This window comes from Dasypus novemcinctus, chromosome 2 (genome assembly GCF_030445035.2).
Source record: "Dasypus novemcinctus isolate mDasNov1 chromosome 2, mDasNov1.1.hap2, whole genome shotgun sequence".
Classification (NCBI taxonomy): domain Eukaryota; kingdom Metazoa; phylum Chordata; class Mammalia; order Cingulata; family Dasypodidae; genus Dasypus; species Dasypus novemcinctus.
In genome coordinates, this window is record NC_080674.1 from 169,962,252 (window position 1) to 170,092,579 (window position 130,328).

A 130,328-nucleotide genomic window follows, 5' to 3' on the forward strand; every position below is an offset into this window, starting at 1 on the left:
ACAACTACAGATAAGTTTGTTGGATACTCTATGGACAGTATCATTCCTTAAAATGTAAATAAGTATTTAAAGTGAGACAGTCCACATAAATATTGAGTTTTCCCATTTCTCTTGGAGAAAAAACATCTGGCCACACAGCACTAGCGTTCCTACATGTCCATTGCTGGCTGGACTTGAGTTGTCAGCATCAGTCCCCTTTACAAGGACCATACAATCTCTGATTTGCCTCTCTTACACCTGGCCAGTTTCACTGTTCTATATACTCTCGTGGCCCCTGCAGGCATCCTATTTTGTGTTCCCTGGCTTAAGGCTCTGTAGGAGGAAAGAGGGAGTGTCCAAGGAAAGGTTTCCCTAATGTGTTAGGTAGGATGTTTTAGGATGCGTGTAACTGAAGACCTGACTAATAGTCACTTAAACAGTGAGGACTTTTACCACGTTATTAACAAGTCTTCAGGTTGGCAGTCACAGGTATAGGTCGGTGACTCAACAATGTCAAGGCTTTGTGTCAGTTTCTCTGCCAAGCTCTCTGCCTCACAGCAGCAGAACGGTTGCTACAGCTCCAAGGACCACATTCTCATTTGACAACATACAGAAACAGAAAGAGTCCAGGGTTCCTCTTCCTGTCTCTCTCTTATCAGGAAGCAAAATCTTTCCAAAAGACTTTGTCTCAGGTGTCTTTGGCCAGAACTAGACTATCTGTCCACCCCCAACCAGTATCAGCAGTGGGAATGGAATCACAATGTTTGAATGACATCCATCATGGTTCATCCCCTGGATCTGGCAGAGGGGTTCACGTTAGCATGCTTCTGCCCATACCTGCCCTTAGATTCCTGCTAAAAAGCAAGATGGGGAGAACAGTAGGGGTTTGTAATGCCTACCATTGCGGAAGGGCACCTGGGGCATCTGATGACTCTACCATGATGGCCACACTTCAGTTGAGATGCTGAGGAAGTGACTGAGCTGAGAATCAGCCACAGTGGTCTCTGTAGGGGTTGTAAGATATGGCTTGAAAACAAAGTAAAGGAGTGTATTTGTCCCTTTTTCTGGACTCTATATATGCCAAGCTAACAGTAAGACCATTTGGGTATAACCTCTACCATCCCTTCCTTCCACAGTTAGGGGCCTGGTGCCTGAGTTTCGTGTGTTTGCCTGGCTAGTAGGACCACCGATTCCCATCTCCACCCATCCCAGAATTTGCTCTCCATGTTTTCTTCCCCTAAGTGGTGCAGAAAGAGTAGTTGTCCTTGGGAGTAGGCCTGGACTCAGTCCTGCAGTCAGAAAGGCAGCTTATCTGGTCAAAGCTCTTTCCTAAAGGGACTTATAATGTGGTTTCTGGAATGGGAAACTCAGGTCATAAATCTGGGCTTTTGCTTGGTCCATTGTCACCACCTCCTTGGCTGACTCAGACCCAGGCAGCCGTGGAGTCACGACTCCAGGAAACAGCAAATAAAGCTTTAAGTGCCTGTTTGCCTGGTGGCATATACTCCCCCGAAGGGAGGCAGTATAAACCACCCTGCTAAGCTGGCAAGACTGAGCTGAGCTGATGGCCTTGGAAGACCCTGGAGTGATAGGAGGCCTTTGTCTGAATCCCGTCCCTCCCCCTCCACCAGACTGAAACTCCCCACCCGGGGCCAGGTGAGGGTCCTTTGCACTCTCTGGCTGCCATACTTCCAATTGTGTCCAACAGCACATCAGTTGACAAACTCAGAAATCCTCTATGAAAACCTAGGAACAAAAGGATTATTTTAATACTCTGTTGACATCATGCTCTCCAGATTTCCTCAAGCACATTCAGACCCCTGACCTCATAGGATTCTCCTGACGACCCTGAGCAGTCACAAGGGCAGGGACCTCATGATGAAATTGCAGTCATCAGAGCCACCATTTTTTACCTTTATTGTGGTAACATATATCTATAACACAAATTTTCCATTTTAACCATTTTTAAGTGCATACTTCAGTTGTATTAGTTACATTCACAATGTTGTGTTACCATTACCACCATCCATCACCAAAACTTTTCTATCACCCCAAACAGAAACTCTGTACACATTAAATAGTAATTCTCTGTCCACCTCCTCCCACCACCATCAAAACCCCTGGTGACATCTAATCTACTTTCTCCACATACAGATTTTCATGTAAGTGGAATTAAACAATATCTGTCTTTTTTTGCTCAACAGGATGTCTTTAAGGTTCATCCATGTTGTCACATGTATCAGAACTTTGTTCTTTTTATAGGTGAAAAATAGCCCATTGTATGTATAGACAACATTTTGTTTATCCATTTATCTGTTCATGGACTTTTGGGTTGCTTCCATCTTTGGGCACCTGTGAATAATGCTGCTGTAAACATCAGTGTGCAAATATGCGTTCAAGTCCTTGCTTTCAATACATTTGGTTATATATCTTGTAGTAGGATTGCCAGATTATATGGTAATCCTATGTTTAACTTTCTGAGGAACTCCTGAACTCTTTTCCACAGAGGCTGCACCATTTACATTTCATATATAAGGGTTCTAATTATTTTACATCTTCACCAAGGCTTCATATTTTCCTTTTTTTAAAAATTATTAATAGCCATCCTGGTGGGTTTCAGTGAAGTGGTATCTCATTGTGGTTTTGATTTGCATTTCCCTAACGACTAATGATGTTGATTGTCTTTTCAGGTGCTTATTGACCCTTTGTATACCCTTGGAGAAATGTCCTTATTGACTGCCTTCTGTGGCCAGGCACTGTGCTAAGCACTTTACACCAATTATCTCACATAATGCTCTCAACAGCCCCATTTCACAAGTGAGGAAACCAAAGCTTAGAAAGATTGCACAGCTAGCAAGTGACAGAGCCCGATTTCAAGCTCAGGTCAGTCTGGTTCAAAAATCTGGGCTTTTAACCACTGCACTGTGGCTAAAGTGTACACAACATTTTTTCCTCAGAGTGAGAAGTAGTGATTTACTGGTGGCTGAAGTGATAAAGGAGGAGAAAGGATTTGTGCGAGACCAATAGGTGACTGGTATCTACTTCCTGATTCTCTCTTCTCTTCCAAGTCTCGCTTCCTTCTCCCTCCTGCCCACTCAGCTCCCTGGGAATAACTTCAAGGATCATGTGGTGGATTTGGTGCTCTGTGCCTTGGAAGGTAAGGTTCAGTCCCTTCTGCTTGGTACCATTAGGACTCCAGGGCTGAACTAGATCTGAAATGGAAACCAGCAGGCAGGACCAAACATCAAGCCAGCCGTTGGCATCACTGACATGTCAGTGAGGTCAGGACCAGCAGGTCCAGAGTGACCTGCTTAAATCAATAGAGTTCAGAGAGAAGCAGCTGTGGTTTAAGCCATGTTCAGGGCCAGGAGCCAAGGGAAGGGTCGAGGGCCAAGAGGAGGAGTGTGTGAGGGACAGAACACAGGACAACTGGGGTCCAGGTCAAGTGGTCTCCTGCCCCAGCTAGGCACACACCTGAGTCAACTGAGAGTAGAGGAAGCCGAGAGAAGATCCCTCAATCAGAGCAGGTCTCCAGGCCACAGAGGAGGACAGGAAAATAAGGGGTTGATGGACCAAACAGTCCCAGGCAGTCCTGAGATTTGTTTTCTGCTGGATGCAATCTGATCAAATGGTTCAAATTTAGTTTGCCAGTGTAATTGGCTGATAATAATTTAATATATCTTTCCTTGGGTAACACATATTATAGTCAGGTAACATTCTTCCACCATCTCTAAATCTTACCACAACCTCCATAACGTAATCAGTATCAGCATGTCCCTATTTTGCAGATGTGGAAACTGAGGCTTGGAGAGATTGGGTGGCTTTCCAGGTCCTATAGAGGCAGAGTCAGAATTAGAACTCAGGTCTGCCTGGCTCCCTAGCAAACGTTCTTTTCTCTCTCATATGCATCTTACCCAGGAATTGGAACTGCAAGTCTTCCTAGACAGGGAGATTACTGAGATTGTGCATTTATCTATTTGTTCACTTCCCATCTCCTGGGTGCTGCCTCTATGTCAGACGTGTGCCCAGTGCTAGGCATACAACAGCAGATGAGCCCAAGGAGCTCACTGCCCACCCACAACAGGCTTCTCTTGTGTCCTTCAAAGCCCAGCAAAGAGGCAGCTGTTTCCTCCCACCCCCACCCCAGCCCTCGGTACTAAAGCAGATCCCGTCTGGTGTTCCGTTTTCCCTATGCCACTTGGTCGGCTCATTACAGAGCCATGCTGTTGACAGAGGCAGGGCCTTTGGGTTGGCGAATTAGCCTGTATCATTTCGAATCTAAACTGTATCCACCGTGATCAGTTGCCTCTGCCCGCCCGGAGAGGTTTCTGTTTGTTTGAGGCGGGGAGGATTTGCTCGGATTAGCACAGAGATTGCCTGTGCACTGGAGAAGGGGGCCCAGAGGCTGCGGATGGACCAGCTGGAATGCAGGCAGCTCCACTCCTCCCAGCCCGGAGTGACACAGCGCTTCTCCCGGCTCAGCTCCCGGCAGCAACAGGCGTCTGCCTCTAAGAGAGCACGAGGGTGGCAATGACATCTTTTGGTTATCTTATCACTCTACATCACTGAAGCTCCTTAGGAATGACTTCAGCCCCCTCTTCAGCAGCCAGGGCTATAAATAAAGAGTCCCCAGGGAGGCTGAATCCTGCCCTTCATCCCGGTCGCCTCTGTGACTCATCCCACGAGCGGATTCCTCGTCCATCTTCTCGATTTCAGGGAGGGGGTGGGGGTGAAAGTCTGCGGGTGTGCACGGCGGAGCTGGTCTGCATGCCACGTGTGTTATTAAGGTGGAGTCTGGGTGTGTGCAAACATGGATATGTGGGTCTGTGTGGAATTCTGTGTGTGTGTGCGCGCCTAGGGTTTCATTTTATAAGGTAGAGATGTGATGCATTTCTCATTCAGGTTTTGGCACGGAGACAGTTAGCTGGCTCCGTTTTAAATCACATCTACTAGTCTTTATTAAGGCCCTTTGTTGTGCACAGCCCTACGCTAAGCAGGGTGAGCCAGACACAAGCTATAACTTCATGGACTAAAGCCACTTAAAGCTAATAAGATCCTAGAAATGGCAGCAGCTGTTAAGAAAACAGCATTTCAGGAAGCGGATGGAGCTCAACTGGTTGAGTGCCTGCTTCCCATATGAAAAGTTCCAGGTTCCATCCCTGATACATCCTAAAAACAAAACATCAAACAATCAAACAAAAAGAAAATAAAAACTCTCATTGGGGAGTGGATGTAGCTTAAGTGATTGAGCACCTGCTTCCCATGTTCGAGGTCCTGGGTTCAATCCCTGGTACCTCCTGGACAAGAAAAAAGGAAAGCAGCATTTTATGAAAAGAAAAGTCTCACCTATAGCAGGCAAGACTAAAGAAAACATTCATTTACTGAGTTCTTTCTCTGTGCCAGGCACCTACTAAGTGCCACAGAGTTTACTCCTCACAACAACACAGCAAGAGATATTCTTGTCCTGCTTTTCACACAGACTCGGAGAAGTTAAATAACTTACCCAAAATCATATGGACCATGAGGGTCCAAGTTGAAATTTGAACTCAGGGCTCTGAGGCTGAATCTTGGAGGTCATCTTATCTAAACCTTCATGTAGTACCTGCCTCAACCATCAAGACAGCCTGTTTCATCTCTAGGCAACACCAAACTACTGGAAACTTCTCCCTTATATTGATGTCCCTTCTCATTTCCACTCATAAACTCTTCTGGCCTCTGTGTCTAGCAAATCAGGTTTAATTCCTCTTCCTTATCACTGCTCTTCAAATGATTGGTGACAACCACCATGCTGTTTCCTCACCGAGCCAGAGCCTTCAAGCATCCCACACTTGAAATACTTTAGAATCCCTTGATATTTGTTCATCACTGTAGGCTTCTTCCTTCCCATGACACTGGCCCATTTAGGCTAAGTAAATATTAGTTGAATAAATAGAATAAAGAGATGAACATCCTTTCGGGGTAGATGGTGCCATGACTTGTTTCATTGAGTCCTTTGTCTTCATTAAGAATTGCCTGGTTGCCAGGAACAGAAGCTTAGTTTGGCCAGTCCAAGTAAAAATTCAGGTTTGATGGAAGGATCCAAGAATCCAGGGTATTCAAGCAAAAGCTAAATGTATGAAGATTACAGAGCCTTGGGGGAATGAGAATAATATCAGAAGATCCCCACTCCACCTGTGTTCTCTGCTGAATACCTTTCCTTTGTGTGTCTGTCTCCTTCTCCTCTTGGCATGCTGGTTTTCTCCATTGCACATGGCCCACATGGTGGCTCTCCCAAAGTCATATCTCCAAACAGCTCCATCTCTACCAGCATCTAAATGGCAGGGGCTCTGTATCCCAGTAGAGAGAAACTGATTGGTCAAACTTGGGTCTGTGACCTCTCAGTGATGGCCAGCAAGTTGCAGGGGTGGAAAATGTCACCCCAGGACAAACTTGCTTTCTTAGACACTTTATCAATTATTAAAAGGTTATGTTGGAGGGGAAGAAAGAGGTTAGGGGTATGGGTAAATAGAAATGCTGTCATCTCTGGTACATCTTTACATTCCAGTATTAAAAATTTGATCTGAGAGGCTCAGTATGTTCTCAGAGAAGAATTTTATCCTAAGAGTGTCCAGGCATGGGCTCAGAACTTCTTGTACTTCTGTGATTCAGCTGTGGGACCATAGGACTCTGGAAAACCTGACCAGTGGTCCTAAGAGTCCTAGAGAGAGTCCAGCTTCCCTCCTGCAGGAGGCTGTTCTACTGAAGTTATTAGTGACTCCTTAGCATCTTTCTAGTAACCCCAACCATCTTCAGAAACACAGGAGATCCAAGGAAATCAGCAAGCCCTAAACACAAAAACAGCCCATCTTCTAAGATGTGCTTCTACGTAAAGCAATGAGGGTTGTGGTTATGGGTGGGATGAAGAGAATGTGATTGTTTCATCAAATAAATTAATTAAATTGCAGACTGGAAAGGCCCTTGGAGATCAAGAAGCCCTATGATCATCAAAGTGTGTTTTTCCAAGCTCTAATGTTCCCAGAAGAAGTACCTCAGGGATCAAAACAGGAGGTAGCACCAACATCATCACTCAGTCCACCATCATCCTTTCAGCAACCAGAGCAATTCTGCTGTGTCTCATGTTATATAGTAGGCCTCTGTGTATTGTTTCACTTGAAAGGGAGCTCACTTTTTTACGGGTTAGGCAACTCACAGCAGAAAAATTGGGTGACATGCCCATGGCCATACAACTGACTTGGGCCCAAGCTGTGCTGGTTCCCAGGACCTTTTTTTTGCTGGCGCAGGTCATATTGCGACATGAAGATGAGCAGTGATTTTGACAAGGATCAGTATGGCAGCTAACCATCTGTGTCTTCCACCTGCAGCGAAGCATCAGGCATCAATACTGACATGTTCCCTAGGCCCAATGGTTCACGCATACAGCTGCGCTTGGCAGCGTTCTTGCTTCAGGACAGTGATGAAGTGGTGGCATCAGGGCTTCAGGCCCCAAACTGCTAAACTCGATCTTGGGATATCTGTTTATAATGCAATTAGCTCCTTAGTAAAAGGATCCATAATGGTTAGGGTAATTTAATTACGATTGACAGAACCTAACACTAACCAGCTTGAGAGAGAAAGAGAGAATGACTACTGAAGAGCTCTCAGAGCTGACAAAGTCAAGGCAGCACGGCTGGAATGAATAAAGCCCGATCAATCTTCCTAAGATGAAAATTCTGGGGGAGAGAAGCAGATTAAATGAGCTCAGTTCACACGACCATCTCCTCAGTGGCCACTGTCGTTCTCTTGAACATTTGCTATACTGAGGCTCCCCAGGCCGCCATATTTACCACGCCCCTTGCACCAGCTTGGATGGCATGACTTGAGCAGTCACAGGCTCTCTAGCTGGTGAGTAGTCCTCACTCCTTTTTCTCTCTCCCAGTCCAACTTGGTTCTTGTCATGCATTCACTCCAAGAATCCTAAGATGGAACTCTTATCAGACTCCCATGCAGAGTTCCCTTCCCAGTATCTTGCAGAACCCCTGGTGTTATGATTCTTTTATCTGACTCAAGCATACAGTTTCTTACCATTCCTTCTCCTCTAAGAACTTGGGAGAAGTTTCCTTGAGATTGGGATAGAGGGAAAGATGTAAAAAGTATTACAGCAAAAATTACCCCCTTCTCTGAGAAGCCATCTACAAACTAGACCATAACTTAAGTAAGTTCAAGAATTAAAAGGTAACTATTGTCCCCCAAATTGATTTAAGAATTTCAACTGGAAGCAAGCTTTCAGCTCCAGCATATCCCCTCACTGGTTCCCCTAGAAGGCTTATGGGTACTTCATACAAACAGAACTTCGGCATCAGAGTCCTCACGGTCGGACATGAATTAGGCACCCCTCATGACTTTGCTGCTAAAAAACGTTTAGACATATAACCGCCAAAGTCACATCTAGCTCAAAGAGCCCATAATTCTCTGATGAAACAAATGGGAATTTACTTCTAAAAAGAGGGTAACGTATGACTTACTCAAGGAACCATAATTCACTCTGCCAGGTTCTGGCGACTTCCTGGCTAATCCTTAATTTCTGCCTCTTGCCTGAGAGTTTATGACATCAGAGAGCAAGGTATGGTCTGACCCTTGGACGGGTAATGTTCTCTAAATTCTGAGGCAATAGGCCCATGTTGCCCTCATCACCAAACACACCACTTTCTAGCTGACTCAGACCAATTGGCCAGTGGACGAGGGGTTGCTGAGAGTTGATTGAACTGAATGGTCCAAAAGAGAAGAGAAGCAGACCATGCTGTCTGCTCAACAAACAGCCTTCACCATGGCCAAAAGCCAAGAAAAATTTTTAAGAAAAAAAATCAATTCAATTATGCACGTGGAACTAATGCTTCAGGGTGGATTAGCAAAATAAACTTGGTTGTCCCATGTAGCTGAGGAATATTTTCCCAGCCCTCAAATGGCATGCCATTATGTTTTGTGATATTTCTCCAAAAATGGGAATGATTTTTTCCCCAAGCCCTCCATACTCGAAGAACACAGATCCTTCTTAAAATAAAAAATAAATTAAAAATGTATAAACCACATGTCTGTGACCACAACAGAAGGTGCTAGTTCATTGACCTAGATATGTTCAAATCTACCGCCCTTCGAGCCAGAACACTATTTGAGGGGTTCTCCATCTTGGTAGAGGAAGGATGCCCAGGCATGTGACTGAAGGAGAAAAGGGCAGATGCTTTGGCACATAATCAACTGTATCATCAGCTTAGTTTTGTACCGTTGGCACTGTCTCGTGAGTGACAGACGCAGAGATCTTGAAATTAATTTTCCTTGGCTGGTTCTTAGTAGCTCTGCACTCCTGGAGTGTTTGGCTATTATACTTGAGGTATTTCTGTGAGAGGGAAGAAAGTTGGAAGCGGAAATGTACATTTCAGTGACCCACACTGAGAATGTTGAGTAGGATGACAGAGTCATGGACTCTCAGAACAGGAAAGAAACTGTGAGAGCACATAGTCAAAAGCAGAAACTAATAATAATAATATTGACAGCAATAACAAAATAATAAGTCAAGATTTATTGATTTTAGATAGTTCTGTCAGATGCATACCCAGCATCCAGATCTCCCTTCTTCTTTCCTAATGGAAGAATCCCAGTTTTGCTCAGGCATCCAACCTCCTCCCAACATGTAGGCTAAAGTGAGGCTGACGGCACCCCCAACTCCAGGGTAAGTTCTACTGGTCAAATGCTTCTCTATCTTTTTTCTTTAAATTTTCTATTTTGAAATAATTTCAGACTTACAGGACACTTGCAAAAATATTACAAAACCAATACAGAGAACTCCAACATATAACTTACCCGCCTCCCAGATTCCCAGAGTCACCAATTTTAACATTTTGCCACATTTACTGTATCATCTATGCACCCACCCATCAATCAATCCATCCATCTAATCTATCAAACCATTTGTCTATCTATTTTCTAAATATTTGAGAATAGGTTATATACACCATGCTCTTTGAACACGTACATATTAGTCAGCCAACGAGGTGCTGATACAAAGTACCAGAAATCTGCTGGCCTTATTTTTTCAAGATTTATTTTATTTATTTCTCTCCCCCCTCCCCCATTGTCTGCTCTCTATGTTCATTCACTGTGTGTTCTTCTGTGTCTGTTTGTATTATCAGGCGGCACCGGGAAACTGCGTCTCTTTTTCATTGTGTCATCTTGCTGGGTCAGCTCTGTGTGTGTGTGTAGCGCAACTCCTGGGTAGGCTGTGCCTTTTTCATGCAGGGCGGCTCTCCTTGCAGGGCGCACTCCTTGCACATGGGGCACCCCTACGCATGGGTGCCACTGCGTGGCATGGCACTCCTTGAGCGTGGCAGCACTGTGCCGTGGGCCAGCTTACCACACATGTCAGGAGGCCCTGGGTATCGAACCCTGGACCTTCCATATGGTAGGCGGATGCTCTATCAGTTGAGCCACATCCGCTTCCCTACTGGCCTTTATAAAGAGTATTTATTTGGGGTAAAAGCTTACAGTTACAAGGCCCTAAAGAGTCCACTTCAAGGTACCGAAAGAAGTACTTTCTCACCCAAGGTCTGTCACCATGTGTTGAAACAAGATGGCAGGCGATGTCTGCCTGGTTTCTCTGGGCTTAGCTGCTCAGCTGTTCTGTTCTCTTTGGCTGCAAACTATCAGGCAAATGGCTCATCTATCCCCAGGGCTCCAGCATCAAACCTAAGTTCTCTCCTCTGCCGTGTCTTTTTCTGTGTTCTCCTGTGTATCTCCTTCTGTGTGTCTCCTTGATTGATTGTCCATTTGTATAGTCCACAAAGGGGGCAGCTACTCAAACTGAGTCACCCTAATGACTTCGTTGAATCAAAGCCTAATCTTTTTTTTTTTTAATTTTTTTTATTTTTTTTATTTTTTAATATTTATTTATTATTATTTTTTAATTACATTTAAAAAAATATATGAGGTCCCATTCAACCCCACCGCCCCCGCCCCCCACTCCCCCCACAGCAACACTCTCCCATCATCGTGATACATCCATTGCACCTGGTAAGTTCATCTCTGAACATCACTGCACCCCATAGTTTAATCAAAGACATCTCAGCTGCATCTAATACAATCAAAGGGAATCACACCCAGAGGAACAGACCAGTTCACAAACATAATCTCTCTTTTTGAAATTCATAAATCATCGCAAACTGCCACAACATAATATTTCCTTGTATAGTTTCTAAGAACAAGGATATTCGCTTACATAACCACCTTTAGTACAGTTATCAAGTTCAAGAAATTAATATTAATATAAGGCTTAGAGTCTATATTCCAATTAGTTCATGTGTACCAATAATGTCATTGTGAGCCTTTTTTCCTCCATTGTTAGATCCTGTCCAGAATCACGTCTCGCATTTAATTACCATTGTCTCCTTAGTCGCTCTTTACGTAATTGCAGAAATAAATATACAACATGAACTTTCCCATCTTAACCACTCCCAAATGTACCATTCAGTGGGATTAATCACATCATAATGTTGCACTACCCTCACCACCATCTATTACCAGAACTTCCCATCATCCTAAACAGAAACCCTATACCCATTAAGCATTTACTTCCCTTTCCTCTGCCGCTTGCCCCTGGTAACCTATACTCTACTTTTGTCTCTATGAGTTTACATAGTCTAGCTATTTCATTTAAGTGGACTCATACAATATCAGTCTTTTTGTCTGATTTATTTCATTTCAACATGATGTCTTCCAAGTTCATCCATGTAATGGCATATATTAGAACTCTTCATTCCTTTTTAAAACTTAGTAATATTATATTGTGTATATATATATATATAACAAATTTTATTTATCCACTCATCTCTTGATGAACAGTTGGGTTGCTCCTACCTTAAGGCTATCGTGTATAATGCTGCTATAAACATGGGTATATAAATATCGGTCTGAGTCCCTGCTTTCAGTTCTTTTGGGTATGTAACTAGAAGTGGGGTTGCCAAGTAGTAGAGCAGTTCTATGTTTAACTTTCTGAGGACCCACCAAACTATTTTCCACACTGGCTGCACCATTTTACATTCCCACCAACAAGATATGAGGGTTCCTCTTTCTCTGCATCTTTACCAGCCCTTGTTATTTTCCATTTTTAAATCAATAGCAATTCCTAGTGGGTCTTGTCACAAATTACCTATTGATACATTATGAGTCTACAACCATTGATTTATCATTACTTTTTATGCATTTGCATTTTTTATCCTGTAGGAAGCAAAAACTGGAGTTACAAACAACAGAAAGCAATGGTCCTGGCATTATCGCCATTACCCTCATTGGAAATTTTTATTTCTTCATATGGCTTCTTCAGCACCTCATAGTCCTAGGTGCTATGTCGTGGCCCTGCAGCTGGCACACCTTTGTACCAATCAGCTACGATTTGACTGTTCTCCTACAGCGTCCTGTAGGAGAGCTCTGTAAGATACCTCTAGGCACAGGACAAGTTCTGAGACATCAAGCTTGTGACATGAGATATCATTCCTTCAGGCTGCCCCTACAAGTGCCCTAGTATGTGCGCAGGGTTGCTCTGCTCCCTCCAGAACCAGAATCAGGGTCTCTGCAGTAAGCAGTAAGGAAATAGGGAAGGGACCAGCAAGGGCGCCGGGAGATCCTACCATTTTAAGCTGCCTTCCACCTTCAGCATTCAATCTGTTACTGCTTATCCTTCAGCTGTTTTCTGGAGCTTTGAGAAAGATGTTTCTGTCATCTGTTTTCTGTTCAAAACTTCTATGGGTAGAGGGAGCCCTGGGGTGTCTCACTCTGCCATCTTGATTGACAGATAAATGCTTCTTATCAGTGACTGGCATGTGACACAATCCCGACCAATGAGACAGAAGCTTGCTGGTGAGATTCTACAAAAAGTTTCCTTGCTTCAGGAGCCACAGGAGCAATACCCTTCTTCTGCTGGACTCTGACACATCTAGATGTGTTACCTGGGAGGGTGGCAGCAATCCTGCCTAAGGTGGGCGCCAATACCCAGGATCACAAAACAGAAATCTGGAAAGGACCAGGTCCTCGAGAACACCATTGAGGTGCTTACATTAGCTGAATCATCTAATCAATCTTGAAGACATCCTTTCCCTGGACTTCTAGTTAAATGAGCTATTATACTTCATTTTTTGAGCCACTTTGAGTTAGGTGTTCAATTACTTGCAACTGAAGATACCCCGAGTGAGTGGGCACCCACTCTGTGCCAGCGACTATGCTCAGTGCCCTGTGAACATTATTTCATTCAATCCTTGTGGCAATGCTGCAAGATGAAGACAATCATTATCCCCATCCTACAGTTGAGAAAACTAAGAATTAAAGAGATTAAATAATTTTTCCAGAGTCAATTGGTAGGTGGTGGAGACTAGATTCCAATTTCAAGCCATCCGACCACGGGGCCAGCACTCTTAGCCTCCCATGCAATGCAACCCAGAAAAGAGATAGAGGGAAGAAGATGTGTCTCAAGCAATGGGCTCCCATATACAGGAGGTCCAGGGTTCAATGCTCAGGGCTTCCTGGTGAAGGCAAACCTGCCCGTGTGGCAAGCTGGCCCACATGGAGTACTGGCCTGCGCAGAATACTGCCCCATGCAGGAGTGCTGCCTCACCCAGGAGTACTGGCCCACATGGAGAGCTGGCACAGCAAGATGAGGCAACAAAAAGAGACACAGAGGAGAGACAATAAGAGACACAACAGATCAGGGAGCTGAGGTGGCGCAAGAGAATGATTGCCTCTCTCCCACTCCAGAAGGTCCCAGGATCAGTTCCTGGAGCTGCCTCATGAGAATACAACAGACACAGAAGAACACACAGCGAATGGACACAGAGAGCAGATAACGGGGGAGGGGGGAATAAATAAAATAAATGAATCTTTAAGAAGAAAGAAAGAAAGAAAAGGGATAGAATTTCTCCAAAAAGCACCATGAAGGTTTAAAACCCAGGGTTTGTGCTCTTTCAGTGAATATGTGGATTGTAATGGTTTCAAAGATCAGGAGTGAATGTGGTTATTCCCACTACCCTTAGCCAAAGCATCTCTTCTCTCAGGACCCAGAGTCTGGTGTAAATGACTGGCCCTTCTCTTTAATCATGGACACATTCTCTAGCTCTCAATGCTCATCTCCCTTCCCACTCCTTTTTCATTACAGCTTTTTTAGTTCATTAATTGACTCCTTGCAGCCACTGAAGAGAGACATGTTATTCCCCTGGAAAATCCCCATGGCAGGGGCAAAATCATTGCAAGTTCTCACCAGCAAGGAAATGAGGCTGTCTGCTGGGGGTGTGGAGGATGAGTTGGCAGGTTTCCTACGCTAATTGGTTTTGATCTTGATTCAGTGGGTCTCCCAAGCCAGGCGCCAGCCCAGCAGTGCTGAGCAATCCTTGGCATGGGAAGTAGGCAAACACTTGAAGCTGCCTCAAGCTGAGGATGAATTACAGGGAGTTCTACCATGGGGAACTCACCGTCCTCAGATTGTCCATAGGTGAGGGGAAAGACTAACAATGGCGGCAGCATCAAAACAACACAAACAGGAGTGGGGCACCCACTCTTGTATTGTAGAGTACTGAAATGGGAAAGCAGAATGCTATACTCAAGAGCATGGACTTGTATTTGAGAAGATGTGGGTTAGACTCCAAGTTGAGTTACTTGCTAGCTGATTAATGCCCTAAAAGGGAATAAATTATCTTCCCTGAACCTCAGTTTCTTCCTCTGTAAAAAAATAAAGGTAGGCAGGTCGTGGGGATTGGGTGTGCTGAGCACAATACCCAGCACATAGTAAATGCTCAGTGCCTTTGAAGGTAACCTTGGCTGCAAAGATGATGATGATAATAGTGATGAAGAACTGAGGGGATGGAAAATATGCTTTATTTCTCATGGTCAAAGTTTTACCTTCTTAATAACAACTCAAAATAGGTCCCATTCAAATAGATCTCATTCAAATAGGCTGCCTTGCTTACCCATAGTTATGGTTAGGCTAATGTGTCAACTCGGCCAAGTAATTGTGCCCAGTTGTTTAGTCAAGCAAGCACTGGGCTAATTGTAATATAAGAGCATTTATGGACTTTGGTCACCATTGACTTTACTACAGTGGTTAATCATAAATAGCTGATTACAATTACATCAATCAGGGAGATTGCCATTGGCAATGAGTGACGCTTTATCCAATCAGTTGAACGCCTTAAAAGGGGAAGTGATTCCAGCATTGAGTGAGAATTGCCCAGCTTGTCTTTGGACAGCCATCATCTCCCAGAACTCATCGAGGACCTTCACTGGAATTTCATTGGCACTCCTGGTTGCAGCCTGCCTGCAGTATCTGGACTTGTGCATCCCCATGATCCCGTGAGAGACTCTGATAAAATCTCTTACTATCGACAGATATCCCCTGTTGATTCTGTTTCCCTAGAGAACCCTGACTAATACACCCATGCTTCCATATTTCCCACGAATTGTGAAAGCACAATTTAGTACACTTGAGCTTTACCCAAACAAACAACTGGCTCTTGTGTATCTGGCTACAAAGATGATATCCCGTTGTATCAAGCTGTGTTAATGGTGAACATCCACCTTGGCACAGTAGAGCCAATCAGTCAGGCCACATACAGAGTTGGAAAAGGTGAAACAACACCGATATGGTTAATTTCAAGAGGAGAAATCAATTACAAGGCAACAAAGTTTTGTTATTCAAAGCTATTATAATGGCTGTATTAGATTCCTGATGAAAAGACTTGGACTATATGTATTCAAATGTCTCCCAAGATTCTATTTACATCTTCCATTGAGTGTGGTGTGATTATCCAGTTGGCTAAATAATCCTGTCTTATTTAATATCATTTCATGGAAAATTTGCACCCAGACTTCTAACTCTGGTGGTGAAGTGAAGTCATGTCTATTATTTGAGTAATTTATGGGCATCATATTTGATTAGCTTTTGCTCGTCTACTTGTTGTGCCTATTTGCAGAGCTGGGATATAGGGAAGAGGTCATCTAGTACAGAGTTATAATTATGCTCCATGGAGCCGTAGAGGTTTGGTGGTAGTGCCACCAAAAGTTTGAAGATGGGGGAGCAGCAGAGTTCATAGAACTCCTCCCTTCAACCACAGTAGGTCCATATCTGTTTTCCATATTGGGTTTTTATGTAATACAACAATTGAATGAAGGGACCACAATTTTTTTAAAGTTTCTAAATCACCCAACTGACTGAACACACACACTTTTTCAAGAGAGGAAAGCACAGCCCAGGAAAGTTAACTGACTTGCTCAAGTTTGCACAGCTACTACTCATGGAATTGGGACTAGAATTCCAGGCTCACAGATCAGCACACATTCCTAAGAAAAGCTATTGGAAACATTTTATTCCAAACATACACCTCTAGTCTTTATGAGTATCACTGTAAACATCAACAAGCCCTCTTTTCATAGGTACTATCAGTGTAGGGCACTGCATCTGGTCCCTTGGAGCTTATGGGGTACAGAGTGTGAAGATAATATAAGGGAAGGCTTCCTGGAAGAGCTAACACATGAACAAAGTTTTAAAGAATGCATATGAGTTTACCAGGTAGAAAGAGAAAGAAATGGAACATTCCAAGCATTAAAACTCTTTGAAAGTCGGAACCACATTATAAATGTAGGGTAGGTATACAGACACATATATCAGTCAGAGTCCAGTCAGGAAACAAGAACACACTGGGTATTTGAAACAAAAGGGATTTCATCCAGGAAACTAGTTACGAAAGTGCTAGAAATTCTAGAAGAACAAAAGGAAAGATAAAAATAATCCAGACACTAGTAACTACAGAAAGCAGCTCGCCCCTAGGGATGGAACAAAGATGAGAATGTGCTACTATCCAAACCTGGGCATGCACTTATGATGATACCTACCAGAGAGGGGCCACTGGGCCAGTACGAGGACCAACAAGGTTTCACCAGAACCAGGCTGGTTCTGAGCTGTAGTGGCTGAAGTTGGAATTATCAGACATACAGTCACCGCCAGAGATCATACGAAAATTAAGGAGAGAAAGAGAGAACACCACACTTTCTCTCCTCCTCCCAATTTCCATGCTCTTGTCAGGGCTTCCCATGACTGGCCTACCAAAAGTCAGTTGGCAGGAGTCCATCCTCCTGTGACACAGAGTAGAGCACGGACGGGCAGGAAAGTCACCGAGAGTCAACAGGCAAATAAGGAAGCCACACTTTCAAAATGTGTTCCGCCCATCAAGTTCCCCACAGTTCTCAAATTCAAGGTCTGCCATCCCTCTACCCCATAAAGACATATCCACAAATGGATGTACCCACAATAACAGCAAGTTGAGAACAACCAGTAGTGGACATTTTTTCATTTTTGTCAGCCCAACCTCTGAAGCATCTTCCTATTTGGGGTGAATTCCCCATTGCACAAAGATGAAACTCAAGATCCTTGCTTTCCCAGTTTGTAGGTAGGAGGTAGCACATGACTTAGGCTCCCCCAATCAGGTACAGCCTGCTCCTATACATAGATCAGGAGCTAGTGACCCAAAGAAGTAGAGACAGAAAGGGCCCATCCTAGTAGAGAGTCTCCACACCCAGGTATCCAGGGCCGTAATAGTGGCCATGCCAGGGGCTGCATCTGGTGTTCAGGGCATGTAGGTTTTGATAACTGTGGCAAAAGTGCCCTACTGAACTGGTTATGTCATGTGGTTTGTCCCTTATACTCTAGCCTTTCCAGATTTTGAGAGCTGCCCAAATCTTTTCAATAATTTCTTTACCTGCTTAAATCATCCAGTAATTATTGCTTGCAGCCAAGAACCTTGACTGGCATAAACCCGTCCCTTGTTTTGTGACCAGGGATCTTACATCTTAAGTATAGCACTTGTGATTTTCCAAGTGTTTTAGGGAGCTTCATCTCCTTCAACACCTAAGAGAAACAGGCAATGGCAGGTAAGTGGGCTCTGTCATAGAAGCTACCAGAAGTCCCAAGGCTCTGAGATGTGCTGCCTGCCTCCAGCATCCAGAGAGGTGAAGGCATGCTTTTTCTTGTCATGACCATGAGAAACTTCCTGCCTCTCCCACAGGGCTTCACCCCATTCAGAAAGCTCTTGGCTCTGTTTCCTCTCCTGTCCTCTCCAAGGCCATACTTGCCCACAGGAGGCAGTGTTAGAAATGACTGACCTCCATACCCTTGCAAATTCAGAACCTCCCATTCTAAATCATCTATTGCTCACATCAAAACTTTTTTTATTTATTTATTTCTCTCCACTCCCTCCCCCCCAACCCCGGTTGTCTGTTCTCTGTGTCTATTTTGCTGTGTCTTGTTTCTTTGTCCACTTCTGTTGTTGTCAGTGGTACAGGAATCTGTGTCTCTTTTTGTTGCATCATCTTGTTGTGTCAGCTCTCCGTGTGGGTGGCGCCATTCCTGGGCAGGCTCACTTTCTTTCACGCTGGGTGGCTCTCCTAATGGGGCACACTCCTTGCACATGGGGCTCCCCTACACGGGGGACACCCCTGCGTGCCAGGGCACTCCTTGCGCGCATCAGCACTGCACATGGGCCAGCTCCACACGGGTCAAGGAGGCCCGGGGTTTGAACTGCAGACCTCCCATGTGGTAGACGGATGCCCTAACCACTGGGCCAAGTCCGTTTCCCCACATCAAAACTTAATGACTTAAAAACAAAATAAAATTATTAAAACAAACTTAATGACTTGAAACAACAATATTAACTCTTTGGTTTCTGTCGGTCAGGAATTCAGAGTCAGCACAACAGGGATAGCTCATCTCTGCTCTATAACATCTAGAGCGTCAGCCAGAAGACTCAAAAGCTGGAAGCTAGAATCATATGAAGACTCATCACTATATGTCTGGCATTTGATGCTGGCTGGTAGCTTGAAACCTAGCTAGGGCTATCAACTGAAATACACATACAAGGCCTCTCCATGTGCCTGGGCTTCATTACAATATGGTAGCTGGGTTCCAAGAGTCAAGTGGAAGATGTAGCTAACCTTGGAAGTCACGTGACATCACTTCCTCCACATTTTCATCACTATGAAGGGCCCCTTCAAATTTCAGAAATTTAACTCAAGCTTTTGACAAGTGCAATTTACTCCTCTTCTACAGTCATGGTAGGAACCTTAAGTGATCATCCCCCGCCAAGATTGGGACCTCTGTGCTGGTTGAGTAGGCTGGAGTTTGTATTCAACTCCTACTTTCCTGACACCACTTTGCCCTTGTCTCACACCAGTCAGGCCTGGCCCCCCTGAAGGGCTGTGGAAGCAGGGCTGCAGGGGGATATTATGAAAATTTTCAGCAATGAATCACTGATGCTTTGCCTGAGGGCTAAAAACAGTCAATTTATTTGGTGCCTTTCTGCCTCCAAATTATCTGGCTTCTGCAGGATTCTTAGCTTGGGAACATTAACTCAAGTTTGCTGGAGCCTCGCCTTCCAGGTTGTGTAAGCCACCTCCTTACCTGATTTCCTTTTTCAACTCAACAAGGTTGTTGATGTGGAACCATATTTCCTGCTGAGGTGTCAGCCCCTGAGGGGCTCGGTATTAATGAATGTAATTCAAGGAGGCAGAAGTTGAGCTGGGGAAGTGTAGTGTGAGCAATTTTGAGCCGTGTTTGTACTTAACACAGTGCAGTTTTATTTATTTACTTTTTTCATCAGAAAAGTCATCTCGGAGTTTATTGATTAAATGAGCCTGTGTAAGCAAAAGCATCTTGCAAACTATAAAGCAGTGTATAGCTCCAAGGGGTTATCGAAATTAGTATCCTTGGATTAACTTTTTGTAACAGGGAGCCTGTTAGAGATGACATTTGCATTTGCTTGATTGTATATTTGTTTTTCTTCAGAAGAAAGAGCTAGATAACCTTTGGGACTCAATTGGAGAGGGTTCTGGACTCACCGAGGGTGGGACTACTCAGAAGGACAGGTGCAGAGAGAGTTGCTACATGGCATAAAGAGAAGGGGTCCAAGAGAGGCCTTTTTAATCTGGGAATTATGGACGGTAGCTGTGGCTGAGAGTGTTTTCCAAAGATGACCCCACCAGTAGACACCCTATTCCACTGGCTTTTCTTACAATGTAACAGTCACACTCCTCCACTGAGAGGTGGGGGTCCTTGTTTCTTCCCCTTGAAGTGGGGATGGACCTATGTAACTGTCTTGAGTAATAGGTGAGCTGAAGCTAATCAAATATGATGCCCATGAATTGCTCAAATGATAGTCTGCAAATGACTTCACTTTTTCCACTAGAGTTAGAAGTCTGGGTGCAAATTTTCCCTGAAATGATGTCTTGAGTCATCCCTCCAACTTTCTGGGTAGTGGTATTGTAGCAGTTTAATATTATTGATGAACTTCAAAAAGAAATATAGGTTATGTTTGTAAACTGGTCAGTTCCTCTGGCCTGATAACACCTTGATTGTATTAGATTCAGCTGAACCACCTGATTAAATTTTGTTAAAATTAGGGTTCTGGCAGTGGACTTGACCCAGTAGTTAGGGCGTCCATCTACCACATGGGAGGTCCGCGGTTCAAACCCCAGGCCTCCTTGACTCATGTGGAGCTGGCCCATGTGCAGTGCTGATGCACGCAAGGAGTGCCCTGCCACACAAAGGTGTCCCCGGCGTAGGGGAGCCCCACGCGCAAGGAGTGTGCCCCGTAAGGAGAGCTGCCCATTGTGAAAGAAAGTGCAGCCTGCCCAGGAATGGTGCTGCACACACGAAGACCTGACACAACAAGATGACGCAATGAAAACAAACACAGATTCCTGTGCCACTGACAACAACAGAAGCAGACAAAGAAGATGCAGCAAATAGACACAAAGAACAAACAACCGGGGTGGGGTGGGAAGGGGAGAGAAATAAATAAATCTTTAAAAAAAAAAAATTAGGGCTCTGATCCAAACATGTCATTATAGTGCCACTCACTTGGGGATAAAACAGATGCTCACACAGAAGTAAATACACAGAGAAGAAAACACGGGAAGAGAGAAAGCTCATTAGACATGGCAGAGACTCTGGGAAGAGAAACAAGCCTGATAGTATACAGCTGACCTTGTGAAGAGAACTGAGCAGCTGAGCCTGGGAAGAAATAAGCCCCAGGGAGAGAGATGAGCCTTATACCAGCCTACAGCTGAGATTGGAAGAAGCTGGAACCACAGAACCTTAAGAGGAAGAAGGAAGGCTGAACTTGCACAGACATCCGGCCATCTTGCTCTAAGAAGTGGCCAGTGACTTTGAGTGAGAAAGTACCTCTTGTGGTACCTTGAGTTGGACTCTTGAGGGCCTTGTGACTGTAAGATTCTACCCCAAATAAATATACTTTATAAAAGTCAACAGATTTCTGGTACTTTGCATCAGCACCCCTTTGGCTGACTAATACAGGTGTTTACTCTTTCATTTTATAGATGGGAATAGAGGAAATGGAGAACTGGTGCCTTGAAGAACATTCTTCTAGACCAGCATCATCCCCTAAACCTCTAAGATTCACAGCTTTACCATGTTTACCTTCTCCTCTACAAGTCCTTGAGAGTCTCCTTGGAATCAAAATAGTTGTGTTTTTTTCCCTTAGATAAATTTATTTTTAAAGAAAGCATTGTTGAACAATCATAAGTGGAAAGACCGTGTCTTTGGAATAACATTAAAATATACAGCTCTTAATATTGTTCAGTGTTTGCCTCCTTACCATCTAAAAGTCACTGATGCAGACTACACTTGAGATATGCTGACTTAGGCCAACAAATGGAGGGCAGACCTGAGCCCATGCTCTTCCTCTCACAAAGCACTGCTCTTCCAGACAAAATTGGCAGCAAAAACCAACTGGGCCTGTTTCACCAACTCATCGCACTTAGGCCCAATGGAATCTTCATCTTCCAAGGAAATTGTCCTCCTCAGAATTGACTCTGGAGATAGAATAGCAGCCACCAGTATACTAAGTGCTTTGTAAACAATACCTCATTGAATCTTCACAACCCTGCGGTAGATGCCACTGCTACCCTCACGTACAAAGGAGGAAACTAAGATTAAAGGAGGGAAGGTCACAGATCTTCAAGAGACAGAGTTAGAATTCAAACTCACGCCTCTCTACCTCCAAAGCTTGCACTCAACAGTTACAGCCCCAGCCTTCCTTAATATGTTTCCCATACTCCCTTGGACACCCCAGAGCTCCTGCTCTAAAAACTGTGCTATGCAAGAATTGGCAGATGTTGATGTGTTGCCTTACCCACCAAGCTGGGAGCTCCTAGAAGCCCGGGCCAATGGTTTAATGCCCCTAGCAGACTGTAAGATCTATAAAAGCAGGAATCAGTTCTGTCTTGTTCAACTCTGTGTCTCCATCACATAGAGCAACGCCTGATGCCACAGTAGGTGCTCAATAAATATTTGTCGAAAAATTGGATGGACAAAAGGATGGATAGATATCCTTCATGGTATCCACTCAGAAATCCACCCAGGTACTTGGCATTCCCAATACCTAGCACAGTGCTTGGCATATAGAAGGATGTCAGCAAATACTTATTGAAGCTACTTCAAGATTAAATAAAACAAAGCTTTTATAATTCTATTTTCTAGGATTCAAAAGAATACGAATTTCAAATAAGACTTTCTTCTGTTAAAAAATAAATAAACAAGCTACCAATAGGCAATAGAAGAAAAGAGAACACTTTCCAATTCATTTACTCAAGACAAATTTAGACAAACTTAAAATGTTAAAAGTCTTGGATTTGAAACCAAATTTGTTTCGGCAACGTGCTTCCACAAGTACACGTGCTGTGATTCCCAGTTCTTGTGTCACTTCACCAGAGATTGATGGCACCGACTAATTTTAAGTGATTAAATATGTTCCTGGAATTCTCAAGCGTTCCTCTTAATTGAGATGGAAGGTGTGCACACAGGCGAGGGAGGAAACACTTGAGGGTCTATTGTTCAGTATATGTGAGTGTGGAAAGAGAGGTAAGGGTCCAGTAGCACCTGATTTCTCACTGTTTGGAAATTGAATATGATAGGAAACCAATTGTATGTTAAAGAGCACATTAGGTCCTCTGTCAAATTTATTCTTGTTTTATGATATGATCATCTCAGGGTAGCATACGCATCAGCCGCACTCCACTGGAATCTCAAATATAACAACCCCCTTGACAAAATTCCCAAGGACAGACAGTACCGCCCAGCACGGGAGGGAAAGAAAACATTTTTCCAAGTCACTAAGACAGAAAGATGCAGGATCATTATAGAGAGCCAACAAGATGACATGTGAAAGCCTGAACCAGTGCCTGGCTCGCCAGAACACATGAATCCCTTTCCATGATAACAAAAGATCTCCAAGGAACTAAATTCTGCCCAGGTCCTGAGTCATTATTTCTACAATACGGGGCAATTTAAAAATTGCCTGCACATCTTTTCTCTCCCTCTTTCTTCCCAGAAAACTGCTCGAGGTCAACAGACGAAGGCATTATTATTTCCATATAATGGAAGAGGAAGCAAGGGTCAGACAACCAAATAACGGAGGTCACGCAATTCCCTGGACTCTTCTGCCTCTCCTGTTGGCTTATCCGGCTGTGTCTAGAACTGGCACCACCCATGGATGAAGGTAGCCATCTAGGAGGAATGATTTTATAGTTTCCCAGGCCCGCGCAAAAAAAAATGTCTTCTTCAATGGCCTTCCAAGGTTACCGAAATCCCCACCCACCTCTCTTCAAGGTCAAGTGCCAACTACTAACCTCCACAGAATTGTCTTTTTTAAGAAGGCCAGAGGTAAGACTCCAGGAGATACCATCTGGGCCTTCAAAGGAGTCCTTGCTGTTAACATTTGGGTCCAGATTTTGCTTATGGACTTCCGGAGCCTTCATCTCTATCACTCTAATCTAAGCAGATATCGAACCACTTTGGCCAGCTCTTCCTTGCCCACTTACTAAGGACCTAACAGCAGGGTAAGGACAAGGGGCACTGATGCCTGAGAAGAAATGTTCCTGCCAGACGCTGGTATGCCTGAGAGCTCCCGGGCTGGGGCGACTCCCAATTCTAATGCCAGGAAGCTAGTTACACTGACCGCCCCTCGGCACTCCTTCTTTGCCTCTTCCCCCTGCCTGGCCAGGCAGACCACAAAGAGAACCCTGGACAAGGCTCTTCTGTGGTGTCTCTGCTGGCCGGGCAGATGATTCCATGTAAAGAATCCAGTTATGCTGGTAGCTGAGATCCTGCCAAATGTGTCTGGCTGCTTTGGAAATGACAGTGAGAACCACTGAAGGACTGTTCTTCCCAACCCTGCCACAGGCACTGCCCCATGAGTTCTGTGGTCTTCCATGTGCTCAGAGATGGGGGGAGAGGGGAAGGAAAGAGAGAAGAGGGACCGAGTCATAAGATAGCCAGAAGGTCTGAGAACAGAGAGAGCTATGCTCTCTAGATTGTTTTTGTTTTGAGGTACCAGGGGCTGGGGATTGAACCCAGGACCTCATATATGGGAAGCTGGTACCCAACCACTAAGACACATGGCTCCCTTGAGGGTTTTTTTGTTGTTGGTTTTTTTCATTTGTTTTGCTTGTTGTTTTTGTTTTTTGGTTTTTTTTTTTTGGAGACACCGGGAACCAAACCCAGGACCTCCTGGAAGCCGACACTCAACCACTTGGTAACCACAGCTACCAAGACAGCCTGCCACTCCTCTTCCTTGGGGACCAGGTCATGCACACGGCTCTGACATCACCAGTCAACCATGAGACCCCAGGCTAAGCTCTGGAATCTACTGGGTCTCCGGTTTCACCTATCAAGCCTAAAATTTGGGCCTACCCCTTGGAAGCCTGGCAAGCGCAGCTCCATGCTGGGGAGGAAGACAGGCTGGCCCCCTAAGGGAGGGGGTGGTCTCAGTTGCCCAGAACTGATGGGGGTGGTTCCTGGGATGCAAGACATTTTTAACAGTTTTTTATTATTTTAAATACTAATATTGAGCATTGTACAACTGTCTAAAGACTTTACTTGTATCATCTTCTTGAACCCTTAAAATATCCTATGAAATTACCATGATAGTATTGACTGTTTTGTTTGGGAGTTTTATCATCATGTGATGTTAGTATCAGGAAATAGAAGCTACAGTACAGGTTTAGAAGGAGGATCATTCTGAGGACAGCTTTGAGATCCTCAGTTCAGATAGGAAAGCAAATAAACTTTAACGCAAGTGACAACTGCAATTGAAAACTAGTGGGAACCTAGAGTGTTGGGTTGAGAAACATTCTGAGTACAGTGGGAAAGAATAACATGATCGGCAATGCCTGTGATGGGTACTGGAGGAAGAAGTGTCACCACATGTGAACAAGTATTTGCCAACCCTGCTGAAGAATGAATTCCAGCTCCATCCTCCTGTGCAAGACTCCTACGTATGCCCAACAGGTTGTGCCCTGCACAGCTCCAAAGGATAGCGTGCATATAGATGATGATGTAAATAGACCCCCTGGAACTGTACTGGGCAGCCCTGTTCCTATGATCGCTCACAGAAATGGAAACTGAAGTAGGAGATGGCAAAGAGCTACCAGTGGGAAGTAAAGGACGCTTGGCTGTGCTATCGATTTGTTTTGTGTCCTGGGGCAAGCTCTTTCCCCCTTCTGGTGGTCAGTTGCATAGCCTATGAAATGAGCTGTTTGGACCACATGTTCCTGAAATTCCTGCCAAATGTGTATGTGGTGAATTTTGTTGGTTTAGCCACCCATCTCCCCCCTCCCTTGTACCATCAAATTCCAATCTTGTTTTGGGGAGTTGCCCTCCCCAATTGCAATTTCTAAGCTTCACTCCAGAGATGCACATAACCCATCAGTGCATCTCATCCACACTTTCCCATCCACTCCTGGCCACAGATACTACAACCTAATCAGGGCCAATGGGACTCAAGTCCAGGGATTTTTTTTAAGCCATCATAGAAGTGGGTTACCTCTTTCCCACTGGTCATGAACCTGGAAGGATGCCATTCCAAGAGGTGCTGGCAGAAATATTGGGGGAGAGGGGGCATGAATGGAAACTCTGTTTGAAAATAGAACCCTATCAAAGAAGCAAAGCCAAAAAATAGACAAACTTCCCTACTCATTCTGTTCAAGGCTGAAGCCATGTATTCTCTGACATGAACCCAGAAATTTCTTTTGCTTAAGCAGTTTCTCCTAAAAGAATCCTCACTAAAAATGTGTAACTCCGTGAATCAAAAGAGTGAATTTCACACCCTGTAACTCTGGCCAAAACTGGACTTGGTATCACTGACAACAGCACAGCAGAAATGGAGAGTCTGCATGATGCTATGAGAAAATGTTCACTATGTATCCCAGATTCCATGTAAGTACTTCTCCTGCACACATAATGAGCTGGGAAAATGAAGTAAGTTGTTACCGTGCTTACCAGGACTTCCTTTACCAAATGAGTGCTGTCGTCAAAGTAATCACCTGGAAAGAGAGGCTGTGCAGCTTTACCCCTTCATTTCAAAAAACACTTCTAGTACTCCTTTTTGAAGGCCTGTAAATCCACTTTGTAAACCTCCCCCCCCCCCCCCCAGTGAGAACAATCTAGATAAAATTACTATAAACCTTTATTCACCACCCATTAGGTGTAAGAGGCTATAATAGGCATTAGAAGATGAGAAGGGGGAAAAAGGCCAGGACCTCAAAGTATTTACAATTTAGAAGGAAAAATAAGGCAGGGGCTTGATCCTTCCAAACGTTGCCTTCCTGCTGGCTCGTAAAAATAGTCTCCAAATGTTAAGTGGCTTTCTAGGCAAACCCTCAGGCTCTTTTCTCCTCCATCCCACTTTGGATCCTTATGTGCTCTGCGGTGAATACCTAGGAATTTGTCTGGCCAGCACCTCTTTTCTAATAACTTGCCCTCCCCTTGTCCATTTGGTCATCACAGAAGCCATCCCAGAAGTTTGTGACCCCTTCCCTGGCCAAAGATGGTCGGTCCAGGACTCGTCACCTTCCCAAGCCCAGCCAACTGCAGTACCCATTGCCCAGAGACAGTCGACTAGTCCAGAGGGAAGCACCGGGCCCACACAGACCTATCTGAACCCTTCCATGGGAATGGCAGGCAGGCTTTTGTGGTTGCTTGTGTTCTAAGTTGAGACTTTTGAGATCTTGTTTCTTGTTATGGAATCAGAGAAGGAAAGGATTTCACTCTGTGTTAAGAAAAGAAAGAAGCAAAGATGAGAGATGGCATGTGGGTAGAAATCCAGACAGTCCTGGTTCCTCTTGTTACTGAAGCCCAGATACATACCAGGCTTTTGCATTTCTGCTTATACACAACTTACTATGTATGATAAATCCCAATTTTTACTCATGATATTTAGATCTGGGTTTCTGTTGCCTCTACCCAGTGTCCTTACAGATGCTTAGTCCAGATAGGTCTCACGTCCTTGGTTCCAGTTTGAATCCTGATCCTTGGTGCCCACTCATCGAGATTTGGCTGTGCCCTTACTCTTGCACTTGGACTTGCATGGTTGTTGTGGTTGTTAGCTTTATGCCCTACTCCAGTCTGACACCTCTGACCACTCAGATGAGCTGCCTCCACCCTGACCTCAGCCCATCAAACTCCACCTTGATTCCCCTGTGAACTGAGGGGAATAGGACAAGAAGTTCACAAGAAGCCTTGGTACAAGCTGCGGTGGCAGACCTGTGCCCAAATGCTGTGGGGTGCCAAGAAGGGAGCCATAGCTTCCTGCTTCAAGGACGAGGTGTTCACAGGGTCTTAGCTAAGTCTTGAAGGCTGGTAGGAGTTTTTTATTAGAGAAGTTGTAGGTTTACAGGAAAACCATGCAGAAAATACAGAGTTCCCATCTATCGTTCTATTACCATCACCTTGCATTAGTGTGGTACATTTATTACAACTGATGAAAGAGCATTTTTATAATTGTACTATTAACCTCATATGGTCCTTGGTTTACATTAGGGTTTACTGTGTATGTTATACGAACCTACGGTTTATTTTATTTTTTTCATCTTTATTCTGGTAACATATATACAATTTAAACTTTCCCCCTTTTAACCAAATTCAAATATGTAGTTCAGTTGTATTAATTACACTCACAATGTTGTGGTCCCATCACCACCATCCATTACCAAAACTTTTCCATTAACCCAAATAGAAGCTCTGTAGACTTTAAGCATTAGCTTCCCTCCCTAACCCCACCCTATCCCCCAGTAACCTATATTCTAGTTTCTGACTTTATGAATTTGCTTATTCTAATTATTTCACATTATTGAGAACATGCAATATTTGTCCTTTGGGGCCTGGCTTATTTCATTGAACATGATGTCTTCCAGGTTCATTCATGTTGTAACATGTATCAGGATTTCATTCCTTTTTACAGCTAAATAATATTCCATTGTGTGTAACACCACTTTTTTTTCCTTCTTTATTTTCTTTTAAATGTTACGTTCGTTTTTCTCTCCCGGCAGGCGGCAGTGGAGGTGGCACGGCAAGTGTAGCGATGGCCAAGGTCTAGGCTCCCGACCTTCGCGGAAAGAAGGAGGAGCTGCCAAAACAGCTGGACGACCTGAAGGTGGAACTGTCCCCGCTACGTGTCGCCAAAGTGACGATGGCGCGGCGTCCAAGCTCTCCAAAATCCGAGTTGTCCGGAAATCCATTGCCCGTGTTCTTACTGTCATTACCCAGAGTCAGAAAAAGAACCTCAGGAAGTTCTACAAGGGCAAGAAATACAAGCGCCTGGATCTGCGGCCCAAGAAAACACGTGCCATGCGCCGTAGGGCTCAGTAAGCGTGAGGAGAACCTGAAGACCAAAAAACAGCAGCAGGAGGAGCTGCTGTACCCCCTGCGGAAGTTTGCAGTCAAGGCCCGAGCATCGTGGTATTAATAAAACACAAACTGGCTGAAAATAAATAAATGTTACATTAAAAAAATATGAGGTCTCCATATATCCCCCACTCCACCCACACCACCCCTCCCACATCAACAAACTCTTCCATCATTGTGGCACATCCACTGCACCCCGCAAATACTTTCTGGAGAACCCCTGCAGCACATGGACAGTGGTCCACATTGTAGTCCACACTCTCCCCCAGTCCACCCAGTGGGCCACGACAGGACACACAACGTTCAGCATCCGTCCCTGCAGCACCACCCAGGACAACTCCAAATACTGAAAATGCCCCCACACCATATCTCTTCTTCCGTCTCCCTGCCATCAGCAGCCACCGTGCCCACCCTCTCCTTATCACTACTACAGTTTCTTCCCTTAATAATCACAGTAGCTCCCCAGCAGAACACCAATAAGTCCACTCTAAACCATACTCTATTCCTCCATCTTGTGGACCTGGGATGACTATGCCCAGTCCCCCTCTACATCAAGAGGGGGTTTAGATTCCACATGGATGATGGATGCAATTCTCCTGCTTGCAGCTGTAGGCACTCTTGGCTCCCTGGTGTGGTGGTTGACCTTCTTCACCTCCCTGTCAGCTGACCAGGGTAAGTCCAAGAAACCAGAGGGAAGGAGCTGCAAGTCTGCTGAGGCCCAGGGCCTGGCTATCCTGTGGACAGTTCAGAGATTCATACATTTTGTTTATCTCTTCATCTGTTGATGGATGCCTGGGTTGCTTCCATCTTTTGGCAATTGTAAATAACGATGCTATGAGCATGGGTGTACAAATATCTACTGTAGTCACTGCTTTCAATTCTTTTGGGTACATACCTAGAAGTGGGATTGCCAGGTCATATGGTGATTCTATAATTAGTTTTCGTAGGAACCAGCAAGCTGTTCTCCACAGTGGCTACACCAGTTCACATTCCCACCAGCAATGAACGAGTGTTCTATTTCCCCACATCTTCTCCCACGCTTGTAATTTTCTGTTGTTGTTTTTCATTAGTAGCCATTCTAGTGGATGTAAAATGGTATCTCATTTTGGTTTTGATTTGCATTTCCCTAAAGGCTAATGATGTTGAGCATCTTTTCATATGCTTTTTGGTCATTTGTATATCTTCTTTGGAGAAATAGCTATTCGTGTCTTTTGCCCATTTTTAAATTGGGCTGTTTGTCCTTTTGTTGTTGAATTGTAGGACTTCTGTATATATTCTGTATGTTAAAACCTTGTCAGATATGTGATTTCCAAATATTTTCTCCCATTCTGTAGTTGTCTTCTTACTTGCATGATAAAGTCCTTTGAAGCAGAAAAGTTTTAAATTTTGATGAGGTCCCTTTTATCTATTTTTTTTTCTTTTGTTGCTTGTATTTTTGGTGTCTAAGAAACTATTTTGGTGTCTAATGGTCTAAGAAACCGTTGCCTAACACAAGGTCCTGAAGATGCTTCCTCATGTTTTCTTCTAGTTGTTTGATAGTCCTGTTTCTTCTTTTTAGGTCTTTGTCCATTTTGAGTTGATTTTATATATGGTGTGAGATAGGACTTTACCTTCATTCTTTTGTGTATGGACATCCAGTTTTCCCAGTACATTTGTTGAACAAAGTTAAGTGGAGAGGACTGGGATTGGGAGGAAGGCAGCTTGGCTATGGAGAAAGCAAAAGGAACAAAATAGACCAAAAAAGTTTGTAGAAAAATGGATCTATAAATAAAAATTGCTTCCACTTTGATTCCTACATTATTTAACAGGCTTTACAATTTATTCCATCCTTTCAAAATGAACTTATTTGTGAGAGGAGGACAGTTGCTTACATGTCTATTTAAAAAAAGAAAAGAAAAATATAGAAAAGTATGAAATCCTTTCAACTACCCTCTCATAATCTCAGCCAATATTTTTGCATATATACTTATTACCTTTCTTTTTAACTATCTGAAAATTTATATTTTATAAAGGTAGATTTTAACTATTCATATAGTTTGGTAGCCTGCTTTTTTCACTTTGCAATATTTTAAGGACAAATTTGAATCTAATAAATATACATCTACATCACAATTTTACAACATTGTCATTTACGTGGCAGCCTATTTTTCTTTGTATGGGTGTACTACCACATCTTAACCATCTCCCTGTTAACAGACATTTAGGCTGCTCCCAATTATGTGTTAGTGTGTGTCTATCAATTTTATATCAAAGTTGTAATAAACAGATTTTTGTACAATTGTCTACTTATTTTCTAAGGATAAATCCTAAGAAGTAAAATTGCTATGTTAAAAAGTACTCATATTTGCAAGTCTTTTGGCACACATTGTCAGAAACCCTTTGGAAATGTAATTTACTCTCCAACCAACACTGTATAAAGATAGTTTTTTTCATGCTGTTTAGACTCTTAATTTGGTTCTTTTCTATCTGCCCAGTGGTTACAAATCAGATACATTTGTGGTTACCTACCATTTACTTTTTTACTATGCACCTTTTTATATGACTATTGACTATTCATATGTGTTACTTAAGAATTATCCATTCATGCCCTTTACACATTTTTTTTTGGATATTATTTATCTTTTTGTGACTGATCCATGAGGGTATTTTAATACCTAAAATATTAATTTAAAGTATGCACCCATGCTTTCCCCTAAGCACTTTCATGATTTAGATGTTTATATTTAAATCTCTAAATTTTTCTGAAATTTGTGCTGATATAAGGTGAGAAAAAAGGCTGTAATTCCTGTTTTTCCAAATATTCAAAATTCACACTATCTGTGAAAAATGGAAATGTCACCTTTTATCACATATTAATTCTTACACATAATTGGGCTGGTTTTAGAGGATTTTTTCTTTACCAGTGATCTGTCAGCTAATCCTTGCCAGACACATTCTGTTTGACCTACAGGCACATTATCAAGCATTTTAATATCTGGTAGGGCAATTCCCTCCACACAACCTTTCTTTTGCTCAATTTTCTTGGCTATTCTTATGAATTTATTCTTCCAAAAGCACTTTGGAATCATTTTGTTAAATCCCCTCCAAATTCCATTGATATTTTTTATGGAATTGCGTTAAATTAATAGATTAAATTACAGGGCATTGACATCTTTATAAGACTTCCAGAAGCATGATGTCTTTCCATTTATTCAAGTCCTCATCTATGCCCCACGGTAAAGTTTTGTCATTTTCTTTGTATAGGGAACTACATGTTTCTTGTTAAAGTTATTCCTGGGTATTATATATTTGGTTGCTACTGTGAGTGGGAACTTTTTTCTATTATATTTTATTGCAAGTTCATGCAGGAATATAGCAAGCCATTGATTTTTATATATATGTTTATACTATTGGATCTGTCTGGCAGGAGTGAGAGCCATGAAAGTGATGAGCCTCTACCAGAAACAAACCCCAAAGGAGACTGAGAATGGGAGAAAGGTTCAGGCTTCTCCAAACTCTCTCCTTCCAACGGAGGGTGCTCCCCACTGGCCAAGCCCAACTGGCAGTCTGATGATGGGGGGAGTAAGGAAAGTCATGGAATGGAGCCAGATCAAGGAGCAGAGCAAGGTGTCTTCATAAGGGCTGTTGATTGCTTCTAAAAATCACATCTGCTCTCAGATAATGAGTATGTGACTCCACCATGATGGTCACAAGTGTGCTCACTGGATTGAGGCCAAGATGGAAAGAGGAGCAGATGTGGCTCAAACGGTTGAGCGCCAGCTTCTCACATGGGAGGTCCTGGGTTCAGTTCCTGGTGCCTCCTAAAAAAAAAAATCAACTCAGGCTCAGCGACTGAGCACTGGCTTCCCACATACAAGGTCCCAGGTTCAATCCCCGGCCCCAGTACCTAAAAAAGATGGAGAAATAATAGTTTTGAGGGGATGATTGAAGTAAGCTTATAACCTCCTGAGATAACTATTCTGCAGGGGAATTCCTGCATGTGGATGTATTAGTACTTTTTTAATTATTAGAGCAGTTGTAGGTTAATGGAAAAGATATGCAGAAAGGTATTTTTTTGTAAATAAATGATTTAGAATTATTCATTAGGTAAAATATATGTGTCTCTCCAACAAGCCCCAAGAGGTAGGGACCAAAGGCAGTTCACTCTCTGAAGGAACACTGCAAAATCTTATTTTCCTCCTTTTGCTTGTTTTCCCCTTCCTCAGAGGCTAAAGGGGGAGAGAAGTGAGGGTCTCCTCAGCAGGTGCCTGCCCCTCAAGGCTCCAGTGCCAGCCAGATAGACCAATAGGATCTCAATAAGGTAAGTATTTTTAAAAGAGAGAGACTTGCTAGAAACCAACATGAACTCATGGTCCTGCGCTAAAATGTAATTTCAATTCTGTGTAGTTCATGTTTCTTACAGCCACCCAGACATGTTATCTTGAGGGAAAAACCTTCTTAAAAGCTTCGTGAGGGATTTTTTTGGTCATCTTGGCTCAAAGAATGTTTGAAATGAAGTGCAGTTGAACGTATTTGAACACAAACAATTGAAATGTTAACTTTTGAGGTCCTCCTGCACTTCAACTCTCTGCCCTGGGCAATAGCTCTGTGCTTCCCTGTCTTGTCCGTTCCCCCTTTCCCCCACGAAGTCAATACAACTGTTAATGGCAGAGTCTGTGTTTTACCCACGTTTGGGTCTCCCACATACTCTAACACAGTGACTGGCACAAAGCCATCGTTCTACCAATGTTCACGGGATAAATGAAGGAGGGAATGGAACGGAGGTTCAGTTTCCTCATCTATGGAAGGGGAGACTTGGACATTTGCATTTTTGACCATGCAATGGAGAAATTCCTCTTGGACCCTTTGCCTGTGGGAGGCGAGAACATGGGGGCTTTTTTCCCCCTGCACCACCGGCATGTGTCTGTTCTCCCAGATGAGTCATCTGGCAGCCAGACACCAGCATTCTCGGACAGAACAAGTCAGGTACTTGCTAGGGAGCAGCGGGCCCATAAATCTGTGCTGCGTCCCCCGCGGTTACCTTGGGAACACTGGGGCACAGCCAGGAAGTGGGGGGTGGGAGAAGAGGTGCTGCAGACAGAGATGGCTCTGGCCATGTCCCAGCCCTCTCCTGCGACAGCCCTGCAGCAGCTCTCACTGTCTAGGCTGGAAGCGTCTTGTCGCCCATGAAGGGCAGGGGTGGTCCCCAGACAAGAGGCCCTGCAACACACACAGAGCCCCATGCCAAACGTTCAAAGAGGCAGAGCGCATCAGTTAGCATCGGGGGAGCCGGGATTGGTCTGGCGTTTCAGTCCTTCACCATTCTGCCAGCAAGGAATAAGCAGGGCCCTCTTCACCTTTCTGCCTCGGTTTTCTCATCTGCCTAATGGCAATCAATTGAGATAACCAGTGTAGAATCACAGGCCTGGAATTGTAATGTCATTGTCTGGAGAGAGTGTCAGGCTGCTTCACATTGCTGGTGCCTGGGGTGAATTTAGCATCCTCTCTGGGCTTTTTTCCTCATCTGCAAAAGTAGGATTTCAATCCTACTTCTCTCAAGGGTTACTGAGCTTTACATTCATCATCATAGTTATTGAAAAGGGCTGATGTGAAGATTAGATCAGACAATATAGTAAACTGCTCGGCCTAAATCCTGATATAGAGCAAAAACAGTTAATAAAGGCAGCTGTAAATTTAACCATTATTATCTTCATTATTATTATTATCCTCACTACAATCCACCAAGGATTATCCCATTTTACAGATGAGGAAACTGTGCTCAGACACATTAAGTGACTTGTTCAAGGTGCCTAAGAAGCAGCTTCTCTGATAACGGCCAAATAGTACTGTAAAAGACGGGATTATTCTGGAGACTCTGTGGGAGTGTGTGGTCAAGAAAGCTGATATCACTCTGCTCCGTGCCCCTCCACACCCACAGGCTCCCCATTGTGGTCTTATGATGGCTAGGGCACCTCCAGACTTTGCTTCAAACGTTATCTTCAAATCTCATGGCAAAAAAGGTCCCTGGCCACCCATTGGCTCTGATTAGATCAGGTTCCCCCACCCCCTAGAGCTGGAGTGGGGCCTAGTCTAGGGATGGGGAACTCAGGAGACAAATGGAGGTTGAATGAAAGCTAGGGCCCAAATACGACGCTCTTGTGTGCGTGCGTGCGTGTGTGCGTGTGCGTGTGTGTGTGCGCGAGCATGCGAAAGCTCTAGAAGACATATGCCAAGAGGTCAATAGTGATGACCTCTCTGGACAGTCGAATGAAAGCCGAGTTCCCTTTTCTTTTCTATATTTTTCCATAGTTTTACCATAAGTGCAATTTACTTTGATAATTTCTTAAAGGCTATTTTTATTTGTTTAGTGGGTAAATAATGAAAATAATATACATTTATCTTAGCTTATTTCCCTTTAAGAGTATTGGGCTGGGAATCAGAAGGCCTCAGTTCTCGTTCTGGCTCTCAGTGACCATGGTCATATCACTTGTCTGGCCTCAGTTTCCCCATCTGTGAAATAAGAGAAGGGCTATATAACTTCTAAAGTCCCTTCAGGTTCTGAATCCAGCTCTCCTTCTATGTATCCTCAGCAAGTCAAAAAGTGTGGATACATACACTGGATCTTAAGTGAGCTACTTTAATGCAAGGAGAATAATTGTTTCTGAATAGGAAACGATTCTGTCTGCAATGGGTACATTTATGGAGTCAAAAGTTACTTTGTCAGTTGAATGTTGTTCCCAGAGCCTCAAAGACGGGACCCTTCTTCAGTGAGACCAGCCAACCACTCCGTCTCAGAAAAACTTCTCCATCCTTTAGAGGAAAGAAGAATTCACATTACTGAGTGGGCCCAATATGCGCCAGACTCAATACAAAGTGCATAATACATATGGTCTAATTTAAACTCATAACACTTGTGATTGCCACCACTTGTTTGGCAAGTAAGTAGAAGCTGAAGTCCCTTGAAGTGTTATTTAACTGCCACATCATTACTGAATGTAAGTCCATGACTCACCACCTCATAAAGATTCTTGAGAGGAAGAGATGCTTTTTTTTTTTTAGATTTATTTTTCATTTATTTATTTCCCCTTCCTCCCTCCCCCCAGTTGTCTGCTCTCTGTGTCCATTAGCTGTGTGTTCTTCTGTGACCGCTTCTATCCTTATCAGTCGCACCGGGAATCTCTGTTTCTTTTTTTTGTTGCGTCATCTTGTTGTTGTGTCAGCTCTCCGTGTGTGCGGCGCCATTCTTGGGCAGACTGCACTTTCTTTAGTGCTGGACGGCTCTCCTTACAGGACTACTCCTTGCGCGTGGGGCTCCCCTACGCGGGGGACACCCCTGCGTAGCATGGCACTCCTTGCGCGCATCAGCACTGCACATGTGCCAGCTCCACACGGGTCAAGGAGGCCTGGGGTTTGAACTGCAGACCTCCCATGTGATAGGCAGACGCCCTATCCATTGGGCCAAGCTGGCTTCCTAAGAAATGCTTTTTATTCCTCTCTATATGTCCTTCAGACCCTAACACAGTGCCCAACAAATATTTGATCGTTAGAATAGTCCTCCTATTATCAGTTTCTTGAGTTGATATTAAATGATCCCTAATATCAAGTTTTGATCTCCAGTATCAAGTTTTGGCCAGCTCATTGAAGCATACACCTTTGGTTTAAAAATGATTTTAGTTCATATAAAAAGGGAGGTAGGAGAGGAGCAACATTTTAGGCCATTATCCATTGCTGGCAGGAATCCATCACTTTGAAGAGCCTCATTGGACTTTGAGGAAATGGGACTTTGGACTGGTATACTTTGGTCAGGAATAGGTTAGAAATGGTCAGGTTTTATGGGTTGCTAGAGCAACATAAAAGCATCCGAATTTGGGGGGAGGGTGGTTACAGTAAAAGAAAGGAAAGGTTCCATGGAAGAGAATGTATCTCACTATGAAAATACAAGATGGTAAGTACATAGATTAGATAGTGATGATAGTTTGATCTATCAATCAATAGATGATAGATAGATAGATAGATAGATAGATAGATAGATAGATAGATAATCAAGCAAAGTAAACTTCTTCTGACACAATTTTGCCCTCAGGAAACTCTGGTTTCAAGGCTGGGCTGGGCAGTTGGAATCAAATAGGCTGGGCCAAAAACAAGAACACAAAAACATTTTCTAAGAAAGAAAGGCAGTAGAAAGACAACAGTTTTGCAAATTTTGTTTTACTTTGACTTTTGGTTAAGGCTGAAATCAGCCTGCTTTTTCCATTCATTTACTCATTCACTCTTCTAATAAATATTTTCTAATCTCCTCCTATCTGTTCGACACTGTACTAGGCCGCTGGGAGGACAAAAAGAAGCACATCCCCGCTCTCGTTTAGCCTGAAGTCTAAGGAGGAAGACGGATACTAATCAACTAATTACACGAGTAAGTGTGCAACCACGGACAGAGGTACATGCTATGAAGGAGAGGGTTTTCTGAGGCCTGGGAATCAAGGAGCCTCACCTAAAGTGGAGGGGGAAGGTGGGCCACGATGGCCTTCCCTGAGGAGGCGGCCTTGAGCTGAGACGTTAAGAACTACTTGGCACTAGGCAAAGATGCCACAGCAAGTGGAGGCTAAAGCCATTTTCAACGGGTCCAGCGGACGCAAGACCAGCAGGACGGTCGGCCAGAACACCTGGGTTCAAGGCCCAGCTCCTAACAGGACTCTATGAGATGGCCGGTCGAGCCATTTGCACTCTGGGCCTCCACTGGATCATCTGTAAAATGGGGATATTGGACTAAGATGTTTCTCAAAAGGTGGTCTGCAGCCTCCTGAAACAGAATCCCTGGACCACATATGGGAAACATAAATTCCCAGGCCTCACCTCAGATATCCTGAATCAGAGTATCTGAAGGTATGGCCCAAGAATCTGCATTTTAAGGCTCACTCTGGGTGACTCCCAGTTAAGTTAAGCATCACGGGCTTTGTAGAGGTTTTGTCTGCTCAATGGCTCCAGATTTCTTCCTTTCTAAATTCCTGGGCTCCTGATGGGGGCAGCTGAAATGGGCAGTCCCCCCGATTGCACAAAGGAACATTCTGAAGTTTTCAGGTGACAGTAAAGAGTTGAACTGCCATACCTAGAGCTGGTTCACCTGTTTTAGCGACAAGTTCCCCAGTTTGACTTAAGAGAAAACCGCTCCGGACTGAATTCTTTTTTTTTTTTTCTTTTCACCCCTCAACTCAGCACCTGAAATTTAATTGAAAATAAATATTCATTGGAGTTTGAGGCACGCCTCAGTCACGTTTCCCGCCCTTTCCCTGCTCCCCCTTCTCCTCTGCAGTATCCAGGTGTAGGTAGAGTTTCACTGGACCCCCTGCTTCCCCTGCCCTTCCAGAGCACTGTCTGTGATAGGATGATTTTCAGTCTGTGACTCTCTTTGGTCTGATACTCAAAGAAAATAACTATGGACACTAATTGCACCATGCCCAAGGAGTGAAGGCTGGGAGGCTGCTAGACCCAGCTGGCTTTCTCTTTTCCTCTGCACTGTAAGCCCCACCAACCCCATTTCCCACACCCAACAACGCCTCCCGTGACGTGGTCTCCAACCTCCCTGGGAGTTCTTGGTGTGTTGAAATACACCAAGTAAGCCCTGAGCTCTCTGGGTAAGGTAGAGCTGATTTCAGAAGTTACATCTCGAAGGCCACATTTTTTCCACCTACCTGATAGCATTCCAGGATAAAATGAGGGACTGCATGTGTAACCCATGCCTAGTACACAGGATGTTCTCAATAAATTTTAGCTCTTCTTATTTTTTGTTATTGTTATTGTTATTGTTCTTATTTTTCCAGCCTCTGTTTGTCCAGTGCTAGTTACATCAGAGAACAAAAAATAGGTCAGTCTTATCAATTGCAATAAAGGTTTGGAAGGATCCCTGAGGGAAAAAAAAACAACAACAGGAAAATCTGTACCTGATTACTCCAGATACTGAGAAACCTGTTGTATATATTTAAGATTATACAAAATATCAACAATAGCTAACACTTGTTGAGATCTTCGTAGGTGCCAGACACAGCCCCATTTAATCCTCACAACAGCTCTAGGCGGTAAATTCTATTAAAATTCCCATTTTACAGATAAACAGACAGAAGTTTAACTGAAGTAGCTTGTCCAAGGTCATAAAGCTAGGAAGCGGCAAGCGCTAGAATTTGCTCTGTCTGGATGAAACCAGTCTGGTGTGTAAAAAGCCACTTCCTTACAGCTCACCAGCTTCTCACACTGTCTTTGGAATCTTTAGTTGCTCACACTCTCTCTTGAATGGAGATAGACAGCAGTTGGTTACCATCATGGGATGAAACGCCTTTCCACTCCTTAAAGACAGTTATTGGATTAGGTCTTTCCATCCCTCTCCTTAGAAAAGTTGAAACACAAAGCTGATATGAGCCTGTGAGCTCACTTGAGGTTTCCAGGGAGGGGAGAGATGGATGTAATCCTTGGATCAGGCTCTGGAGAAGAGCCCATGTTTGCGTTGTGCATTAGCACACAGCCCCAGACAACTTCTGCCTCCTTGGATCTGTGTCCCTGGCCTGCTGGAGTTTTCCCAGAAGGTCCTTGGGTTTTAGCAGCAAGTCCAGCTCAATAGCCAAATTTGTGGTATCTGAGTATCTCTAAAGTATCAACTTTAAAGTCCCAGTGTCTCTGCTCTAATCCCGTCTCTGGGTAACCTTGGGCAAATTAATTAATCTCTCTTCTTCTCAGAGTCCTCATCTGTAAATTGGAGTAGCAATGTCTAACAGAAGTGTTCTTTGGAAGATTAAATGAGATGTTGCATGTGAATGAGATTGGCAGGGTGCCTGGTGCATAGCAGCCTTCCTCACAGTTAATAAAAACAGGGCCAAAGGGAGAAGGCAAGACTTGCCACTAAAAGGATCACACATGTAAGGGCAGAGGAGAGATTTGTGGACCCTCCCAGGAACTTGCAATTCACACCATGTTGCGAACTGCCATTTTACCATAAGTTTCCACAATATCCTCCTCCATCTCCCACCCTGAGCACTCACCCCCACAGTCCCACAAGAGGCAGAAAAACCAAGGACCTCCTTCTCCCCACCATCTTTCCGGGTCTCCCAAGGCAATTTCCAAATCTGCCTGATTGACCTTCAATAAACAACTGAGAAACGCTGGGCATTTCCTGTCTCAGCATTCCTCAGTGCTCGATAAAGATGGGCAGAGGAAAACAACTTCTTTTCAGCCTAGTTTGCCAGGCCCAGGGGGCCAAAGAGATACCATGTGCTATTTCCCAAGCAGGCCCACCCCCACCCCAGGGTCCTACACTGGTCCGCCCTGCCAGGGAATGGAGATGAGAAGGCAGAAACCATCCTGTGACTTCACTTCCTGGCTTTGCTCCCCAGGGGCCTCGTCTGCCCTCTTCAAAACTGGGCTCTAGCACTTTGTCCAGTTACAAACTTTAAATGCCTCCGAGGAAAAGTTTCCCGCCACTCCCTTTAGACCTTTCTGAACTTGTGCCAAATCCCCCAAAAGAGTTGGATGGTTTGGTGCAGAGAGCACAAAAGAAGAGGAAGGATGGAGAGGTTGTCATTTATTTATTTGTTTCCTTATGTAGCTCACATCCCTGTTCAATGTCAGACACATTTCTCTATGCACATTCCCGTTATTCGTCTTAGACTGTAGCCTCCAGGAGGACAAGGAAGGCCGGCGTCAATTCTCTTTACTCAGTCCAAGTTCCGCTCCATGACAGATGGTGAAACACTAGATTCGTTCTATTGCCCAAGAATGAAAGAGGTTGCACCTTGTTGGAGAGAGTTAGGGGGAGAGAGGCGCAGCAAACAAAATTAAGGAACTTGGCACTGAGGAGGTCCCTCCAGGGAATTCAGGAAAAGTGGGGGGCAGTTTCTCAATAAGGTCTAGGACCCCCAAAGTTTAAGAACCGCTGGTAAGAGATTGCTCTTTCACTTAAGTTGGGGAGATATGATTAATACATATAAAGTCCCAGAGGTCACCCATATAGTAATGGTAGCTGCCTTTTGTTGAGTGATTTTTTTATGAGCCAAGCCCTGGCCTGAGCATTATGGATTTTACCTTTTTTAATTCTCACAACTACCTAGAATGTGCATTATTTCAAGCAGAAAGCATTATCCTCAGGTCATGGAGGGGGAAATGGAGACTGAAAGAGTTTACATAACTTACCCAAGGTCACACATCTGGTCAGCTGAACCTGGGATACCAATTCAGGCCTGTCTGACCCCAGCGCCTGTGCCAGGCTGCAGAGGCTGACGGCAGCAGCAAGGGGCATGCAGGAGCCATGGCGGTGGAGTCAAACGTCCCAGCTCCTGAGCCACGGAGCATTTGACCTGAGGCAAAGTCCTTCCTCTTTCTGGGCCTCAGTTTCCCCACATCTAAAATAAGAGGGTTGGACTAGATCAGGGTCAGCAAACTTTTTCTGCAAAGGGTCAGATAGTAAATATTTTAGGTTTTGCAGAACAGATGGTCCCCGTTGCAGTTACAACTACTTAACTCTGCCATTGTAGCCCCAAGGCAGCCACAGATCTTGTGTCAACCAAAGGGCATGGCTCCGTGCCAATAAGGCCTTATTTACAAAGACAGGCTATGCATGGCCCGAGGGCTGTACTTTGCTGACTCCTAGACTAGATGATCTCTAGGATCCTTCCAATTCTGGCATTTTGGAAGTCTGTGATCCTGACTTGTGGCAGTGGATCCCAGTCGGGCCAGTGCCTGAAAAAGCCAGCGGTGAAGAGCTTACTTCCTTAAGTTGTTTTGTTTTTTTTTTAACTTTCATAGTTTCAACAAATGTAGGTAAAAAAAAAAAAAAGTAAATCCCTCGCATGGCAGTGCCAAGGGGACTTGGGAAGCCCAAGTGAAATCTCCATCAGCTTCCTGCCCTCGGCCATGGATATGGACAAGTGACACTTCAGTCTTCAGGAAAGCCTGGTGCAAACACACCTGCCCTCCCACCTTCAAACCAGATCACAACCTTAAGAGCCTTTTTAGAAAACTCTGGAGTCACCACAGCTCTTGGGCAAAGCGATGGCTGTCATGAAAGAAAACAGCACGTGCTCCCCCTCGCCCGGACCCCGAAGCACCCCAGGTTGGTTTGGCAACCTTGACCGTATGCCACTGGTGCTGCTCCTGGAGCACGAGGGAGAGAGGACCAGCTCTCTGGCTCCAGAGAAAGCAGGCCTGTGAGATTCCTGTGTTCCCTTGCCTTGCGCTCTCCCACCCCAGCCTATAATTCAGGGTTCCTGGGCTCTCCCAAAATATGGAATGTGACTTCAACCCCTGAATGACTCGGCAAATAATCTTCACCAGCGTGCTGCAAAGGGTCGCTACTGAGCTTTCTCCACTTTTTCAGAGAATACTGTGCGGTGGAATTTCTGGAGTGTGGGAATCCATGCTCACCAGAGGGTGAAACGTAATTACCACAGAGAAAAGCAGTTTTGCCAGGAGAAAGCTGAAATCCCTTCCTCCTGGGAGTCTCTGACCCGCTGTCTTTGGAGACAGAGGAAATGTCTTTGGTGTAGGCAATGCACCCTGCCCAGAGGAAAGGGTGCTTCTCATCTCCACCTGAGGTTCAGAAGAACAAAAGTTCTCCTTCAACTCCCCAAAGACCCCAGCCTATGTCATGAAGCAGAGGCCTCGCACCTCCAGTTCTTTTCTGATTTTCAGCCTCATTTATTGGGTGCTTTGTATTCCAGCTGTGCTACCTGCTAACCATGTGACCTTGGGCAGGTCATTTAAACACCCTGGGCCTCAGATTCCTCCTCCATAAAGTGGAGATGACTACAGCACCCACATCATAGGACTACTTGATAAGGTTTGAATGAGATCATGTATGTAAGGCACTTTGGGCACAAATGCCAAGCACATAGTAAGCATTCAACAGCTCTTATCTAATTTCAATGCTATAACTCTGTGCTAGACATTTTATACACATCATCACATTTAATCTTCACCACAGCCCTCTGAAGTTGGGATTATTATTATCCTCATTTTACAGGTGAGGAAATTTGGGCTCTGAGAGGTTACATTACTTAACCAAGGACACACAGCTAATAAATTAGTAGAACTGAGACATCTGTTTGATGCCAAAATTAAGGCACTTAATCGCTTTATATCCTGCCCAAGGTGACCTTAGTAGCTATTAAGTAATAGAGGTAAGATTAGAGTCCAAGTCAAGTCTCCTCTCAACTTCTGAGCAGATGTAGCGCTGGCCTGGGAAGCAAGGAAGCTTGATCTAAGGAGCTGCTCTGCAGAGCCTTCTCTCCGGAATAGCTCTGCCTTGCTCTCCCTCCCTGATCTCTGCCTCACTCATTCAGGGACCTGATCACATTCTGTCTTCTGATGTAATTTCCTTCAGGGCGAAGACTGAGCCCTCTGCTGTCCGCCCCCCCACCCCCAAGTTCTTTCTTTTTTTAAAGTCCCAGCTTGGTTGGTGCAGCGAGAAGGATGAAAGCATTGGAGCCAGACAACAATGCTTTGAATACCAATGCTCCTTAGTCACTAAATGGCCTTGGGCATGTCATGGCACCTCTCTGAACCTGTTTCTTCATTTGTAAAACAAGGGTAATTCCTACCTTGCATTGTTATGGAGATTTGAGTAATAGCACTTAGAGTACCTACAGAGTTTCCGGCAAATTGTAGGCATCTCTGAAGGCGCCTTTACAGTTATCATCTCCCCGGGCACCTGCCTCAGTGCTCGATTATTGTTTGCTTGATCTAATCCATCTTTGATTCACTTGCAGCACCCAGCATGCTGCTTTACACAGAGTAGATGCTCGACAAACAGCAGGTTGACTGGAAAATCCTAAAGAGCTAGAGAGGGAGAACGGTGCAAAACCACACGAGCACAGGCTAGAGTTCTCCTCCCATGGATCCCCTAAGCAGCTCCCTGCGTGGCCCAGGGCCTCGATTTCCCCCACAGGCCAAACTCTGCGGCAGCTCCTCCTAGAGGGCTCGCAGAACTGGGAGTCTGCAACATCGGTGGTTTCTAATGTAATAAGACGGATAATGAAAAGGTTCTTTTTCCCCAAGCCTCGAGTGAGTCAGAGCTCAGTGCTTGGCTTTGCCCCAGGGAGTACCGAGAAAATGAAATATCTTCCATATCCTCATGACACCTAAACAAATGGTCAATTCCATGGGTCAAATATCAGCCTGAGGGGTGAAGAGGCGTCTCTAGAGAAGGGAGGGGAAGGTCCTTCGTGGGGTCCTGGCACAGGGCTGATGTTCAGGCAAATACCTGTTTGCCCTGTGGTGGGAGGTCTGTTTTGCCTTCGCCAAAGACACCGGTAAATGACTTTGGGAGGATTTTGAACCCCCAGATCTAGCTTCATAACCTCTTTTCACGTTCTGACATCTCTATCAAGACATAATTCTCAAGTAGGTAACAAACTACTCTTTCAAAACAAGTATCCACTGACTCCGAGTCTCAGACTTACTCTCCTACCCACCCCACTGCACCCCCAACTGCCAGCCTTTTCCCACCTTAGAAATATGTGTGATAGGCTGAGTTTTCATGTTGCAGCTGTTTACTGTGATTATGTAGACAGCTCCCGTAAATTCAATGGTGTGCTGCCGGCTGTTCAATAACTGGTGAAATCAATGCCCGGAGAAGTGGCAAGTGGGCCACCACAGTCAAAATGTGGAGTTAGAACTGGCTGCTCAGGCCGCTCCACCCTCCCCTCCCCACAGCCCTGTCTGTGCTAACCTCCAGCTTTGTGCCAAATGACTGGCTTTTTTCTTTCCTCCTCCTACCTCCCATTGGGTGTAAAGCAGTTCAAGAAGAGTGTCATCATCCTAGATTGAAGATATTATGGTGAGAACTGAGTGCACGCCACCCCACCCCCATTGTGGAAGACACTCTCAAGAAGGGGCAGCAGAAGTTGCCTGCAGGGCCACTTTGTCCAGTGAGGAAAGCAGAATCACCTGATCACAAGATCATCTGACCAAGACCCCTATGTCCAGACAAGTTAGACATAAGCTGCCTAGAACCAAGGACAATCTCTCCTCATCATTGAGACCCCTGCCCAAGTTTCCCTGTTCTCACACCCACTATTTAAAAACTCCTGTGGTCATAAGCAGCTTCCCTTGCAGCAGCGGAAGAAGGACTGGTCTGTGGGCCAGGAAAACTGAGTCTGACAGCCAGCTCTACCCCTAACTAGCCAGGGGAGCTTGGCAGTTCCCTTTGCCTCCTGGAACACCTCCAAAATGGGAAGATGGGCAAGTTAGGGCTCTGGGAGCTCTTGAAGATCTAATCACTATATACCTGTGACTCTTATTTTAAAATCTTCAAATACAACTTATGCCAGTTCGATTAAGATGGGGGGGGATCTGTTTTCAGGGCTATCTCTATGACGAGATTTCTTAACCTTGGAGAACTCCTTGAAGTAATGTTTGTGGGAGTCTGCATTTTGGCCAGAGAAGATTCAGACATTCATCAAAATCTCAAGTAGGTGTGTGATCACCTCTATCCCTATAAAAATAAAAAGGGCTTATGAACATAACTCTAAGCAAGTTACATTAACTCAGTGGAAGAGCTCCTGCCTAGCATACACAAGGTCTCTGGTTTGATCCCTGGCTCTTCTCTGAGAAGTGGTACAAGGTTATCAAGCATCCAAGAATGTAGCACTGGGTCGAGGAGCTGAGAGGTTAACCGTCTCCTTCCCCACCCCTCAATGTCAAGTTGGAGTGGTTACCAAGGACAGCCCAGAACAGGGCATGGGAAGACTAAGATGCAGGCTTAGGGATGAGAGTAGTCAAGCTTTACTTTTCAATCTCCAGCTGTCACTGCCACTGATGTGTCCATTTGCCATATGACCTCAGGAATGTAAATAACTTTCTCCAAAACACGGTTTTCTCATCTGTCAGTGGAGAATGGTCATGCCTCTCTCAATGTGTTGGTGTGAGGAGTAAAGGAAAATGAGTAAATGTTTGGCTATCAGAAGTTCAATAAACGTCAGTTTTCTCCCAACACCAGAAGCTGGGGCCCCAGAATTTACTATTTGGAAGACAACTCCATCTGTAACCGTCATCCCATCCCCTACCATGTCCCCAGGGGGAAAGCGTGACATAGCAGCTCTGTGCTCAGCTTTAGAACTGACCCACGTCAGCTGGGTTCAGTTTCAGGTCCTCTGCTTGATGGCTGTGTGGAGCTGAGCAGAGTTCAACTTCGCTCTTGCTTGGTGTCCCCTCCACACCATGGGAAGGGTGATGATAATATGTCTCCTCTCAAAGGGTCATGAGGAAATGCAAAAACAACTTCGTGCACTGTCTAGGACACGGTAAGTGTTGGATAAATGTGAACTAACTTAAAGCTCTCCCTTCACTTTTTTTTTAATCCGTACCTTCCCTCCTAAGCACCATTCACCTGCCTGTGGAAGTCTGTCCCTGAGGCTGAATGTCCAATATGGATTTCATTCAGAAAGGGGGGGAGAAAACAACAAATGACTTAGATCCCCCCAGGCCCCCTCCCCTGATGCTTTGAGGTGCCTTACCAACCCCAATGTCCATCCCAGATAGTCCAGTAGCTAAGTTCCTCATTTCCCTCAGGCCTTGACTCAAATATCGCATTAGTGATTCCCTGAATAGCCCCATTTAAAATACCAAGTCCACATGCACACACAGCACTCCATTTCCCCCTCTTTGCTTTATTTTCTCCACCGTGCCTATCACCCTCGTATTTTGCTTATTTATTTTGACTGTCTCCTCCCACTAGAACGTAAGCTCCTCGAGGGCAGAGTGCTTTGTCTCTTTTGCTCAGTTGCTCTGCCCACAGAGCCTAGAGCAGGCCCTGGCTGTCTGCTAGGTAGTCAGTAACTATTTGTTGAGTGCCTGAGGGAACAGAAGCTGTAGGAGGGGGGGGTGGGAGGGGGGAGGAGGAGTATGGTGTTTTAGGAGGCCCAGAGGTTTCCCATAGATGAAGGATAGGGGTTGGTCTCAGATCTAACTCATGTCCCACTCACCTGCCTAATCCAGGGGCTCACTCCAGGTGCCCCCTCTTGGTGGTCAACTTCCCCACCCCACTTCTGAAACTGAAGAGCGGCTAGGAGGGGAAATCATCCCATTGGGCCACTCTGGGGTGGGAAAAGGGGATCCCCGCACCCTGGTGGCTGCTCCACATCCCCCGCCCCCGGCCTCCCGGCTGACCCGGGTGGCGGCGTCGGGGCTCAGGGCGCCTTCGCTGGACCCGCATTGCCCCCTAGTGCCGCGCGGAGTCAGGGCGCCCGGCTCCCCCGCCTGATGTCACCGCCGTGCAGTCAGCCCAGAGGCGGCTCATTGAAAGCAGACCCTCCTCGGCGCTCGGCGGAGCAGGCGCCGCTGGCCGCAGCCCCGTCGCGGGCCGGGCAGAGCCGGGCGCCCCCTACCCCGCCGCGCCCTCCGCCCTGCGCCGCCCAGCGAGCCCGGCCCGGCGCGCCTGACGTGGACCATTAAACTTGGAGCTGCCGCCTCGTCCCCTCTCCTCCGCCTCCCTCTGACAGGCGAGCGAGCGGCTCGGTGCAGGCAGGAGACGTGCTGCCGGGCTGGGCGGCCCGGGGGCGATGACTGCTCGCCAGGAGGGCGCCTCTGGGAAGAAGACCGCGGTGGCAGCAAAGTTTCAGGGCAGCTGAGGAGCCCTCGCCGCAGCCCTTCCGAGCCCAATCACTCCTCTGGCTATGGAGGGCGGACTCTAAAATGAATCCCGATCTGGACACCGGCCACAACACATCAGCACCTGCCCGCTGGGGAGAGTTGAAAAATGCCAACTTCACTGGCCCCAACCAGACCTCGAGCAACTCCACACTGCCCCAGCTGGACATCACCAGGGCCATCTCCGTGGGCCTGGTGCTGGGCGCCTTCATCCTCTTCGCCATCGTGGGCAACATCCTGGTCATCTTGTCTGTGGCCTGCAACCGGCACCTGCGGACGCCCACCAACTACTTCATCGTCAACCTGGCCATTGCCGACCTGCTGTTGAGCTTCACGGTCCTGCCCTTCTCGGCTGCCCTGGAGGTGCTTGGCTACTGGATGCTGGGGCGGATCTTCTGTGACATCTGGGCCGCCGTGGACGTTCTGTGCTGCACAGCGTCCATTCTGAGCCTGTGCGCCATCTCCATCGATCGCTACATTGGGGTGCGCTACTCCCTGCAGTACCCCACGCTGGTCACCCGGAGGAAGGCCATCTTGGCGCTCCTCAGTGTCTGGGTGCTGTCCACGGTCATCTCCATCGGGCCTCTCCTTGGGTGGAAGGAGCCAGCCCCCAACGATGACAAGGAATGCGGGGTCACCGAAGAGCCCTTCTATGCCCTCTTCTCCTCCTTGGGCTCCTTCTACATCCCTCTGGCGGTCATTCTGGTCATGTACTGCCGGGTCTACGTCGTGGCCAAGAGGACCACCAAGAACCTGGAGGCGGGGGTCATGAAGGAGATGTCCAACTCCAAGGAACTAACCCTGAGGATCCACTCCAAGAACTTTCATGAGGACACCCTCAGCAGTACCAAGGCCAAGGGCCACAACCCCAGAAGCTCCATAGCTGTCAAACTTTTTAAGTTCTCCAGGGAAAAGAAGGCAGCCAAGACCTTGGGCATTGTGGTCGGTATGTTCATCTTGTGTTGGCTACCCTTCTTCATTGCTCTACCACTGGGTAAGTCGGGGACGGCCAGAGGGTAACTGGGCCTCTTTGGTTCTCGGGTTTACTGATGAGCTTACTGTAAAGTTTTGTGTCTGTGCCTGTGTTTTTAATGAAGTCGTGCGTGTTTGGAGAATGGATAATATTGTTGGTTCTGCAAAGGCTTTGCAGATTGGGTAGCTGGCCAAGAACCAACTCAGGTGTTAGTGAAACACGCTGAGGTACTAGCCACATGAAATTGAACCACGGGAGGAAGATCTGGTATATGGAATGACTCATTCAGCAGCCTCGGTTTAATAATTGAAAAGGACACTGGGTTTGAACATCACACCGGAGTTATTTTGGTAGTAATGATGTGTCTGCTAAGGCAGCGCCACTAATGCAGCATACAAAATAGTTTGTAGTTACTGCAGACGCGGCACTGGAGAAGCAGGGAGGCAGCGCGTACACAGAGAGGCAGTTTTCATTCAGCATTTCCAGGGCCCTTGCAGAGCCCCACACTTCTAAGAGCTGTGCAGAGGCGGTGTTCTCTCCCACCTCCCCTCACCCCTTGCCCTCACCTCAATGCACCCTCTTCATTATCAGTTAATGAGAGCATTTTTACAGCCACCCAGCCCCAACCAGCCTTTAAGTTATCTAAAGCTTGTGATGCAAAAGAAAAGGAAGATGACCACAGGGTCACACATTCTGTTTCATCCAAAAAATATTCCTAACTCCAGAGATTTATGGAATGCCCCAGAATTAAATTATAGTCGTCTCTCGCCTTCCACTGTCAGCCACAAAATCCAAATGAGACAGAAGTAGATGGGTCCTTCCCCCCCTATAATAATGTGTCCATCATCTTTTGTTTGGTGGTCCTACTAACTGAACTGATCGAAAGGTTGTCTGATTTCTTGTAAGAAGGACTGGTAAAAGGGAAACCTGGAGGAGGATGTTGTGACATGCTTCCCACACGGCTCGGGAATCCCTTTTCCCCTCTCTGAGGTATTGATCTGCTGTGATTTCTTCTCCTGTCCCTGGGGGACACCACAGAAAATGAATGGAGGGAGGTGGTCATGGCACAGTCTTGTGTCGTGATAGCGGGAGTGATAACAGCTGCTGTGTGCCTCAGCCACATCCACCTTCAATCCCACCAGGGGCTCCATGAGAGCCGAATCTGACCAAAACCCTCGAGTAACTGGAATTCGGAAGACACACAGCTTCAAGAGAAAGAGGCAAATGGATATCAGGCAAATGGAAAGAAAGCAAACGGATATCGGGAGTTTCCCCTTTAAAAAAAGAAAATGAAAAAAAAAAAAAAAGTTGTTTAACCTACTCTCTATGTCATGTTTCTAAGGCAGGCTTGCCAGCAGATGCTTTTCAAAAATATTTTCAATGGTAAGTATTAGTGGAAAGGGTTTGAAGTCCTGACCCCCAGAAGTGATCAAATCCCATTGCAGAGAAGCTTTCTTTTCTTTCCCAAGCTTTCCTGATCCTTTTGCAGGCATTTTGGGGTTACAGCAGATGGTGGTTCATACGGCATTGGGGAGTGTTACAAAGGTACAAGGAAGTGGTCAGGCTGCTGTGCTAGCCATGTGACTTTGGGCAAATGACTGCAACTCTGTGAGCCTCAGTTTCTTCAACTGCAAAATGGGGCTAATAATATTTGCTTCATAGGGTTTGCATGTCAAGCACTTAGCACAGCATCTGGTATAAAGTAAGCTATTAGTATCACAAACCAACCCCACTCATCTCTCTGGTATAACTCTGTGTTTTCTCCTTCCAATACTACATCTATTACTGAAGGCTCAGAAGAGAAACAGGTTATCCCCTTTCTTCCTTCTGCCTGGCCCTCCAGCCTGCAGAAGCTTCCATCCTCAGAGAAGACAAGGCCCCAGAAGGATGCAGGGAGAGATCAAAGGAGGAGGAGGCTTTGGCTTTAGAGGGCAGAGGAAATCGCTCCAAACAGGTGAGGAGGCTGCCAGCCTGTTGAAACGGAAAGGGCAGCCAGTGCTCTGATGAACAGGAGCAATTGCGTTCCCATCTGGACTTTGGCATCAGTTAGCTCTGTGAGCGCAGGCTGGTTGCTTTACCTCTCTGTGCCTCATAGAGCTCACCTCTAGAGAATGAGAGCCTTGTTTTCAACCTTGAATAAGGACCAGAATCACCTGTGGGACTTGACAAAAATGTCACTTCCTGGGCCCAATCCACAGAGAATCTGATTCAGTAAATCAGACGGCTTCCAGAAATGTACATGTTCACTCTGCCCACAGGGTGATTCCGAGGAAGGGATCCACACAGCAGCCTTTGAGAATCTCTGGCCAGAGGCTCTCTCAGCTCCCTTCATGGGAGCATCCCGGATGCCAGGATTCTACATGCCGCAAAGCTCCGCCCTTCCCCAGCCACACGGTGGTTTGGCGTGAGGTGGCTTCCCTCTGGGTCCTGTGCTTCAATTCATCAAGACCTCCTCAGCTTCTTCCCCCCCAGCACTGTCTCCTCTCACACACGCACGCTTCTTCCCTCCTTTCTGCCCATGTGTTTATGAGACCTTGTCCCCTTAGCATCTCAGGTCCCTTTTTCCCATGCCATAGAAAGTGATATGATTGGATGAAAACCTTGTGACCACTCTTATCTGGATCTCTGGAGGTTCCCCAATGTGCTGTCCCTGAGCAACTCCATCCTCATCCTTCCCTGGAAACCTGCGCACGTGAGGAGTATGAGCTCCAGGTAGGACTGCCTTGGATTTGGGATGGACTCCAAAAGATACCCAAGAGCTTCAGAGAGGGTGTCGGTTCATGTTTTCTTAGTTAATTTAGGGAGAGGATCTCAGCAAAATGAAGATGTGGGTTTCTCCTACCTCGGAGTTCAAATAACACCCAAACAGAAGCAGAATGATGTAGAACAATGCCTTTGGAATCTGATGAAGGCTCCAAATTCTAAATTTTCCATGAAAGGTTTTTCACTCGTAAGGGGAAAAAGCCGAGCAGGGGAAGGCAGCTCTTGGCCAACAGGGAAGTATAGGTAGGAGTGACTTCCAATTGGAGGTGGACTTCCAGGTGCATGGATGGCATGAGATTTCCATAGTTGTGTTTGTCTTCTCCGTGGGAGAGAAGGGTTGGGATTCCTCCTGGGAGGGAGAGAAAACAGCCATGGCCCACGCAGGATCCTGCTCAGGGGTCCCATTTGTTTTCCTTCCTCCCTTATTTTTATTTTTGGGAGTAGAGTGGGGCTGCCTGCAGAGCTGGGCATTTCATGTCCTGCTGTGCCCCCCCACCTGGAACCCCTCCCTACTTCCTCCCCACCCTTTCCCTGTGGCCTCAGACAAAGTCAGGCCAGGGACCGGCACTCACTCGGGAGTAGGGATGGACTCGACCAAACAAGGACTTCTTTATTAGGCCCCTGGAATCAGGCCAGGGAGGGCCAGGAAATAATTGGAATATAATATGGCAGCATTTCTACCCACGGGCATGACAAGATGTCCACGAGAGTCCTCCGCTGCCAGGCGTTGTAATGAAGCCTGCTCCCACCTGCGGGGGGAAGGCTGGTAGGGTCTCAAGCGGCGGCCCCACTCCTGAGGGATGTGCCCTGCAGTGGAGGGGGTAGCAGGAAGTATTGGGCAGCCAACTGGTAGCTGGGCTTAGTGAGCTGTTTAGAAAACACTGGAACCTTGCCTCGCTCCAAATCTTTCTTCCGTCTTTCAAAATGCTGAAAGCACCAGGAAGCCATTCTTGAACTAACTGCTTTCCCCTCCAAATAAATGAAGGTCAATTTGAAAGAAACAGTTGTGCTCTCTACAGTACTGGAACCAAAGTGGATTCCCTCTCTGTATCGGTTTGTTTCTCCAGCCCTCTCATGCAAATGGGGACTGATGCATTTTCACCTCCCAGGGGAGCTCAAGGGAGGGTGAGGGTCTCGGGGATGACTCGGCAGAGCCGCTCCCCACGAAGCGCAGGCCAGTCGCCCACCCTGAAGTTCCAGAACACAGCGACTTGAGCTGTCCACGAGGAAAGCAATCGGTCGGAGTCCTGGGTGAGGAGGGCGGGGGTGAGGGGGTTGCCCACAGGAATTTCCTGGAAGAGGGAGATCCTATCAAAGAAGGAAAATAACTTATCAAATAATTAGTGAAGACTTTCTAATGCTCCTAGGCAGTCTACTAGGCACCGGATTCTTGAGCCAAAACCAAACATGGCCCCTGCCTGCAGGACACTTCCAGCCTAGTGAGATCTTATTATTTTTGAATGTTTACTATGGGCCAGACTTTCTGATACATCCTCTACAGACATTATCTCATTAATCCTCCAAGCCTCTCTGCCAGGGGAGAGTAATTGCTTTATGGAGGAAGAGCCTGAAGCTCAGAGAGGCTACACTACCTGCCCAAGGTCACACGGCAAGCAAAGGAGAGGGTCTAGGGTTGAACTGAGGTCTAAGCCATGTCTGGCCTCTTTGCTATCTGCTCCCAACCTTCTCTCATTGCAAATGTTCTCCAGGAACAGCAGAGCCTCCATCACAAGCTGCTTATTGTGCTTCTGTTGCAAAACCCTGCCTTTCTTTTACTCCAAAATCCCCTGAAAAAGGACCACCCATGAATCATGAGGGAATGCCATTTCACGTTGGAGCTCAGGGCTAGAATTTCTCCACGCCTCCTGCACTGTCACATGGGTCCCTCGAGGTTGGCATCTTTGTCGGTCGCCCCTGTCCTTGGGTGGACCTTGCCCTTTATCTAGGAACCTGAGTTTATACCCATTCATTCATTCACTGGATAAAGTATGTATTTATTGAGTGCCTGGTGTGCGCAGGCATTTGCTTCGTACTGGAAATAAAGTGGTGAGCAAAACAGCTATGCTCCATGCTCTCATAGAAGCTAGCTCTAGGGGAGAACATACATATTTTGAAAAACATACACACGCAAATAAACAAGAATGCAAAGCGTGATGAATGGTTGAGGGAGAGAGATGAGCTGCTGCAGCAGGTAACAGGGATCCCTTAGGGAGTGGCATGGAGGCAGAATCCTCAACAGTTTGGAGAATATAATTCAGTGAAAGGGACAGAGAGGAGAGGAGTCCAGACAGAAGGAAGGACATACCTGAAAGCCCTGAGCCAGGCAGTGGTGGGAACAGCACCAGGAGAGTAGAGGGGAGGCAGGCACAAGGTAAGACTGGAGGGGTAGGTGCAGCCAGGCACTGAGCGGACTTTTAGACCAAATTAAAGACTTCAGATTTTATCTTAGGTGCGCTGGTCACTATGCAAGTGTTTGAAGTAGAGGAGAGATGCTTCTCTGAATTATGTCTTTAAAAGACAACTCAGACTGGTGTGTCTAGTACAGACAGGAGATGGGACCCTCAAGCGTCCCCCGGCTCACAGCGAGAGGTGGCGGTATCTTAGATCAGCAGGTGGCAGCGGAGGTGGCGAGAAGCGGACGGATTCAAGGACCTGGGGGTGGACTGGTCATGGTGTGGGAGGGTTCATGAGAGAAAGAAATGTGTCCCAAATGATCCCCAGGTTTCTCAGTGGGGGAGCCACTTGGGTGGACAGAAGTGCCATTTAGTGAGAAGAAGACTGGGGGTAGGAGCAAAACATGGCCAAGAAGATTTCTCCCAGGATCTTCCTCAGACCCATCCTTCCAGACTCACGAGCTGCCGTGCTAGGAGCCATCTGCCAGCCCCCGTATGAGTTGAGCAGACCGAAATGTCACAACCCACGCCAGGAGATGACAGACCTAGCTGCTCGCCAGAAACATTGGACAGGGGGCCTGTTTTTTTAAAACCGATTCCTGGGACCCACTGCAGAACTATTAAGTCAGAATCTCTACTGCAGGACTGGGGACCTCAAGTGGTAGCAAGGCCCCAGGTGAGTCTTGCACAGCTGGCATGGCACCAGTCCTCCCGGCACCTGTGAACCCCCGTAATGGGTACCCAGTGGAGAGCCATCTCCAGCCAGAAGCATTCCCAGTCCTGCCCAGGCCCTTGGGCCCCTCCAGGCGGAGGAAGGCAGCAAGGCTGGCGGAAAGGAGGGTGATTTTTCTGAACTGGAGCCTCCCTGGAGAAAGGGAAGAGAATGAGCACTGTGGAAGCGTCTTCAAGTTCCTGGTGCACCGCTTAATACTTACTGCCCTGTATCACTTATAATCTTCACATCCCCTCTGCAGGGCAACCATCAGCATCCCTGTCTTTTCTTACAGGTGAGGGAATTAGAGTTCAGAGGGGTTCAGTAACTTGCCCAAAGTCACACAGCTAGGAAGTGGTAGAGTCTGTCTCCACATTTGGAACTCAGTAAGCCTTCGTTACATTTTCCCTGCTGCTACTACAGTGCTTCCAGAACATTTGTCTGAGGTCTGGTGCCCATGTGTGACAACATTTTCACTGGCTCTTGGCAAAAAGAGGAAAAACATTAGGAAAACGCTTTTGCTTTTTTTTTTTTTTAACTAAATGTATTCAATATAAATGACTGTCCTTTTATTCTAAAGACAATGTCCCTTCTATCTGGGGCACTGAAATAGCATTGCTCTGATGGAATGATGGTGATAATGTCATGATGATAGTCGTTTTTTAATGTCCTACTTGGTAAAATAAAATAATACGATGGCAACCCTATGTTCTTCCCTTCCAAAAATCTTTTTTGCAATTTTACTGAGTCTCCTGAAGTCTTGGAATCATGGTAGATAGACACAATAAACATTTGCAGAAAAAAGAAGAAAGAAGGGAGGGAGGGAAGCAGAAGAGGAAAGAGGGGAGGGAGGGAAGCAGAAGAGGAAAGAGGGGATGGAGGAAGAAGAGATAAATAAGGGGGTTGGCCTCAGCTTTGCTTCGGGGTTTCTGCCGTGGGGGGCAGAGGGGCAGGGAGTGGGAAGGGTGCTGCGGGAAGTGTTCTGCCTGTTAGGAACCGCAGGACGAGAGGCCAGGTGTAGAGGCACCCAATCCTGCTGGGGCAAAGCAGGCCACACTTAGGCCAGAAGGTGCCTGTGGAGCTGCGATGCCGTCAGAGATGGGCCTATTAAGATCTGCTATACAGGAGATGCCTTTACCTGAGCATGTGTGTGGCTCATAAAAATAACCGACGCCCACCAGGCCACAGTGTGAAGTTGGTTTCTCCCATGTCTGCAAGATGCCCGGTCTCCCGACCACGTCTGAAAATAATCATACTGATAGCTACCATTTGTTAGGTGGGTCTTGCTCTGTGCCAGGCTTCCTGTGCTCCAGCATGCTGGGAGAGCTTTCTGTGCAGTCTCTCAATCCCTCCTCTCCAAAGGCTGTCATTGGCCCCATCCTGCAGATGAAGAAATGCGAGCGCAGAGAGATGGAGTAACTTGCTTCGGGCCACCCAGCTGATGAGGGACAGAACCTGGATTTGTCTGGCAGTGTGTTTCCTAAGGCTACCGTAACAAATGGCCACAAGCTGGGTGGCCTCAAACAATGGACATTTATTCTCTCACAGTTCTGAAGTCCAAAGTCAAAGTGTCAGCAGGGCCAGGCTCCCTCCAAAGACTCCAGGGGAGGATGCTTCCTTGCCTCTCCCAGCTTCTGGTAGACTCATGTGTTCCTTGGCTCAGGGCTGCAAAACTCCAGCCTCTGGCTCCATCTCCTCCGTGCGTGGCTCTGTCTTCACATGGCATTCTCCTCTCCATGTCGGCCTGGGTCTCTTCTCCTCTTTTAAGGACATGGTCATATTGGACTAGAGCCCACTCCAATTCAGCGTGACTCCACCTTCACTTGATGCCATCTGCAAAGACCCGATTTAAAAATTGGGTCCCTTTCACGAGAAGCGGGAGTTAGGACTTCAGCGTATCTTTTGGGGGGAACACAATTCAACCCATTCCACTAGACAATCAGATAATCAGGATTCAAATCCAGGTTATCGGGTAAAGGCTAATGGGCTCATCATTGGAGATACCCAAGGTGCAGGACTCTGAACCCCAATTTAAGAAAGCATAAGAAGAAACTGGGAAGACCAGACTCGATTCTGAGTAAGAGGAAAGGAAGGGTGGGGTGGCCCCCCACCCCCCTCCACCAAGATGCCCCGTGTCCTGGTGAGAATTCAAGAATCGAAGCATAATTTGGTCTTTCCCTTAGCAAGATGAGTCAAAATTTCTCTTTCATTATTGGTAGTTGAGAAGACCTTTCTTGGCTTCTCCACTTGTTATTGGTAGTATTACATACATTTTTAAAATGTTATCGAATTTGGGAAAATGCCGAAGATTCAGAAGACTTTTCTACTGTTTAGCTTCTGGCTAAACCAGCGGTTCTTAACAAGGGGTTGGTGAGCTTGAATTGAAATTCAAAAAAGCATTATTCTTGTGGGGACATGTTGGTGTGGGTGTGATATATTTATGAAATAACACACAGTACAGTGTGGACTTAGTAAGGGGTCCATGGTTTCCACCTGCCTGGCAAAGGGGTTCCTGGAACACAAAAGGTTAAGAACCCCTGGTAAAGGTTTCAGACCTCAAGCCTCCTCCACCACCCACATCCGTGTGGGTGCCAGCACACCAGGACACGCGCCTTTCATGAATCTGCCTGGTGGGCAGGGAAGTACTCCTGAAAGCCGTTTTCACCTGCAGTAACTCTGGCTCTCGGCAACCTAATACACAGGAAGACTGCAGACCGTGCATACATGCAGCAGAACCCAAATGAAGTGTATCTTAACTCAACCTCCTCTTCGCTGGCTCCCAGAAATTTCTATGTCCCGTTTAACACCTTCCACATGGGGGGAGGTCCCACAGAGGGCCCGAGTGGACAGAGTGGTCTCACCCAATTACAGTCCATAGATCTCACTTGGGAAAACTTTACAGAATCACAGAATCGTAGGACCGTGAGGAAACCTTGCTAGGGCCCTCCTAAGGCCTCGGGGGGCCCGTGGAGGAGGGGGGCCTGAGGCTTACAGCCAAATGCCCTGTGTCCACGCCCAAACAACGCTGGGGATGCCTCTCTCCAGAAGCCTCGTGACTGATCCACTGATCTTTGTCCCCTACAAACCGCAAACCCCTTGTAAGCAGGGACCCTAACTCAAGCTTTCATCTCTGCTGAACACAGGGGCTCAGAGAAGTTAAGTGACTGAATGAGCAGCACGGGGAGTTTTGCAGAAGAATTGTGTGTACTCTACTTCGAAAAGTGTTATTTCCCATTTCCCAACTAGGCCTTGCATTTCCTTTCCACTACGCATTTGCTTGCACAGCCCCTCTGCCAGGAGTGCTCTTCCCATGCCCTCTGAATATCCAAATCCTGCCCACCTCTCCATCCCCAGTTCTGCTGGCCCCTCTCTCACAAAGTCTTCCCTGATTCCCACCTTTCCCTGACAGTAATCCCTCACTTTGTACCTTGTTTATGATGCTTTGTCACATTTGTCTGTGGGGATAAAGGTTGATACACACACCTTAGCAGCACTACCTGGCTGCACACTCCTCAGGGACAAGTTTGAATCATTTCCTTGTCTCCCTTGCCCAGTGATGTGTACATAGTAACCTCCTTGTAGAAATTGAAATAACAGCTATAATTCCTCCTGTAGGTACTGGGCACTGTCTACCAGCTGAGCCTCTGTCAGCCCATCAGATAGGTATCAGCATTTTGCCCATTTTATAGGTGAAGAGATGGGCTTAGAGGTATTAAGTGACTTGTCCCATTCCCTGAAACAACAGCACTTTAAGAGACTGTAATGGACTGCCAAGTAAAACCAAAGTGGCCACAGGCACCCGGTTATGACACCAATGATGAAAGACTGGGTAGGTGAAAACCAGAGCAGACTCGAGGCAGGAGCGCCTTCGTTATCAGGCTGCCATTCCACCAGCCCTGGGGAGACCTGCCATTGCTGACCTCCCCCTATTCCCCTGGCCTTACTCGCCCTCATCACCCCTTCCCAGCTCTGCAGGGGATATGGCCGGAGTTGGCCTGCTCAGAAGCAGGCAAGGAGTAAATTCCCGCAGTGGCTTTACAGCAGGGCCACATTAAAAGGCCTTTGTAGGCCCAAGCTACTGAGAAGTGAATGCTGCCCCCACCTCCAAGTGTAATTCTAAATCCACACACACACAAAGGGCTCTGTACTAGTCAGCCAAAGGGGTGCTGATGCAAAATACCAGAAATCTGTTGGCTTTTATAAAGGGTATTTATTTGGGGTAGAAGGTTACAGTTACCAGACCATAAAGCATAAGTTACTTCCCTCGCCAAAGTCTCTTGCCACATGTTGGGGTACGATGGCTGCCGACGTCTGCCAAGAGTTCAGGCTTCCTGGGTTCTTCTCTTCCCAGGACTCGGTTTCCCTCTGGGCTCTATCCACAAGGTCAGCTACAGACTATCAGGTGAAAAGCTCTGTCTTTCTCACTGGGACTTCTGCTGTGTCTAAGGAGCCATCTCTTTTCCTGTGTTCTTCTCCTGTGTGTTCACTTCCAGGACTCCAGCTCAAAACTCCCAGCTCTGTCCTTTGCCTTGTCTTTTATCAACACCCTACTGACAAGACCCAATCAAAGTCCTAATCATAATTTAATCAATTAAAAGTGATACCTCTGACAGACCAGATTGCAAACATAATCCAATCTCTATTTTTGGAATTCATAAGCAATATCAAACTGCAACAGGTTCTAAAAAATGTATAAGGAAAGACAGCAGCATTCTGATTTTTTTTCTAAGAACACTACTTTGATTTTGTGTGTGTGTCAAATTTTTCCTCCAAAAGTGGAGGTGCCCCAGCTTTGCTAGTGCTCTCAGGACACACTGGGTTTGTGGATAGTGGAGCCCTATTCTACAGGGCATCCATCCCAGTGCACTCCAGAACAGTCCTAATTTATGCCTCATGTCAAAGGCTGATGATTATTATAACCTGCCTCTTCTTCTCGAAAGTGTCTCTATTTGTGTGATACAAGCATTTCCCTATTTTAAAATCTGGAGTAAGGGATTCCTCCTGGGGGGCAGGCAGTAGTACCTCCATTTCACATCAGAGCTAGGGGAGGAGAAAAACTGGTCCCCTCAGCCACCATAGTCCAGAGAAAGACTAAACGAGCGAGCTAAGAAAACATCAATTTAAGGAGGAAAGACATAACTTCATATGTGTGTGATTAGTGGGAAGCAGGAGTTACTAATCATATCGGGTTGGTATTTTAAAATAAAGCATTCTCCATTGAGTTAACTTGCCGTGGTTGCACACGTGCGTGGCTGAGCTGGGATTTGAGTCCACAGCTGACTAGTTCTAAACACTTATTGAATGAGTGAGTAAATGAATGAGTCCGTTTCAGCAGAAGACAAAAGGTGTAATCTGAATGACGGTGTAGAGGAGACAGAAAGGTGGGCTGAAGTAAGATTTGGGGCAGAAGGAAAGCAAGGTGCATCTTAAGGACTTAGAAGGCTGGAAAAACTGCCCCATCCATCATCACCTCTCCTGTCGTGACAGGGCATGGATCGGTGCAGATACAGTAGGATCCATCCTCAGCTGGTAAATCTGTGGTCTTAGGACTCAGTTAACAGCACGCTCTTGGCCACACCCACCAGCAGCACGTCTGAGCCCCTCTGCACACTCAAGTGCCATTCTGTGGTGTGAGCACATGAGCTGTGCTGTAAAAGTTGCACCATTAAGCAATCCAGGCCAAACTGTCCAGAAACAGAATGTTCCAGTACATGCAAGTGGACCATTCCTCACAGAACCCCCTCTAACTCTTTACAGGGCTGTCTGCCCACAGCATCTTGCTCCCCCGAAGTTTCTCTCCCTCCAAGATGTATTTGGGGCTCGGTTTTGCATGCTTTTGAAATTCTTCTTTAAGAGAGAATTTCCTGCCAGGAGAACGTGCCCCTCTTACAGGCTGTGCTCAGCACCCTGGCCGTGCCCCAGAAGGAGGTTAAAATGAGACCAAGGGCAAGCCAGGCTTCTGTCATTCGCAGGCATCGCCCCCAGGGCTCACCACCAGCAGGGCCTGGCGGAGATCCAGGGAGGCAGCTGGTGGGGGAGGAGAAGTCTGCACCAAGTGGAACAAGAGAATAAGAATTACATCTCTGATTTATATATTCAGGCCATTAATCACCCCCTGGCAACAAGAGAACGTGGTGGGGTTCTTCTCCCTACTTCCAGGCACACAACATCCATTTGTGACTCCTTTTCCCCAGCTCTTCAGAATTTACCTTAACACAAGGTAAGGTGTTCACTTCCCATACCCCAGACCCCTTTGGCAATCTGCTGAAACCCCTTCTCACAACAGACCCATAAAATAAAAGATACAGGATTTCAAAGAAAACCAATTACGCCGCAATACAGTTATTTTAATGTTGAGAAAGCAAATTTATTATAGAATGATAAATGCCCTTCTTTATTAACATACTAAATAAACAAGATTTAGCAGCAAGTCAAACAAATAACTGCTATAATTTTGAAGTAGTGACAAGTGGAAATAATATTTCAAGATATCTGCAGCAGATGTAATGTGATTTTACAAATCTGAGCTCTATTGGTGACAAATCCTGTTGATTCTGCTATGGCTTGTTGCCTACATTCCTACTGAAGGAAATGCTAACATTCAGCCAAAGGTTATTTTTAAAACTTGAAAGGTAGTTTCTTTTCCCCATCCAAGTTCACAGAACACCTCCCCCTCGCCCCCCACCCCAGGATAAGAACCCAGCCTTAACACTTTATAAAAGTGCAGGATGTGAGGGTTGCTTTAATTTTTTCTTTTCAAAAAGTAGTCTTCAAACCACGTGAAACTTGGACTCTGCCATCATGCTTTGTAACTCTTTTGCTATGATTACATATGGTCATTTTTTAATCAACTAGTTTCTTTGTTTAAGAAATAAGAGACTTTTTACTTAAAACAGAAAAAAAGAAAATAAACAATGAAAAAACTTTTCTGCCCACACCAGACCCCAGGTCCACCTCCATTCCACACACCTTCAGTCTTTCTCCCCAGGAGCAAACACTGTTAGGATTTTTGGGGTATGCGTCTAGAAATAGTCTACTCATTTATAAGCAAACACATGGTGTGCATGTATGTTTATATATTTGATTGTGTATATGTATATGGAATGTGTGTGTGTTTCCTCCTGATTTATTTTTATAAATAAGATCATTTTATAAGCACTGTAATAGAAGTTACATTTTTCATGCAACATATCTAAGACATCTATCTATGTCAGGATGTATAGAGTTACTGCTTTCTTTTTTGTGGCTGCATTTATGCATCGTTTTATGGTGCATCCTATTTTACTTAATCAGTTTCCCATTTGATTGACATTTAGGTTATTTTCAGTCATTTGCTACTACAAACAATATTGCTGTGAAAATCCCTGAATATGTTTCTTTACCTACATATACAGGATAAATTCCTAGAAATGGAATCACTGGGGTAAGGAATATTTGGTATTTTAGGTTTAACATGAATATGTTCAATTTCATTAAATAAGCAATTTAAAAAACAGTAAAATGTAAAGTTAGAAATGCAAATCAGAACCACAATATACCACTACACATCCATTAGGATCACTACTACTTTCTATTTAAAAGGTATAAATAAGTTTTGGAGATGATAAGGAGAAATTGGAACCCTAGTGCATTGCTGGTAGGAATATAACATGGCCAGCCGTGGAAAACAGCAATTCCGTGCCTAGGTGCAAACCAAAAGGATTGAAAACAGGAACTCAAACAGATACTTGTACGTCCAGGTTCACTGCAGCATTATTAACAATTGTCAAAAAGTGGAAACATTTCTAGTGTCCATTAACAGATGAATGGATAAACAAACTGTGATACATACATATAATAGCATATTACTCAGCCATAAAAGGGAATGAAGTTCTGATGCATGTAATAACATGGATCAACCTTGAAGACATGTTGAGTGATATAAGACAGACCCAAACGGAAGCAGACTTGGCCCAGTGGTTAGGGCGTTGGTCTACCACATGGGAGGTCTGCGGTTCAAACCCCGGGCCTCCTTGACCTGTGTGGCGCTGGCCCATGCACAGTGCTGATACACTCAAGGAGTGCCGTGCCACACAGGGGTGTCCCCCATGTAGGGGAGCCCCACGTGCAAGGAGTGCACCCCGTAAGGAGAGCCGCCCAGTGCGAAAGAAAGTGCAGCCTGCCAAAGAATGGCGCCGCTCACATGGAGAGCTGACACAACAAGATGACGCAACAAAAAGCAACACAGGTTCCCATGCCACTGACAACAATAGAAGGGGACAAAGAAGACGACGCAGCAAATAAACACAGAGAACAGACAACTGGGGTGGGGGGGAGGGGAGAGAAGTAAATAAATTAAATAAATAAATCTTAAAAAAAAGAAGATAGACACGAAAGGACAGATATTACACAATTCCACTTATATGAAAAATCTAGAATAAGTAAATTCATGGTGTATTTGTCCAGGTTCTCAAGGGAAAAAGAACCAACTGGAGATATCTGTAACTAGTATGCATTTTATAAAATTGTCTTACACAACTCTGGGGATACACAAGTCCAAATTCTGTAGGGCAGGCTGCAAACCAGGAGCTCCCATGAAGGTCCTCAATGAGTTCGCCAGTAGATGCTGGCTGTCTGAAGTAAAGATGGGAATTCTCTCTGGATTCCTGAAATCACTTCCCCTTTTAAGGCCTTCAACTGATTGAATGGGACTTCACTCACTGCTGATGGTAATCCCTTAGATGATTGTACTTGTAATCAGCCATCTATGCAATCAATTCACGAATTGTTAAAATCCATGAACTGCCCTTGTATTACAGTTAGTCCAGTCCTTGCTTGACCAAACACTGGGCACCATTACCTGGCCAAGTTTACACATTAGCCTAACCATCACACATGAAGAAAGACATGATTTTAGAGGTTACCAAGGGCTGGGGAAAGAGGGAAATGGGAAGTTATTGCTTAGTGGGAACAGAGTTTCTGTTTGAGGTGATGACAAAGTTTTGGAAATAGAAGTGATGGTAGCACAACATTGTGAATATAATTAATGACACTGAAATATACACTTCGAAATGGTTAAAATGGCTACTTTAATGTTATACATATTTCAATTATTATAGATAATTCAATTTAAAAATTTAAATAGGTTAAATGTATGTTTACTGATCTGCCATTTAGTTTAGGAGGAATGTACATGATATCTTAAAAAGGCAAGGCATAGAGTAATATGCACTCCCATTTTTTAAGCTATTAACTTGGTGGTCTCAGGGGATGGGATGGGGTGAGGAGGTATAGCTTGTTAAGTTTTTTACACATCTCTGTTACTCTTCCACATTTTGCAAGGAGCAAATATTTGACTTTGGATTACGAAAATCAAATTAAGAAAATGTGATAGAATACAAATGGATTTTAATAGAATTCTAATAAGGACTCATCTGAAAATACAAATACTTATGATTTTTAGAGAAAAAAGTACTGATGAGCAAAAAGAAAACATCATCCATTTTAGTGATTTTTAATCTGGTTTTACCTATTTAAAAACAAACATAGAGACATATATACACATATACATTCAATGGTCACCATCCCTAGAATACTTGGAAGTGACTTTGGTCCTTTCTGCTTGTCATAGCCCTACCCATCCCTTCAGTTCAAACCTGTGTAGATTGTTGATTTTGACTTTTGTATATTTTCCAAAACGAGAAGAATTTCCCTCTCTTGGTAGCAAAAACTAATTCAGACACAACAGCAAGGTATGAAAAAAGAAAGGAAAAGTCATCCATAATCCTGCCATCCATCAGCCATGTGTAATATTTTCTTATGGAATTTGCAGAAACATATGTGTATATATTAATATAATTATGATATTATCCATATAACTGTGAGTATATATGTATATTTTAAGACAGATTGGCATTCCCAATACTTTTTTCGTTAAGTGTGAACCTCTAGCCATATCAATAAATCTGAGTCTTCCTTGTTTATTTTCACATCTTTTTAATGCTGCATTGTTCTGCATAATAGAAGGCACCATAATATATTTAGCCAACCTACTTATGTAAAACTGTCTGCTTATGTTAATAAGTAAGATATATACAAGTTATCAAAACAAGGTACAAATGTAGAGTGACAAGTATGTTCCTCTCACTTCCAATTTGCCCTCCCAAGAGACAACCATTGCTACCAGTTTCTTGCATGTCCTTTCAGAGATATTCTAGGTATATAAAAATATTTTCTATGTTCTTTTTAGTGGAAATGATAGCATGCTATAAACACTATTCACTACTTCGCTCTTTTCATTGAACAATCTGTCTTGGAGAACTTTCCACTCACACACATAGAGAGCTGCCTCATTCTTTTTAACTGCTGCCTAGTATTCCATTGCATTTTCTTTTCTTTCAACAAGACGCCTGTGGAGAGACAGTTATTTTATTTCCAATATTTTGCTATTACAATCAATACAGCAGTGAATATCCTTGTACATACTTCATCATTTCACATGAGTAAATATACCTTTAAGATAAAATACTGGAAGTAGATAATTCTGAGTAAATTTTTACTTTTTTAAATACTGCCAAATCATCCCCATTAGAGATTATATCAGTTTATATTTCTGTAACTGGCACATGAATGTGCTCATCCACTCACCAGCTGTATTTTATCCAACTTTTGCTCTTTGCCAAATTGATAGGTGACATGTTTGTGAAGGAGGTTTAGCATCATTTCCTGTGTTTAGGATAATCCACCCCCTCTTGGTAGACACTTAAATTGTTTCCAGGTTTTAACTGGGAGGAGCACTCTTACACACTCACTTTTCTTTTAATCGGTATCCTTTGTGCTCTTGCTCTTTGGGATTGCCTTAGAATAAAGTTCACTTTGAATAGCCAGATCAAATGGCAGACTCACGTGAGAGGTCCCAGACTCCCATTGTCAAACTGCCCTCTGGGAAGGGGGTAGGAATTTACACTCGCACTAAGGATGTTGGAGCCTGGCTGATGAAATCACTTCTCATATGAGCAGCTCCTCACTGACTGGGCCTGCCAACTCTCTGCACTTGACCAGGCATCTGCTTGACAGGCTGCTACCCCTCAGAGGTGACAAGACGGCTTGAAAACTTCAAATCCTTCCAATGAATTTGGTGTTAGCATCTCAGCATCCGGGGCTTGCACACTGCCCCCTTGGAATGCAGCACCCCGTCCATCGGGATCCAGAGCAGGCAGAGGCCTCTGAATGTGTGTATTTTACCCAGGGTCCAAGAACAGAAAGCAGCCACCCACGGTGCGTGAACGGATTTGATCTTTCACGCGGCTGCCAGGCCTACCGTGGTCCCCATCGGTGGTTCGAGGCTCCAGGGCTGGTGTCCAGATTTAAAAAGCATAACAAAATAAAAGAAGACTCTGTGGTGCCCCAAGAAAACAATCGAGGTTGAGGCACTCAGAGGATGAGTTCATAAGAAAGGATTCCTCTGGCCATCCGAGCTTACCCCACCCCACAGGGAACGAAGTGGACAGTCTATATTTAGACAAGGGCACGGCAACTGCACCGCATTTTATTTGCAAACTTCAAATTGGCTCTGGGAGGTGCCAGCCTCACGAATTGAAAATTGAATCGAACCCACTCGAGAAGCAAGGAGATGACAGGTTGAGCCGATTCCACGGGGAAGGAGGCTTTTCTAGAGGGAGGCAATGAGCCCAGCCAGTCAGGGGCATAATTTAATCCTGACCTTGACCTCCTGATTTGGAAGGAGAGGGAGGGTTATTTTCAGACTGTACTAAATCTAGACGTGTTGGAATCAATAGCTAGGACAGGGCAGGGAGGGGACAAACTCTGACCCACTATCCACAGGAGCCAGAGATCAAGGGGCTGCAAGGCCAAGACCCTGAGCAGGGAAGCCTTTCCTTCCACCTGCCTCTGCCTCTGCCAGCCCCGTCCCTCTATTCTGGGTCCCCCGTGAAGAGGCATGCAAGACAGGCCCTTGCCCTTCTCTCAGGAGTGAGTGACAGCTTTAAGTACTAGAAAGCACTAGACCAGAGTACTGGAAAGAACAGGGGCATTGAAATCAGAGAAATCCAGGTCTGCAGTCCTCGCTCTGCCGCTCGCCCCTCTAGCCTCATTCAATTCATCTGTAAAAAGGACTCACTGCAACCGTCTACCTACAGAACTGCTGTGAGAACGAAGGAGAAAATGAATGGAAAGGGCTCCACCGGTGCCAACATTAGCAAGTATTTCATAAACGTCAGCTATTAATGTGTGTGAAGCATCGATTACTGTATCTGTTTTGGAGGAGATAGTAAGTACCTACTAATATTATCATGATTATGACTAATTCTCTGAATGGGTTAGGTCTTTAGGGCAAACAAAACCTGACCTGATTCCTCTTCCTCTCCTAAGAAAAGCGAAAAGAATTAAATCTAAGTAAAGAGAGTGCCAAGCATGATGGTCAGACACCAAGAAACATTGGGAGCCATTAACTAACATTTCTGCCCGGTTCTCTCTTTTTAAAATTATTTTAGTCATTCCAAAAAATAATTTAGCATGAACCCTCCATTCAGATGATGTTGGCATGTGGCTGAATTTGCTAAAGATCTTCTTTCTTTTATTTAAAGAAATATATTAGGAGTGCAGCTACAAGCCTTCCCTCTCCATCTCATTCCCTTCCTCCCTGATCTCTGAAGCAACCACTGCGATGCATGTGGTTGAATGGACTTTCTCCTCTATCCGTTCTTAGACGTGTAGACTCTGAACAGGAAGGAGACTAGTGGTCAAGAGTGGGGCTATGGATGACGTCACTTCTGAGTTCGAATCCCATGCCTGCCCCTTGGCTAGCTGTGTGGGCTTTAGCAAATTGCTCAGCCTCACTGTTCCTCCCTGCCCCTCTCTCTAGAATGGAACTGTTCATGTAAAACGGCGGTTCTTAAGCAGGCAGGGTTTTGTCCCCCAGGAGATATTTGGCAATGTCTGGAGTCATTTTCGATTGTCACGACTGAGGGGGTAATAAAGTGCTACGAGCATTGAAGGGGGAGGCCAGGGTGCTGCTGCCTGTCCTGTGAGACACAGGACAGCCCCACAACAAAGAATTATCTGGCCCAAAATTTCCAGTGTGCTGACACGGAGAAACCCTGATAGAAAGCATGCTGTCTCTTTATGAGGACTCAGAAAGTATTTGCCCAATGAACATAATTTTAATTATAATTTTTTATTTGTAAAACATTGTGCTAGGTACTTTCACATACATTATCTCACTGCTGTCCAGTGAGTTGCCTCTTCTTGATAAAAAGAATGATAGAAGCCACCGTTTCGGCTGCATGTCTGAGAATATCGGTTTATCCCATTTGTTAAAGTGATTTATTTAAAATGTAAAATTTCAGGGTAATAAATTTGCTGGATGTTATTACTCAGAGCCCAGCCTTTTCTTGCTCTCAATGAAGAACAAATTTTATCAGCACTTTCAGCCTCAAAATTGCTTCATTCAAACCACAAATATCCCTTCAACCTAAGCAGACCCAGTGACTGGCATAGCCAAAAAAGGCATCAAAACTTGGAGACCAATTTTGGTCCCTGTTGGCAAGAATAGGCTCTCAAAGAACTCCAGAGCACCACAGAAGCAGGGTAGAAAATGGAGAAGGGGAGACCCAGCAGAGCCCTGCTCCTCTGATTCGAACCAGGCTGAATCGGAGATTCTTCTCATGTCCACTCAGAGAGCGGGACCATGGTCTGTGCTTGTCGTAGGGCGCCCACCAGAGCAGCCGGCGGGTCTCCAAGTGCAGCCCCCAGTCCACAGCATCAGCATCGCCCAGGAACATGTTAGAGATGAAAAGTCCTAGCCCCGCCTCAGACCTACTGGACCATTAGCTGCAGGTGCAGCGCAGGTGACCTGGGGTCTACCAAGCCCTCGAGACTATTCTGATTGGAGAAGTACTAACTAAAAAAAAAATGAACCAGGTCCTGCTTCCCTATGTGCCCAGCTCCCCTTGCCCTGTGCAGCAATCCCATACAAGTGCAGAATGGACCAGCCGCGAGTTACTGGCACTTTCCTTACGCTAGATGCTTTACACGTATGCTTTAACTTTCGCAAGAAATATGAGGGAGATGCTGTTAACCCTTTTTCCAGAGGAAAAAGCACAGCCAAGGGCTAGCAGCAGGGTTTGAACTGGGTCTGTCTGAGATCAGAGTCTATCCTCTTAATACTGATATCACACTGTCCTTTGATGATGAAGACAGAAAATATGAACAGATCAGCCCTGCGGGGACCAAATGGTGAGTCCTGCCAAGTTTGCCTTTCCTGTCCCTCTAATCGGCTTTCCTGGAGTTGACCTGCCCTCAGATAATCCTCCCCGTAGTTAACCCCAGTGTCCTGACACTGCCCCCTGGGGGCAGGACTCCTACACTGCAGTGTTCTCTAGCCTTTGCCCAATGTCCTGAGACTTGGAATCTCAGCCCTCCCTCTTACCAGCTGTGTGACTTTAAAGCTTACTCAACCCCTCTGTGCTCTCCTTCCTCATCTATAACTTGGTTTTAATGATACCTTCATATCAGCATTGTTAAAAGAAATAAGTGGGATGATAAATGTGACAATATCTAGTCCAGTACCTGTACACAGTAGAAACTAATTAACTCTTGTTTTTCTCCCATCCCCACCAACATGCCTACAATTATTGAAACCTGCCTTCATTCAGGACTGATTCTATTAGTCGTACTTATTGACCAAATAAGTAATATGATGAGCTAATCCTCACTAAGGTGTTAATTTGTAACAATGATTTCTATATCTGCCGCCATGATGACATGTGCATGTCATCGGGGCTTTGCCAAGTTTTTCAGCCAGAAAGTGATTAATAGTGGAAATGTGAGGGAATGTGGAAGGCCAATGGGGGAGATTTCCCAGCCCTGGCAGCCTTGCCCCAACGCTCACATCATTCCAATGCAGCTCTGATGGATGGGGAAACTCAGAGAAATGGGTAATGAAAAAGGGAGAGGAAAATATGCCTTCGAGGCTGCCCCTGGCTTTGAAGAAGAAAAATGTACTGAGGGCATCTGAATCTCAGGACAGGTGAGCAGTGAAAAAAAAGAAGTAAAATCAAAGACTAATGGGTCGTTTACCAACATTTAATACAATTGTTTGGAATCTGCGTAGTTGAATGCAATAAAGCATCATTAAAAAGTAGTTATAACAACTAATAAGATCCCAATTAAATTAACTTTCGCTGGGCAAGCTGCTTGCAAGGTCTTAATTAGGTTATTTGCTGCCATTGGCCTAGCCTGAAAACAAAAGGAAGCTGTTGTGTCTTCAGTGATGCCTCAAAAGCCGGTCTCTGGCCTTGTGCAGGAAATGCTAAGGAGCTCCAAATTTAGGGGCAGCAAGTCCACAATTTTCTTAGCTCCCCACAAAACACTGTGTGTGGCCTGAATGAAATCTCTTAGCAGGTCTCACTGCTCTTAGGAGCCAGACAATTTTAAAGATAGGAAGGGCATTTAAAGATGAAAACTCTAAGAGCTGAACTGTACCTATGAAGGAAGTGAAGCCAAGTGATTTGTCCAAGATGCCCCAGCATGGATCAGTGTCCCTCCACGTCCCAATATGCTGCCATCCTGGTGTGGAATAAACATGGAGTGAGGGGCTGCTGGTACGGATTTTCATTAGGGAGAGGAGGGGCGCAAAAAGTGCTAGATTCTCAGAGGCTTCTCTCTTTAAAGCCAAATGTGTGTGTGCTCCATGTCAAGGATGATCAGCCCAAGGTAATTTGCTGATCCACTTACATTAAGGGTTGAGCACTCTGCACACTGGCTTTGCATCACTGCCACAGCGATCTTCCTAAAGCGCATCTCTGATGTGCCAGTGCCCGCCGAACTACCCATGGAGTGGCATCCAAGCTCCTGAGCATGACAAGAGAGTCTTTTCACAATCAGGCTGAAACCCACCTCAGCTCTCAAGTCTGGGCTTGGTTTTCAGACCAGATGCCCAGCTCTGCCCCTCACTAGCTGTGCAATCATCGGCAAACTACTTAACCTCTCTCCACTTCAGTTTTCTGCCTATAGGATGGGAGTGATCGTAGTACTTACTTCATTGGGTTAATGTAATCATTAAATGACAACGAGGCACATAACACATACACGGCCCGTGCGATTACCCCTGCCCCTCTGCTCTGCATCATGAATTCCTCCTTTCAACCCAGCTCAAACATCACGTCCCTGTTGCAGCCCAACTCCCCAAGCAGTGGTCACTGCCTCTCCCCTGCTTTCTCTGCCCTTGCCCCACTCCTACAAGAGCCTTATCACGTTGAACTGGAATGAGCTTTTTGATATCCAGCCCCACCACCCAGAGACTGGGTCTCACCTGCCATACAATGTGGACTCAACACATTTATAAAATATTATCAGGGAAGCGGACTTGGCTCAATGGATAGAGCTTCCGCCTACCATATGGGAGGTCCACGGTTCAAACCCAGGGCCTCCTTGACCCATCTGGAGCTGGCCCATACGCAGTGCTGATGCGCACAAGGAGTGCCGTGCCACGCAGGGGTGTCCCCCGCGTAGGGGAGCCCCAGGTGCAAGGAGTGCACCCCATAAAGAGAACTGCCCAGCACGAAAGAAAGGTCAGCATGCCCAGGAGTGGCATTGCACACACGGAGAGCTGACACAGCAAGATGGTGGGACAAAAAGAGACACAGATTCCAGCTGCCACTGACAAGAATAGAAGCGAACACAGAAGAACACTGAGCAAATGGGCACAGAGAATAGACAACTGGGGCAGGGGGCAGAAGGGAAGAGAAATAAATAAAAATAAATCTTTAAAAAATATATGTATTGGCGGCGGACTCAGCCCAGTGGTTAGGGCATCCGGCTACCACATGGGAGGTCCGTGGTTCAAACCCCGAGCCTCCTTGACCCGTGTGGAGCTGGCCCAGCGCAGTGCTGATGCACACAAGGAGTGCCATGCCACACAGGGGTGTCCCCCGCGTAGGGGAGCCCCATGTGCAAGGAGTGCACCCCGTAAGGAGAGCCGCCCAGCATGAAAGGAAGTGCAGCCTGCCCAGGAATGGTGCTGCCCACACGGAGAAGTATCACAACAAGATGAGGCAACAAAAAGAAACACAGATTCCTGTGCTGCTGACAACAACAGAAGCGGACAAAGAAGACGCAGCAAAATAGACACAGAGAACAGACAACCGGGGTGGGGGAGGAAGGGGACAGAAATAAATAAATAAATAAATCTTTTAAAAAAATAAAAATAAAAATAAATATATATGTATTATCAGGGGAACAGATGTGGCTCGAGTGATTGAGCACCTGCTTCCCACATGGAAGGTCCTGGATTTGGTTCCAGGTGTCTCCTAAAAAAAAAACCTACAACGACCAGCAAAACAAATGAATTAACCAACTCAGGGGAGCCGATGAGGCTTAATGGTTTAGCATCAGCTTCCCACATATGAGGTCCCGGATTCAATCCACAGCCCTCAGTATCAAAAGAAAAAAGTCATCACAGGAACTATGAGCAGCCTGTGAGAGGGAGATTGGCTCCAATAAATGTCAATTCTGCTTCTCCTTTTGAAGCTAAAATATAGATGAGTTGTGTATACACACACAGGTATTACTTGTAATTACCTCTGGTAGTTTTTATTTTCTTCTTGTGCTTCTCTGTCGTGAACATGTGTTGCTCTTAAAGTAAGAACCAAAATAGTAAAAAACTATTCTTTACACCAGGAGACTGAAAATATAAAGAAGGTACATAAAATGCCAACTCTCCATACACATCCCTGAGAAAGTTGGGAGTTACTGGAATTATAATGCAGTACTGCTCTGACTTGAGGCATTGCAACCTCTTGCTATCTTCTGTGTAATGTCTGTGACAAGAGCTAGTTTAGAGCTGCAATATGCAAACAAGAAGGCTTCCCCAGTATCCTTACAGCTACCTGTTTAGGTGCTGTGAGTTTATGCAGCCAGGAGCGGACAAATGCTGTGGTATCTGATAGAGTAGCCACAAGACACAAGAGGCAAATCAAATGAAAATGAAGTTATATGGATTAGAGTGGACTTACTGGTATTCTACTCTAGAACTATTGTGACTAGTAATGGAAGAAACTGTAGTACTGATCTGGAGAAAGTGCCCATGCTAGTTGCTGAGGGCAGGGAGAGGGAAGAAGAGGTGTGATATTGGGGCATTTTGGGGACTTGGAGTTGTCCTAAATGCTATTGCAGGGACAGATGCTGGACATTATATATCCTGCCATAACCCACTGAATGGACTGGGGGAGAGTGTAAACTACAATGTAAACTATAATCCACGCGGTGCAGCAGTGCTCCAAGATGTATTCACCAAAAGCAATGGTTGTGCCGCAGTGAGGAAAGGGTTGTTGATGTGGGAGGAGTGGGGGTGGGGAGTAGGGAACCTCTTAAATATTTTAATGTAACATTTTTTGTGATCTATGTATCTTCAAAAAAATACAAGTTAAAAAATCCAGTTCCTCGGTTACAGTAATCACGTTTCAAGTGTTCAGCAGCCACATGCAGCTAGTGGATTTAGTGGACAGCACGGATTTAGGGCACTTCCACCACCTCAGAAGGTGCTATTGGACAGCCCTGAGGTAGTGTGCTGCACGGCTTGTTCTGAAGATGGGTGATGATGGTTCGGGGAGATAAACACACCCATTTGCCCCATGGATATGCTCTTTCTTGTTGGAAAAAAAAATACTCATGGCAATGTAAAGTGGTTCAGCTGCTGTGGTTAACAGTTTGGCTGTTCCTCATAGAATAAATGTAGATTTGTACCTTATGACCCAGAAATTCCACTCCTAGCTATATACCCAAAAGGACTGAAAACAGAGGCTTACACAAGAACATGCACACAAATGTTCCAGTAGTATTATTCATAATATCCAAAAGTAGAAAGTGGAATAATCTAAATGTTCATCAACTGAAGAATGGATAAACATAATACGGCATATCCCACAGAAGAATACTTTAATACTATATTTCAACTTCAAAGTTAAAATATTTTCAAAAATTAAAATAACAGACAAAAGGCAGCTTAACAAATTATGGACGCATCACTTTTAAAAATCCTGTCTAGGCACAATTATCTTATTTAATCCCAAAACCCACTCAACTGTTTCTTCAGTACTCTTAAAAATGAAAAAATGAGCACCATTTGATTAAATGACATGACCAAGACCTCCTTTTTAATGAGGAAAATGAAAAAAATAAAGCAATAGAATATTATTTGGCAAAGAAAAATGAAAAGAATGAAGTACTGAAGCATGCTACAACCTGGATGAACCCTGAAAACTTTATGCTAAGTGCCAGAAGCCAGACACAAAAGACCACATACTGTATGATTCTGCTTTAGGAAATGTCCAGAATGGGCAAATCCATAGAGAAAGAAGTAGATTTGTGGTTGCCAGAGGCTAAGGGGAGGGAGGAATGGGAGTGACTGTGAACAGGTACTGGGTTTCTTTATGGAGTGATAAAAATATTCTGGAATTAGATCATAGCGATGGTTGCCCAACCTTGTAAATATACTAAAACCCACTAAATTGTACCCTTTTAAATGAATTTTATAATATGAATTATATCTCAATAAAACCATTATTTGAAAATACTTTTCTAATTGGAAAACAACCTAAATGTCCATTGATAGGCAATTGAGGAAATAAACCCCGACTCTCCACAAGGTGGGCTACAGTGCAGCAGTTTCAGAGCATGAAGTAAATCTGTGTACTAATTAAGAAAAATCTTCAAGACAAATTGTTAAGGAGGGGTGAGCAAGTTTCAGAAAGTTGCATACAGTATGAAATGTTATTTTAAAAATTCCCAAAATCCCACCTATTCTATTTTCTATGAGTATATGTATGAAAGTACATAGGGGGAAGAAAACTGGAAGGTTCTGCATCCAAAAAATAATAATCATCACCTCTTAGGAGGGAGCTAGAATTAAGAGTGAAGGTCAAGTGTATGTTCTCCATTTTTTGCAAGGAGAATGTATTTGTTTATTATGTGTATAATTAACAATTAATATTAAAATCTCTCTATTAAAATAAAAGCATGAAACAGAAACTCTCAATCATGGATAAAGAGAACTATAATAGGGGATCCAATGTGGCTCAGTGGTTGAATGCTGGCTTCCCACATACGAGGTCCTGGGCTCAATCCCCAGCCCTGGTACGATGGATGGATGGATGGATAGATAGATAGATAGATAGATAGATAGATAGATAGATAGATAGATAGATAGATAGATAGATAGATAGATAGATGATAGATAGATAGATAGAATAAAGAACAAGTTTCAAAAAAGTAAACTACCTAAGTCTAATCAGACACTTTCTTTGTTAACTGAACCCTTCTATGCTCCCTAAACTTTGTTTAGCGCTGAACTCTCAGGGCTGAAAATACACCTGCAGGGCTAATTCCTCTGGTTTAAGGCACTGCTAAAGGAGCCCCAGACCTGAGCATCCTTTAACTCCCTATCTCCGACCTGATTAAAAGCTGTTAGAGGAATGACTTCCTCTCTCTGTCACCTGTCATCACCTCTCACTAACCAGATGTGCCTAGGTAGCACCTCAAAATACTCTTAGGCCTCAGAAAGCACTGAACAAATAGGCTCCTGTCGCCTGTCTGAAAAGCAACGACTGAGGGGACTGTGCACACCCTGCTTAGGTGGTGTGGGGGAGAAAAAGGGGTTAGCGTTTCATTTGGGTTCTCCCAAGTTTTTTTTTTCCAATCTGTTCCTCTCCAGATCATAAAGGAAAAAAAAAAGAAAAGATAAAATAAAAAGACACAATAGAGCACTTCCTCCCCTTGTGTCAAAAATTCCGTGATGCTTTTCTTCCCGTCAGTCTGTCGTTACCCAGGTGACCGGCTGCCACAATTGGCTCTCATTCTCATTCATTCCCTCTTTCCCTCCCCCAATAATTTTTAGTTTTCTGGATTCTGACTTCCTTGCAAAGCAATAATTCTTTGCCATACGATAAGGCGGTTTCCCCAAGAAGATTTGCCAGCTTATTTACGTGGCATCTTCCTGGAGATCACTTTTACCACCTGAGAACGCAGATCTTAAAGCGGATTCTTAAAGCGGATAGGTCCTGTTCCTTTCTGAACCTTTCAAGCAGGTCTTTTTTTAAAGAAAATCCCTTTAAAGACACCAATTTACTCAGGATACCCCAGGAACAAATGGCCTCATTTGCTACAGCGCAGAGCCCTGGCCACCGTCCCCTGGTCGGAGCACACGCTGCCTGTGTTTTCGTTTATTACGTGCAGTGTCCTGCATACTGCTTGTTCTGCTAGAGGCAAATTCCATCTGCCATGTCTTTTGAAGAATGATCCAAAGTAGCACAAGCTCTCTGTTAATCAGTTAATTATTGTACAACACACAGAGAATGGCTAACACTTAGCCAAGGAAACATCAGAATAGTACGGGGAAACCTGGTCTCTGGACATGTTGTCAAAGGGTCCCTAATAAAAGATGATTCCTTGCTCATGATAAATGAATCAGAAGGCCCCTGGTGGGTGTGAGATTAGCAAAGCCTTGCAATTAGTGCCCGAAGAGCACAGGCATCATTTGTACACCGTGCCAAGTACTATGCCAGGCGCCTCACATACATTATGTCCTTTAATCTTTTTTTTTTTAAGATTTATTTATTTATTTTTCTCCCCTTCCCCCCCCACCCCACCCCCACCCCGGTTGTCTGTTCTCTGTGTCTATTTGCTGCATCTTCTTCTTTGTCCCCTTCTGTTGTTGTCAGCAGCATCGGAATCTGTGTTTCTTTTTGTTGCGTCATCTTGTTGTGTCAGCTCTCCTTGTGTGCAGCACCATTCCTGGACAGGCTGCACTTTCTTTCACGCTGGGCGGCTCTCCTTACAGGGCGCACTCCTTGCACGTGGGGCTCCCCTACGCAGGGGACACCCCTACGTGGCGCGGCACTCCTTGCGCACATCAGCACTGCACATGGGCCAGCTCCACACGGGTCAAGGAGGCCTGGGGTTTGAACCGCGGACCTCCCATGTGGTAGACGGACGCCCTAACCACTGGGCCAAGTCCTCTTCCCTGTCTTTTAATCTTAATAACAACCCTGGGGTGGGGAGGTTTATTAGTAGTTTGGTTTTGCAGATATAGAAATTGAAGTTCAGAGGTTGAGAACCTTATTAATATCACACAGCTGGATATCGATCAAGTACCTACTGTGGGCCAGGCACTCTTCTAGGTACTTCAGATACAGAAGCACACAGGACAAGCAAAGCCCCCCTCCTTCAGGAAGCTCACAGTCTTGGGGAGGATGGACATGGACAATTGGAACATACATAAATGAGCAATAGGATATCAGGTAACTGAAAGTACAATAGAGGAAATAACAGAGTGGTGTACTAGAAAGATTGGAGGGGGTGATAATTGAAAAAATAGCGTGGGAAGGATGGGAAAGACCAGCTCTTTGAGGCCATGGTGATTAGACAGGGCTAGCCGTGGGGCCTGGGGAGCATTCCAGGCACCTGGATCAGTAAATGCAAAGGCACAGAGGTGTGAATGCTAGCGTGTTGAGGGAGGGAAGCAGCAGGCAAAGTGGAGGAGTGGAGAGAGGGAAGAGAGAGGTCAGAGATGATGGTCGGGTAGGAGAGCGGCATGGACATCTTGTAAAGCCTTGTAGGTCATGGTAAGGAGTCTAGAGTTTTCTCTCTAAGAGCATTAGGAAGTCAAGAGAGGGTTTCAGGAAGAGAAATGACATAATGCAATTTACATTTTTAAAGACGTCTGCTGACAAGTCCTGGTTGAAGAGGCTCAAGAGTGGAGGCAGGGGCCAGTTGGGAGGCTGTAGCTGTCGTCCAGGAGAGAGGTGATGGTGGCTTGGGAGTATGCGCTGTTCTTACTATAAAAATCTAGATGATCCAGGAAAATATTACAAGAATTCCATTTTCCTGAGTAAAATCACATGAGACATCTGCACGCCTTGACCCACCTCTTGCTCAATGTGTACAAAATCTGTGCTATTTATTCATTTATTTGTGTGTGTGTTATTTATTTTTAAGTAAAGGTTTTATTGAAGTGTGACATACATTCAGAGAAGTACACCAATTATACGGGTATGGCTTAATCTGTTTTCACAGAGTGAATACTTCCCTTTAATCAGCACTCAGTACAAGAAAGAAAAGATTTTCAATACTCCCAAAGTCTCCCTCCAGCCTCCTTCCAACCAGCCTCTGGCAGTTAACGTGTCTGTCATGTTTTATCAGAATGACATTCTATAAGTCAGTTTTCTCAGTCTTGCTTAGCCCCTGGCCCCTTCTTCTAAACTGAAAGTGCCATTCCTTCTGTAATGGTTTGAAGCTGTTTGGACCCCAGAAAATTACGTCCTTAAAGCTACTCCATTCCTGTGGGTATAAACCTATTGCAAGGTGGGCCTTGTGATCAGGTTACTTCAGTTAAGACCTGGCCCAGGATGCACTGTAGTCCTTTTACTTGAGTCCTTTATAAGAGAATGAAATTCGGATGAAGAAAGAGAAAACCATGGGAGCAAGAAGCTGAGAGCAAGGAAGCCGAGCGAGAAGAGAAGGGAGAGACCAGCAGGTGCCGCCTTGTGCCTTGCCGTGTGACAGGGGAGTCCAGGATCACCAGCACCCAGTCTCCCAGGAGAAAGCATCATCGGATGATGCCTTGACTGGGACATTTTTCTCAGCCTCAAAACTGTAAGTTTGTAAGTTCATAAGTTCCCATTGTTAAAAGCCAATGCATTCCACAGTATCAGCATTTCAGCAGTCTAGCAAACTAGAGCATCTTCTGCAATCAGAGGTCTTACACCATCAGCCAAGAAGATTTAGTTGAATTTTGTAATCTGTTGTATATATGTAAACATTCACATAAAAATTATAATGTAATATTGAATATTTCTTCAAACTCGACATAAAGTCCCTCTCCCAGATTCTATTAATTATGTGCCCCCACGTTTTGGGTTTTTTTGTTTTGTTTTGTTTTTTGAGGTACCGGAGCCAGAGATTGAAACCGGGGCCTCGTATATGAGAAGCCAGCACTCAACCACTGAGCCACATTGGCTCCCCTGATTTGGTTTTTTGTTTGTTTTTGCTTGTTGTTTGTTTTGTTTTTTCAGAAGGCATCGGGAACCAAAACTGGGAAGGTCAGTGTCAGGTGCTTGAATAGGCCCCTCTTAAGAATCAGAGTTCACGTATGTATGTAGCCCTAGTTCTGGAAAGCCTACAAATTACCTTGTCGGAAAGAACAGTCTGGAAATCAGTGGCATAGAAAGCAGGACTAGGATACACGGGTTTGTAGAATAGAACAAAGGTGTGATGTCAGGGCTTTGTTCAGGCAACAAGATACTTTGGCAGAGAGTGATCATTGACCGAGCATTTATTATGTCCCCGGCACTGAGCTAGGTCTTTGAATATGTTATCTTATTTAATCTTCAAAACCCTTTGAGGATGGTATAATTCCCTCCATTGAACAAATAAGAAAACCAGGGCTCAGGAAAGCAAGATAATTGGCCCGTGTTCTCAGGGCTCATAAGTGGCAGAGTTCAGCTTATCCCAATCTTGTCTGAATCCAAATCGCATGCTCATTTCACTCAGCTGAAGCAGCCTCTCTTGTGTTTTTCTTCCTTTGATCTGCACTAAATAGACTGAAAATATTGGTCTCAACACTTGGAAGCTGCAATGAGCCCCGTTTCTTCTAAAAGATTCCCTTAACGTTCTTTTTTAATGCCCTAGCTTTCAAATGAAAAATCAAGCTATTTATAAACGAAATGGAGAAACTGGATAACTTTGCTCCTTTCCAGAAAGCAGGGGTTTTTCAAGTTTGATAAAGTTTAATGCTAGCTGTAATTCCAGGAAAGAAATGAATGAGCACATTTTAAATCGTCCACCCTAGAGCCTGGCCACGTGAGATACAAGGGAGTTACACCCATCACTCTATTATCCTGTTACTGAGAAAAGAGCCAACAATTAGCAAAACAATCTAGATTAACCGCATTAGCATCTCTGGGGAAGCGATTCCTGTTCTCCAGCCTTCTGGAAGCTCTTCCAAGTTCAAGCTGTCCCTGGGTTCTTTGGCTTTGCGTCATAAAGGGAATTGATTTGATCAATTACATTGCTACTCCCTAATTAGTAGGCATGGCCACTCTGGCCCAGCGGTTTCACAGAGATTTAACTTGGGATCCTGACTGCAGACCAATTTTCCCAACTGAAAGTCACTGTAATTTTCATCCTCAAGCTGTACCAAGTTTCCAGGAGTTCATCTTAACAGACCTTTAGCCTAGGGCCAGAGACATGTTTTCAAAGGCCAGCTGCCTGAGTCCTCCTCTGTTACAATGCAGAGTATTTTGTGAAAGCTCCTTGGCTTATGAACCCTAATTTTCCACATGTGCTAGCTACCACTCTTCAAAAAGTGCTTTCACCCTCACAATTTTGTTTGACTATCCCAGAATCTCAATAAAGGAAGAAGGTACAAATCTCATTTTAGACATAAAGAAAGAAATCTTCAGAGAAATAAGTTAAGGTCACCAAGTGTTTTTCACCTAAAATGAGTCATCTTTAAAAAAAAAAAAAAAGGGAAACGGACTTTGGCCCAGTGGTTAGGGCGTCCGTCTACCATATGGGAGGTCCGCGGTTCAAACCCCGGACCTCCTTGACCCGTGTGGAGCTGGCCCATGTGCAGTGCTGATGCGCAAGGAGTGCCGTGCCACGCAAGGGTGTCCCCCGCGTGGGGGAGCCCCACGCGCAAGGAGTGCGCCCGTGAGGAAAGCCGCCCAGCGTGAAAAGAAAGAGCAGCCTGCCCAGGAATGGCGCCGCCCACACTTCCCGTGCCGCTGACGACAACAGAAGCGGACAAAGAAACAAGACGCAGCAAATAGACACCAAGAACAGACAACCAGGGGAGGGGGGGAATTAAATAAATAAATAAATCTTTAAAAAAAAAAAAAAAAAAAGACATTTTTATTATCTTAGTTTTGTCCTATTGCAAGAAGCTATGCATGCTCATTGTAGAAAATTTAGAAGATAAAGAAAAATAAAACGAAGATAATAAAAAGCCACCTCTCTTGGGGAGCAGATGTAGCTCAAGTGGTTGCGTACCTGCTTCCCATGTACGAGGTCCCAGGTTCTATCCCCCGTACCTCCTAAAAACAAAACAAACAAAAAAACCAGCACTCATAGGGGAGCACATGTAGCTCCATGGATGAGCACTTGCTCTCCATGGATGAGATCCTGGGTTCAATTGCTGGTCCCTCCTAAAAAAAAAAAGAAAGGGAAAAAAAGGCACCTCTCAAACATAACCACTGGAGTGTTTAATGCAAATTTGTTCAGTCATTTTTCTAGGAAATGATCATACATACATTTGGTAACTTGCCTTTTGCTGTTTGATATATTATGAACATTTTCCCTATCATATCCATAAACTTAATCTTTAATGATCGAGTTGTATGGATCATTAAACCAATCACTTACGTTGGATATTTTGGAATGTTCCCAGTTTTCGTTATGGTAAATAATACTGCAATAAAATCCTTGTATCTAAATAATAAGCACTAATATTTACTGAGTAATTCCTGGATCTCAGGCACTATGCTAAGTGTTTTACATGCATTACCTCATTTAATCCTCTCGAGAATCCTATAGAAAAATAATATTATCTCTATTTTACAGGTGAGAAAACTGAGACCCTGAAAGATTAAGTAACTTGCCACAATGACATAGATGAAAATTGGAAATGTTGACATTTCTTTTGTTTTTTAACAATTCTTTTTATGAGAGAAGGTATAGGTTTACAGAAAAATCATGCAGAAAATATAGAGTTTCCATATATTCTCCCTCACAACACATATAAACATATTATTAACAGTTTGCATTGGGTGTGGTACCTTTGTTTTTAAAACAATTTTTTTTTAAAGATTTATTTATTATTTATTTCTCTCCCCTTCCCCACCCCCCCCCCCAGTTGTCTGTTCTCTGTGCCCATTTGCTGTGTGTTCTTCTGTGTCCGCTTGGGTCAGTGGCACCTGGAATCTGTGTTTCTTTTTGTTGTGTCATCTTGCTGGATCAGCTCTCCGTGTGTGTGGCGCCATTCTTGGGCAGGCTGCACCTTTTTTGGTGCTGGGCGGCTCTCCTTACAGTGCGCACTCCTTGCACGTGGGGCTCCCCTACGTGGGGGACACCACTGCGTGGCAGGGCACTCCTTGTGCGCATCAGCACTGCACGTGGGCCAGCTCCACACGTGTCAAGGAGGCCCTGGGTTTGAACCTTGGATCTCCCATGTGGTAGGCGGACGCCCTATCCATTGGGCCAAATCCGCTTCCCTAAAACAATATTATTTTAACTGTACATTTTACTCTAATCTGTGGTTTACATTAGGGTTTACTGTTTGTATTGTATAGTGCTGTGGGTTTGTGAGTAATATACATATGACCTAAATTGTGCATATGTTAAAATTTCCCCTTTTAACTACACTCAAATATATAATTCAGTGGTGTTAATTATGTTCACAGTTGTGCCACCTTCACCACCATCCATTACCAAAACTTTTCCACCACCCAAAACAGAGATGATGTACCAAGTAGGGGAAAGGCTGAAGCGGAACTTCAGGCAGTCTAACTCTAGAGCCAGCACGCTTTCCCGCTAAGATAAACTCCCAGAATTGTAATGTCAGGGTACCAAGACACATGAAATTGTCAGGCCTTCGAGTGGCATTACCCAAGTGCCCTCCAGAATGCATGGCCCCTCCAACCATTAGGATGGGAAAGCCCCTTCACCGTCATCATCACCAACCCTGGGTTCTAGTAATTTTTATTGAGTAGTAGGGAAAGGACATCCATGCTCTTCAGAACATGCATGCAATCCAGGTCCTGATCAAAACAGTGATTTTCTTTCAATTGATGGTTCTTATCCTTTTTTGGTATTTGGACCTCTTTGGGAATTGATGGTAGCTATGAAGCCTCTCTGCAGAAAATACCCATATGCACACCAAAGGACCACTTTGTTTTTTCAGGGGTTCCCAGACACCATTAAGAAATCCTGTGCTTGACAGAGGGTTGATCCAGCAACAGCATTTAGACCAAAAGTAAAAGCAGGACTAACAAACCCAGGCTTCTTGTGCTGTTCTTACCAGGTTGTTCTTTTTAACGGTCCTGCAATCAAAAGAACTGCATCAGAAGAGGCTGGAATAAAATGCACACGCACCGTTAACGGTGCATCTGCCATGTGGGGTGAGGACTGTCTCCTAAGGTCGTATTGTCTTCCACCAAGGCAGCGAGACCACAGAGCAGGTGGACCAGCCTCGCTCCATTTCTGTACTTCAGCAGCCCCTGCCACACAGAGCTGGGGTCCTCCTGCCAAATGCAATTCTTTACATGCTAATGTTTTCATTCCCTCTCTTTGCATCCTGCTCCGTTATGGTTTGGAAAGCCTCATCCCAGATCACTCAAATCTTCACCAACCCTAGCCATCCCCTCCTGGCAGAAGCAGCGCATTAGGATGAGGTGGGAGGGGAGAGTGAGGTCTTGCCCGTCCACCCATCCATCTGCGCGATCACCACCATGCCAGGCAGATCCTTCTAGGAGCTCTCCTCGGCCTGAGCACGAGCCTCTGGGAATAATGGGGCCGTTTTTCATAATGATCCATCGAGGATCCGTGACATTTTCAGAGCTGGGTGTGGAACATCTGGTCCCAGCCTGCAAGGAAAGGAATGAGCGCTCTTGAGTGAGTTGCCCTTTTTGTTGACCCAGCAGAGAATTTAGCTCTGTCTGGACCACTGTGAGATATACACAAGGGATTCAGGCAGCTCCCGGGGGGCAGAGCCTGAGCTGCCTCAGCCTTGCCACCTACCTGCCCATGGCCGCCTTGGGGGTCTCATTTTACACAAGACCACCTCATCTTTGCCAGATATGTAGGGAGGCGTGGTGATGGGAAAGGGAGCTGTTGTGCTCCTTTTCTTTGCCTGGCTGAATCCTATTTTTTTTTTTAAGATTTATTTATTATTCTCCCCTCCCCCCATTATCTGTTCTTTGTGTCCATTCACTGTGTGTTCTTCTGTGTCTGCTTGTATTCTCATTAGGCAGTTCCTATCCTGAACCTTCCGGAGTGGGAGAGAGATGATCACTCTCTTGTGCCACCTCAACTCCCTGTTCTGTTACGTTTTCTTTTTCTTTTTGGTCTTTATTTATTTTGTAATGTTACATTCAAAAAATGAGGTCCCTATATATCCCCTAGCCCCCTCACCCCACTCCTCTCCCCATAGCAACAATCTCCTCCATCGTCATGAGACATCCATTGCATTTGTTGAATACATCTCTGAGCACCGCTGCACCTCATGGTCAATGGTCCACATCATAGCCCACACTCTCCCGCAGTCCACCCAGTGGGCCATGGGAGGACGTACAATGTCCGGTAACTGCCCCTGCAGCACCACCCAGGACAAAACGTCTTCTTATTTTGTCTCTTCTGTGTCTCTTGTGTCATCTTGCTGCGCCAACTCTCTATGTCGGCCAGCACTCCCATGCAGGGTGGCATCCCCACATGGGCCGGCACTCCACATGGGCAGCTTGCCCTCACCAGGAGCACTGGGCATCGAACCCTGGACCTCCTGTATGGCAGACGGGAGCCCAACTACTTGAGCCACCTCCGTTTCCCTGAATCTTATCATTTTATCTCTATTTTCTTTTTCTCCATCCTGTGAAGACTTACTCTTTGCCCTATCCCTTCTGTTTTTTTTTTTCTGGCATTGCCCTTTGCAGATCAAGAAAGAATTTTTGAGTTAAACATCCCATCTCCCTCCCACCTTCCTGGGTACCCACGACTTACCTTCATGAGGCCAGGAGATGACAGAAGGTTGACTTTTCAATTCTAAGTAATTGCAATTTCTCCTGGATTTAACTGGGAAGATGAGTCATCTGAGAAGTGGTTTATTCACACCCAAACATGGCTTTTCTTTTTTTTTCCCCTGCGCCTTCTGCTCTCCGGGTAGTCTGCTCCACTTTCTTAAATTTCCTTTGACTGCTTGATTTCTAGGTGGCCTGCCTCACAAGGTTAAAGCAGCAATTGTTGGGAGAGCAGGAACTCATGGATTGTAACAAGCCTCTTTCTTAAGAGCTTTGTGACTCTTAACTAGTTACCCCACCTTTAAACCTCAATGTCAGCATCTATAAAATGGGAACAGTAACTGCACCTCCCATAGAGAATCATTTTAGATACTAATGAGATAAGATAAAGAGGTTAGTTATGGTGTTTGCCACCCATTCGCTCTCAATAGATGGTAACTGAACAGCTATTGTTATTATTTCAACCGTTATTAAATTCATTCACCATCATTTCTATATCATCTTTGAAAATATCCTAATGATTAAATCCAGTTCTAATTATTGTGAGAACCAGCATGCATCCTGCACCTTCCCTGTGATCAGGACACCATGTAGGAAGTCACACCTCCTCCCTCAAGACTTAAATAACCTTCACAAGTCACAGACTCTTGGAGACGCACTTGTCCCATCGCCATTGTACCCTCCATGAAGGGGCTTGCAGTTCCTGCCCGTTCTACCCCTGTCTCCTCAGAATGGCATGAAGGTGGAATCATTTCTGCAGGAAAGTTCTTTGAAAGTAGAAATGTCCATCCTCTGTTATTTGAGACTCACTGCAAAGAACACTTCCTCCCCAAACCATCATCCACACACATCTCTCCATTCCTATATGTAGCCAGCAACTCCTCATTTTCTTCTAGGCCCATCCACACTGATTGTTCCAGGAAGGAACAAGTCTTTCTGTGAGAATCAGCACTGGGGTAGTGGAAAGATCAGGAACTCTAGGGTCAGTCCTGGAATTGAATCCTGCCTCCCCCACTGAGTAATCTTGAGCAAGTCACTTAGTCTCCCTGAGCCACAGTTTTCTCATCCATAAAGTAGGCATAACTGTTGTACCCACTTCATGGGGCTTGTGGCAACTGAATGAAATAATTGGTGAGATCTCCTTGTTTCCCAAATCAATTTTAATCACCTTGATTAAATGCTTAACCCAGCTCTAGGCACTTAGGAGATGTTCAATAAAAACTTGCTATAGTCTTTGGGACATGGAGCTGCCCTAGATGGTGCTTCAGAGGTAATCACCGGACATTGTAAATCCTCACAGGGCCCACTGGATGGAATGGAGGAGAGTATGGGCCATGATGTGAACCATTGTCTATGAGGTGCAGAGGTGCCCAAAGATGTACTTACCAAATCCAATGGATGTGTCATGATGATGGGAACGAGTGTTGTTGGGGGGGGGGAGAGGAGGGGTGGGGGGTGGGGTTGAATGGGACCTCACATATATATTTTTAATGTAATATTATTACAAAGTCAATTTAAAAAAATCACAAAAAAAATAAAAAATAAAATAAAATAAAATAAAATATACAACAACAACAAAAAAAAAACTTGCTATAAAGTGGATCAAAGCTTGAGAACTTCCAGCTGAGAGCAGTAATTCAAAGACCTAAGGCATATTGAGAATGGAATATTTATTTACATGTAAAGAGGTGGATAAAAGTGTGCTTTCCAAAAATCTAGATGTCCTTTGAGGAAAGAAGCTGTCTTTGCCCAAATATCTATATATATCTTCTTTGGAGCTGGAGGTGGAAGGTGAAACCCAACTGCCTCCATCACCACTCCCTCTCTCTCCTCCCATCCTCCATCAACAAGGCTAATTTCCAGGCTACCAGAAGAGAAAATGGAAGTGTACACTTGAAAAAATAAATGAGAATTTGGAACTCCTGGAGCAATCAGGGAGGGAGAGAGAGGGTGAGGAGCAGTGTTGGGCAAGAGCAAGCAGGGGGGCCAGGGAGCTCAGCATGCTTGGCTGTGGGTGATTTTGTTCTGGGGGAAACCATTGGCTTAACATGGTATAAGTCAAGGAGGCTGACAAGTAAAGGAGCCCACGAAACAGGAGAGACCAGAATGGCATTAAGTCCCTTGCCCCGCTCCTGGAATCAGGAGACTCCAAGGAGGGCTTTGAACTTTCAGATTTATGGAAAAGGGGCATTCCAGACCATTTCACATAGCTTTCAAGGAAGGGGAAGGCCCCTAGCCGATGCTTGGGCCACGCATCTATCAGCAGCACAGGCAGCAATATTTAACACATTCAGCCCTTTTTTCACTGAAATGCTCAGAAAACATTCTCGTCCATCCATGGCAAAATCCCCAGCTCTCCGTTCCACAGTTCAACTCCGAATTTAGCAGGGACTTGTGCTCCAGGCACTTCCACCTGGAAGTTTGCCCAGCTTGAAGGAGCCTTCGCACGGTGGGAAAGGACAGGAATCTCAGGCTCATCCTGTAGGCTGCCTGTGGATCGAGACTGAGAAGCAGGATAAAGCCCCACTTTTCCAGAATCTGGCGAGCAGCGGCTATTCAGCAGCAGCAAGGATTGATCGGTTCCTTATACAACATTCGTGCCCCGAGGCACTGTGCACAGCCCTCAGGATATAGAAAGGCAGAAGGCTCTGGTGAGAGGACAAGACGCCCTTGGGACCGCGAGCTGGCATCTCTCACCACGTGGTGCAGAAACACTGAGGGCTGCGGGCGAAGAGGAAGACGCCACCCCAGGTGCGAGGAGCACATCCCAAACTGGGCCAGGCAAGCGGAGGGGAGACGCAGAGCCCTGCGGGGATCCCGGGCCCAATCTAAACTTGGCACACCATTCAGGTTATAGGCAAAAGTTTTGATTACCATCAGCCAAAGGGAAGAACAAACGGATGAGTCAGAGAGAGGAAAGCAGGTAAATCAGCGGAGAGCTGCTGAGAGAAGGATGAAAGGCTGAGCACGCAGCGCATGGAGCCTAATGGCCTACGTGGCCCCACCGCCACGCGTTGCCATCCGATTCCCCAAGGCCAGTAATTGTCCCTGTTCTCCCATGAAGCCTTTCATCCCAGGACACTCGGCCTGTCAGCCAACCCACGGGTTCATCTGTCCCCTCGGAAGGAATGATCAAGTAACGTGCAGACTTGTTTGTTCTAGGCTCAAAGAAATTCTGGCTGGAGGAATATTTGTATCTTCTCTCCTAATTTCTGTTCCTCCTTTATAATAGCTTTAGAATAAACCTTAAGGTCAGAGACGGAGGGGGCCCTGGAAGCTAATCAACCTCCTCATTTCATACGTGAAGGGATTTGGGCCCAGAAGCGTGATGACCTGGCCTATGGGGCTGCCAGCTCCTAACCCAATGCTGGTTCTCTTTTGTCTGTTTTTATTATTTTTATTGTTATTTTTTGCTGGTTCTTTCTTAACCCCCGTATTTTCAATCCATCTCTTGCTTTCTTACCCTCTCTCTCTCTTTTCTGATTACAAAAAACAATATTTGTTCACTGCAAAAATTATTTTAAAAACAAAGTGAAAATCTTCCCATAAACCCTTCTTCGGAGATATTCCGTGAACAGTTTGGTGTATATTCATGTTTTGTTTTTCTGTGAATATTCTAACATATACATATAAACATACACATGGACACACAGTGTGTTGTTGTTTTTTATAAAAATAAGATCAGACTGGGCATTCTTTCCTGAAATTTGCCTTTTTCTATTTACTTCGGCTTTGGAAATCATTCCATGTAGACTTAACTTACCATTTTAATACCTGTATGGCTTCTCACTGTGTGAACACTGTATGGTTTATTTTGAAATTGCTGATTGTGATTTATTTCCCCAATTTTTGGAAACTTAGGTTATTTCCCACTGTTCTGAAACACTACTGTAGTTACTTGCACTTTTGTCTTTGTTCCCTTTTAAAATTACTTCTGTAGGATAAATTCCTGGATGTGGAATACTTAGATCAACAAAAACTGTACTAATTTTGGGAGCAGATGTGGCTCAAGCAGTTGAGTGCCTGCCTCCCACATGGGAGGTACCAGGTTCAGTTCCGGTACCCCAAAAAGAAAACAGACAATGAGCAGTTTACTACTTCTGTCATAAAAAATACATTTAAAAAATAATACGAGGGTGGGTTGGAGGAAAAACACACCAAATGTAAGATAAGGACTATGATTAGTATTAAGATTTTGACAATATTCTTGCATAATTTGTAACAAACATCTCACGACAAGGCAAGGTGTTGGTGGAGGGTTGACGTATGGGACCCTGTATGATGTTAGGCATGTTTGCTTTGTAAGTTCACAACTTTTACTGGACACTTAATTGTTTATGTATGTTCAAATATAAATGATATAAACATAATAATAATAGGGTTGGTTGGGGGAAAAATAATTTGGTTAGTAGTAATATTCTGACAATGCTCTTTAATCATTAGTTTAAAAGGTTTAATAACCACGCAAGTTATTGGTGGTAGGGTGAGGTATGAGAGCCCTGTATGATACTATATATGTTTGTTTTTTAAGTTTATAACTATTATTATACACTTATTGTTTAGTATGTTTATGTATGAGTAATATACTTCAATAAATTATTTTTTTAAAAACAACAAATGAGCAAGGAGCAGATGTGGCCCAAGCAATTGAACGCCCGCCTCCCACATGGGTTCCCGGTGCCTCCTGAAGGAAAGCAGACAACGAGCAGAAAATGAGCAAAAACAACAAGCAGGCAACAAGGAAAAATACTAAAAAACATTGAATTATACGCTTAAAATGTATGACTTATAAGGTTGGTGGACTATATATCAATAAAATTATTAAATACAAAAAAAACTATACTAATTTTAAATTTTACTAGCTAAAGTCAATTTTCCACTTAAAATTTTCCCTCCCACCCAGAATTTATGAAAATGTGTTTTCCCATGCCTTTGATAAATTGAGCATAAGCAAATTTTTAATATCTACCAAACTAATAGACCTAAAATATTTTGCTGCCTCTTTGTGTTACTTATAATGTAAAGGAATTTTATATATTTTATTAATTCATTGTGTCCCCATTATACTTATTCTTTTTTTTAAGATTTATTTTTTACTTATTTCTCTTCCCTTACCCCCCCCCCCCCAGTTGTCTGCTCCTTGTGTCCATTCACTGTGTGTTCTTCTGTGACTGTTTCTATCCTTATCAGTGGCACCGGGAATCTGTGTTTCTTTTTGTTGCGTCATCTTGCTGTGTCAGCTCTCTGTGTGTGCGGCACCATTGTTGGGCAGGCTCTACTTTTTTTCGGTTGGACAGCTCTCCTTACAGGGTGCACTCCTTGCGCATGGGGCTCCCCTACGCGGGGGACACCCCTGCGTGGCACGGCACTCCTTGCACGCATCAGCTCTGCGCATGGGCCAGCTCCACACGGGTCAAGGAAGCCCGGGGTTTGAACTGTGGACCTCCCATGTGGTAGGTGGACGCCCTATCCATTGGGCCAAGTCTGTTTCCCTATACTTATTCTTGTTATTTCATCATCCACAGGATTTGCTTAGTTTTCTGCTGGGTTGTTTTTCTTTTACTGATCTGAGAAAGAGCTTTGTGCATTAGAAATATTATTCCTTTTACAGTCATTTAATTACAAATATTTCTCCTGATTCTTCTTTTAACTTTGATTTGAAGTTTGGGATTCTATAGAAGCATGTAGGCAAATTCATCAATACTTATCTTTCCAGATCTTGAACTCCTGTCATGCTTAAAAAGTCTACCCTATTTCAAAATTATACAGGGAGCAGATGTGGCTCAAACAGTTGAGTGCCCACCTCCCACATGGGAGGTACCAGGTTTGGTTCCCGGTGCCTCCGGAAGAAACAAAAAAAAAAAAACAAAGGATGTATTCACCTATATCTTCTATTTTAATTATTTTATTTTTTACATTTAAAATATTGGCTCCATCTGAGTATATTTTAGTGTAAGAAATGAAGTAGGGATCCAGCTTTTATTTTTTTTCCTAAACTCTAGCCTGTTGTCTCAACATCACACATAGAATAATCTATTTTTTCCCACGAACATGAAATGACATACAAAATGCTCCTGGATACTTGACTCACTCTCTAAACTATATAATATCTTTGAACTATCTGCCTTTTCCTGTATTTTCTGTCCTAATATTTTTTAATTATAATTTTATAGTAGATTTTCATATATGTAGGGGTGGGGTTCCCTATCACCTCCATGCTCACCCCACCATTCCTCTTTATTTTATTCTATTTTTTTTTAAGATTTATTTATTTCTCTCCCCTTCACCCCGCCCCTCCCCCCCACCAGCTGTCTGCTCTCTCTGTCCTTTCCTGTATGTTCTTCTGTGTCCGCTTCTATTCTTGTCAATGGCACCAGGAATCTGTGTTTCTTTTTGTTGCGTCATCTTGCTGTGTCAGCTCTCCATGCATGCCACACCACTCCTGGGCAGGCTAAACTTTCTTTCGTGCTGGGCAGCTCTCCTCATGGGGCGCACTCCTTGTGCATGGGTCTCTCCTACGTGGGGGGACACCCCTGTGTGGCATGGCACTCCTTGCGCGCATCAGCACTGCACATGGGCCAGCTCCACACGGGTCAAGGAGGCCTTGGGTTTGAACTGTGGACCTCCCATGTGGTAGACGACGCCCTATCCATTAAGCCAAATCCGTTTCCCTTTATTTATTTTAATTGACCTGTCTAGTTTCTCATGGTTGTCCTTCCCTATAATTGACTTTGGATCACTTAGGTTGCCTTCCCTGAAAAAAAAAAAAAAAAATACTGTTGGGGTTTTAATGAGATTGTTTTGAATTTTCAGATTAAATTTAGGTAGAACTGAAATTATCTTGGATAGAGACTTCCTGTACTAGAGCCAGCTCTGTCTCTCCATTTATACACGTTTTATTTTTATGCCCCTTTATAAAGTTTTATAGCTTCTTTCACATAGGTCCCACCAATGCTTAGCCTCTAAAAGTGCTCTGCAGGGAATCTGCTGTTTCCGGTGATGTCAAAGCATGGACAAATTCAGCCTGGCATCTCAGATGGGCCCTTATGAGCTGCAAAAAAAAGCCCATCCCATCTATTCTCAACACTGGGCCTAAGCCAGCAAGTAGCTCCCCAGCTGAGTGGAAGTGGATGGGTCAGCTAATCAGCAGGGACCTGGCGGGTCCTGACCACATGCCCAGCCCTCTGCTAGAAGCGGAAGGCGCAGGCCCCATCTTTAAGACAAGAGGCACATCCCTAAACAAGGGCTTTCTCTGTTAGCCTATGTGCTGTGGACACTGTTTCGATGGGAAATAAAGGAGGAGTGGCCCAGAACAGTTAGGATAGGTTTCAGGGAGGAGATGAGAATTGAGCTAGGTATTGCCATGTGAGTACCATTTAGATAAGCAAAGAAGAGGTAGAGGGACACGAAATCCTAGACTTTTTGGCTTCTAGATACAATTTTACGGCCCAGAGAAAATACATGTGAAGACACCGTTGTGAATAACCTAAGTGAGCAACTCTAGCCTCCCTCTGCCCTGAAGTGTTCTGAGAGCTCAGAGGCAATATTGTATATTGTGGAATGGCTTGGGCGCCAGGCTGACTTGGTTTTAAATCCCACTTCTACCCCTTGGTAGCTGTGTGACACCAGGGGAGGTACGTACCACTCAGAGCCACGATTCCACCTCTGTGAATTGAGAATTGCGGAACCCTCCCTCCCGCCTGCCTAGTGTGGTGAGACGTTGAGGACGGTGTGCGAGTCTCCTGGATCCCGCAAGCCTTTGTGGCGCGTTCCTTCCTTCCTTCTGCTTCCACGAGGAAGCGGTTAGCCGGGGACTGTGGTGCTGAGAAGGAGGAGTTTGAGCCTGGCCTGGGAAGGATGGAGAGGAGGAGGGGAGAAGTACAGGACCTCAGCCCAGTACATGGTGTGAATCAAGGGAAGGGGGCCAGAAAATTCAACCTGGGTTGCTCAGAATCAGTCCACTGCAGCCACATCGTGCGGGTCTTACATTCAGCCTACACGGTTCCAACTTCATCACGTAAACGACAGGGGCCACTGAAGGATAAAGTGGCTCTCAGTCCAGCCTTGCTCACCCATGAATCCCAAAGCACTCCAGGAAAATAATTCTTTTAAAATAAAGCTATAATGTGAGCAAAGGCAAAGCTTCTCGCCCAGGGATCTTGTTAGAAAACAGGGTCTGATTCGCTGGATCGCTGAGACTGCATTTCTAATGAGCACCCAATGCTTATTAGAAATGCTGTTTATCTATGAAGCTCGCTGTGACTAGCCAGGGACTAGGGGTGTTTAGGGTTCGTTATTTGTTTCTCTTATTACTCATGCAACCCACTGGCTGAGTGCCTGCCATGTATCAGGCACTGTGCTGGGTCCTGGAAGCGGAAAAGGAACCAGACAGGAAATCTCTCCTCTGGAGGCTCACAGTCTAATCAGAGGAGATGAGACATAGGCCCAAGCCACTGACATTCAAGGAAGAAAGTGACAAGGCCCTATTTGAAGCTTCTATAAAGTGCTTTGACAATTATGCAGTGAGACAGGTTATTCCCAACTAAGAGAGCAATTGCCTAGTGCTTAGCGTAATGAATAGAAGCTTTCTCCTCCTGTTACCAAACAGTGATGAAGAGGCCAGGCTTTAGAGTCCACCGTTTTTGAGACAGGTGACTTTGTTAACCTCTAGGCCTCAGGTTCCTCGCCTGTAAAACGAGGTAAAATAATAGGAAGGACGCTGGGAGGACGGCACGAGAGGTTTGTAAGCATAGTGCCTAATAAATTGTCCCTGGTACATTGTAGATGGTGGCCTTGGGGATTGTCACTGTTTTCAACATTCGCTTTAAAACTTAATATGGGTCTGTTGGCCTTAACGATATTATATTTGTAGGACAATTTTGTGATCTCCTTCCAGGGTTAAGTGGCAAATGAAAAGGGGAAAGCCTCAAAGGGAATATCCAAATCTAAGGAAAACTTCTTTACAGACCTGGTGCTGAACGAATTAGCAACTATTTTTATAGTTTACAGCTTGTATCGGGCCAAACCATTTTACACAGGGAGACTTGGCTGAAGGTATAGCTAAATTCTTCCAGTAAGAGTCTTGTTGAAGAGGAGTGGCACTCCCTTTATAAGCTGACAAGACAGTTTCGCCTCCCACTGTCTCCTCCCAGGTCATCAACTTATCTGACACTGACTGGGAAATAAGTCAAATCAAATTTATAATCCTCGAGCGCCAGGATGTCAGAGCACAGAGGGGTGTTAGAGGCACCCCACGCCCAATCCTGATAGTCTGTGGATGAGATAAATGATGCTTTTGGTCCCCAGGCCTCATTGCAGTCTCCAAGCCTGCGCGTTGGTCCATTCCTTCAGCCAGATAGTTAGTGAAAGCCTGGGGACGGGGAGTAAAAATGACCCCCGTGCCTGCCCTACAGTGAGGGGAGAAGTGCGGGGGGGAGTCCACAGACATGTCAGGGGCTCATGGAGGAGGCCACCGGGCTTAACGAAAGGTCACCAGGCTTAACGAAAGGTCTCGTTTCAAACGGGTCCCCTTCTTCCACCCGCAAGGGAATCTTGGGCAAGTCCCTCCATCTATATCTGTAAAAAGAGGATAATCCCACCAGGCTCATTCAGCTATTGTGGGGATTGAATGAAACAGGACATGAGAAAGTTAGCCAGCCCCTAACAGGGGTCCACTGAACACAACCTAGTTGGGCTTGTTTGTTTTTTTATTTTTTTAAATGAGTCATTGATTTTTTCCATTGCAAAATAATTCAAGCTTATGGAGAAAATTTTGGAAGATACTGAAAAGCACAGAGAAGGAAAATCCACCTATAATTGCCCCACCCAAAAGATAAACACTGTTGCTGTTTCAGCATTATGTCCTTCCAGTCTTTTATATACTTAAACATATACATATACATATATTTTTTTTTTCCTATTGGTTATACTGTTAATGGTTAAGATCCTCTGTTACAAGCTGCCTGGATTCACATGCTAGCTCTGTCACCCACTAGCTCTGTGACCTTGGGCAACTTGCTTAACAAATCTGAGCCTCCATTCCCCTGATGGTAATAAGGCATCCAGGACATGGCAAGCAGGATGGACCCATAGTCATCAGGGAGTGTTGGAGACTACAGGACACACGGTGCCCCCCTAGAAATGGGCAAGGCATTGACATGGGGGAGCCCTGGTGTAATGGGCTGGATCGTGTCCCCCAGAAAGTGATGTTCACATCCTAAGCCCTGGCACCTGTAAATGGGGGCTTATTTGGAAATAGGGTCTTTGCAGATGTAGTCAAGCTAAGGTGAGGTTGTACCTAATTACGATGGGCCCTAATCCAGTCACTGGTATCCTCATAAGAAGAGAAGACACACTAAAGGGAGGACGTCATGTGAAGACAGAGTAAGAGATTGGAGTCATGCACTGAGAGCCAAGGAATGCAAAGGATTGCCAGGAGCCTCCAGGAGCCAGGAAGAGGCAAAGAGGGATTCTTCTGGGGAGACCTCAGAGGAGCCTGGCCCTGCAAACCCCTTTGTTTCAGACGTCTAGCAGCCAGAACTGTGAAAGGAGAAATCGCTAATGTTTTCTGCCACCCAGCTAGCAGTGATTTGTTATGGCAGCCCTAGGAAGCCAAGACACTTCAGGAGGAGTGACGACTGAAAGAGTACCCGGCGTAATGAAGCTGAAGCCTTTAGCCTAGTGCCTGGCACCCAGTGAAAGCTTGTTAAATGGGGGCTACCATTCTGCCATGGGACCTAGTGTTCACTGTTCAGACTTGCTGAATAGCACCTTAGCGCTTACCTGCTGGGACCACGTCCAGCCAAGAACTGCTTCTCCCTGTGCTGATCCTGCTCGGCATTCGCCTCTGATGCTCGCACTTCACAATCCCTCTAAATCCATCTTGGGCAGGCCCGGGCGAAGCCCAAGTGACATGGTGGGCTCATAGCAACACCTGCACCCCTCTGTGTCTCTCTTCCCAAGCCCCAAGTTCTACAGTCCCCTGCCTGCAATAAAAGAGTAAAATAATAGAAATGTCTCAACCCCTCTAAGCAGTCTCAGAAGTGTGGTTTCATTTGCTCTGCTTAATAAGCCTAAGCAAGAGGCATCAGAGTGGAGCCTTTGGGCCTCAGGCAAAACTTGTTTCCCAGGGCTCTGCCTACTGCTGGTGGCATTCACTATGGGTTTAGGTGATATGCAAGTCAACTTGACATGACAGCTGGAGATCACATCAGAAACTCTGCTGGGCATACATACAAGGCATATAAATGTGTTCAAATGTTCATGGCATTGTCACAGTGGGTAGAGATTCACACAATAACTGAAAGAATATTGAATTTCCATCCTGGGGAGCTCTTCCACATTCTCTAATGGAACAGCAAGAATCCCTCAAGTACAAAGCCAGGGGCTAGTGAAGGAGGATGGTCCATTGACAGGCCCTTGATATTGATAACTGTGCTTATGAACTTTTACTCTTCAAACTAAAATGTAGCCTAGTATTATAGATGCCTAAACATTAACTCCTTTTTGGTCAAATGTGGCCTCTCTCTAAGCCGAACTCAGCATATAAATGCAATAACTTCCCCCCAACATGGGACATGACTCCCAGAAATGATCTTCCCTGGCACCAAGGGATTACTACCAAGCACTAGCTAGCAATGCAACTGGAAAAAGACCCTGACCAAAAGGTGAAAAAGATAAAGACAAATGAGTTTATATGGCTAAGAGACTTCAAAGTGAGTCAGAAGGTCATTCCAGATTTTACATTTATGCATGTCTCAGCAGGATATCATTGACTGCCGAATTAGACACTAGCCCAAATAGTGGGGCTATTGAGAACTCTGGAGACACCCAGGTACTATAGTCAGAGCAGATAGCAAATGAGTTTGGTGCCTTGCCAGTGGGCCCTACTTTGGGGTTTGTGCTCTCCTGTGTGACAGAATTGGACTGCGTTGTGGCTTCTCTACACATGGCTCCTCTGTCCCTTTTATTTGAATCTAGAGCTGGTACTGGAGTTAGTAGGTTTACATCCAAGAGACTTGAATCTTTGGGCTGTCCATGTGCCAGCTGGGCCCTGAGCCTCAAAAGAGTTGCAACACCTACTCTCTAGTTCATTGGATTCACCCAAGACAATTAACAAGGAGGTGAGGATTGACAACCACCATACCAAGGAACCGAGAAGGTCTACAACTGCAAGCAGGAGAGTCCCTTCCATCAGCCATATGGGACTGAAGCCCTATCCCAATTAGAGATAGTGTGGGCATCACCATCCCAGAATTCTCAGGATTGGGGAATGAACTATTGACTAGAATGGACCTCCTGGTATTCCACTATAGACTTCTTGTGATTCTAGCAATGGAAGAACTTAAATCATTGATGTGGAGGCACTGGCCACTAGAGATTCTGAGATCAGGGAGAGGGAAAACAAGTATAATACGCAGGCATTTTCAGGGCTTGGGAATTGTCCTAAATGACACTGCAACAACAAATACAGGCCATTATATATCTTGCCATAGCCTACAGAATTGTATGGGAGAGAGTGTAAACTATTATACAATGTAAACTATTATAATCCATGCTCAGTGGCAATGCTCCAAAATGTGCTCATCAATTCCAATGAATGTACCACAGTAATGAAGGATGTTGCTAATGTGGGTAAATGTGGGCAGAGTGGGGAGCAGGGCATATGGGAATCCCCTACATTTTTTATGTAACATTTATGTAACCTAAATATCTTTTTTTTTAATTTAAAAAAATTTTAAAAAAAGAAACTGAGTCACATATGCAGTTAGTCAATTGGTCATTAAGCAAAAATTTATTTAGCACCTATTATGTGCCAGGGGCTGAGCTCTCCCATAGAAAGTTATTCTCTAATCACTTCTCTTTCAATCCTTTACACTCCTCAAAGGTGAATTCCTCTCAGTTTAGGGCCAGCATATCTTTAACATCCCCCAACCATGCCCCTGCTAATCCCCCTTTTTTGAGAAAGAGGAGGCCTCAGGCTTACTACTGTATGGAGCTTTCCAGAAGGTAAACATTGCTTTGTTTTCATCTTATTTTTCCCTACCATGACCTTCCATGTGGATTTAAGAATAGAGATGGAAAGCTTCCTTAAAAAGAATATTGTTGGGGAATGGATGTAGCTCAAGTGGTTGAGCTCCTGCTTTCCTTGTACAAGGTCCCAGTTTCAATTCCAGGTACCTCCAAAAAACAATACAGACAAATGGAAAAAAACTGTCCTTGGGGAGCGGCTATAGTTTGGTGGTTGAGCACCTGCTTCCCATGTACAAGGTCCTAGGTTCAATCTTCGGTACCTCCTTAAAAAAAAAAAAAGAAGGAATATTGTTTAGATGCTGCTGCGGATTGTATTGTGTCCCCCCACAAAAAGCTTGTTCAGGTCCCAACCCCTGGTCCTGTGGGTGTGGGCCATTGCAAATAAGATCTCTTTAAGATGTTATTTCCTTAAGGTGTGGCCCAACTGAATCAGGTTGGCCTTAATCTGGATTACTGGAGTCCTTTATAAGCAGTGTAAAAATCGATGGAGAGAGAGGCCACCGGCAGCAGCCAGAAGCTGGAAGTCAATCAAACCCGAAAGCAAAAGGAAAAGATGCCGCCATGTACGTTGCCACGTGACAGCAAAGCTAAAGGACTCCAAAGATTGCCGGCCAGCCAGAACATACTGACTCAGGGAGGAAGCAAGCCTCTAGCCTCTGGAACCAGGAGCCAATAAATTTCTGTTGTTAAGCCAAACCATTGTAAGCTCTATGTTTTAACAGCTACAAAACTAAAATAGACACCAAAAGTCTGAAGAAGAGCATTAAATAAATGCTGGTACAGGTAGCCCAGGGCTTTGGTCAGTATCCTGAAGGAGATGGAGTGACTGATGCTTAGGAAACCATAGTCTGGCGAATCCTGAGCCCTTTAAAGTGGTGACACCAGCTGTAGACCCTCCGTGCAGAAAAACGCATGGGTGGTGCATACAATTTCAGCAGGTTCAGAAACCACCCAGAGCGCATCCCTGGGCCTGTATTGCTAGGCACACTAGGCTGAGCCCCAAGGCCGGACTCAGCACAGTGTGTGTCTTCCTCTTTCCCATCTTCCTCATCTTTGTAGTGGTAGCACTGGCAGTAACAATAGTGTTCACAGTCATCCCGCTCGCTCTGCTTACCAAGTGCTTTCAACGAGCCAGGCACTTGCCACGCATAAGCCCGCCTCGCCCACATGGAAAAGAACTATCACCTTCCCATGTTATAGGAAACTGAACTCAAGTAGCTTCTCCAAGGATCTGAACCCAGATCTACCTAACTGTGAAGTCTAACATGTCCTAGACCACGGAACACCACTGCCTCCATAAATGTTTGCTGACTCGAATGACTGACGACTTGAGCAGGTTCTGGAAGCAGCTCTGCCCTTCCCCACCCGACTGACCTTGAGTAAGCCACTCACCTGCACTGAGCCTCAGTGGAGGAAGGCTTGGCAAGCCATGACTCTTAAGACGCAAGGCCAGGAGCACCGGGATCGTGTCAAGAGCAAGAGAAGTGGAACCAGCCTCAGGGACACGCACAGAGCAACGTCAGAAAGCCTAGCTCAGCCCTGACTCCGGCACAACCCTTCCAGGACTCCCCATTTCCTGTTGATATTTGCCCCTCACTCCTGGCAGCTCCGTCAGCCCTGCCCAGTGAAAATCTGTTTGAGTGCCCAGGGGAAAAGATCCACCACCGGTTCTCTTTCACGCCAAAGAGTCTCAGCACCTTCCCCAATTAACTACGGCTCCTTGACTCCCACCAGGGCAGGCTGGTGTAGCAAACAGGGCCCCCTAATCCCGTAGCTACTGTGCTGCTGGGAAGAGCGGGAGGAGCAAGGGGGCAGAAATATGTGCGGAATCTGGCTGCCCAGAGGTTCAGCTCCTGCCCGACACTGCCCCTCCGTGGTGGGTCTAGAGAAGCAGGCCTACCCAGGCCCTGCTGGGCAAGGAGACTGAATTTTCAGGTTGAAAAGGACCTAGTTCAAATCACTTAACTAAAGGAGGGGCTAGAGTGGGAAAAGCAATTTACCCAAAGTAATATATCAAGTTACTAAGCATAGGTTTCTTATCATTAGATTTCCAGCCCAATCACTGACTTACAGGAGCAATCATTATTATTTGGTTAGTTACCATAAATGCAGAGTTGATTGGGTGGCAGGCACTGGGATTCTGAGTGCTAATAAGGACTTCACATGTTTTATCTTGTTTAAGCCTAACAACAACCCAGAGAGGTCAGGACTGTTATTAGTCCCATTTGACTGATGAGGAAACTGAGGCTTAGGGACATTATGGAACTTGCCCAAGGTCACTTGGCTGCTGATGGGAAAAGCAGGTTTTAACCCCAGGAGCCCAATTCCAGTGAAAAAAAGGGACTCCGAGTCAGAAGTCAGTCAGGGCACATTCAAGGTGGGAGTGCTGTGCCGAGATCGGCAGAAGGCCGGAATAAATGGAACAGGAAGGCGAGATCCCCATTCACCTGCCAGGTGAGCCAAGGAGTAAAACAGGGGACAGAACCCAGGGCTGTGGGGGTAGAGGGAAATACCACACTCACACTCAGCAATGGGAGGGTGACTGGTACTAGTTCAGGAGGCAATTTGGCTAGCCACCAACACTTAAATGTAGAAATGACCCAGTGATCCCTAATGTAGGAATTTACAGACATACTCCAACACGCAAAAAGGGAAACGCATGAGGCTGTTCGTTACTGCAGTCTGTAAAGGCAAAAATTGGAAATCACCCCCTTGACTATCATTAGGGAAGGGGTTAAATAAACTGCTATACATCCAAACTGCAGGATATAATACAGCTTTTGAAAACAAGACAGAGATAGCAACGTATGCCCTGACAGGGGAGATAAACATATTCTAAGTGAAGAAAGCAATTTGGAAAAGGTATGTGTAATATGACCCCATTTTTTAAAATTCTAGAAAGATAAAAATCAGGGAAACGGACTTTGGCCCAGTGGTTAGGGCGTCCGTCTACCACATGGGAGGTCCGCGGTTCAAGCCCCGGGCCTCCTTGACCCGTGTGGAGCTGGCCCATGCGCAGTGCTGATGCGCGCAAGCAGTGCCCTGCCACGCAGGGGTGTCCCCCGCGTAGGGGAGCCCCACGCGCAAGGAGTGCGCCCATAAGGAGAGCTGCCCAGCGCGAAGGAGGGAGCAGCCTGCCCAGGAATGGCGCCGCCCACACTTCCCGTGCCGCTGACGACAACAGAAGCGGACAGAGAAACAAGACGCAGCAAAAAGACACAGAAAACAGACAACCGGGGGAGGGGGGGAATTAAATAAATAAAAATAAATCTTTAAAAAAAAAAAAAAAGAAAGATAAAAATCAAAGTTAACTCTGGTGCCCTCTGTTTGGTTGGAGAAAGGCTATTCCCTCTACACTTAATAGATTTTTGTAATGTATATATATTTTTAAGTCAGCACGTATCCCTTCTGTAATAAAAAAAAAAAATACCAATTTATAGAGGAAAAGAAATGAAGACATGGTCCCAGACCAGAAGGAATTTATAGTCTGGATAGTGAACAAGAACACAGCCAATCCCCGGATGCCTTAAAAATATTAACAAGCAAACAATAAAATAACTGAATAAGATCTGATTGTTTTCTGTGGGGAAAAGAATAAAGAAGTCAGTCTGATTTGGGTGAAGTTAATCAGAGCAGAGTTCCTGGAAGAGGAGGATGACTGTACCAGGATATAAAGAATGTTTAGAAAATGGTCATCATTTATTTATTTATTTTTAAGGAAGCTTTAGATTACCTAAATGTTACATTAAAAATGTAGGGTTTTGTGTGATCTATGTATCTTTAAAAAAAAAAGATTATAAAAATTTTAAAAAAGAAATGTAGGAGATTCTGATATGCCCCACCCCCTCCTTCTCCCACACTTTCTCACATTAACATCTTTCATTAGTGTGGTACTTTTGTTATAATTGATGAACACATACTAAAGCATTGCCAATAACTGTGAATTATAGTTTACATCACAGTTTACACTCTGCCCTGCACAATTTTACAGTTTATGACAAAAGGTATAACAGCCAATATCCATCATTGCAAGGTCATGCAGGACAATTCCAATGTCCTGAAAATGCGTGTTGTACCTTTTCTTCCCTCTCCCTCCCTTCAGAACCTCTGGTGGCCGCTGCCCTTACATCAATGATTCACGCTCTTCCATTGCTAGAATAATAATCAGTCTATAGTAGAATAATATCAAGTCTGCTTTAGCCCACTGTTCATTCCCCAGTCTTGAGGATTTGGGGATGGCGATGCCCACTCTGCCTCTGAGAGGGGGCAGCTGGATGGAACTATCCTGCTTGCAGTTGCAGATGCTCTCTGTTCCTAGGGATGGGCGTTGTCCATCATCATCTCCTTGCTTGCAGTCCTGGGTGAGTCGGATGAACTGGAGAGTAGGTGTGGTAGCTGCTGAGATTCAGGGCTCAATCAGCACATGAACAGACTGAAGATTTAAGTCTCTGGGAGATAAATTTAACAAGTGTAGTGCTAATTATAGGTTCAAATAAAGAGGACAGAAGAGCCCTGTGTAGGGTAACTATAACCGAGTCTAACTCTGCTACCCTAGGGAGCATAATGCCATAGTAAGGCCCGCTGACAGGGTGCTGAATTCCTGAGCTTATCTGCCCTGCTTATAGTGTCTAGATGTCGCTAGAGCCTTCAGGGGTTGAGGCAGTGTTTACTGTGGCCATCAGTGAGATCCTGCATATGCATAACCTTTGGAATGACGTCCTAACTCATTTTGGAATCTCTTAGCCATAAAAACTCATTTATATTTAATATTTCCCACTTTCGGAAAGGCCTTTTTCCAGATGCATTGTTAGTTTGCTCACCATGTATTATTATCTTCAAGGTGTCAGGCCCTATGTCAAGCATGCATTCACAATAAACCTGTGAAACTGCCCCCATTTTACAGATGAGGAAATTGAGGCTGAGCAGGTTAAGTAATGTGCCTAAAGTCAAGCAACCAAAAAGCAAAGCTAGGCTTCAAAACCAGGTTTGTGTGACCCCAAACCCTGTGCCCTGGCTGCTGAGCACACGGCCGAAATCAGACAAGGTCAAAGAACGGCCTTCCAGTTAGAGGAAAAAACATCTCAGAGAGCCAAACTCTAAATGTGTCTGTAAAAGCCCACAGGAAATGTCAGCCTCGCCCCCCACTTCACAGGGTCATGGGCCTTAGAGAGAACTTCATAGAAAAAGAAACAACTCATCTTTGCCCTTCAAGAGGTGCTTGAAGTTTGATGGAGGTGAGCGTGGCACAAGCAGGACACCGATACACACGGAGAAGACCTAAAAAAGAAATGCACCTGGGCGGAGGGGACAGTCTGAACTTCAAGCCCCTAGTGTTAACCTGTGAGTTCTGTCTCAGTGACCTGTTAACACGCCTGCCTCCCCACGAGCCCGTGGGGCTGCCATCGGGCAGAGACCATGCCCCAACTCATCTACGCCCACGGCTTGAACAAGTGCCCGCACATCGCATGTACTCAAAATTTATGGAGAATGTGTAAAATTAAAAACAGCTACCACTATCAAATATGGGGTCCTCACCCACTGACTGGGGACAAGGATCCTCAAGGGAACATTGTGATTATCAAATGAGCTAATGATGTAAAAGTGTCTAGCATGGGACCTGGACAAAGAAAGCACGCAGACAATATAAATGTTGGCTATGAGCAATATTAGCTGGTAGTATTCTTGTCATTCCTCTCCTTTAAAAAAAAAGCCAGTCCCTCAGGGTGAGTCTCCATTCATTTACTGCCTATTTTACTAGGTCAGCACCAAGTAAAGTTACAAACTTGTCCTCAGCAAGCGAAGTCTCCTGTTATCATTTTCAGCCGTGACTCTACACGTCCCCAGCCTCCATCCTGAGACCTGAGCGCCCTCACGCCGAGTGCACTACCTGTGAGCTCATCAGCGTTTACCTCCCAGGGTAGTGTACTAGACGCCCAATTCTACTTCCCTCTCCTCACCTCTCTTCAAACCTTGTTCTACAGCTTCCCATCTTGTTACAAAATGTTTTTTAGAGTATAGTCTCATTTTTGAAAATAATTAAATATGCATATACAGCAGAAAGAATTCTGGATGTGTATGCACCAAAAATGAGGTTTCTCTGCATTGTGGATTAAGTGTGCTTTTTATTTTTTATATATTTTTTAAAGATTTATTTATTTATTTATTTCTCTCCCCTTCCCCACCACCGTTGTCTACTCTCTGTGTCCCTTCACTGTGTGTTCTTCTGCGTCCGCTTGCATTTGTCAGGCGGCACAAGGAAACTGTTTCTCTTTTTTGTTGCATCATCTTGCTGCATCAGCTCTCCGTGTGTGCAGTGCCACTCCTGGGCAGGCTGTGCTTTTTCTCACACAGGGCGGCTCTCCTTGCGGGGCGCACTATTTGCGTGTGACACACCCCTACGCAGGGTGCCCCTGCATGGCATGGCACTCCTTGCACACAGCAGCACTGCACATGGGCCAGCTTACCACACAGGTCAGGAGGCCCTGGGTATCAAACCCTGGACCCTCCATATGGTAGGCAGACGTTCTATCAGTTGAGCCACGTCTGCTTCCCTAAGTGTGCTTTTTAAATACTTTTTTCTTTTCCATACTTTCTCATTTTTCCACAAAGATTAGTAATAATAGCATTTTTAAAGAAAAAACATTTTTTGTATGTAGAATTTAGTCTAAATCCTAGCATGTTACAGATATGCTATGTGATCTGGGTCAAGACATTTTACCTCTCTGAGTCTCAGTTGCCTTACATTTAAAATGGGAATTTTGGGGAAGCAGATTTGGCCCAACAGATAGGGCATCCGCCTACCACATGGGAGGTCCAGGGCTCAAACCCAGGGCTTCCTGACCCGTGTGGAGCTGGCCCATGTTCAGTGCTGATGCGCGCAAGGAGTGCCCTGCCACGTAGGGGTGTCCCCCGCATAGGGGAGCCCCACGCGCAAGGAGTGCGCCCCGCAAGGAGAGCCGCCCAGCGCAAAAAAACTGCAGCCTGCCCAGGAATGGCACTGCACACATGGAGAGCTGATGCAGCAAGATGACACAACAAAACGAGACACAGATTCCTGGTGCCGCTGACAAGAATACAAGCGGACACAGAAGAAAACACAACAAATGGACACAGAAAACAGACAACCAGGGGGGGCGAAGGGGAGAGAAATTAATAAAAAATAAATCTTTAAAAAAAAAAAGGTAATTTTGGGGGAAAGTAGATGTGGCTCAAGAGATAGAGCTTTCACCTACCACATGAGAGGACCTGGGTTTGATCCCTGGGCCCTTCTGGTGAAAAATAAGAAGAGCAAGTGAGCCTGTGTGGTTAGCCAGGGCCTGCATGGTGAGTGAGTGCTTGCGTGGTGAGCACACGTGCCCACGTGGTGAGCCAGTGCCCACGTGGTGAGCCAGTGCCTGTGCAAATGAACCACGCAGCAAAATGATGAGGCATCAAAAAAGAGAGACAAGGGGAGAGTCAAGGAGATGCACAGCAGAAACCAGGACCTGAGGTGGTACAATTGACAGGTAACCTCTCTCCACATCAGGGATTATTGAATCCCAGTGAATCCTAGAGGAGAGAAAATAAGAGAAGACAAAACAGACGGCAAAAACAGCTAGGCAGGAGGAGGGAAAAGGGGGAAAATAAATAAATCTTTTAAAAAATAAATAAAAAGTAAAATGGGAACTTTTAAAAATTTTAATATTGCCATAAATGGTCTTTGGACCTCAAATTCAGATGGATGAGTTAATCATGTTTCTCAAATCATGACACCTCAAAATCACTGCTCTTTGTCAGGCCTCTCTCTTATTTTATTGATTGATTTCCTTTTATCCCCATTCCCATTCACTTCCACCTTTGGCAACCATTTTGTATTTAATATGTATATTTTATTTGAAATACGTGTGCTTGGTTGCTACTTAAATGGCATGATATTATAAATCTCACTCTAATTCTTCCTTTTTCACTAAGAAAGATGCTCTAAGATCCACCCGTAGTGCTATGTGGAGCTGTGCATACATCCCATTTTACCTTCCCACAATCCCAGTGAGAGAGCCCCAGATATTCTCAAACTCCTGTCACCACAAACATTACTGCCATGAGCATCCTCATACACATCCCCTTACGGACCTGTGTAAGAATTCTCTGAGATCTGTGCTGCAGAGCAGAATTGTATGTATACTTCGAGGGCCGAGTGGTGCCAGAGTCTTCTCCAAAACTTCTGCACAGCCTGTGTCCCCACCAGCCATGCAGAAGGTAACTCATGTCTCCACACCCCCTCCTACTCTTGGCACTGCCTACACTTGGTGTCCTTATTTTTGCCAGCTTAACAGGATATAAATTATGATGGTTTGAAGCCGTATGGACCCAGAAAAAGTATGTTCTTAAAGTTAATCCATTCCTGTGGGTGTGGATGCATTGTAAGTAGGATCATTTGGTGAGTAGGATCTTAAGATGTGACTCACTTCATTCAGAGTAGGACTTAATCCTCTTACTGAAGTCCTTTATAAAAGAATAAAATTCAGGGAAGCAGACTTGGCCCAAAGGATAGGGCATCTGCCTACCACATGGGAGGTCCGTGGTTCAAACCCCGGGCCTCCTTGACCCATGTGGAGCTGGCCCATGTGCAGTGCTAATGCACGCAAGGAGTGCCCTGCCACGCAGGGGTGCCCCCACGTAGGGGAGCCCCACGCGCAAGGAGTGCGCCCCGTAAGGAGAGCTGACAGTGCGAAAGAAAGTTCAGCCTGCCCAAGAATGGCTCTGCAAACATGGAGAGCTGCAAGATGACGCAACAACAAAGAGACCCAGATTCCCGGTGCCACTGATAACAACAGAAGCGGACAAAGAAGAACATGCAGCAAGTAGACACAGAGAACAGACACAGACAAATGGGGTGTGGGAGGGGGGGAGGGGGAAGGGGGGGAAGGGGAGATAAATAAATAAAAATTAAAAATTAAAAAAGAATGAAATTCAGACAAAGAAGAAAAGCTATGGAAGCAAGAAGCTAGAAGCAATAAAACCCAAAAGAGATGGGAGAGACTAGCAGATGCTGCCATGTGCCTTGACATGTGACGACAGAGGAGTCCAGGATCACCAGCAGCTGGTCTTCAGAGAAAAGGCATCATCTGATGATGCCTTGATTTGGAGATTTTTCTTAGCATCAAAACTGTAAACTTGAAAGCTAATAAATCCCCATTGTAAAAGCCAACACATTTCAGCTATATTGCTTTCAGCAGCCTAGCAAAGTAGAACAAGTGACATTTCTTTGTGATTTTAATTTTAATTTCTTTGACTGGCTAATAATTTGAGTATTTTGTCATACATTCACTAGCCCTTTGGGTTTCTTATTTTGTAAACTGCCCATTCCTTCCTTGCCCGTTTTTCATCTGAGGACAATTTTTTTCTTGTTCCTTTGCAGACATTCCTAATATATTCCAGATATTAATCCCCAGACTTTTTTTAGGCATTGCAAATATCTTCCCCCATTCTTGCCTGGTGGTTTATCCTTGTGAAGTATTAAGCCCTTTTTCTTCACCCTAGATTAAGATACATTATCTTCTATTCCTTTTAAAGTTTTACTGTTCACATTTAAGTCTTTAATACAGTTCGTATTTGACACGAAAATAAATCAGTGCCTACTTCATGGAGTTTCGTGAAGGATAAAATAATAAAAGTAAAAGTGCCTAGCACAGCGCCTGACCCAAAAGGGATGTGCACTTAGGGCTATCATCATTTGATCAGAGCGTGGTAAGCGCTGCCCTAGGAAATCTGTAGATGATATTGGAGTTTAGATGTTGTTTCGCAAGATCAGGGACGGTTTCCTGGACGAAGAAAAAATTTCTGAGGTTGGTCCTAAAATGAACATAGGATTCATTGGTTGAGATAAGAAGGCGAGCATTTCAGGCAAAGGAACGGGCCCGGGAGAGGGCCTGGCGGCGGAAATGTTGTCGGTCGACCAAGTTGAGCGGAGCACGTTGAGGCTAGGGTCAAGGCCGGTACTCACCAACGGCTGTCTGTCTTTCTGCCCACGCCCCGCCCTCCCCTTCCCTTCTGCAGGCTCCCTGTTCTCCACCCTCAAGCCCCCCGACGCCGTGTTCAAGGTGGTGTTCTGGCTGGGCTACTTCAACAGCTGCCTCAACCCCATCATCTACCCGTGCTCCAGCAAGGAGTTCAAGCGCGCCTTCCTGCGGATCCTCGGGTGCCAGTGCCGGGGCCGCCGCCGCCGCCGCCGCCGCCGCCGCCGCCTGGGCGGCTGCGCCTACACCTACCGGCCGTGGACGCGCGGCGGCTCGCTGGAGCGCTCGCAGTCGCGCAAGGACTCGCTGGACGACAGCGGCAGCTGCCTGAGCGGCAGCCAGCGGACCCTGCCCTCGGCCTCGCCCAGCCCCGGCTACCTGGGCCGCGGCGCGCCGCCGGCCGTCGAGCTGTGCGCCTTCCCCGAGTGGAAGGCGCCCGGCGCGCTCCTGAGCCTGCCCGCGCCCGAGCCCCCGGGCCGCCGCGCCTGCGCCGCCCCGGGCCCGCTCTTCACCTTCAAGCTGCTGGCCGAGCCCGAGAGCCCCGGCACGGACGCGGGCGCCAGCAACGGGCAGCCGGGCTTCAAACCCAACATGCCCCTGGCGCCCGGGCGCTTCTAGGCCCCCCGCGCTCGGCGTCCCGTCCCTGGGGGAGGAAATCGTCGTGGGGGGAGGGCGGCCGGAGGGAGGGAGGGGGGTGTCAGCGCCCTGTGGACGCGCGCCCCGGCGGGGAACGGGGGGGGGCGGGGGGCGGGGAGAGGGGCAGCTGCTTTTCTGGCAGGGGCATGGGTGCCAGGGACGGCGCGGAGAGCCGGGCCGAGCATGCCGAGAGCCTGGGGGAGCCGACGCCCGCCGGGATTTACCTCTCTGTATATATATATACATGAGTCCCTCTCTACATGTATTTAGCCGTGGGTACACGTGCGTGTCTCCGTGAGGTGTACGTGTGGTCTGCATGTGTGCGTGCGCCGGGCCGCCCGCGCGGGGGCACAGCGTGTGGGCGCCCAGGAGGCAGCCGGGGGCGTTGTCTGTCTTGTGACTTGGAACCTCTCTAGCCACTCCGTGTACTTCACTGAAGGGTGGCGCCTTGGTGGGGGGGGGGGAGGGGGCGGGGGTGGAAACAAAGGCATTAAAGGTTATTTCTCCTCTGGCTTTGAGTAGTCTGTGAATGGGGCGGCAGGCAGGGTCTGGAGTTATTTTTCCTTCTCCTCACGGTTTGTCCCCATCTGTCAATGCCCCCTTAACCTTCTGCCCAGCGGCTCCCACCTCCTCTCACAGTGAAGCTGCAGCCACTGCAAACAGGTCAAGGGCCTTCCCTCTATTGTCCGGTGGGCAACAGTTGTGCTGGACCCTCTTGCCTTTGCATTGCTGCCCCCCAGGGCTAAACAACTCTGACCCTCTGGCTGAAAGAAACCGCCCACCCCCCACACACAGATTTGCCCCCACATTCCTGTTTGCCTACTTTTGACCCTTAGCGTCATCCAAGGCCTCCTTCTGCTCATTTCTGACGTGGGCAACACTGGCGATTTCTAGCCTGGCCTGGCCTGACTCCCTAGGATCCCAATCCTAGCTGGGGATCCCCTGGACAGCACCCTAGGTGAGTCTGTCTTCTGAGAGGGCAGGGGACCTTGGCCGAGATCAGCTGGTTTCCTTCCACTCTCCTCTCTGCACCCCCAGGCCAAATACCCTGTTGTTTGCCTGTGCCCCTGTGACCTGAAAAGGAATCCAGAATACAGAGGTTTGTAGATAAGATATGGGCCCATGAAGCGCAGCAGCACACCTGGGGACAAGAACCCTCCCAAGCTCTGCTAACTGGTGAGACTGGCTGAAAAGAAGATCACTTGGAGATGGAACACATCTTGGAGAATGGAACCTGAATTCTCCTCCCCGCCCCCACTACTGATTAGCTGAATGACATCGATGGGGTAGATTCTAAGGTCTTTTCTGCCTCCAAAAGCCTATTTGCTAAGAGATTAAAGGATGGGAAACTAAACAGGGAGTGTTTCTCTTCCCTACAGTTCAGAAAAACACATGAAAGAAATTCCCTCGCCATCCATTTCTCTCTCCTTGCTTTGCTAAGTTGAGCTCCATAATTTTTCAAGAGGCAAGAACCTCTTCCTATAACATTAGTATCTCAATCATTCACCCTGTAGTTGACTAACATCCAAACACTTAAATTGGAGAAAGAATTCTTTTTAAAAGCGTGGTTGTGTCGTGGGGCACAATGCAGCTGAAACGTGCAGGGGTATCAAGCATGGCTGGATCCAGTGGTTTAAGCAGCCTTGCTCAGGATCTCTTATTCTCTCATCCAGCTCCCATCATTTAGCTCTGCTTTTTTTTTTTTTTTTTTTTTGCATGCATGCATGCAATTATACATCTCATAAAATAGGGAAAATAAGTGTAGCTAATTCACAAGAGCATTCAGAGATTCGTATAAGGGTAAAATGATTATCACAGGCCAGATACACTGTCAACAGCTTATAAATGGCAGTTCTCTGCAGAGGTATTCATTATTCACTTCTTTACTTTGACATATGGCATTTAGGGAACAGAAAATAACTTGGTTTTGGTTCATCAGATTACAGAGTTTTAGGACTCTATCTTGAAGAAGAAGAAAAGGAATTTTGTGTCCTACAACATGAAGAAATGTGCTCCTCACAGAGGTGACCAGCTCAAACTAAAACTAAAAATAACATTTCAGAAAAGTCATAGAACATTTAGGAGGGGAAAGCCAGAATAGGTGAGTGGGGATAGCCGGATGCTTTAGGGATGGGGCACCCTCTGATGGAGGAGCTGAAGGGAGGGCCTGGGACAGCTGCGCCGAGATCCTGGCTCAGACCCCATCCATGCTACCTGAACCAGGAAACTGAGCCAGGCTCCATCTCCTTGCATGTAAATTGAGGATACAGTTAACACCAACCTCACGAGGTTGGGAAGAGGACTATGTGAAAGAACTTGGCACAGAGTAGGCACTTTTGTTTTTATTAGAGCAGTTATAGGTTTACAGAAAAATTGTGCAGAAAAGAGAGGTCCCATTTAACCCCACCACCACCACCACACACTCATTAATTCCCTATTATTAACGCTTCAGTATGGTATCTTTGTTACAAGTGAAACAACATTCTTATCATTATATTGTTAACTATACAGTCCATAGTTTATATTAAGGTTCATTCTTTGTGTTATATAGTTCTATAGCTTTTTTTTTTTTCATTTGTGTTCTGGCCATATATATATAACATAAAGTTTCCCATTTTAAACACTTTCGATTATACAGTTTGGTGGTGCTAATTACATTCACAATGTAGTGCTGCCATCACCACCATTCATAACCAAAACTTTTCCATCATCTCGAACAGGTTACACTCTGTAACCATTTAGCATTAACTCCCCATTTCTCACCCCACCCTTATCCCTGGTACCGTGTATCCTAATTTCTGATTCTTTGAATAGAATAGGCACCATTTTTAATTAAATGTGAGGGACTTGCCTCCATTCCAGCAGTTCTCAACTCTTCCTAGATCAGCAGCTCCTGAAACTTGCTTCTGAAAGCTGCAGAAAAATAAACCTAACAGCCCAAACTTTGCCTACAATTCGTGACTTCCCACATCTCCCAAACACACATGGCACCCAGGTTATAGACTTTTCAACGAATCTGACTTCCTCGATATGTGGAAGAAATAACCAAGTCGGGGGGGGGGGTAAGGGAGGGAGCGGAACATACAAGAGCAATGACTATGAGGCACTGCATTGGATGAGCAAATGTACCTAAGAATGAGAGCAAGGCCCAGCCTTGGGATCAGTCCTACTAGCGAGGATAGGAGGTAATGGCAATCCCATGTAACTGTGTGACAGAAGCAAGGTGGTCCTCCACCATCTGTATCTGGGGAGCCCCGGCTGTCACACTAGCTCTTCCATTCGAGGGGTGGAGCTGTTGAAGTATCCCCGGCTCTTGGCAGGGGGTTGTCCATGAGGTGGGTTGGATGGGAGCTAGGAAGAGCCCTGGGCATCACCCCCCAGGCTGCTGTCACCAAAAGGTCCTCACTAGATGCCAAAAAGTACAACCCCAAACCCCACACCAGAGCGGACTTTCCAGGTTTACTCCTGCCTCGTTCTGGAAGGTGACAGCGTGTGGCAGACATGCCAGGCTCTGGCTCCCCATGCCCTCAAGAGGTCTCTGCAGGACACTCTTCGCCCTTCCCCACCAGGCCTTGGGACCTCTGCTGAGTCTGGGTGAAGGTGGGGATGGGGATGTAGAGGGAAGTTCGGGTCAATTTGGAAGAGTCTGCGTCCTTCCCAAGGTTTCCCCCTTAGACCTGGGCCTGGCCTTTGAAATGCAGAAACCATGAACTTGACAACTTTTTCTCTGGCTTCCCCAAACAGCCTTCCCCTGAAACAATGGTGACTTACCTCTGACTGGTTTGGCTGGGCCAGAGTCTCAACGCCAAGTTAATTCACTGAAGTGGGGAAGGATGGAGAAAATAGGATGAGGGGGACAGGGCTGCAATCTGCTCCCACCCCCTCTCCAACTGTATTTGCCTGGAGACCCCTCTCTCCATGTGGCTTCCTCCCTTGCCTCCTTCACATCTTTGCTCAAGGGTCACCTCCTCGGGGAGGCTTTCTCTGACCACTCCATTTAAAATCGACCTCAACACCACCATCCCAGCACTCCATACAGCCTTTTCCCACTTTGCTTTTCTCCATTACACTTACCATTGCCCAACATGTTATATATTTTACTTATTTATATGTTTACTCTCTGTCTTCCCCCAGTAGAAATGTAGGTTCCCCTCAATGTTGTATCATCAGCACCTAAAGCAATACCTGACACATAGTAAGTGCTCAATAAACACTTTTGAAGGAACACAGTTGTGCATCACCTTGCCATGAGCATGGTACTGTAGAAATGCTATAAGAGCAACTGAGCAGGGAGCTCAGTGAACCATAGCAGGGGCTCCTCCCCCTAACTCAGTTGGGGGGTAGTTCTGGTCAGAGAGGGCTTCCTGTAGGAAGTGACATCTGGGTCCTCACTTTCCTTAACCCAGAGTTTCCGTTATTCGTGCTTGCTCCTTGCCTCAGTGGAGATGGGGGTCTGCGGGCCAGGCTTCCGGTCCAGGTTCAGGCCCTCAGTCTCTGCCCCTCTCTAGGCCTGTCTCTGCTGTCTGACAAGAGAAGGCCTGAGCTGGCTGTTGCCTTCAGCTCTGCTGATCTGCAGTTCCAGCTATTGTTCTCCTCTCCTCAAAGCACCATCTTCAGAGACTAGCTATTTTGGGAGACAACTTCATTGGGATTAGTAAGACAAACTGCTTTGGCCCTTGCTCACGGCCTCATTAAGAGAAGTGGTGTCTTCATAAGAGGCTTCCAGAGCTGCCTGGGAGCAGAGGAAAGCGCTCGAGGCATTAGAAGCATGTTCTGTCTCCCCCAAACACCACCCAAAGCCCAGCAACCTCTTACACCTGTACAGTGTCTTCCTAACTCATTGGTTCTCTCATTCATTCAACAAACTGTCAGTGAGCACCTATGTAAAGCTGGGAGCCAGGGATACAAACGAGAATAAGACCAGTCTTTGCTCTCATGAAGCGTCCAGTCAGGAAGGAGAGATGGGACATTCACCGAAAAACCTCACACACAAGGTAGAAAGAGGTTCCTATAACAAAAGCCAAGTATTGGGCCCATAAAGTCAGACAAAATGGCATGAGAGTCCTGATGCTCCCATTTCTGAGATGGTCTTCTTGGCAAATCTCCTCGCCTCTATGAGGGCCAGTTTTCCTCTCTGTAAAGTGGAAATTACCACGCCTGGCTTAGAGGGTTGCTGGGAAGCTCAGCAATGAGGGCACACACTGTGCTTAGTGCAGTGCCTGGCACACACTCAGGAAATGGCTGCGTTATTAAGTGCCACTGGAGAGGTACAAATAAAGAGCTTTGGGAATTCAGGGGGGAAAGGGTTAATATCCATCTGCCCAGAATCAGAAAGGCTCCATGGAGGAAGTGGCAGCTGACGTGGCTTGAAGGGTGTGGTTACGTCCAGATGGCAAGAAGGGCGCTGAAAGCAGACCAGACGGGAATGGCAGGGAAGAGTCCGGCTGGGAAGCGGCTGAGGCAGTGCTCAGAGCCGCACCAAGGTGTGTGGATCATCGGGAGCCATCAAAGACTTGCCAGTAGAAGAGGGAGTGCATCAGGGGCCAATGCACAGTGAGAAAGAAACCGGTGAAAGGAGAGAGGACAGGCTGGGGGGACCATTAGGAGGTTCTGACAAGAGGCCAGAAATAAGATCTGAACAGGAAGGAGTCAAAAGGATGTGGGAGAGGAGCAGATATAGTTCAAATGGTTGAGCGCCTGCTTCCCATGTACAAGGTCCCAGGTTCGATCTCTGGTCCCTCCTAAAAGCAAAACAAACAAATAAATGGGGGAAAAAAAACAGCTTTCATTGCGGAATGGATGTAGTTAAATGCCTGTTTCCCACATACAAGGTTCTGGGTTCAATCCTCAGTACTTCCTAAAAAGGAAGGAAGGGAGGAAGGGAGGGAGGGAGGGAGGGGATGTTGGAGGTATGAGAGGTGAGAGGGTGAGTGTCCACAGAACTGCCCCGAGCAGCTCTTCATCTACAGTGTTGTCCAATCACGGTGTCCCTGTGAAAGGCTGAGCAGGTATGATACTCCCCACCTGGTGGATGAGGAAACTGAGGCTTCTTTCCCAGGTCACACAGCTTGTGAAGGAGCTATAACAAGACTCCATACTGCCTAACCCCAACCCAGCTGTTTCTTTTCTTCTTTATTTTTTTTAAACTACATCTATCTATGTGATAGATGTATTTCAACCCCAGAGCCCAATGTCCAGAACATAGCCTGGAAAAGTGGCAGCATAGCCTGGTGATAGAGGACTTGATTCAGGCCCCAGGTCTGCAGCTCACCAGCTATGTGGTCCAGGTAAGGGATGTAACCTCTCTCAGCCTCAGTTTCCTAGTTGGTAAAACAGGGCTAATAGAAAGTTCTTCACACAGTTGCTCTGAGGAGTCAGTGGGCCAGTGCGTGGAATTGGGAAGTGCTGGGCATACAGAAAATGCCCCCTAACAGCCAGTACTGTTAGTAATAGGTCAGCATGGTCTACTGTGGGGAAACAGAACATCAAAGGTCTTAAATTTAACTCACAGCAAAGTGAAAAACCTTCTGTCTGAACCAGAGGTGACAGGCGTGAGAGGCCTCTCCTGAGGCTACATTGTATCCACATGCCAAACCTCCTGGGAGTAGCCCTATTCTGGGAGACCTGACACTAAAAGAAAACTATGAGAAAATAAATGGTGAATCCACATCCTCTGAGCGGAAGCAGATGTCACTTGGGCCAGCAAGAGAATTTTCCAGGCAGAAGTATGTCCATGAGCTGGACTTACATGGGCTCTTCTAGGCCAGGGAAACGCAAACTTTTTGACTGCAACACACAAGATGAAATACGGTTTACACTAGGACGCAGTATGTATATCTAGAGATATAGATATGAATCTGTACCTCTATTTTGGCCCAGCAGTTGTTCGTTGTGGGATGCTGCCCTGGACGTTATAGGCTGTGTAGCAGCACCTCTGGCCTCTACCCACTAGATGCCAATTAGCATCCCCACCCCCAGCTCAGACAATTAAAAATTCCCCCAGACATTGCCAAATGTTTCTCAGGGAACAAAATTGCCCTTAGTTGAAAACCACTGATATACAGAGATAGAAGAAACAAACATTTCATAAAGATTACCCTTATTTACAAAAGGTAGTATTTCCCATTCTGTATTACTCGATTTCTTTTTTTGTTTTGTAATATTCATTGTTGCCCACTAACTTGATTTCACAGTGCAGGAATCACAATTTGATGATCACTATTCCAGGCAAGGGTTTCTCTTTATCCCAGGCCTTCAGGAACTCAGTTGTAACTATTTTCCAACTACCTCCACCCTTGGAGGGAACCCTTACTGGGAATTGGGAAGATGTTTGGGATGGCAAAGTTACACACCCTCTCAGGGCCTCTGTCCCACCCTCTGAAAATGCCCACCTCAAAGGCTGGAGTGAAGACATTATCAGATAATCACTAAAATAAGCACTAGCTTTAATTGAGCAATTGCTATGCACCAGACTATGCTATGCACCTTGTGCCAAGGAATTTATACACATATTTTTCTCATTTAATTCTCACACCATTTCTGTGAACAAGATGCTATGGCTATCATTACTTCACAGATGAGGCAATGAAGCTCAGAGAAGCTATGAATCTGCCTAAAGATTCATAGTTTGGAAGGTACGGTGGTCTAAAATATTTCACAGCCTTTGCACTTCTCCTATCAAGAGGTGGAGTCTAATTAATTACCCCCTGAGTGGACTCCAGCAGATGTAACTCTGTGGGACCTCTGAGACAAGGCCATAGAAGACAATACAGTTTCCACCTGTCTTTCTCTCTGGGGACATTTGCTCTTGCTACCATTCTGAGGAAGCCCAGGCTTCATGGAGAGGCTGCATGGAGATGTTCCTGCCAAAGGCCGACTTTGACCGCCAGACCTATGAACGACTCTTGAGTGAGAACCGCCCAGCAGAGCGCGGTCAACCCTCAGACTCGTGATCAATAATAATAATTATAAACGATTGCTGTTGTTTTACATCAAGAAGTCTGTTTACACGGCAATAGGTAACTGAAAAAGAAGGGAAGACTTGGGATTTCTACTTAGGCAGTCTGCCCTTGGAACCCACACTCGAAACCATTACACGCAGTACCTAACAGGTCCCAATAAATGCTCATTCTCTCTTGACAACTCTAATGAAATGCTGGGCAAGAGCTTAGGTCTGGCACTCTCTGGCCATTACTTGCAGAAGAAACAGGGAGCGTGACAGGGAAAAGTAGAAAACTGGTCCAAGAAGGGATGTGGTTTTCTGGTTTGATTTTGTCCCATCCAAATTAAGACAAGCAGCCTTGTACTCCCCAGCCTCTGGGACCTTCAAAGTTTATTTAGTATCTGTATTATTCAGAGTTCTCTGGGGAAACAGAACCAACAGGAGATATCTGTAAGATGATGAGATTTTATAAAATTGTCTCACAGGACTGTGGGGATGCACAAGTCCAAATTCCATAGGGCAGGCTGCAAGCTGGGAACTCCAATGCAGTTTTTGATGAATTCTCCAAGGAGAAGCTGGCTGACTGAAGTAGAGATGGAAATTCTCTCTTCTGACTGCTGAAATTATCACCTCTCTTTTTAAGGCCTTCAACTGACTGGATGAGGCATCTCTCATTGCTGAAGGTAATCTCATTTGATCATTGATGTAATCAGCCATATACGCAATCAGCTGACTAATGGTTTAAATCCATTAAATGTCCTCACAATAACAATTAGGCCAGTGCTTGCTTTACAAAACAACTGGGCGCCATTACCTGGCCAGGTTGACACATGAACCTAATCATCACAGTATCAGTAGCCCAGAACCTTGGAACTAAAGCCACAATGTTAGAACGACACATCAGGGAGGCAGGCATTATTACTGTCTTCATTTTTAGGCTTAGAGAGGTTAAAGGAATTAGTCCGAGATGGCATGGCTTCTAGGTAGCAGAGCCAGGATTTGAATCCTGCAGCTCACAGACCTAGCTGTGCACACTCCCAACCTGGATAAACCTCTTTTGAATCTGGGAAGAAATACCTCTCACCCCATTTCTCCAAGGTCTGTTCTCCTTCCCTCACCTCTGCCTGCAGAGTGGTCCTGTGCTTTTAGAAAACAAAAACCAGGACACCGTGTAGGCTTCTTCTATTTCCCCCTTTCTGTCCCTCCCCTGAAGAATGGAGCTCAAAGCCTGCAGCCTAAATCAATCAAGGAAAAGGGATGGGTGGAGGGCAGAGGCATAAATGAATATCACAAAATACCATCCGGTCACTCACCACTCTCAAATGTCTCGCCCATCCCCATTCAAAGGGTGACTGTAGTTACTAAGACACTCCATGTGTGGTAAGCACACTCATGAAAACCCAAGCTCTCTGACTCAGCCCGGTGTGGACAGGATCAACTCCACACAGCTAATCCAGCTCAAGGCCACCCCTGAGCACAAGTTGATGGTGGCAGGGAATGATGAGGAAGCATCTCCTGCAGCACTCAGGGTTAAACCCTGCCTCTTTCCCTCTCCACCTGTAGGTTCTCACGAAGGGGCTCCAAAGGCATAGGCTCTAAGGCTCCCTCCATCCCTGCTCAAGAGCCAGAGGGGCTGGCTGGTCCAGGGCTGTGATCCAGCCAACGGAACATCCCATGAAGGGCTTCCTTCTCCCCCACACACCACCACCACCCCTCGTAAACACCTGCAGGTGAGAGTCAGTCATTACCAGAGGTCTTCTTTTAGGCACCCAAGGTTCAGGCCCCAGATACTCCAGCACAGCTGTCCTTCAGCCTCATTCCTGAGATACCCATTCTAAGCCATGCATGCTTAGCACATAGTGGTGAGCATGAGCCCGACCAGTCCCTCTGCCTTGGCAGTGGGGATGTAGCAGTGGTGCCAGCTGAACTGAAACCGGAATTCACAGTCTGATTGTGCCTGCTGGACTGGTGGCCCAGTGGCCCTCCCAAGCATCTGCTTACATAAATTGACAGGCATGGAGTGAAAGGAGTCTGCAAGAAAGGAAACTTCATGGGTGAGTCCCTGGGGCCTGGAAGACAATACCCTCTTTTTTTCCAGCTTCACCAATCTTTCCCTTCCTCCCTCTGTTGACCCCACATTGCCCTCCAGCTACCACTCCACTTCTTTGCTTCCCTTTACAAAAATGCCTTCAAGGGGTTGTTTATACTTGTGTTAGTCAGACAAAGGGGTGCTGATGCAAAGTAACAGAAATCTATTGGCTTTTATAGAGGGTATTTATTTGGGGTAAAAGCTTACAGTTACAAGACCCTAAAGAGTCCAACTCAAGGTTGATTTCTCATCAAAGTCTGTTCCCACGTGTGGAAGCAAGATGGCGGGCGATCTCTGCCTTGTGACTCAGGCCTTCTCAGCTGCTCAGCTGCTCTGTTCTCTTCAGCTGCAAGCTATCAGGCAAATGGCTCATCTCTCTTCCCCGGGCTTTAGATGTTTGATCCTCCTTTAGATGTCTGATCCTTCTTTCTCTCACATGGCAGGACTGAAATGACCAAGTTCTCCTCTTCCATATCTTCTTCTGTGCCTCTTGTTGAGTAAGTGTCCCTTTACATAGGCTGAAGGGGGCAGGGACTCGCCCTGTGCTACACCTTCCTGATGCAGCCCAATCAGAAGCCCTAAATTTATTTTATCAAGTAAACAGTACTTTTGAATTTAATACAGTCAAAGGATATTACACCCAGAGGAACAGACCTGTTTACAAACATAAGCTTTCTCTTTTGGGGGGGATTCATAAATAATCTCAAACTGCCACAATTCTTCAGTCTCCACTTGCTCTTCTCCCATTCCGTGCCCCCACCCCTAAGTCTCTCTTCCATCACAGCAAACTCAGGACTGACTCACTCCAGCCTAGACTTCTCTGGCCCTCCCTTCATCCTGTCAGACACCGAACTTTACCCACCATCTTCCCCCACCCCCGGGCTCTCATCCCCACCTCTCCCTGGGAACCATGCTTGTCAAGGTCATCAAGGACCTCCATGCTACCAAAGTCAACTCTTTCTAGTCCTCATCTAACTATACCTCCCAGCAGCATTTGGCACAACTGATCATATTCCTTTTAATTTTTAAACACTCACTTTGCACAGCTTCCACAACTCCTCATGCTCCTAGTTTTCCTCCTTCCTCACTGACCACTCCTTCTCAGGCTCCTTTGCTCGGATCTTGTCTCCCCAACCTCTACATGTTAAGGTTCAGTCTTGGACTTCTCTCTTCACTCTCTGGGTGGTCTCATCTGCTCCCATGCCTTTAATCTCCACCCCACTCTGATGACTCCTGAATATATGTGACCAGCCCGGCACTTTCCACAGAACTCCAGGCTTACATGTCCAAACCCACCTCTGTGTCTCCCAACAATGGCTCTTCCTGCACTCCCAGCAATGCAACACCATCCTCCTGGTTGCACAAACCAAAAACCCAGACTTGTCTCTGGCTCTGAAACTCCACATCTGTTCACCAAAAGGTCTGTTCCCCTGTATCTTCGAAATGTATGCAGAGGGAAGCGGCTGTAGCTCAAGTGGTTGAGCTTCCCATGTACGAGGTCCCGGGTTCTGTCCCCAGTACCTCCTATAAACAAGCAAATAAACAAATGAAAAAACCACTTCTCATTGGGGAGTGGATGTAGCTCAGTAGCTGAGCACTTGCGTCCCACATACAAGGTCCTGGGTTCAATCACTGGTACCTCCTAAAAAAAAATTTTTTTGCAGAATCCCAACCACTTCTCACTGCATTCACTGCCACCACCACCAGCCTGAACAACTGACTGCATTTGCCTCTCAACTGACTTTCCTGCTTCCACCTTAGAAAACCCTACATTTGACTGCCTTCCCCACTCTCCAGCTACTAGAATGATCCTTCTGAAAAATAAATGAGATCATGGCCCTGCTCAAACTTGGCCATGGTTTCCCATCACGTGTAAAATAAAATCCAAACTCTGTACAGTGACCGTCAAAGACCTCCGTGATCTTCTCTCTCCTCCCACTTCACCTCTTACCGCTCACCCTGCTCCAGACACATGGGCCACCTTGACAACCCACTGGGGACATTCCTTTCTCAGAGTCTTGGCTCTTGCTGAGCCCACTGCTGGCACTACTTGCAGATATTTACAGGTGTCATACCCTTAGTTCTTCAGGACTCTGTTCAGATGTCACCACCTCAGAGAGGCCTTTCCTGATCACTCACCTAGAATAATAGATCGCCCATCACTCTGTACCTCCTTACCAGTGTCATCTTCTTTTACTAACACTTATCATGGCCTGGCTTTCTGTAAATTCACCTATGGTCTGCCTCCTCCATTTGAATGAGAGCTTTACCCAGGCAAGAATTTCATATGTTTTGTTTCTGGATCCTCAGCTCATAGAGTAGTAACTGGCACATAGCAAGTACTTAATAAATGTTTGTTGAATGAATGAATAGCAGCTTGGTATCTGATCCCTGGGCACGCCCCAGGGATGAGGTCTTGTCTATTGTGGTGTGCTGGACCCCCCTTGTACTGGTACAAGAGCTAATAATGAGCAGCTCTTTCCAACTCTGATTCAGTAGTGTCACACTACTACCTTGAATTTTGCCTTTGATGGGTGTATTTACAACATGGAAACCTGCAAACCCTAAAAATCAGGACTTCTTTTTGTTTTTTCAGAGAGCCTGTTTACCAGCACACCTTTGGAATTGGGAAGCGACTGGAAGTAACCTGTGGAAAAGCTCCCTCCCCACAGGACTTTGGCACACTGGGAGCCCAAGCAGTGCTGCTTCTGGGCCCTGCTGAAAAAGTCTGATCCCAAGTTGAAGACGAGAGCATCCTACTTGAAAGAGAGTTTGGTTTGGGCACTGTGAGACCTGAAGGGAAGATAGTTCCATCTGGCCCTTTAGGGTTTGCTGCTTTGAGGGTGCTGGGACAAAGCCTCAAGGGAGGCAGAGAGCTTGCAGACACACAGGAGCAGGGGCTGCAGCAGCTACTCTTGTGCCCACTCTTTCAAGCAACTTCCAGGAAGCATTTACTAAGGAGCTCATGGGAGGAAAGGAACCCATGGAGACTCGAAGGAATTCTGGGAGAGAGTTTTTAGACGGCTTGAGATTGGACAGTGGGAACTATTAGAAGCAAATATTGATTATTTGTATTCACAAGACCTAAGTTGTACTCTCTGGCCAGTAGGGCTAGAGATAGTCAAGTTTGGAAAGAAATGGGCACTGAGAGACTGGCCTCTGTATCTGAACCGCCAGCTTTTGGTAGCAGGAGCTGGCACTATGTTTTCAAACTGAGAGAGTAGAAGAATTACTTGGGGAGCTTATTAAGAATGCAAACTCACAGTCCACCACCCCTTCCCCCCTCCAACTGATTTCAAAGGTGGAGGTAAGAGCCAGCAATCTGAATTTTTAGAAAGTGATGCACGTGGTCCGTGGACCCCACTTTGAAGGAGAACTGTACCTCAGCACGCACTCAGGCAGGACCAGGACTAGGCTCTACTCCTCTCTAGAACCCCCATCGTGCGGACTGTCTACTAAGATCCACTTGGAGCTGGAAAGCAGCTTTCTCTCCCCCTAGCGCGGAGAGCTCTGCATCCACCGGACAGCTCTGCACCCAGGTGTGTTTTTTGACCGCCTATCAGGTTTGGAGTGTTCTGGATGCCTCTGCCTTAAAGCTGCCCGAGAGCCCAGGACAGCTTCAAAGAAAGTAAACTTTTCTCATCTGGCTGATATTTTGCAGTGTGTTGACCGCCACACCCGTCCTTTCCACAAGGTAGAAGCTGGCCCGAGGGCCGAAGGGCGGTGTTGTGAGAAGCACCGGGAGCCGGGCGCCCGATTTCAGAAACCAAACAGCAGTTGTTTTCATGCCTTTTCAATCACCCAGAGAGGTTTCAGTTTCCTCCTTAGCAGGCTCATAAATATTTGCCGTTCACTTCCTGTGTTTTCCGTCACTGCCAGGAGCTCTGATGGCCCCGCCCGGGGTAGGGCCGCAGTGCGTGCCCAGGTGCAGGCGCCGCGGGGTCTCCAGCTGCGCTCAGCTAAGAAGTCGAAGCCTCCTGGGGTCGCCGTCGCCGCCTGGAACACGGCAACCTTCCTCGGTACGTGCAGAGACTGGGAAACAGTTCTTTAGGCACTGCAGGACCGACACCGCTCCACGCCCGGCTCCCCGGAGCAGGTGCTTAGGTTGGGGGCAAGCTCGGCGATGCGGCGGACTCGGGCGCCACCTGCTGTCCGATGTGCGTAACTGTTGCAAGAATTAAAGACCAGGACTGCTTTGCAATTCAGCCTGTGCCCTTCTGTCCACCTCCCCTATCCCTTCCTTGGTGTTTCAGGCGCAGCCAAGCATTTTAGAATTCAGGATCAGGGGTGCTTCATCTGAGGCCCGTGTGTTGGCGTCAGGGGATGTGGGAGCACCCTAAAATCGTATGCACAATTTAGTTCCCATGCAGATTTTTCATGACTCCAAATAATACTTTTGTGGTCAGATGCCAAGCAAAGTGCAAGCCGTCGGTGGTACGTGGTGGTCAAGAAAACATGTCTCTTCCCCTTATGGACCTTACAGTCTGTGGTAGGCTGAATAATAACCCCTCGATTGTGTTAATGTCCTAATCCCTGGAACCTGTGAATGTTACCCAATATGGCAAAAGGGATTTTGCAGATGAGATCAAGTTAAAGACCCTGAGATGGGGAGATTATCCTGGACTATCTCGGTGGGGCTGATGTGATCACAGGGGATGCAGGAGACTCAGAAACAGACAGGAGACGATTGACAACAGCAGCAAAAGTCTGAAGACACTATGTGGCTGGCTTTGAAGATAGAGGACTGGGACCATGAGTCAAAGGATGTAGGGAGACTTTGGAAGCTGGAAGGGGCAAGGAAATGGATTCTCTCCAGCGCCTCCAGAAGGAACCAGCCATGCCAATACCATTATGTGAGCCCAGTGAAACTGATTTTGGATTCCTGTCCTTCAGAGCTATGAGAGAATGAATTTGCATTGTTTTAAGCTGCTGTGTTTGTGGTCCTTCGTTACAGTAGCAATAGAAAACGAATACACAGGCTTAGCAGGCATTAGATCCTAACAGTGATGAGAACCGTACTCAGAGTTCTTTACAACACTTCGATCCTCTCAATCACTGGCCCTGCCCCTCTCAAGGAAGAGACAAGTCAAGGAGAGAGAAAAATGCAGCAAACGTTATGAAAGTGGATTTACTAAAATCCTCTGTGTAAGAGAGGTAAGTCTATATGAGTCCCTTTCCTGGGGAGCTTTGGGATTAGTCAGGAAGATAAAATTCAGCCTGCATTTTTCTACCTGTGGTGTACCAAGCACTCCACAAAACTATAGACTCAGAACATCTCCCCAAGCACCAATTTTACTTGATGAAACAGAAAGTAAAACCATGGACCAAAGTAGACTTATTATTATTGTAGTAACAGCAGAATTTGTAAGATTGATATAAAGGTAGTGGTTACCAGAGGTTCTGAGGAGAAGAGGAGGGAAGAGTAAGTGGAACATAGGGTCTTTTTAGGGCATTGGAAGTGTCCTGCATGATATTGCAATGACAGATACAGGCCAGTATACATTTTTTCAAAACCTATAAAATTGTACAGTGCAAAGTGTAAACCATAATGTAAGCTATAGACCATGGTTAGCAGCAATGTGTCAATATGTGTTCATCAATTGTAATAAATGTACCACACTAAGGAAGCGGACTTGGCCCAGTGGTTAGGGCATCCGTCTACCACATGGGAGGTCTGCGGTTCAAATCCCGGGCCTCCTTGACCCATGTGGAGCTGGCCCATGCGCAGTGCTGATGCGCACAGGGAGTGCCCTGCCACGCAGAGGTGTCCCCCGCGTAGGGGAGCCACATGCACAAGGATTGCGCCCCGTAAGGAGAGCCGCCCAGTGCGAAAGAAAGTGTAGCCTCCCCAGGAATGGTGCCACACACACGGAGAGCTGACACAGCAAGATGATGCAACAAAAAGAAACAGATTCCTGTGCTGCTGACAACAGAAGCGGACAAAAAGAAGAACACACAGCAAATAGACACAGAGAACAGACTACTGGGGTGGGGGGGAGGGGAGAGAAATAAATAAAAAATGAATCTTAAAAAAAAAAAAGTACCGCACTAATGTAAGATGTTATTAATACGGGAAAATGTGAGAGGGGGAGGTGGAGGTGGAGGTGGAGGGGGAGGGGGAGGGGGAGGGGGAGGGGGAGGGGTGGGAGATAGAGGAACCCCCTATATTTCCTATGAAACTTTTCTGTGATCTAAAACTTCTTTAAAAATAGTTTTGTTTTTTTTTTTATCTTTTTTATATAAAACAAGAACTTTTCGGATTAAAACAAGAAACTTTCCCTTTCATATTGCCACTTGTCATTGTGCTTCCCAAATATTTGGGGTTATATATTCACATTTCTCTAGGGGATACTTCAGTGGAAGAAGTCTGAGACGCTTCATATTAAGAAACAGGAAACGCTGAACTAGCAGTGGAATGCACCGTCAGATCAGCCTCACTCCGCAGGGTCCTCCAGGCAGAGGGTGAAGCCGGAGCTTCAACAACACGGAGGAACTAGAACTGCAGCTGCCCAGAAGGATTCAGAAAGGGAAAGTGAAGTCACAGGGAGAGCCTTTCTGGAGAGGGCAAAGACAAAAACACAAGCTCTTGTGCCACTGTGTCACGCAAGCCTTCGCGGACAAAGGGGGCTGGCGGCCTAGTTTCTGGAGGCTTCGGGAGGCTTCTGAAAGCTCAGCAGGAAAAAATTTTTTTTCCACAGGGAGAAAAGTATTTTTTTAATGGATAGTCTTTTGAGAGTGTGGCATCAAGGGCAACCTGATACACTGCTAGAGGGTGGTAAGAGTAAGCGTAAACATTTTGGAGGCCAATTTGGCAATATCTGAAACATTTTACATGAACATTACTTCAACCAAAGACTTTGTAGGCCTTGGCCCACAGAGCACTCCAAGTGCACAAGCTTCTACAAGGATGTTTACTTAGCATTGTGTGCAGTAAGGGCATATGGAAATAACGTAATTGCCCATCAAGAGAAAAATGCTTAAATAAAATGTGCACGTTCATGCTGTGAAATACTGTGCAGGGGATAAAAAGATTAAGGTCACTCCATATGTACAGACAGGGAAATTCTCCAAGACATGGTCACACTGATAAGGCAGATTATCTAACCATACCTATAGTTTGATACTGTTTTTATACATTTTTAAATTGTATGATTTTATGTATGATTTCCAGCAAGATGGGGGAAAAGAGTGCTGGGAAGGAGAGGTGCAGGGAAGTTTCTCTTTTTATTTCATATATTCTTTACTCTTGGCCTCTTTCTTTTACACAAATAATATATTCCTACAGTACTTTTAGGTATGTTTATAAAGTTCTTTTATTGGGGTAAAATTCATATGTATTAGTCAGGGTTCTCTAGGAAAAGAGTCAACAAGAGAAATCTGTAAATAGCAGATTTTATTTATTTTTTTTTTAAAAGATTTATTTATTTATTTAATTTCCCCCCCTCCCCTGGTTGTCTGTTCTCGGTGTCTATTTGCTGCGTCTTGTTTCTTTGTCCGCTTCTGTTGTCGTCAGCGGCACGGGAAGTGTGGGCGGCGCCATTCCTGGGCAGGCTGCTCTTTCTTTTCACGCTGGGCGGCTCTCCTTACGGGCGCACTCCTTGTGCGTGGGGCTCCCCCACGCGGGGGACACCCCTGCGTGGCACGGCACTCCTTGCGCGCATCAGCACTGCGCATGGCCAGCTCCACACGGGTCAAGGAGGCCCGGGGTTTGAACCGCGGACCTCCCATGTGGTAGACGGACGCCCTATTAAAATCTCTCATATGACCATGGGGATGCACAAGTCCAGTTTCCACAGGCAGGCTGCAAACCAGGGCTCCAGTGAAGATCTGATGAAGGTCCTTGATGAGCTATCAGGAGAAATTAGCTGTCCAAAGATGAGCTAGAAAATTCTCTCTGAATGCTGAAATCACTTCCCCTTTTAAGGCATTCAGCTGACTATAAAACAGTCACTCGTTGCTGATGGCAACCTCCCTGACTGAGGTAGATGTAATCAGCCGTCTGTCAGTAAAGCCAATGCTGACTAAAGTCCATAAATGCCCTCGTATTACAGTTAGCCCAGTGCTTGCTCGACCAAACAACTGGGCACAATTACCTGACCGAGATGACACATTAGCCTAGCCATCATATCACATAAAAGTCACCCTTTTAAGTGTACTGTTTGATACAATTTAACAAACACACACAGTCATGTAACCACCACCACAATCAAGCTGTAGAACCCTGGAAACGTCACCAGCACAGTGTCGTAAGACATCCCTGGAAAAATCTCCCCTCAGAGAGATGGGCAAATCCCATTCATTTAGAACTCCGGAGGATGAGAGACTGGAGAAGGACTCCACAAACACTGACTCAAAAAAAATAGAAAAATAATCGCCAAGAACAGGTAAGAAATTTCTGTCCCAGACCCGCCAGCCCGTACCTCTCTCCCTCACTGGGTCCCGGGCGGCTGGGGAGCCACTGGGCAGCAGCAGAGCCAGGGTCCCTCCAGGCATGGATGCAGACCACAGAGCCACTCACAGCAGTAAGAGTCCCAGGCATAGCCAGGCACAGGGGCCAAGTCTGCAGAGACCAGGTCAAAACAAGCTGCTGAAGAGCACTGCATACAAACGGGCCCCTGGGTGGGGAGCAGGGAGACCATGTCAGACTGTTGGCAAGAGCTGGGCACCCTCATCCAGTTTCTGTTGGCTGGACCACCTAAACAGGCTTTCCTTAAGTGAGCCACCTTCTAGATTGACCCCAGCTGGCTCCCTGGGACAGGATACCTCAAACAGGGAAAAAGCTGGAGGCAGAAAAGTCTCACAGAAAAAAAGAAAAAAGAAAAAAGGAAACTGAACTGCTGTAAGATAGTGCAGGTCCCAGAATTGAAAAGTATAAGGAAAAGGAGGAAATTTGCATGATTAAACAAATCACAGAAGTTGGGGAGAAAATTCTGCACAAAAGCAAATAGAAAGGAAGCAGACATGGTTCAACTGATAGAGCACCTGCCTACCATATGGAGGGTCCAGGGTTCAAACCCAGGGCCTCCTGACCCGTGTGGTGAGCTGGTCTACACGCAGTGCTGTCACGTGCAAGGAGTGCTGTACCACGCAGGGGTGCCCCCGCATAGGGGAGGCCCACACACAAAGAGAGTGCCCCACAAGGAGAGCCACCCCTGCATGAAAAAAACGCAGCCTGCCCAGGAGTGGTGCTGCACACACAGAGAGCTGACACAGCAAGATGACACACAAAAAAGAGACGCAGTTTCCCAGTGCCACCTGATAATACAAGTGGATGCAGAAGAACACACAGCGAATGGACACAGAAAGCAGACAACAGGGGAGGGGAGGGGAGAGAAATTTAAAAAAATAAATCTTTAAAAAAAAGAGAAAATATTAAAATTCCTGGAGAAGGAACAAAGGAAACCTGGAGGTGAAACAATTTCACAAAAAGTACAATCTTAAAAATTGTACCACATATCCAGGGGAAGAATCAGATAAAGAAGAGTTGAGAAAACCTGATCAGTTAAACACAGGCTGTTCTAAAGGTCCAGAATAAGTTGGGCCAAGTGTCAAAGAAGAGCCTGAACACAAAGCCAATCAACAATAAAGCCCTAGACAAGAGGTAGAAACTGACCTTCAGAGTTAACTCATCGAGATAATCAGATGCCTAGACATTGGCAAAAAGCTATAAGCCACCATAAGAAACAGGAGGATATGGCTCAGTCAAAGGAACAAATTAAAACTTCAGAGGAGACACAAAATTTGGAACAACTAATCAAAGTTCAAACAAATTTCCTAAATCAATTCAAGGAGATGAAAGAAAATATGGATACGGAACTAAAGAATATCAAGATGACAATGTGTGAGCATAAAGAAGAATTTGAAAGTATAAAAAGAAACATAACAGAAATTATGGGGCTAAAGGCACAATAATAGAGGTTTAAAATACATTAGGAGATGGGAAGTGGATTTGGCTCAATGGATAGGGCATCCACCTACCACATGGAAGTTCCAATGTTCAAACCTAGGGCCTCCTGACCTGTGTGATGAGTTGGCTCATGTGCAGTGCTGATGCATGCAAGGAGTGCCATGCCATGCAGTGGTGTCCCCGTGTAGGGGAGCCACACATGCAAGGCGTGTGACCCATAAGGTGAGCTGCTCAGAGCAAAAAAAAAAGCACAGCCTGCCCAGGAATGGTGCCGCACACACGGAGAGCTGATGCAACAAAAAGAGACACAGATTCCCACAGAAGAACACACAGCAAATGGACACAGAGAGCAGACAACTGGATTGGGGTGGGGGGGGAGGCAGAGAAAGGGAGAGAAATAAATAAATAAACAAACAAATAAATAAATACACTAGGGGAAAGCAGATGTAACTCAGGTGACTGGACTCCCGCCTACCACATGGGAGATTGCTGGTTCAGATCTTGTTCCTCCTAAAGAAGACAGAGAGCTGTCATGAAGGGCAGGCACAGCAAGCTGACCCAACAAGTGATACAAGAAGAAAAAAAACATAATGAGAGACTCAACAAAGCAGGGAGCAGAAGTTACCAGTGCCTCCTAAAGAAGAGGGCAAGCTGACACAACAAGATGACACAAGAGAGGTGGGAAGGAAAAACAGAATGAGAGGCACAGCAAAGCAGGGAGCAGATGTGGCTCAAGCAATCAGGCACCTTCCTTCCACATCAGAGGTCCCAGGTTCAGCTCCCGGTGCCTCCTAAAGAAACAAGGAAGGTGAACTGACTCAGCAAGTGAAAAACAATAAGGGGATGGGGAGAAATAAAGAAAGAAAAGAAAATATATTATAAAATACACCAGGCATACAAGATATAGAGTATTTTCATCATCTCCAAAATTTTTCTCATGTTTCTACATACCCTCCCCTGACCCTCAGCCCTGGAAACCACTTGTGGTTTACAGCGTGGATGAACCTTGAACACGTCATGTTGAACGAAGTGAGCCAGACATAGGATAAATACTGTATTGTTTCTTTTATATGAAATACTTGGAATAAGCAAATTTATTGAAATAGAAAGCAGATTAATGGTTTAGTAAGGGGGGGAAGGAATGGAGAGTTATTGCTCAGTGAATATGAGTTTTGGTTTGGGATGATGAATATAATATGAAAATAGATGTAGTGAAATTTACACAGTGCTATCAATGTACTTAATGTCAAAGAATCGTTCACTCAAAATGGTTAAACATGATTTTTATGTCTATTTTACCACAATTAAAAATTAATTAGTTATTTTTAAAAAAGAAAAAGGAACGCAACCCCAACAGATAACGCTGCCTGCTTAACGAGGTTTGGCGGCGCGCTGAGGAGTGCCAACAAAGGAGAAATCCCTGCGGGCTTCACCGGGAGAACTGAAGCAGCAGGGAGCGGACGATTCCTTTAGGCTCCAGAGGCTTCCCCAGCCTCACTGCCTTGAAAGCAGAGGAAAGGCAGAGCTCCCCATAATCAAACGGCAGGATTCGGGGTCTAACTGTTCCGAGGGAGAGATGCACAGTGCCCTGAGAGCTGATGACCAGGCTCTTGGCCTAGCGAGGCCAGGGGAGGGTGAGGATGTTCAGGGGAGGGTGAGGTCGTTCGGGGGTGGCTTTCCTGAGGGAACAGGGCTTGAGTGGGGGGTTGAAGGTGGGCTGAAGAGAGCCCTTCACGCAGAGGGAAACACCCATGCAAAGGTTCTGGAAGGACGGTGCTTTCTGAAAGGCAACGTGAGTGGCAGAGACGGACGGGGAGAGAAGGTCAAGAGGAGGCTGGAAGGCAGGCAAGGGGCCAGGCAGGGTCTTGGAGGCCTTGGAGGTACTTTTGTCTTCATTTTATGAACTCAAAAAGCACAAATGGCAGGTGGTATGATCAGACTTGCGTTGTGAAAAATCAGTATGACTGCCGAGTAGAGACTGGGTTAGACAAGGGCTTGACTAAGACTCAGATTGACCAGCCTCTGCCCACCCCAACCCTGTCGCTGTGTCCCTGTCACAGAGCAAGGGGCCAGGCCTGGAGGCCTGCAGCCTGGCAGCGGGAGCTCAGGAGACAAGACCTGGCTTCCGGTGAAGATCTTCTGTGCCGGCCCTGGGGGTAACTGGGGACTTGGCTGTGACCCCATCGCAGAAGCCCTGAGCAGGGGAAAGGATGACAAAGAGAAGCCCAGTCAATCCCACTGCCTTCCAAATCTCACCTCATCCATCAGAAAAAAGAATCTTCTAGAAATAGGAAAATAAAATTAAAATAGGCCTTCACACTGGCCTATTTGTGCTCATGCTGCCGCTGCTAGTCCCAGTTATCCTACCAAGTGGGTGCTACTGGCAGTCAGTTCCTAGGAGATGTAAGTGAGCCCAAGATGATTCTCAGAGCACCCTCCATGCACTCAAATTTCTTATCATTCATCCTATTCCAGGAGGCCCTCAGAGTAGTAAGTAGTGAGAAGCCTGAAATGAACACCATTTCTAAATCTAAGATCTAAAGATCTAAGGAGCTGTTCATTATAAGAAATAACAAAGCAATTCTATGTGCTTTACCCTTCAGAAAAATCTTCCCAGACAAGAGAATGAAAATCATTTTGGAGAGTTCCCCATATCCATCAGAGTGATGCCTTGAGAGCCTCCAGACCACAGTGTAATCAGAGGTGGGTTAAATAGCATGCCAGCTGTGCATGTACCTGGTGGGCAAGCAGGAGGGAGA

The 130,328-nt window shown here is 45.7% G+C and overlaps 1 protein-coding gene and 1 pseudogene across 1 annotated transcript; both read left to right on the plus strand.

The window, feature by feature from the left end:
* Positions 1–28,415: 28,415 nt before the first annotated feature.
* LOC101440360 (large ribosomal subunit protein uL29 pseudogene) lies at positions 28,416–47,136 on the plus strand (annotated as a pseudogene).
* On the plus strand, positions 46,981–108,080 carry ADRA1B (adrenoceptor alpha 1B). Its single transcript, XM_058281596.2, has 2 exons — positions 46,981–48,338; positions 107,036–108,080. Exons 1-2 carry the CDS (start codon positions 47,390–47,392, stop codon positions 107,611–107,613), a joined length of 1,527 nt encoding a protein of 508 aa, XP_058137579.1. The 5' UTR covers positions 46,981–47,389; the 3' UTR covers positions 107,614–108,080.
* Positions 108,081–130,328: the final 22,248 nt, after the last annotated feature.

Excerpts from the sequence above, each read along its gene's own strand:
- ADRA1B (XM_058281596.2), top strand. The coding sequence starts at position 47,390 with ATGAATCCCGATCTGGACACCGGCCACAACACATCAGCACCTGCCCGC. Across the intron at positions 48,339-107,035 it reads CTTCATTGCTCTACCACTGG|GCTCCCTGTTCTCCACCCTC; the intron begins GTAAGTCGGGGA and ends TCCCTTCTGCAG.